The following is a 144,179-nucleotide window of genomic DNA, read 5'->3' as shown; positions in this document are numbered from 1 at the left end:
CTTTGGTTGTAAGTGCTTTGTTTAAGTTAGTTCATATTGTTTTATTAATTGTCAGATCAAAAAAAGCCTTCCAAACAACTAACTGCAATATTTTCCAAGAAAATAATCATCATTCTCACAATAATGCTTGATGATGATAATGCATGCCAAACAATTCAAACATTTTCTACGTTTAACATACCTTGTGTGTATGAGATTGAAAGAACTAAAGGAAACACTTCATAGTACACTAACCTCACCTACTTACACTATAGTTACCCTTTACCAATATTTACTACATGCATTTAGCTCAATATTCTTGTGTTTGTGAGAATGGAACTCCATATATAAACAACAGCTCAAATAAATAGCACGCTGTGTATTTAATGACTGATTGGCTGGAAATAAGGCAATTTCTTTTGGGATCACACATACTACCACAGGTCAATGGTTTACCATTTATACTTCTATCGCTGTAAAGTTCTATCAAGTCTTGATTTCAGCCCACTTTAAAAGTGATTGAAAGAACCAAAGAAATAACCCCATTCTTTTTCACTTCTGTGGTCAATTTATCATGTGTTCTTTTTTTCTTGCAGAAAGTAATGCCAGTTTTGTTTTTCTTTTAAAGAACGTAAAGGCCTTTTTTTTCAGCTCAAGGTTAGTTTGACATTACAGTCACAACAATGGAAGACACAGCAAGCCTCTTTTTGAAAGGTCTCATTGAGACTAGATGATTTTCTCAACTGTTTAACTACTGTATCACCTTCGGTTCTTCAATATTATCAGCGTTGAACAACAGACTTTCTAACTGGATTTTTTTTAATATCTTCCTAATATTTTTTTTCTTTATTCTATAATCCATTTAAAAATGAAGCCTTAATAAAACGCTTGAGGCAGGAGTGAGGTTAGCTGTTCTGATACAGGAGTAAGATCCTGTGGGAAATGAGCCCCCAGAACAGTCAGTGTCATTAGCCTTCAACAGAACAATACCATTGTAGTGGAGCTGGTGGGAAGGCTGGAGGAGGGAGAACCCAACCTTAGGATAATAACTGTAGGGTAGCGATTGTTCAAGATATGAACTATGATCACAAGATATGAAAATCTTTGATTTAAGGCTGTACACGTGTATATCAGCTATAAATATGTTTTACACAATTGCCTTACAGTACGTGTTTTTATGTTCATGTTTAACCAAGTACACAAGGTTTACTGTATTATTTTGTTACAGTGGACCATAGTCTCTTAATATTATTACTCCAGTATCACTTAATAACAAACTGATAAATTAAGGACTTAACAAGAATCAATCAATGAGCTTCTAGGCCTATATGTCCTTATAAAAGTCTACCATGGTCAGTTTGACTTCCTTTTCTGATACTCGTCCTGATATAGTGAGCATAGATACAGTATGGAAGGATTTGTAAGGGTTTATTGTTTGTATTCAGGTTGTTTTTTTTTTGTAACATCAACAATGTATTTTCCTTTCATGAAAAAAGGTGCTAATCTATCAGTGTATAAATATGAGTACATTTAAAAGAATAAAAACATCTAAACCATATTCACCATAATAACGTATCCATCCAATTATCTGTAATCATTCGTCACTGGGTTCGTTTATAGCTGTTTCTATATTAGTTTAGGTAACATTACTATGACAGCACCACACCAGTAAGATTTTGGATGTGGTGCAGTACATTGTTTTTTGTTTTCCTTTTGAAAACTCATTACTAGTCCAAATTAATTGACAGGCATATGGTAGATAAGCACTGTTTAAAATCCCCATGACAGTTACAATTATTGCTGTCTGAACTTTAGGGCTGGGAGTAACATCATTAGCAAATTGCAAACTGCTCTGGTTTGCAAGGCGACGAGGGACAAGGTATGTCACGCTAACACTGTAATTGAACAGGCTTTCAAACTAATCATCTATTAATGCTGGGTTGGTTTAGGCTAGTACCTATTTATTGCAATAAATACCAAGATTGCTGTAAAGACTTCATCGCGTTATTATATAAAAACATATTTATAGTCAGGATAATTATTCTAGAAAAGGTTTAAATGCATAATGTTTCTAACAGTGTTAAAATAATATTGGAAACTATGCCTGAGCTAACAACTCAGGGATTTATTATGTAGAGCGAGATTGAGAGATACTGGACCATTATTGAATAATTTAAAAGTACATCGTTTTTTTAATGTATTCATCATCGACAGCCATGCGTCAACACACATAGGTGAATACAGCACTTACAAAATGTCCTCACCATGCTATTTCAATGCAAACTGTTTTCAGTTTGTAATGTGGCCTTAACACCAGCAAAATAAACACATTGCGTGTGTGCAAAAGCTGAAGGCCACAAAGCTCACCCAGCTCATGCTGAAAGAATGTAAATGAGATGGAATACGTCCGATTGCTTTGCCACCTCGTTGAGAAAATGCTAATCTAATTTAATTAGATGAATAAGTTGGTGTAGTTTTGTTGCATTTCAGTTTTTACTGATTGCAACTCAGCCAGCCATTTATCAGCACTAATGTGTTCATTCGGAATTAGGAACTGGCTTGGTAGCTTCATCACTTTTAATGTGAAATGATTTTGAGATAGGTCCCACAGCTGTTTCTTTTAGATTTAGGGGGAAGAGTTAGAACATTGGTTTTCCAAATCGCTTAACAACTCTTCCGCATGCCAATAAAAGTGATTTAATATATCCCCTTTAGTCACTATATATATATATATATATATATATATATATATATATATATATATATATATATATATATATATATATAATATATATGAAAGCTGTTTTGAGCTTAACAAATGTGGTCATTAAGTTCTATGGGACTACACATTTGAACAGGGTCAAAGATTATGTGCATTATATTCCTTTACTTAGATTCGATTAGGTATGGTATCAAAACCTGGAGTGACAGGTCATCAGTTGTGTATTAGGAATGTACTGTATTAGAACAGCTTAGAAAAACTTAACAATAGTAATGATGAAATCCATGCTCCTGAGCTAGTTGAGGTTAGACAATTTGAAGATTTTTGACAAGCATCAAGGATTATAGCTTTCATTTATAATTGGTATTAAAGCTAGCGAAAGGTAGGAAAAAGGTATTTAAAATTTACAAAACATCTTGGCATGTAATCCATGCACATGGCTCTGTATTTCATATTCATTTTAAGCCTTCATTACTTAGCCAGTTTAGTTTCATTAGAACCTGTCTGCCTAACCTGAGAAGTGATTTGAGGGATTTCCTTTTAAAATGCTCAAGTTCATCAGAATACATTTGAGAAGGTTACAGGCAATAAATCTTTATTGGCCTTTATAGCTGACTTCATTGCATTCACTGGGTAGCTGTGATCAAATTAATTTCCTCTCGGCTTGTCAAAAAACATAGGAATGTAGCTCAACAACAAAATCAACAACAGATTCTAAACAGGTGACATCCAATACCCAATATGGCTTCATAGGCTATTTTTATGGTGTTGCTATACATGGTTTGATTATCAATTAATTTTTTAAAGGCTTTATTTCAGTAGTCTGCCATATTGATTTTGCAATATATTGATGAAAGGCAAATATAAAAGACTAGCCACTATTTTGATGGCAATGCAAAGGTAAGTTTTCTGGAGATGAATAAACCAATTGTAAAAGTAGAAAAAATGCAGAAAACCTGGTAGAAAGGAGTAGGTAAATTATTGTCTGAAATACAGGTTGTTTCTTACATATACACGTACTGTTACTTTTTTTTTTTTATTCCTTTTACAAATGTGCATTTGCCTTTGCACTTGTGTCAAAAAAGACAGTGGGTCTGCAAAGATTCACATTTTTTAGGACACAATTCTAGAGGAACCAGGTTGGATAACAAAATACATTTCCGGAATCATAAGCCTCCTCTAAAGGGTCAGTTTCAAGAAGCAGGGGGACTTTTACAAACTGTAATGGAATCTGAAAGTTGAAACAGGATAAGGATTTCATACGGTGCTCTCTCCTTACTGAATATCAATGATCTCCTTTCAGTTGTCCCTAAACGGTATATATTTTCACAGAGGAAATGTTCATGCTCATTTTAATGATCAATAATGTAAACAAGAGTCCCCAAAAGGCGCACAGTTATAATGTATTCATAATAAGTCTGGCAGGATGAGAAGGCTGGAAAGGTTCCACCAGCCCATCCTCAAGTCCAGCAATGGGCATCCTTGCCTACCTATGCTCTAGTCTATCAAGCTGGCAACTGCCTTGGAAGTGAAGGAGGGTGTATAAACTACTGCAAGCCCACTAATCAGCTTACCTTTAACCCATTTACATTTCATTTCAATAAAACCCTAAACTTTGTCTCTGTGTCACTTTGCATATGTAGTAACAAATATTTACAGAGAACTGCTCCTTCGTATACAGAATCATTTGATTGCTATTTCAGCAACAGCAGTAGAGAAGCAATAAAGCTGTCAAACGTCATGATCGACAACAATAAATAACTCTGTACGTTTACAGGAGTACTTGTAATTGCTAGAGATAGAATATGAAAAAAAGTCATTCATCACAACCTCCGATCCATCTACATGTTTCCTCGCTCTTCACACTAAATTTCTCAATCAACAAGTAATCCATTTTAATCATGCAAAACCGGAGAGCAATACAAAATGTTATACTGCAAAACAGCATGAATTCTGGCCATTGACATCCCTGCATTCTAACACCCCTACCCTTACAGCCATACCCCTGCATAACGCATTAATTCAGGGTTATGATACCCCATTTTAGATTACAGCTCTTTCCCTTAACCTTGTTCCTGTATCATGTAAAGCACCATTCAAAGCTGCCTCTCCTCTGTATGCATTAAGCTCTGATTAAATATCTGTGAGTTTTTCCCCCCACAAAAAACATATTCATATTTACACCAAATTTACAGCAACCTTGTCACAGTCTGCAGCTTATCAAAAATATCTGACTCCTCCCTGTAAGTTAGACTCACTTGTACTTACCACCAGTGTAATTTTTGTTTAAAGAAAGAGACAAAGTTATATTGCACCCTACATTGGCCCTTCATTGAGCTGAGTTAGCAGAACAGTTCCTTTAGGTCTAGCACTTTAATTTATGCACATTGTCTAAAGAAAGCTAATTCAATTAATGTAGGAGGAATTTAAGAATTACCAACATAAGCTTTTTCTCCAATTAGCTCCTTAATAAATGCGTTGCTTTGACAGTAATACTTTCTTTTCAGTCTTCTATCAAAATACAGTTTCCAGACTGATGATAAATATTGCAGTATATTCCAATATTGTCTATAATCTATTGTCTGTAGTTGGATTTTCCTAGAGCATCTCCTTCTTATTATTTTTAGCGGATAATACCAGGATAACCAAGGATAGGTGGTTGATGCAATCCAGGCTGATTCCACAGTGCTGTAAAATGCTTCACCAAAAAACTGTGATTTGGCAAAGTACTAGATACCTCCAAAAGTCCCTTGTATTTATTTTCACTAGATTATTTAGGCCTGGAATATAGGCTCAGATAGAAATTAAATTGAAATTAAATTGAATATATACCAAAGCTACTCTATAGCTAGGATGGCACAGACCCTAGAGAATAAAAACCTTGTGTTTATTACTGCTAGTGGATCTGACAAAATGTGTTTCTTGTGATCTTAGGTACAGAAGGGCCCTCTGTCTTGGAATTGTCCATTTAACCCTAATTTTGCATTTCAACTCAGTCTAGACTCATCCCAATCACATGTTGGAGAGATGACGTTTCAGGCACTTCCACAAAGTTGTGAAGCAGGTAATTATAAAATTCCTGGGCATATTCTGTCATTACGTCATTTAAAAACAACCACCACCATTACAACCTTCTGAAATCATTTATAAACAAAGATTTGGTCCATTTCTCAGAACATTCTCTCCAGTTCCTCAATTTAATAACAAGGTTCAAAGTTATTCATTTGATCTGCAAATAATTGCGAAGCCTTACTTTCATCACAAGGTAGCAGACCATAACCACAAATGGTAAATGTAACTTACACCTCACTGCTAAATTAAACTTATTGTATGCAGTATAGGACTATGTCCAAGGGAGAGATACATGGACCATGAAAGAATCTATTTTAAAATCTATCAGAAAGCAGTGACATTTTCAATGTGCTATTAAAATCTACACAGTTTAATGATATGGATCAGAGTTCTTGTGATGTTTGAAGGTGTATTATTCTACTTCCCTGGAAACAGAGTAAGGTATGTGCTTTAAATTTTTTTTAGAAATGTGCAGAAAGAAGCACATTTTTCTTATACATTTTGTTTCTATTTTACTCAGTTAAATGTGATCTTCCTTTGAAAAATATATATTTTAAATTAATTATACCTGTGAAGCAACTTGGGAATAAATATCTTTTATCTACATTCTGTGAAAATGTGTTCTTAAAAAAAAAAAAAAACATTTTTATGTAGGTACATCTTTATTTTAGGTTCCATTGATACAGCACCAATGTACATATATAGTAACTACAGATATGGCCCAAAGTTTTGCATCACCCTATAGAATTAACTAAGTTTGCTTCATAAAGTTGAATGAAATCTGCTGAATAATTTTTACTTTAACATATTAAATTACATACCATGTTGTAGTTTTCCATAAACTTAACAAAAAACTGACAAATTAAAAATGTGACATTTTTTAAATCTAACATGAAATACTGTGCTACAATTATGGCTTCCAGTAGATATCATTTTGTAGTTTCTTTAATTCCATGCTGTTAAATAAAAGATTATGTTCATATGATTTTTTTTTTAAATTATGTCTCAATCCTAAAATTCCAGGTGATGCTAAACTTTTGGCCATAGCTGTTCTTTAGTTAACAACAAATTCTTCACACAAATTCAAATCAATCAGAATCATCAAGTGGAACATCCATGTAGATTTGGATGAAAGGATCTGTCAAATTAAAGAGCACTTCATTTATTTCCTTTGCAGTCAAATATTCATCAACTCTGTAAAAATGTCAATCTTCCAGGTGCACTAAAGCAAAAAAAAAATGTCAGCCAAGTATCACAGCTATTCAAGGTCCTCTTGTGGAGCAGTTGAACACACCTCAGAAGTCTGAATACCATACAAAAATTATAATTCGACAAATCCACAGACAGTATTGGTTACCAGCCAGGTCAGCAACACTGACATATAATACATATCTCATGTGGTAAAAACAAATTGATACCATAGGTAAATCTGAGCACACGTTTGAAGTCTTAATAGAGTCAGGTCCCTCTTCCAAAGTGCCTCCAGCAAAGCTGCCACGGCAGCGCCAGCACTTCTCAATTGAATTATGCTGTGTGAGCTGCAGCACAAACAACTTCAGCTTAGAATACATTGCTGAGAGCTCGTTTTATTCCCGATACAGCCAGTCACACTTAATTTGACTTTGATCCTTGTTTTTGCAATATAGTCTGTGTTCACCACATTAATTTTCATGTAATCTGTATGAACCGCACTTACTAGTAATGTTATGCTTCATTCTATCAAAGGGAAATGGTCTGCTTATGGACGAATATTAATATATATAACGTATATTATATATATATGTATCTATATCATACTATAGATTCAATCTATATATATATTATATATATATATATATATTACAAAAAGATACTGATATGTGTTATAGGTTCCTTATCATATTCTGACTCTGAAAATCTGAAACTCCAACAATATGCCGTGCAACTAAAATAATTGCAGACAGGGTGGAAACTGTGTGTTTGTTAAGTATGAAAGACTCATGCATATATTATATGCCAATATAAATTTCACAAGAACAAACACACCATCTAGGTTGGTTTAATTCCTGACAATTAACTCAGACTTTGATTGTTAACACAGAGTCTGTTTAAAAGATGCATGCAAATAGATCACAACAGTGCAATTGTTATACATTACAAAAGACTTGCATTGTTTAGGGCTCGATTCTCAAGTACCCAAAACTGTAACACATAACACCGCACCTCCAGAGCGTTTGATTGATTCCTGCCATTGACAAGGCACTAACACAGGAGTGGTATTTTTTTAAATTGAATCTCCCTACAAGTGTATTCCTTCCCCTAGTGAGGCCTGTCTTCAGCCTGTGAACCAAGCACAGCTAATCATTTCACGGACAGGAGAAAATCCCATCAGATCTCTCCTGTTATCACCAGAGGATGCCCTAACAACTCTGCTCAGCCATCCCTTAGAAGGTGCATCTAGAAACATGCGGCACCCTCCATGGTACTTTTTAACATAAATCAATCAGCATCATGGGTTGCCACTGCATAATATACATAGAAAATTGACCCAAAGGATCTAAAATTGCTAGCAATAGTTCTTGCACATTATTCATGAAATTCCCCAAGAAGCACTAGTTGACTAATTGATAATTGGTTTCCTGTGGACCACTGTGAGTAATGTCATCTCAAGAATTCAAGCCATTGTGGAAACAAATGGTGATTCAAGATAATGTGAATCCAATCTAAAGTGTGACCTTTGAAGTCCACAAACTCATCTGTAAAACTTTGGGAAATAGTCCAGAAATGCTATATAAATAGTTTTTAATAAAGAAAAGGTTCTAAATATTTTTTTTTTCTATTTTTTTTACTTCAAAAGATTAAAGCAGTGCTGCTTTTCAGTGACAGGTGAAATAGTTTTTGGCATCCTATATTGTGATGGCAGATTAAATTAGTTATCCATTCAGACGGGCAGTTAAAGCTGAACACAATGTTTCAGTTTTCATGAATCTGAGTCATAAGTTCTTTGGTTATTTGACTCAGGCTGAGTTTCCCAAATAATGTTCTCCTTCTGTAAGGCAAGTACTTTTGGCTGGTATAAACACCTATCTGTAATAAATAGCTATAGAAACAAAAAATCTGGAAAACTCCCAATAGAGATGCAATAGGTTATCTGGCTGTATTTATTTACCTTGAGCACTATGTCCTTTTTGAACTACACTGAATTTGTATATTGTGCATTTCTGTTCTTTGATTTCTTTACACAGTCCTATATCCTTTTTTGTTTATTTATAAAGCATTGAGTGTATTTTTATGAATTCCTTACTGTTATATTATATATTTACTTCTTCACATAATACAAAACCATGCATGCCCTGACATATACAGTCAATAACTCAACCAAAACCTTCAAAGGACTACGCAAAGCTTCTTTTATCATTGAAGCTTTGTCTGAAGACCTTTCATCATAGAAATCTGAAAGAAAGTATTGTCTGAGTTCTTTATTATTCAGGACCATGTTCAGCGTAAATCAATTTGATCAAAATGATTGAAATTGTCATTTTTTCACCTTTACTTCAAGTTTCAAGGAAATGCCAATTAACCTTAATACCTTTCTCATAGACAGTGAGCAAAAACACAATCTTCATTTTTGCTGGTTAAAATATATGCTGTGGCGTGCATGGGGGAAGGCAGCAGCCAGGCTGGTAGGTGACGTGATCACACATGAACACATAAGCCCGATATACACTCCTTGCAAAGAGAGCTGGCTCTTTTGTACAGCGATATCGGTGCTATGCTTTAGAGCGAGAGGACCCGGGTTCGCGCCCGCCCTCTATTTGTGTGTGGATTGCTTCACCCTGTGCGATGCGCTAGCCTGCATTAACCGAGATCGCTACAATACTTTCAGATGTCACTTTTAAACCTATATTTATGTGTCTCATTCACATTTAAAACATACTGTAGCATGCCATCAACACCAATACTAATGGCGAGATGTATTTATTGTTGTGTGACCCTAGTGTAGCAGCTTCCCTCACACCCAGTAAACTATCCCACAGCTTCCGTTTTATGTTTATAGTTTAAACAAGATGCTGCAGCTCAGCCGAGCAGCGCTGTGTAAATATGAAGCAGATGGCATGGTTGGTTGCAAAGCCTCTTTTGGTTTGTAAGGTCAGGATGGGTTTGATCGGCAGCTGGGGCTCCAACTGTCTTTATCAAAGTCTATAATTAGTTCCTGGCTTGCTTGACTGCAGGGTAGGTTAAATCCTACAAAAAAAAAAAAAAAAAAAAACTAATCAAGATACAAATCTATCTAGATACTGCTGAGGAGGAGTGTAGTGCCACCAGAATTAAAAGATCACAGAGTTAAAAACATTCACTATTCTGCTGATTCAATAAGGTATCAATTGATGAAGCACATGTATACCTTACTTATTAACATTTTAGGTAAATGTGTACTGTGCTATAATGAAGCAAAACATATTAAAGATATTAATTAAAATGTCTTGTTTCAAATCATCTTTATTAATAACTGTGAAAGGCCCTTTAAATGACACACGGAGAAAGAGGGGTGCGGAAGGAAACAGGTTTTTATGTCACGAAAGACAACTAAAAGTTCATAAATAAACAAAAACTAAAACAGTGCACTGTGACTTTAAATGCAGTGAACAATTGACAACGTGTAGTTTTGATTCCCAAGGTTTCCAGGGTGGAAGCGCTTCAGATAGCCAGGAGAACAGCAGAGCTGCAGTATAGAGAATCAGACACTGAAGACAGGTGACGCTCTTCAGTGGTCTGGAGTGTGGGTATACTCTTCGGTGGACAGGAATCTGCGTACCTCATCATTATAGACAAGGCACAGTTTTTAAAAGAGTTTAGCATGTTTTCTTTGCGGACACATCATGTACATCTTCCCCTCCACCAGCCTCGTAGCTAGCCGCTCATGCGGAAAATTAACCCTGTAGTTGTCAAAGCCTGCTGGATGGACAGGTTCCTCATGCTCCCTCTGCTGGCGGGAGCTTTTCAGTGGAGGGATTCTATGTACCCTGTCACAATGACCCTGAGATATTTCTGGGAATCCTGAACTACTTGTTGAATTCTCATACATATATTAATTGTTCTTCTACAAGTACAAAGTGTTTTTCTTTAAACAATACATACAAAAAAAAATGAAAACAAAATAGCCAACAAGCTACCCATGCAGATGGATTGTGATTGCCGTGCATGCAGCTCCACAAATCACTGCATCCCTAAATAACAATATTTCTGTAACTATGGTAACAAGTGGTACTGCAGTAAACCAGGTCCTGGCAGCTGTGCTTGGCATGGAGAAAACTGCATTCTAAATGAAAATGTTATGTGCTACTAATTTATAGAGGAATTAAGCATGTTGTAATAGATTGCATCACCAGTGCATTGAGAACTGATTTTAAAGAAGATATTGGCTTCAGACTTTCACTTAACATATATATTCTTTATATTTAGGAGTTCAATACAAGATGGTATCTCTGATACATGTATAACAAAACCATTATGTACACTGAAAGATTAGAGGATTTGGTATTGTATTTATAGTGTTAGTCTTATTGAACCAAAAGCTCTTGACAAGTCTACTTTTCAAGTCAGCAGGGATGTTTTCATACTGAACGCTTATACTTTATGATAATGACTTTGACTCAGAGCAGCTCATTTCAAGATCAAGTTTGTCTATTAAAGAGTCCCCATGAAGGATTTCTTTTCACATTATTGACCTATTTGATTACATGCGGGTCTTACTAATGAAATGAAGAGATTAGGAGATGTATAATGGCTTTAATGTTGTACAGTTTCAGCTCTTACAGGAGTTGATTACCCAGCAAATGTAACTGATGAAGGACGTTTGAAAGAAAAACAGTGTTGTTTCTCTTTCTCACCTGCCAAACTCCAGCTGTGATTTAATGTTTTGTGATATACACAGTTTAAACAAGCAATACATTATGACACAGATTACATTCCTTAAATAATCAAGTTGCCATTGGCCCTTCATAAAATAATAATTTATTAAAAATATAAATATATTATTATTATTATTATTATTATTATTATTATTATTATTATTATTATTATTATTATAATAATAATAATAATAATAATAATAATAATAATTCCAATAACAAATCATTCTGTATAAGGATTATTAATGTATTATATTAAAAAAAAACACAATTAACAGTATTACCAACTTTATTGAATATACTGCGTACAGAATATGATCTGTAAACTACTATAAAACCATTATAAATATTTAAGAGAATACTGTAATTGTGTTTAATATAACACTTCCCTTGTGTGTAGTGTGCCAGACTGGGCAATGTTTGGTTTCATCCCTTGTATTGCATAATGCATACCTCTTGAATATGACCCAAGCAAAAATACCATAGTATGCAGTTTAGAATATTATAACACGGTGTGGAAGGGTGGTGGGTAAGACACTGACACAGAAGACAGACAGATGGATTTGGCAGCACCACACAGGTGCCCAGTTTTATTCTCGGGTGCTATTTTTAAGTTTATCCCGCAGATGGCGCTGTGGGTGCGTGGTCTGATTTACCAACGATGGTAAACAGAACCACGGGCATACCAAGCGATGGTACACAATACCGGCGCTCTTGCAGGTGCTCAAAGAAATAATAATGAAAACAGAAGGCAAAAATAACAAGGGAAAAAAATAACACAATAACAAAACTACAAATAAAAGGTGCTGCACTCTGCAGCAATATCCCGGTCGCCGCTGCCTGTGCGACCCAGATCTCTGTCCTACGCTGCCGGCTACCTAGCCTGCTCTGTTATACTTTTAAGGGGTCTGCCCAAGGGTTCCCCGCCCTCACTGTCTCTCTGTGACACTTTCGTGTCTTTTTCTCTCCCGGCTGGTTCTCAGTCCGCGACCAGCATTTCTGCACTCTCAGCGCGTCTATAAGGGCAGACCTGAGGAAACAGCAGAGTGTTATTTTATAGGACCAACAATCTCCCAAGACTCACCTCTCAGCCATTCAGAGAGGGGGAAAGTCCACACACCCACTTTCCCACCTCCCCGTGTCACTGCCATGACTCACAGGCGATTGTTGGACGACTGCCGCCCTCTTCCTGCAGCCCTGTGAACACGCCAGCAGAGTCAGCACAGATCTCCCCCTGCTACACATGGGTATACCACAAGTATTAATATGCAGAAATGCAAGTTTGGTAAACAGTGTGTGTTATACTGTGAAATATTGGTTTAGTGAAAATAGCCTCAAATATATGAAAGTACTATTTGAGAGAAAACAATGCCATGCATTTAGAGATGAACCACTGACCCATTCCTTTGAAATCTGACAGCCTCTCACTTTGATGCTTTACAGTGTTTTAAAGTGAGTCTAAACAAGCAAAAGAAATAGTCAAATAAATATAAGTGAGATAAACATTTGCCCGAGAGAAAAAAAAAACAAGACAAACACCATAATAAATCCAGTCTGCCTTTGGCACTGGTGCAAATAATAATTTACCCGAGTTTTATTTTGTCAGTTTACTTCATATTATCTGCATGGTCTAGACAAGAAGAGCATTAGAATCATTAAGAATCCACATATGGACACTGTGCAGCGACGTTTTAAAATATTGTCCCTTACAAAGAGTGATGCATCATACATTGTACGTACCTATAGTATTTAAGTTCAGTTTGGCTGCATGCTTTTTTTTCAAGTGGAAAACAAACTTGCCAAGATTCACATGGTAAGCATGACCTCATAGACATTTTACAAACACTGTAATATTTATTTTATTTGCTGTTTGCAAACTATTTGGCAAATCGCCCAATATCACTACTGCATTAGACGGGGAGCATTACAACTGATCTTCAACATTGTAATCTGGTATAATGCAGTATAAACTTGCTGGCTACTGGAAGTGGAAAGCAAATGAAGGCAGAGGTATACTAGCTTCCAATCAGTGAATAGAAAATGTGCCAGCATTGTTTGAGAAAATTACACTGTGATTGGAAGAGCTGCTACTATCTGGAGAGAGTGAACATTACCAATTGCCATTTGTATGGCTTTCTAAATGAACCAAACCACTTCATGTGCTTAGCAAATCACTTGGATAAGAATAAGGCTAATGCATTTCAGATCCATCACCCTCTCCTAACATAGTAAAGCACTCTTCGGTGAAACTATTCTTGTAAGTAATTTAAATTGTTTTCTGAAGGTATCAGTGCATTACTTTGAAACCACTGACTGAACATTTGTAAGATAATGTGAAAAGAATTAGTACTGGTTTCTAAATGTGTGAAATAACAACTCCGAAAACAGAAATACTTCATTGCTGACCTTTTGTCTTTGTTAAGATTAACCAACAACATTTTTTGTACAGAGCATTATGTTATTCCAAGCTTTAGGTTCTATCATGGTTCTCTTGCCAGTTTAGAATAGAGTACTTAATTATTCTCTACTAATATGGGCAACATAATCTTAATTCAAGGGCATTGCCATCTGGTAGATACACACATCAGGAAGGTAAGACAAAACTGTCAAACAGTGCCTTTGTAATTTGAAGCATTTTAAATCGAACAATTTTACAACAGTCTTTAATTTGAAGCATTTTAAATCGAACAATTTTACAACAGTCTTTAGCTGCTTGTGTTTTTTTTTTTTTTAATTTTGAAATACATTTTATGGCCAAACCTTACAGGCCACAAATTTGATTACAAGCAATCAATTACAACAATGTTGTTTAATGGCTTACCGCACTTAGGAGTTTAATTGTATTCTTACTGGCCCTACTGTAGGACTGGCAGTTATTTCTACAATTTGAGTGTAATAAAGATAATCTAATTAAATGAAGATCACAGTTATTATATGCAAGGTCATAATGGACAGGAACACCATGCTGTTAATTCAGAGTTGTGGTATTGTGATTTACATTATTAATAGCCAAAGCGACTGTGCTGTTGAATTACAGAATATACTGATGAGTGCAGAAGAGCAGGAATGAGAATTAGAATGGAAGTTAATGTTCTTTTGTTGTTGATGAGATTCCATTAAAGTAAATCCTCATTACGTCGTTATTGCCTCTTCAACACAACACGAGTGGGGAATGTTTTGTAAAGAAATGGTACCATTGCTGGTAACTCTTTATATTAAGGTGATGCTTATTAATATTGTATAAATATATAATATATATGTAATAACTATGTTATAATGTGTTAATAAGCATTATATATTGTTTATAACCACGGAATAGCCATAGATGGAATTGCAGTTTTATAAAGGGGACGGTTTTTCGCCACATATTCTACTTTGAGATGTTTAACCGTGCGATAACCATAAAGAGAATTATGTTTTTATAAAGGGGACAGTTTTTAGCCACCTATTGTACTTTGGGATGTTTAAACGTAGTTCAGTCTATGGTTATAAACCATATGTAATGCTTATTAACACTCTGCAACATAGTTATTATACATCTATTATGCATTTATCAAACATTAATACGCAGCTCTTAATATAAAGTGATACCCAACTGTTTTCTACAGATTCAATGTTGATGATTCGGTTTTGATATGATTTCTCTCATGAAACACGTACTTTGTCAAGCATGTTTTATGTTTGGATGGATAAACAGTGCCCCTGTGCAGTCAGCAATATAATGTGCTCTGTACACGTCAACAAGATTTAAACAGTTCACTAGCTAGTAGTTTCTGCCCTTTTCACTATTGCAATAAATGTGTTTTGTTTTTTTTGTTTTTTGAAGGAAACAAAACACTAGCCTTTAGCAAATGTATTGAGTTATTGTGGAGTTGATTTGTAGGCTTTGAAAGATTCATATTGTCCACTCTGGACAACAACACAAAGAACTTCTCTGTTTAGTGTTTTAATTGTACCAATCTCTTTTTCCTTTTAATTCGAGACTGGCTGTGCTGTCTGTCGATTGCCTTCAGTTGATTCAGAAATCAATGTTCTTGTGTGCCATTAGAATGTACCAGTGGAAGACAAGTGGATATTATAGCCAGGAGCAATGGCATGCTGTATATATATATATATACACAACTCATCTTCCATTTGTACATTCTACTGGCACATAAGAACACTGATTTCTGAATCAACTGATGCATATGACAGACAGCACACATATAATGAAAAGCAACAATAAAATACTTAAGAAAAAATAAGATTCACATGAATGAAGAACAATTTAGATTATGTTTATTTACAGTGCTACAGGTTTAAAAATATTTTTTAATTACCGGTGGTCAGTTTTCCTAAGTAGGCTGCAGTGCAGAATAAAGCTCAGGTACAGCTTACCTGGCCCTCAGGTAAAAAAAGGTTTGGGAACCCCTGTATTAGGGGAATGCTTTATCTTAAAAACTTGTATGTACTGTATGAAGGGTGTCTAACAGCTGAGGACAAGACGAGGCAATCACATGAATAATAACATTTCACTCTTAAATATTAATCACTACCTACGGCTCCCTTAGACACTGAGTTTGACTATGATATTAGATATTAATTTAATGACCTTGCACAGCAGGGTGCAGCATTTGCATTTAATCTAGTTCAGTTAATTATGGATAAGATCTCATTACAAGACCTTGTGTCCCTTTTCATTATTCCAGGGGCATTTTTTACATTCATTTTTTACATTAACCTTTCCCCAGATTACCTAATTATTATTTTCCCCCCATAATAAGGCTAACGTAAAGGACTGGACGATGATTTTTTTAAAGCTACTCAAACACAATAGAGACATGATGTCAAATAAAATATCTAATTTATGTTGATACAGTTTTTTTTTTTTTTTTAATTATATCTCAATCCTAAAATTGTAGGTGATGTAAAGTGTTTGGCTTTAGCTGTGAACATTATTCTGCTTAAAATACAGTTCAGTTCCTGAGTAATGTCAGCAGCAGAAGAAAAGCATGCTGATAATGGCATGTCTGCAGGGGTAAAGACCAGCTCTGGGACAGTGAGAAACAACAGCAACAAGCAGATCCCAACCCCCTCAGCAGAAGATTGCCATTGTAAATGAACAGCCAAGCGGGATAACAGTACACATTAACAAAATGCAGGGTAACGCTTCAAGTGGCATTAATTGAAACAATTGGCAGTGTAAGTTGAGAAAGTGAAAGATCTTGGAGCTTGGTTTATGAATTCCTATTATTTTTGGTAACACTTTAGTTTAGGGATCCATTATAAGTGGTTATATACACAATAGCAAGAACAAAACAATGGCAAACCCGTATAATTTTATAATATAAAAGCCCCATACAATTGATGAGACAGATAGCCACACATACAGGCATAGAAAAACAAACAGACCTGAAAAGACAGACAGACTCTATCCGTTATAAGCGATTATAAACCATAGCACAAGAAACAATGACAAAAGTGTGTAATAATAGTCTTATTATTTATAGTCATATTCTATAATTGTTAATAGCATCATTAATAACATGTTTACAGATTGTGTATAATCACTTATATTGGATACCTCAACTAAAGTGTCACCCTCTTTTTTTTTTATAAATCTATTTTTGTGCCTGTAGCCAGGATGTTCTTGTCATTGTGATTTGCATATCACCTCACCACTTCAACCCACATACTAACTCAGGAGCACAGAAGATCAATGGTCATCAGATTTCAGATACAGTAGTCTCCAAACAGACAAAGTGAGTCCTCGTGTCTTCTAGTTACCAGTAGTCTTGAAGTCTATGTATCAGGAGAGGTTTGTCTGTTTTCACATACTTGATCATATTATTACACAAACACACAACACCCAGTGTGTTGTGTGTGTGTGTGTGTGTGTGTGTGTGTGTGTGTGTGTGTGTGTATACACACACACACACACACACACACACACACATACACACAGATTTTTTTATGCTGTGTTGAGGACTATAAAACTGATCATTTTTAAATTACTCACTTCAGGAAGTCTGAATATATGCTTAATTATAAAATGATTAGTATGACTTGGGTGAAATGTATATATTCATTTTGGTTTTGCTCAATATATTCAATATCTGGGTAGGATTACCATTTCACTTAAGTATTGACACATTAGCAGAGCAGTGTTCAAGAGTCCAGGGTCTCAGAAGTTCATGCCTTTGCTATTAACTGCATAGACAGCTAGTTCAACATGGTACAGAACACAGGTAATTGCTTAGGACTGCTGCCTCTTGCACATTGTATAATGCTGCTAATTTATTTTAGACATAATTGTTTTGATATTTCTATTTCCATATGCAAGGTTATTAATCAACTGGGCAATCTATTTCACACACCATCTCTGATATCAGGAGTAAAGCAATCAAATCTACAATTCTATTAAAAACTTGAACCCAAATTTGCAGCCAGGCGTACATTAACAAATCCCAATGGATTTTTACAGAACGCAGCTAGCACTCCTTTAAAAAGATTTTGCCTTAAAGGTTCAGCTGTTGACATGCTGTTGAAGCAATGGATTTTTTAGTCAGATAATAAACCCTATTTTTCTTTTAAAGCATGCTCCTTAGATTAAAACCCAGGTGGATTTTTTTTTTAAATGTTCAGAGACACACAATCCCCTTTGGAACTTGACAGGATTCAGCAAGGAGGGCTATTCACAATAAAAGGGATTTCACTCATGTAGTGTCATAAATATGTATGACATAAATAATACAGTAATACAGTTGCTTTGAAAATATATGGTCTCAGGGACACTAGTCTACACAACTTACAGGGGGATTTTTTTGTAAGAAAATAACCAATGCTTGACAGTATTTTTTTCAATATCGTTTGCTTCACTGTTATCAAATGGAAGTGGAATTAAAGGAATAAACCACAAAAATCTGACTGACTTGTTTTGCTAAAGAATACATACAAGTAATTCGCAAAATCATAAATGAAAGCATGGAAATAATAAGCAGCATTCATACCAGCAGCCCTGTGGCCTTTATTGGTATTACACCTGTAGTTTGATGTTTGCTGTCTGTCTATGTAAATCATTGATATCTGCAAGAATTTTTTTCTTCTTTTTCCCTTAAACATTAATGCTGTGCTGTATGTGAACACTTGAACAGCATGACAGTTACTGACTACATCTTAAATGGCATTGCTGTAAATTAGTTGCGTGAAAGGTCTGTTTTAAATTACTAGTCCTTGGACTGACATTCTGCATTGGTTTTACATTTTGATAACGAAAGCTACGTGCTACGGAACCTAGAGCAAGAAAAGGTTTCTCTTTTTTAATATAAAAACAGACTCATGCACTACTGTGAGCCACGTATTAGGACCACATTCAAGGGTACTAGTGTGTATATGTTGTTAGTTTGTAGATCCAGTTGCTTTCTGGTTTTATTTTCCGTTTACAGCTAGCAATGCAAACGTATGCACTGCAAGAAACCAATAGAGCTACGTACTGCAATGTTACCATCATATGGGAATCAGTTTCTTACCTCCATTTCAGAAATGTCTTTTGTAGTTATAAAAAAATATCAAAGTTATATGAACGATATGTTGACTGACGTTTACTGGAAGTGTCTCCACAAGAACCCTACATACTTGTGCACCATAACCCTGTATATTTAGCTCAACTTCTTCAGTTCCTCCCCTCACAAGTAGTAGCATGGTGTATAGAATAGACTTTTGTACCAACATCTAAACAAGATCACAATCCCAGAAAGACTTTTTTTTGTGATTGCACAGCAAAGACATCCCCTGTTGCTGAAGATGGAAGGTAAGCTGATATATCAGGAATCAGAATGCCAAAATAGATTGAAGGATTTGTCATCTGCTATCAAACAAGAAGTCGTCGCATCCCAGCCTGTGAAACCAAGATACAAAATATGTGACTGTGACCCCAAGGAGATGTTAAAAGGCCATTTCAATCTGAAATACTTTATTGCTACTAGTTCTAGCTGTAAATTATTCATTACTAGGAACACAGAAGCAAGCTAGGTCTGACAGTATACAAAGGTTATTGGATTTACAAATCGTCCAGATTGCTCCCTACCACTAGGTCATAGCCTCTGTCTTTCTGCTTTCTCTTCAGCACCTTTACACATGGCCATTTCCTCATCACAATTCACTGACATCAGAACTCCAGCCTAGTTCGGATTGGCCAGCACCGCGACCCGTACCACCAGACATGAAAACAAAGAACATCCCACTAAAAGAGGATAATCCCCCTGGGTAATAAAATGATTTAGCATGTGTTATTGAGAGTATTAGATTTTTGGGATGTAAAGGGGTGTCTGTCTCTTTCTACCTTTGTTCACCTGTGACACTAACGTTTTTGCATACATCTGAAAGCGGTCTCATTAAATTGTGATGATTATTTAGCATGTTATTGTATCAGATGTACTATGATCATTAACAAGAGAACAGGACGAGACATGTTTGATTTTGTGCTAGTTTTTGTTCTAGCTTTGTGAGCAAGTCACTGATGGGGAAGTTATTACGCACACTTCGGAAAGAAAAATATAATCAATATTTTAAAAACCAGGAAAGAGAGTTGTTTATTTCGGTTCAGAAGAAAGCAAGAGCAAACCACTCCAAAACAAGGATAGCAATAATGGACATGGTTTGAAGTGGCAATTGCCTTTCTGAACAATCAGGTTGTGCACTAAGGGAAGCAAGCTCCTAGATACAAAAATAATGTATTGTTTAGCATAGCCACTATTACATTACATCTTTACAGGACTGGCTCTTTTTTCTAACTTGGCTTGTTTTGTATATATCATATCTTTATGAGACCCACCTGTGCATCTGAATCTTCATTTACCAAAGACTGAGGCCATTACAGCTGGATTCTAACTTGGCCCTTTCAGTACATTATATATATATGTAGTTGTGACGGAAAGATGAGTTCTGGTGATGAATCTTCCTCCCGACCTGTGAGGGCGCTAAAGAACGAGAGGAGAAGTATCTGGAAGGGCTGGCCTGACAGTTCGTTTCCGGGTCAGGGAAGTGGGTCAGCCTGGAAAGAAGCGCGACTCTGTTGTAAGACCGTATTGATTTGAAAGGTAAACGAGAGGCAGCTGCAAGTAATAAGGCAGATATCTAGATAACCTAGATATCATGCGGGATTACATATAGGGGCCAGGGTAACGCTGATCTTTTCCTTCGTTTGGGTAAAACCTCAGCAGAGAGAAGGACCAAGAGAGGAGCTCTCGTGTAGAAAGAGAAGAGCGTATTGTGTATTGTGTTTTGGGTTTTGTCTGTTTTGTAATTGTCTGCGTTTTGCACCACCATCAGCACAATCCGGATCACCACTGCACAGAACAGTCACAACATTCCTGTGTCTTCACGCACCCCAAGCACGTCTGCACTCACCCAGGACTGGTGACCGTGCGTTCGTTTTTGTTCGGGACTGTGCCCTGCTTTGTTATCCCCGCGCTTTACACATCGTTGTGTATAGCCGGGGATTTATTATTTGACGGTCACCAGACCTGGATTACAAATAAAAGCACTTTTTTTTCACTGAATCACTCTTGTCTGTTCATCACTCCTGCACCGCATCACCGCGACATCTGTTCCCCTTACCAACCACTTTGCCACAGTAGTACAAACATGCACTGACAAAGGCCAGTGGCTGTAACGTGTCTGCATGAGCATGAATTCTCTTGAATATAGATTTTTCTAAAAAAGATTTCTTAATAATAAAGATACACGCTTGATAGCTGACATTTGGTGAGTGCTTGGCGTTTGATCATTTAATTTTAAATATTTTTTTGAGCTTTTAGCACCCGGTGAATACAGAACATTGCTGCACATGCTTTTTTCAGTGTGCCCCTATTTCTTTGATTAATTCTACTTGTTCACACCCTGCATTACCAATGTAGCTGTTATCCAGTAACTATTATTATCAGTGAGCTGTTGCCAATGACTATACATCAACATTTAACAAACCACACGCAACATAACAGATAATATACACAGAGGCGGGCACTTTGTCACAGCTGTATAAAGAGATCTCCTGTGTCTAACAGGTTTCTTTCATTGGAAGCTTTTCCAGACTCCTGCTGACCTGAGGTCATATTTCTGTGCTAATGAATACATATTGAGACATTAATAGTATTTTAAGAATTTTCCTTGAAATGCATAAATCAAACAACCTGTTGTACTATTCATCATGTGCCCTTGCTACCCCCTGGCTGTGGAAAGACTATGGTTGCAGTGATGGTTATCAGGTGGATGTTATTGGGCAGATAATTTTTCATAATCCCCTGGATAGGTTGTATACTTGTTACACTTGACCCGACACTGTTTCAAGGGTTACTGGTTTTTCAAATGAGCTTTTCGGATTAGACAAAATAATACCCTGCTACAGTGTATACAAGGAAAAAGATCTTCAAATACCTCTTTATAAGGCTTGACATCAATTCAAGGTATTGTCACTTTTTTTCCTCGAGTCTAATTCACACAGAACCTTGTGCCAAGAATATCCAGAATGGACAACATGGACAGTAGAATGGGTCCCAAAGACGGTAGGACGGAAAGAGACTTGCTTGGGTCCCCTTCACAAAGATCCTATACGAGAGATAAAAAAAAGGTAGAATCTTGGGGTTCCCCAAGTTATTTAAGGTTCCTCCTATTGTAATCACCTAGACTATTTTAACGGGTGAGGACTTCATCTCTGTTATATCATATTTAAGACAGAAAACCATAAATAACAGATGTACATAATGAGCAACAATCAAATGCTGAAATAAACAGGCACCCACAACTTCAGTCTTTGTTACTAATGGGCAAAAAAGGAAGCGGACAAATATTTAGGTCAGTGCCACAAGCTGAAACATTGCTTGGGTTTGAGTTTTGCAATAGGGATACTAATACATTTAAGTTGCACTTAAAAACATCCATCTACTATCATTAACCACTTAATCCTTTACAGGGTTGAGGTGAGCTGGAGCCTAACCCAGCAGTCACAGGACTACACCCTGGATGGGACTCCAGTCAATTGCAGGGCACCACACGGAGGCAATTTAGAATAACCAATCAACCCGAACAGCATGTCTTTAGACTGTGGGAAGAAACCAGAGTACCCAGAGAAAACCTACACAAACACAGGGAGAACATGCAAATTCCACACAGACAGATCCCTAGGTCAGAATCAAACCCAGGACTCTGGCACTGTGAGACAGCAGTGCTAAGCACCATGCCACCATGCACATTATGTTACAGAAAGGAAAATTAGGTACAGTACTCAGGGTCACTTGCAAGATCAATGTTTTTCTCAAATTAGCCTGTTGGTGAAGAACCTAGTTAACAATTATTCCCCGAAAAAAATTATGTGGTATTTTGTGACATTAGTAAATTATGTTAAATTTAGAATGTGGATATGGATTTGGGAGGAGGGTGGCTAAACCCTTTATTGGATCAACTTGTAGGTCAAATATATAGCTGTTGCGTACAGAAAAATCAATGGCAGTGTCTTTTTATAGTATTGATAGACGAAGCTAGTGAATGACATGTGCTTCACTCCTTATCCAAGCTGAACTATCAGGAAATAAATACACATCACTTCACAGAGCTGTGCTATTGAGAGGCTGGCATTCTACAACATAAACACATGACCTTCTCAAAATGTCAAATCATCTAATTTTTATTCATATGGGGGAAGACAATTCCACGTTCCTCAATCCTCACAGAATGCAACATCTGGTTTACCTAATTTGAAAAAAATAATGAATCTGTCATTTATCTATGCAACCCTCAGTCTCAGAAACAGCACACCTTCCTTTCAACAAGACTTTGGTTTTTAATTAAAAATAAAACGATTCAATGAAACCAAGTTAATTTGATAAATGGTGTTTTTTACAAATAGTTACTTCTCTGTGCCTTTAAATTATTATACCAAGCATTACCAGTTATTGTTTCATACGGTTGAGTTTCTTCTAATTACTACATTTCCAATCTGTTATATTCATATATAAAATAAATACTTTATACCCAACTTCCCAATGCTCCCTTTTTTAATGGCAGGTCATTAAAGATAGAGAGAGGAAAGGGTTATGTCGGAAACACAAGGTCTTTGCCATTTCACACTGTTATGTCGAGATCACAAGATATCATCAATTTCGTGTTATAATTTTTTCCAAGTACTCAATGAGCCATGGTAATTTGTTAAGCTTGGTAACTTCTCTTCTCTCTAATGATAACCCAACTCTTAAATTAAAAAGCAAGTCAAACATTGAGTATGTATTATCCAAGCCTTTAATGAGCAAAATGCAATTATTTTAAATTTAAATACAAACACCAAGCATGTTATACTTATATTGAAATCAATAAAAGCGAATGCATTTACTCAAACTGCTCAAAAAGTTGTTTTTTTTGTTGTTTTTTTTTTTTTTTAAAGTCAGGCCCCAACTGTTATTTTGGTTGTAATCAAAAGTTTAAAAAACCATATTACTTTATAAATGCCGCTACTCTAAAATTCAATATTAGCCCTCCTGTTGTTTTTCATCTGGGGATTTAATTTGATAGATTTAAAAAAAAATTTAAAAAATTAAAAAAGGACCCTTCTATTCTCAGAGAAAATGTGTTTTGCTCTTCATTTAAATTGAAGCAACCTCATTCTTAGTCTCCATATACTTAATACTTAATGAACAGCTCATGCACCGTGATGAGAGTAAAGCTCACAGATGAGCTCTACCATAAACACATTAGTTATTAATCATGCCAGTCTTCTACTTTAATTTCTCCTGATGTGCTTGGGGAATTCAATGGTTAAAACACAAACCCTTTATCTATTCATGCATTTGTTTAATTATTTATTCAGCAAATTTCACAAAAAAAAAAAACCCAAAACAAAAACAAAAAATAATAAACAATGTTACATTCTATTATAGCCCTGGTTAACTGATAACAAAGTATCTCACATCCTTGGTGCTATTCCCTACATATAAAGGCACATATCTAACTAAAGGAAAAAAGGGTTTTGTGAGCAGTATAGTTGACAGTTAATATTTTATTAAAACAATAACTGCATTTTATTATAACTGTTTTAATCCATTCTCAATATCGCTGTCTGAAAACAATAGCAGGTCCACATGCTACAATAAACTAAAAACTAAATCAAGGTTGCTCCACGAACATATGATTTACCAGGAATCTATTTTAAAACAAAGAAACATGAGAACAGCTTTACTTGCTTTGCAGCATGCAACAGCCAAAGAACACAGCATGATCTACTATGCTTATCACAGCTGTTGGTCTCTATGATTTGGCTGGAATTCCACTCAGCAAGTTTTGGGGGCTGCAATCGGGTGTTGTGAATGTTGCAGGACTTCCTGCGAATTTTATAACATTCTTATAACATGTGGTGCAGAGGGATTTTTATTAAGACAATAAGATGGTTTTGTTTAATACAAATAAATCTAGCAATCTAGAGTCTAGCACGGAACCCAGCATCTTGACATTATCTATTGATTTCACATATCAATCATTCTCAAAACTAAGAACTGAAACAAATAAGACCAGCATTTCAATTCCTTAAGCAATTTGAATAGGTGATGTCATTAAAACTTAAAGTCCAATTAGAATTGTCCAATACAGCTGAAAATCCTATGCATTTAAATACCCCCACTTAATTGAATAAAATGGAATTTTGATTGATAAAATATTAAAATGAAAATCTGCACTGAACTTTAAAATGTTGTTAATAACTTGCATTTGAATAAAATCCCTGATGAATATAATATGAATCCCTTGGAAATTCAAATTAAGCACCACACGTATCGCAATCTTCCACTAATACAATCATTCTGTTTTTATGAATTAGCTGAATTCTATTAACGGTGTGGTACAATGATGGAAAAACTCAGTTAATTCCACAAGGACAATCTGAATGTAAATCAGACAGTGGGAAATGGATGGCACAGTGCATTGGGTCCAAACACACCTGGGAGTCCGGAAAGGCTCACATATTAAAAGCTGGAGTTTAACAGTTTCCCCCCCCCCCAATTTTTTTCCTAGATTTAACATCAAAAAGTTTAGGTTTAGGTTAATACATAAGCGTATAACAAATTCTACATTTAACCCTTCGCATTCCTATGTCGGACCAGGTCCGACATTACAATTTTCCCTGTCCAGTCCGATGTCGGACCCTATCCAACATCATCTAAAAGATGTAAATGAAGCCAAATTTTTTTTTAAAAAAAGGGCGGAACTCACAGCCCCATGCACTACAGGGATAACACGGACATATACAAAGGAGATAGTTGCTTCTGCATAGCTTTGCAGAGCTTTGTGAGATGTTATAGTAATAAAATAATGACTTGGATCGCATTATTGATCAGGAGAGGATTTATCAGTATGCATGACTATGAAGAGGTATGTAAAAAATACATTGAACAAGGGGTGGGGCTCGGCTGGAGATGCAGTGCCTTTTAAAACTGTTGCACGTCTATAAAGAGGTATGTGAAAAATATAGCAAACAAGAATGTATTTGTTAACATTTATGTATTTAGCTAAAACTTTTTTTTTTTATTACATCTAGGAAAAAACAAGTGATATAGATTAAATCTGGGGGAAAAAAAAAACATTAAAACATTAGTGTTTTTTAAAAAAAAAACTTTTACACTTGTTGCCTCATACGTGGAAGCCACCATTTCAGCTCTGTTCACTGCAGTTTCACTGCCACTCTCCACTTCAAACAAAATGTCCCTTAATCATAGTCGCACCCCCCTTACTCATTCCCCCCTCCCCCCCAACACACACACACATAAACACTCTTTGTGTGCTTCTGTACTGTGATGTACATGCAGTTATTTCAGGACGAAAACACTCTTCAGTGATTAATTATGAACTACATTTCTGGACACTTAAGTTAGTGAGTAATTTGATTAAAGGCACTTTTATCCACGCTCCCGTTTCAGCACAGCTAATAATTCCATTGATATTTAAAAAAAAAAAAAATTATTCTGTTCATCCAAATATTGTATTAGCTAATATTCACTGGATGTGTTTTTTTGCAGTGGCTTCTATTGAAATGTATTGTTGTGGTATGAATTTTATAAAGAATATCTTTAAATAAAAAAAAGGGGGTCAGATTAAGTGAGCGTTTTTTTTTCTTTTCTTTTTTTACAGCTTATTGGTTTTATTAATTCTATTACTGTTCTCCTTTTTGTTGTACAGAGAGACTTTTTTGGGGGGGGGGTTGGCAAATATTTCTTAAAATAAAGCTCTACATGTACTGCTGCATCTGGTCTGAACAGAAGAATAAGAGGAATAGTGATAATATTGTCAGCGCTTATAAGCTGTAATAATTTCAAAGTCCAAGTGCTTTGTCAGTTCTGTTTATCCAAGTAAACATTATGAGTACATAAACTTTGTTCCCTTATCCTAAAGATGTAAGGTTACTGCCCTGCGTAGTCTCTTTTAATAAATCTTTTCATGAGGTTAACAGAGAAGGTAACCAGAAGACTGGGATCCCCAGAGTTTTCCTCCTAAGTGATTGATTCAGCACTAATCAAAAAGGTATTCATTTTTGTAATAGTTAATGCTGAATCTTTCCACATCACTGTTACAGTAACAAACTGTTCCAGAACTTACATAATAATTATTTACTTGCATACTGCATCTTCTATAACCTCAGTCCATAAAAGATAGAAGTTACTGTATGACAAACTAAGCCAGGTAGACAAATGTTTTGAATAGAGCTTTAAATGACATTTCATTTGAGTACAAATATCATAAACTAACATAGGCAAGATTTTTCTACAGGAGTAAAGGAACATGCCCATGAGATGCTGTGAACAGGATGGCTTTCAGTGGTGGCGTCAGACCAGAAAAAGTCTCAAAACAAGTGAAGGGCGGGGCAAAACTTAAGCGCAATGGCGCTCAGTGTTTTATTTATTAAATAGTAAAACAAAATAAAGATTTATACAAAACACAAAACAAAAGGGCACAAGGGCCAAACAAACAAACAATCGTGCTGGGTTTTAGCCAACACGTAGAGCAACTGTTTTTACTTTAGTTTTTAATCCTCTTGCACTGACTTACGTCTCTCCTCTGACACTCTCTTCCTGACGCGGACAGCTGCAGCTCTTATACAGGTGACCATCTCCCTATTAGCAACAATTAATCAATTAATTAACTCGGGAGATGGCCACCTTCTGCACAAGGTTTTTATGAATGGGGATTTTATAGAAATCACACTACTATACTAACGTGACCAGAAGTAAGCAATACGAATGGAACATCATCAATTAGGCCAATTCCACCTCACACCACACAATGAATGGTGGCATGCATTAGAGCGCTTTTAAATTGATGAGTGTGCAAAGAGGGTAGAATGAAGGTATTCCATAATCTGATAATAAACAAGAAAAAAAAAGGTTAATTCCCTACTAAGAAGGTTCACTCAAAGGGTGTTTGCCCCAAGAAATCACACCGACGATCTCACAAACAGTTGTGCACATAATAACCAAGTGGGTGGGTGTTTTCCTCCACCAAGCAGCTGGGGCATATGACCTGCAGAATTCCAACACATGAATTACATTGGAATCAAAAGACATCAGCATGTAGACTTATATGTCAGATCAAGTGTTCCAAAGGCAATTTACATTTGAGTTGAATATGTATTACTGGTCACATAACGGACTGTAGCGTGCAGTGTAATATTAATCTCTTACTGTAATTACAACAGCACAAAATGCACACTCAATTAATGATTGATTTGATACATATCAGAGTTAATTAAATGTCTTATTGGTGATAAAACACCTATTACAACTAGATGTAGTGGATATGCAATGAAAGTTAGTTCAAATAAATTAGAAATAGTTTGAAACCCATTGTTTAAAGAACATACAAGACTGCATACATCCTACCATGTGAAGCAGCCAAATCTGAAGGCAAAATCTAATCTCTTCACACAGGTGGGATTTTGGCAGTTGAGAAGCTAATGTACTTTTTTTATCTATCAACTTATTCAAACTAATTAGCACTAATTCAATTCAAATGGGGTTAATTTGAATCTGATATTATTTTCAGAAAAATTTGTCCCGTAGAGGCAAGCTTAAAACGAGTCAACAAGCTGATCCAATATGTGTCAGCTAATTTCAGGATACTGTGCTCATTTTCAAATTAGGTTTTAAAAAGAATGGCATCTCTGCACCACTGAGCCGATTTACATATTTTTAAAGCCGTATTTGTTATTTTATACCGTAGCGCAATTTGAAAGAGCAGCAAATATTATTTTACATGCTGCCTGAAACAATGAGAACATCTTTGCAGCTTGGAACCCAAGCTGATGACATCACAATGACAGCTACAGCACCAGTGTAGCTGAGCATGCAATAAACTGTACTCAGACGAGCATTGACAGCATTCACCGCCACATTAGAAGTGCAATCACTGATGGTTTGACTGATTTCAAATTATGTTAAACCTGATCTTCTGCCAGGACTGGGAAGACGTTTCTTGTAAATCTATATTCTGTAACTGATGGAAATTAAAACAGTACTTAGGTCTTTGATCACATGGTTAATTCAATCTAGCACAGGTTGTTTTCAGATTCTGGATGGCTTTGTAATAAGGTGGTATAGAACTGATCTGAGCAAATTTAATTTAAAGTTAACACCACCTGTTCAGCTGTCATGCTTCATGCAACACAAATTTGGTTTTCTCAAATTTTCACCAAATCTTATTTCAACTTAAATAAATGAATAACTATGGGTGTTGATCATGCTGTTATATTTTATAGTCTTGAGTATCACAGGTAAAAGAAAGGATTAAAATAGAAAAACTGCAAATTAATTCTGAATGGCACAGTAAGAGATCATTGTTTTTAGTCCCTGAATCCGCTAGGCACACTCATTAAAGGCAAGCTATTCTTTAGAGCTGCAGGGTTATTTTGCCCTCTTATGTTCCCATTAAGTATTCTGGTCGACTCCAAAGTCAGTTAACATTATATTTTTGATGCTTAATGGACTGTTTTAATAAGACTCTGCTGTGTTCCACAAGGCTGTCATCTGTTTGGGGTTATTTAGGGTGGCTAAGCATAGCAGATGTTAATAACACCTTGACATTTTACAGTGTAATACTTTTAATAACAGAATGACTCCCTAGATAATGTTCAGCCCCAAAGCCCTAGACTCCAGTGATGAATGAAAAGCCTAAGAATTAAAATCTGGTAAAAAAAAAAAAGAAAAAATGTCAAAACTCTTCATCATTACAACATGACAAATTCAGCAGGGCCTTCTTTCCTAAACATATATACAAATATATGATGTATGAAGTGGTTGCCCCTGGAATCTGCTTTACAGTATTTTCACATACTGAGTTTTTATTAATATTAACAGAGGCAAAATTAAAAAAAAAAAAAATCTTGCCTCACTATTTGTCACATTTCAGACTCTCTTGTCAATGAGTGAGTCCCATGTATTGAATATTTATCATAAACTTTTTTGCCAGTGTTACAAAACTAGTGAAGAATCGAGTCTGAAAATGATCTTAATTGCAATGTTATTATTGTATAAATCACCCTGCAGTTTTAACAAATAGGGTCCACTGACTGCAGTATTATACAGTGTTGTACTGTTAGGTTAGTACCTGACAGATACTGTTGCTGGTGATGACTCTCTGGTGCATTTATTTTACCATGTGCCGACATTCAGCAGGGACTACCAATGCAATGCTGCAGGTTACAGTGCCAATTCTGACTTTCATCCAATTGTTTCAACAGCTACTCCTGCTAAATCTCCAGTGTCAAGTTTTTATCTCCCTTTGAAAATAAGCTCATGTTTTAAAATTGGATGGCAACTCCTGAGTCAATCAACATGTTACTTACTGTTTAAATCAATCAACTGTGTCTCATTTTATTTCCCAGACAGATTTATCTGTTCATTGAGATCACAAAGCCAGTCGTCCGGTTTTACTCTGCCCTCTCCTGTCCGCGATTCTCATTTTAATTCCATTTGACCTTTTTCCCATAAACCATAAAGGTTAACTAGTTATCAATCCTCGGGCCACTGCAGTTATGTCAAACCAAAAGTAGTTCAAATGAGAGACTTGTAGGAAACACTGGAGCCTTAACCCTTAGCTGTCCTATGTCGGACCAGGTCCGACATTACAATTTTCCCGTTCCAGTCCGATGTTGGACCCTGTCCGACATCATCAAAAAGATTTCAAGCACAGGTCTCTAGTCGTTTTTTCTCTGGAAAAAGCTGACAAAAACTTTCAATGGCAAAGTGAGACTGATAGGAGCCGAGAGAAGCCGATGGTTTTCGACTGTTTTTGAATGGCAAGTGTTCACTGATAGGCAGCGGAGAAAAAAAAGGGGCGTATCTGAGCAATACACATAGCCCTTGCACCACAGAGATAACACGGACACAAACAAAGAAGATAGCTGCTTCCGCATCCAGCGCTCATAACAAAGATTTGCAGAGCTTTTTGAGATGTTATCATAATAAATGAATGACTTGGATCACATTATTGAGGAGTCTGGTGATAAAACGAGTGATCAGGAGAGGATTTATCAGTATGCATGACTATGAAGACAAATGTAAAAAATACATTGAACAAGGGATGGGGCTTGGCTGGAGATGCAGTACTGAGTGTTCTTTGCCATACAGTGCCTTTTAACACTGTTTTACTATGAAAAAAATATTTTAAACAGCGCATGTAAAATAAACAGCGCGTGTGAAAATAAGTTGGGCCTGACGCACCTGACAAGTGCTGAATAAATGGACCGCTAAGGATAAAAATACAAGCTACCACTTCAAGTTCTCTTTCAGCTCTCAGTACTACAGTTTTCCTTCAAATTTAAAATTGCCAACAAAAGACCTGACTACCCCTGCAACACGACTGACTGCCTAGAAAAGACGAACAGAAACGTCACTGCCCGAATACACAAGCAGCAACGTGACTGACTGCTGCGAAATGACGAGCCAAAACGTTACTGCCCAATCTTGAATCATCCATGACATACAATCAGCCATTTTCAAAGAAGAGTCATTAGCTTCCGAAGGAATTCAAAGAAGCTTTGACAATTTCAACGTTTCTAAAAACAGGACCAGCTTGGACAGATCGAAAATGCTGATCAGACCACAGTATTTTTTCGACATGCCAAGCAATACCACGGTTCACAAATTAGGAGAAAAACAGGTGTGAGTAATCTCCATGTGTGTATGTTATGTTCTGCACGCCGTTCTGACTGTTGTGTTTGCAATGCAATCAATACTGTTGTGGTTGCTGGGTTACATGCCTGATGTAGTGAAGTGTCGTGTCGTGCTGGCTGTTGCCGGGATGCGTGATGCCGTAAGTGAGTGAGGGGTGTGTGTATGACAGAGATGCCATCTTAAGTCCTAGAGTATACAGTATGTAGTCGAATTTATTTGCACCTCCTGCTGGGCGGATGTATAATTGCATACAGTAGTGTTTAAGTGACACAACATGCCACCAACCCACTAATCAAACCAGATTTTCTGACGACCTCATTCCACTGTGTTTTTATTGTATACTACAGTTTATAGTGATGTTATTAAGTGAGTTAATACATTACCCCCGGAGGACCAGCGGGATTAGTGGAGAGTATTTCTTTAGATGCACCGCTGAAACTGAAATCTTAGTGGCCTGAATTGAAGCGAATACCCACATAAGACAATTATTCCACTTCATTACTTGGCAGAATGAAACACTATGATACGCGGCTCCTTGCTTTTAAAAAGGAAAAATATCAACAGAAAAACAACCATGAGATGCTTCGCAATCAAAATGAAATATACAAGGTGACACCACTCAGAAGTAAACATTTTGTGCATAGTTTAGTTCATATTCTGAGCAGACAAGTACAGAACAATATAAAGAAAATGATTAGTTGTTATCGTCTGCAATAAAAAGGATGGGACTGAACAATAATACAATACTGGTAAGAAATTGAAGTTACTTTCACCTATAGCCATTGAAAAAAAAGTCTTCTTTGGGTGAATAATCTCACTTTTAAACAGATTCTTTCTAAACTTTGAGACAGCCTGTATATATTTATATAATTATGTTGCATTTGTAATAAAAAGTGATACCCCACTGCATCTTAAACGTGAGATAGAAATGAAACCAGAGTTCCCAGATTTATAAAATCCAAAAGTACAGATTCAGCTGGTCCCAATTTGCTTCTCAACATGCTTGTCTTCCTAATTCCACTTCATTTTACTTGCATGGCTGGGCTGGCCTGATTATAATACTCCTGGAGATCATTAGTACTGAAGATCTGACAGCTCGGTTTCAATGAGTCTCAGACAGAGGATGATAACAGTTTGCCAGTATAATTAAAGGTGACTTACTGTTTATCTAAAAAAACATTTCAAAAGTGTCATCTACTGTACAGAATAAGTGGCAGCTGAGAGCCAGAGACCACATGTCAGCCGCCTGATTTATCTTCGCAGTAGTCTTTCAAACGACTTCTTCCGGTGAGGAGAGTATTGAATTATGCATTTGAACTAATCAATAGGTGTTCTATGGTAACAATAATATGAGTCATCAGTTAAAGTGCATCACATGGGTAAGATTCTCAGATTCCAGCATACAGTACCAATGGTGCCACTGCACCAATAAATACTGGCAATCCATTGCACAACCACCTATCATTGTGATTTCTGTGGGCTAAAACACTGCTATTAATTTATATCATATAGTCATAGCTTCCTAGCTTCATCAGCTCTAGAATTAGAACTACTGTAAACTGGGCAGACCTGAAGTAGACAAACCTTTCAGTGTAACCACAATAGTATGTCATTGGTAACTTGTCTGTATAAGGCTTGGTATTTACTTTTGCTCCATTGTAATCCTCATTGACATGTTGCCAAATGAGAAAGGAAAAACTCAGTGATGCTTATTAATGTTTTTTAAAAAGACGGGTCCTAACTGGGTAGGAAGCAATAACAAAGCAATACCAACTGTGCTTTAAATGTTAACTTTAGCATAAAGGTATTACTTTTTCATCTTGCAATGCTTCGAATATAAATATCAAAGAACGCACCAGGTACCACTGTGCCTTTTTGCAAGCTGGTTATTTTGACTTGGGAAGTTTAGCTTGGTAATAGTGTAATTGTTAATCATGAAATTTCTCCCTTTTTTTAAAGGACAAATTTATGACTGTGTTTATGTTTTGAAAAGGCAACTCAACCTTAGACGAATAGCCACACGTATTCTTAAAGCCAACTGCCTTTCAAAAGCTAAAGTATTTTCTAGTAGCATCCATACTACTTCCAAACATCTAAACATTTACTCAGCTGCTCTCCAGTGGTAATGCGTTTAGCAGTGTGACCAGACAGTCTATTGATATTACACATGAGAATCTAAAGAGTCTAAGTCTTGGATGTTGTTGAACCAGTATATAAGTCTTGCTAGACTATATTTACCAGTACCCTAATACTTGAGTCAAGGTTGAGTCAATGTGTCAGAGTACATTTTACACCAATCAACTTGTATCACATTGTAGGGTAATACAACATGTACAGAATTTTGTATAACAAGCATTAATAAAGTGTTATATTTAATAATTTAGTGTGAGCATAAGCAGAACATTATTGAAATTGGACAGAACACATGGTCTTGTCCTGCAATGGGCCATATATGACTCATGAGCTCCACAATATAGTACGTTTAATTTAGATAAATATGTGGTGTCAGAATGCAAAAAACAAATGATGTGGGGTGTGTACAAACATGGAACACATTTAATTAACACAACCTCACTAACAACATGTCTCTTTAAGAACTCTCTGACCAGCATGGGTCTTTAAGTACTCTGATCAGTATAGTTCTTTAACACCTCTCTGATCAGTATGGCTCTTTTGGCCAAAAAACACCTGAACATCTCTGTTCTACAATCAATAGGACTCAGGTTTGGAAGTAATTTACAAGCAAAGATAAAAATGCAGGCTGCAACTACCCATCTGACTTTTCAATAAATGGCTGACTGGATAATATTCTAGGGAAAGATGTGTCACTAGTAATGAAGGAGAAGGGGAAGAGCAATCTAACAAAAGGTAGCTGATAAACAGCCTGAAGGAATATAGACTGAGGTGAGGGGTTTAAAAATGCATTGACAGCTTGCTGGAATTGATAACAAAATAAGGAAACTACAGGGCAAGCTGCCAGAATTCAGTCATGATCTCAACATAAAGTGCAGCAAGAAAAACATAAAAGAAAGTTAAGATACAGTGCCTTGCCACAGGAAGCAACGAGCAGAGTTTTAGAAGGTAAATAATAATAAATAATAATCTTGTATAGAAGGCAAGAGAGATGTAGAAAATAAGAAAGGCATTGTTGCAAAGGAAACAGATTAAAATAGGTCCAAGAATATCCTAAGCTTATTTTAAAATATATACGTGATATTTTGTTTCTGTAACAAACTTTCCTGTATCTCTGCTTCTATTAGACTTCTACAATGGTACAAGTAATTGCAAACTGTGGAATTACTGGAACAGCATGGGATTTGAGGCAATAGAAAGGAAAATGTATTGCCTCAAATTAACTTAATTATCAAAAAGTGTTTCAACCTTGCAGTCACATTCAGGCTTAGCATGTGTTATTTTCTTGTTACAAATAACAGTTTGCGACTGAATGTCAAAATGAATTTTGCTGTTTTTTTTTTATTATTATTATTATTCTTGGGAGTTCTTTGCTTTGTGTTTTGCCTTTTAAAGTTGCACTCCCTGAAACAGTGTGAATAACTGGAGTCTCCCGACAATGAAACAGAGCTAACAGACAGAGATGAAATTTTGATTTTCAAAAACATAAAAATATTTTGAAATTGGACATGCATAAAACCTGGAACTGTTAACAAAAACAACAAGTAAACTAGACTGAATGTAAAATACCTTGCTTACATTGCTGTTAGACAAGTGGAAAAGGTGGTTTTGTTTTGTTTTTTATTGTTTGAATCCCTTATAGACAAGGTAAAGACATAGCAAAATGTAGTTCAGCATAGTGAATGCATGATAAAGTATATAAAGGAAAGGTAAAGCACTGTAAAACCACAGCACACTATGGTAAATGTATAATGTAAGTATAGGGAAACAGCTAAATGACCAATGTACAGTTTTTTTAAGAGCAGCACTGTTATTGAGAGTCACCCCATCATCATTCACAGTTGAAATCAGTAATAACAAACTTGACATTTCTTTCCATTTTATTGAATTAAGAAGACATCATACTTTAGCACTAATACAGAAAGTAATTTAAACATGCATTCTGTTGTGTAGCATTCTGCCTGGACAGCTTTGAGGTTGTAATATTTTGCAATCCCCTATCATACAAACACCCAAGGCACAGCAGGTTGTAATTTCAGCTAAAATATACATCTAAAGGAAACCCCTGATGCAGTGGCCTATATTCGCAAATCACAATGTCGCAACAGATTTTCCATTTCCTTGAAAATTATGTATCATTTTACTCTTACATATGTGTTACTGTTATCTTGGAAACTGTGTTCAAGGCTCTCATCTCAATGTGTGGAAATAAGTTCATGGGCATTTTAGTGTGTCTCAAAAAGCACAAAGCGGTCTTCATCACTACAATCATGTCTTTCAATATTCAAGGTTAACCTCATAATAGAGACAGTGCAGGGTAGGCTGATTCAATCATTAGACAGTGCTCATGACTTAAAAATCTCAGATTCAACCAGAAAACTGCATCATCAAAAGCATTTTGTGAGCTTACAGATTATTTTTATTTTTACAATATATTTTTTTATCATTCAAGAATTACACCTTGCATAGCAGACTGTGTCCTCATAGCGTTAGTTACAATGATTTATACTGTATAAAACATAAATTCACTTACAGTCAGCTAGAATGTATAGCATTTGCAAGCATGTCTGTCACTCGTGGCAATGTACATACAGCTCAAAACAAGTCTGATGAAGATCTGTGGAACAAAATATACAGTAGAAGTAGGTTTTGATTTATAGCACCCTTTGAACTGGATTATACAGTAGACTCTGCTAATACTAACTCTGTCTGGATCAACTTACCATTTTAATATGTGTTTTTCAGCAGGTATATTGTTGATTTTAGATTACATATACATAAAACAAAGACTAGAAAAGGCATTTTAACTATCAGTACAATTCACTAATCTGAACAACGAGTCTGCTGCATATTCAGTAATATTCTATTTTAGGGCTGAGTCGTGCCAAGTACAAATAAAAAATCATAAATAGTAATAATCATAATAATAATTACAATAATTATAAAGATGTCACAGCTGATGGCAAAATGCCCCGGGTACTAATGCTTTGTTATCATACCTTTGTATTGAAATCAAATGTATCTTATATTTATATTTATAGTATTTGTCACTCTTCTCACTGAATATATCACATATTTCATAACACCTATTTAATACTACCAGAAACCCAGATATGAGATTCCCAGCAATGCTCTGAAAATGTTACAGAAACAAGAAGTAAAAGAACAAGTTTAGACCAAACCATATTTCTCATGACATGTAAAAACAAAAGCCCCCTGCAAACTGCTGTTAGGAGTTACAGGGGGTTAATGGACTCTGGTAGTAACAATGGCACAGCAAACATTATAGCTAAACCTTTTTAATATCACTTCAAATAAAGGGAAATTGTGACAATAAGACTGTAACAGGATTTCCCCTGTAACCTTGTAAAATAATGGTTAAAACACAAAGCCCAGTTTGGACTCTGACCCTAATGAGCAGAACACTAACCGCCATGCAATGCAGTTGCATCTTTCAAAAATAATTTCAATTAAATCATTGAAATGCTGAATAATCTTTATACCGCACTTTGACAAAATCGTGTTCTGGGAGCAGTCTCTCGGCTGTGTTATACTGATTTAAGGAAAGATTTCTAGAAAGCAAAGCACAGATACATGCAGACCTTTACTTAGAAATTCGAAGTGGAAAAGCTGCAGCTGTGCGATTAACATGTTACAATAAATACAACTGTTATTAGGACCTTCATTTCTGATGTTTAAACCTTTAAGACCCACGTATTTATTTTTTTTGACTGGCATCGTCCGTTTGGCTTATCTTTCATTTATGAAAGAAAAATGCTTTGCTGAAGGTCAAACGTCTCCCTTAAACCAGAAACTTCTTAATAGCAGCCCGGAGAAAGCAACTCCAAAGGTTTTAGAGGGCAAACTCATCACTGGTCCTGCAAGACAGTTCACATGGTTTCCAGGTGATATGGAAAACTCTTTGAAAATATTTTCCGGTGCATGTATATTATCCTTTTTTTTCCGTGCCATTGAGATGTCGCAGCACAGTGTTACACTGCAGATAAAGCAATGCGATTAGCTGAGTTTGTGCTCTTATCCCATGTGTTAATTTTGGTTGGGCTCCCATCTGGTCTGTTTCCATTCATCTAGCAGGTAAAATAAAATGAAATTAGATTACCAGTAATACACCTTTTCTCACATTCAGAATAAAAACTAAACATTTAAAGCTGTGTGAAGTTTCAGGCAGGAAACTCTAAATACTCCTGCAAATGTGATCACTTGGTTGATGGGAAATTAAAAGAAGCAGACTCTGGACCAGAGAGGTAATTCCCACATTCATATGAACCTTCAGATCAGTGATAGCTTGATATAGTATTCAAGCCATGTACACTTAAATCTATTTTTACCGTCAGTGAAGTAATTTCAGCTAACCTACACCTACAACTTCCACCTCATTTTGAGCCAGGGTCTGTGGCTGTCAACCTGCCTCCACCTGAGAGATCCAACTTTTCCAAGCAGCACCATTTCCCCCAAAAGACAAGGTCAAATGCCAAAACCAAGCTGGTCAAAACAATGTGATATATGCTGGTGCCAACTGATTTTTATTCTCTAATAAAAAAAGGTTGTCCTCACTGAAACCTCACTGCCAGGAATTAGGAAATACATCCCTCGCTCTGCTCTCAGATTGCAATCCTACCTTATATGAAACATCCTAACCTTTTATCCTTCATTTGCCTTGGGTAAGTGGTTGTGACGGATGTCAACATTTATTGTCTCAGCACATTTATTTTTTTCATAATAATAATTAATACTTAATTTATGGATCCAGGATGTTTCTTCTGCAGAAAGTTCGTCCTACTCAATTTCCTTCTGCCAGCTCACACTGTAGCTCCGCAAGACACGGTCGGATGGCTCTTTGCGATTATGCAGCTAGAAGCGGCTGTGATCTTTGGCTGCAGTCTCTCTCTTTGTTGTAGAAGTTTGGAAATATGGAAAAACTCCACCCTTTCATAGCTTGCTTTTCAAACTGCAGATTATTTCTTGAATAATACAAGTAAAAATAAATGTGTTGCATCAGCAGAGTCAGATTTTATTTACTTGCACAGCAGTGCTTTTTACTTGTGATGGGACTGAAATTCTGTTTATCATTCATCTCTAACGCATAAATCAGAGATTTTGCCGCTTCCAGGAAGTAAAAAACTAGTCCGCCTCCCTTGCAAATACCACCCTATACCAGGAGCACTTCAAAATGTATGTTTTTGACAAGCTTATTAACCCTTTGTGGCCCTATGTCCGACCAGGTCTGAGATTAAAATTTTACCTTTCCAGTCCGATATCATCAAAAAGACGTAAAGCACAGGTCTCTAGTCATTTTTTCTCCGGAGAATACCTTTCAATGGCAGAGTGAGACCGATAGGAGCCAAATAAAACTGAAAAAAAGGGCCTATCTCATAGGACATAACAAAGGAGGTAGCTGCTTCTGCATCCAGCACTCAAAAAATATCACAGACAATTGCAGAGCTTTTTGAGATGTTATAGTAATAAAATAATGACAAGGATCACAATATTCAGGAGTTTGGTGATAAAACAAGTGATCAGGAGAGGATTTATCAGTATGCACGTCTATAAAGAGGTATGTGAAAAATACAGCGAACAAGGGGTGGGGCTTGCCATGCAGTGCCTTTTAAATCTGTTTTACTCAGAAAAAAAAAATGTAAACAGTGCGTGTAAAATAAACAGCGCGTGTGAAAATAAATTGGACCTGACATGCCTGACAAGCGCTGAATAAATGGACTGCAAAAGGTTAAGAAACACCCCTTATATTGTAGAAGTCTCTTACTGGTTCTGTCTTCTGCCAACTACAATAGCAATGGTTACAAATCGTTTTAGAGAATGCCTTTCAAAAAACTAAACTCCAATGGCTTTAATAAAATGTATTTCTTTGGAGAGTTTGGCCATCAATCAAAGTGTTGAGAGAAACTGGTTAAATGCATTGTTTTTGTAATATTTAAAGATTTTCAAGGGGGCTTCAATGATGGAATAGGAGTTATTTGTTACCTCCCTTGTGCAAACATGATATGTCATCCTGCTTCACTGAACTTTACTGGTGGCTGTTGAATCATAAAAACAACACCTACGCTGCCTCCCCTGCAGAGTCTGTGCCTCTTACTTTTCTACCAAAGTCAAACCTGTTGTTTTTCAGGATGATTAACCTTAACACCACAATGGAAAAACTGAGAATAATATACAGATTTTCTTCAGCAGAACAGAGGCAGCCTACACTTACGATGTCTGAGTTGAAAGGTTTCACATTGATGTTTCGGATGGAACTGCTGGTCAGAGACCATACCTTTGTTTTATGTTTGAAAGCTGCTCTGACCTTAAAGAACAACGAAGAAAAAGAAACAAACAATGTTAGTAAGTTATTTATTTTATCATGAAAAAATAGAAACCATGACCTATATCTGCTGTAGTGTATGTGCATGTAGATGTAAAACTAAGTGAGTCATGTGTGCATGATTCACCCTGACGGTATATCCCAAGATCCCATGTCAGTAACTTAAGTAAGATATGCATAAAAAGGTAAAGACAGAAAGACAGGCCTTTCCTAAGATACCAGATTCTGATTCACTCAATAACTAGCGCTTTAAACTGTCCCTGCAGAGTGTCTTTACAATTGTATAAGCACATCTCTAGATTATTATTTTTTAAACCTCCTATTGTATTCACTGTCAGTGAGATATCCCACTGACTTTTCTGCATCACAATACAGACAATAGGAAAATCTTTTTAGTTTGTTCAATATATGTATAAGTTTGCCGCATTTCTATGCATACCTTCTTTGTTCTACATGACATGCGTTCATCTAATGGGAATAATACTAATGAAAATTAGCTAATCAAGATCATTGTTTTTCACTTCTTTGATACTGTAAGCATGCTTACTTGTGTCTTTTTTTTTCTTGCAAGAGCATCGTTTGTCCTATTATGCAGAAATAACCAACCGCAACTGAAATTAAAATATATTTGAATTAAAATACATTACCTCTGAGTTGAGGAGGCAGTGGAAGAGAAAAATGAAGAAACCCTTGAAAAACAAACAAAAAATGTTTTTGTTTTTTTTTGTCAGAAAACCAGCATAGATAACAAAGGTACTGGTACTTTTCGGTACTTCTTTCGATAATGGCAGAAATCTTGACTTAAAAATTAACTTAAGAATCTTTACCGATTTGATATAAAAATGCATGTATGGCGCCCGACCACTCCAATTTGGGTGGCAGAGCACCGATGAAGCGATCTCTTTTCCGTAGGGAAATGAAATTAGTCTTTCAATTAAATAGGCACTAGGAACCAGTGTCCGATTCCCTATGTGCCACTTTTGATGGTAAGCTCTGTACCACAGTCTCTGATAAATGGTGTGTATTTTAATTTCGTCCTTGTGATGCAATGAAGAGAACATTAAGAACCAGCCAGCCACTCATGGGATCAAATGTGGTAGTGGTCCAGGCCCAAAAAAATTTTTTCCGAATGTCGTGTAAAATGAAATTGTCCAGAACTGTCGCAACCTGGCGGCACTGATCAGGGAGCAGTATAAGTGCATTATACTGTACAAATAAAATGTGAATTTGTATAATTTGTTTGAGAAAAATCTATATTTAAATTGGCGTTCCGGTACTTTCAGATTTAGGACTAACACCAATTTTATTCCATTACATTTGAATAAAAACAGTATTTAAAGATTTCAAGTTCTGTGAGAATTCAGACCAATTTGAGCGCACTCAAGACGACTCGAGTTGGCTGTCCATGGAAACAAGGTATTATATTAAAGTCTGTTTCAAAGCTATTTTCAAAAAGGCCACTCTAGTGCACTGATAGTGAAAGGATTATTGCCCAGTAATAATGATCCATGTTGTGGTATGGAACAGAAAAGCCAGAGCACTTATTATGTTTAAAAAAAAAAAAAACATATTTCAAAACCCAGTGCACTAGAGCAGCTATTTTGAAGAGCTTTGAAACAGACTTTAAATTTATAAGTGTACAAAAGTTGTCGGGATGTTAACAATGAAAGGAAAAATTACAGGTAAATTATTTAAATAGTTATAGCAACACATGGGAATGTATAATGCTATAGGAACCCTGCGACTTACTCTTCAAATTATGCTTTTGAGGGTCTCCTGAGTGGCGCATCTAGCAAAGGCGCTCCACGTGCAGGATGCACCCTATAGTCTGGAGATCGCAGGATCAAATCCAGGCTATGTCATTACCGACCGTGACTGGGGGTTCCTAGGGGCGGCGCACAATTGGCCGAATGCCGCCTGGGTAAGGAGGGCTTAGGTAGGCAGGGCAATCCATGGTTCACCACGCACCAGCGACCCCTGTGGCTGATAGGACGCGTGTGGGTATGCAGTGGAGCCAATCAGATCTGTCTTGTCCTCCAGCACTATAGGTGGTTTACTGGTGGCTTCGCAGTAGATCCGCAACGCAAAAAATGACGGATTGACAGGAATACAGGAATACGTTTCAGAGGATGCATGATTTAGCCTCCATTTCCCGAGTTGCCGGGGGGTTGCAGCGGTGAACCGGGATAAATAATAATAATTAGGCATTCCAAATTAGGGAGAAAACTGGGGTAAAAAAACATTGGCGACGAATAAATTAAAAAAAAAAAAAAAAAAAAAAAGCTTTTGAAAATGATCAAATCTAATAAACGCAAAAGATCCCTTTATTTGAGAAAACTCTGTGATTTATCTTGCAGCTTGCATACGTTTGCATATTTACTGTTAAAATGTGCCTTTATGACAGCTGATAAATATGGGGTAAAATACTGGATATTCGGTGTTCTGGTAAAATCAGATGGATTGCAGGAATTGTCGTTTATAAGGGGGGTGGTCACAATCATAAACCAACATTTGTTTTTGCGTTACTGCAGTGGCCGTTTTTTTTTTTTTTTTTTTTTGGATGGAAGGTAAAGGAACAAGAAAAGAAAAGCTTAATACTGCAATGATGCTTTTCTGGTCTGGGGGCAGATCGTGGTAATGAGAAAGCCCAAACGAGTTATCTGTCTCATTAATTCAATGCAGTCCCAGAGGACGTAGGCTAGCAATTGTAACATGACCACTCATACATACTGTACAAAGCAAATCCATAACAGCCCTCCATCAAGAAAAAATATTTATATAAATGCTTACCCAACCAGTACCTCTGCAATGCATCATTAAATCTTGAATTAGTCAACTGTATTAGTCTCTCAGACAAATTAGCCTAGGAATTCCATGTACATCAGCAAGGGTGTTTTTTCTTAGCCTGTAATTATTTAATGCAACCTTCAAGAATCACATCCAAAATAAGCAGCATTAGGATGTCAAATGACTTACCTGCAGGGAATTGAATGTGGCAAACATATACTGGAACAGGAGGGAGCGTTCATTGACTGCCAGGACCCCAAATATCCAGGAGATTCCCAAAATGGGCAACAGGACAGCTACTGCTTTGGCGGTCAGTCTGAAAGAGAAATTTAAATCTTTAACGGCACAACACAATCAAGCTTTAGGCTTGAACTGGTCATATTGTTTAGATGTACAATTCATACAGTATGTGTGTTTTGTTTTATATTAACTCTGATGGAAGTTGCCCATTTCGGATACTATCCCGGGGTTTCATATAGAACAGTATATCCATGTACAGTGCTCCCCTCGCTATAAGGCTCTCGGATATAACGCTCCTACAGCATGTCCCACGATACCTTATACTAGTGATTCATTCAATATTTCTACAGTAAATACAGTAACAGTTTTGTTCAACTGTAAACAACTTCTCAGTCTAACTTCTGTTTCCGTCTTTCCATTTTGATACAATATCTGAACTGAAGAAAAGCTGCGCTGGCACTTTGTAACATAGACATCTCATTCAGCATACGTTTTGTAACTAAATAAATATTAGGCCTATTACGTGGTTATCTTTCCTAATGTATTTACTTTTTCGCTGCAAGAGGGGCTGCGGCTTTCTCTGGGAGATGAGACGCTTTAGCTTCGCTTCAGCCCCTCTCCGGCAGCCGAACCTGGGGTGAGCCCATTCCCTCTTCCCCTTTCCCAATCCGGTCTCCTTCTCACACTTGGTTTGCTTGTCTGTCACTTCGAACTGAACTCCCGACCGCCGTTTAACCAGGCTATTTAATGTTTAAAAACTGCTAATTAAAATTATCAATGACTGGGAATGTTACCAGTTTTTTTGTTAAAAACATAGAGTTGATTACATGGTGCTTTATGCATGGTTAATTAATGGAAATTTACATTTTGGCTTCACTATATATGGACTGCAAGCTTTCATCGTTGTTCGTAAAATGCAGGCAAAGGTACAACAGTGGTTTCGTTTTTCTGTTCATAAAGCTTTAATTTCACAAAAAAGTTCATAAAAACATAATAACCTAACCCCCCCCCCCCCCCCCCCCCTCGTTTATAATGCTCTTCGGTTGTAGTGCTTATTTTGTGTGTCACCCAAGACCTGAGTTATAGAGAGGGAGCCCTGTATTTATACAGCTTTGTGTGAGAGGATGTAATGTATAGAGCAAGACCTCCTAGAAATTAATTGAAGTGTTAACTGTATAACCTGCTGTCAGCAATAAAGACAAACAAACTGATATGCTTCAGTGCTCTCCGGTAAGCTCTAAAAACATCTACAGGCACGCGAAACAATTCCTATGAATGTATGAGCCACATCATGGTGAGATATATTTATGCAGGAAACAAAATACTTTTTAAAAGACTAACTGAAGGTATTTCCATTAAAAAAAAAAAAACAAAAACAAACAAACGTATGTACCAGCACAGCCAAGTTAAGTGTAAGTGATAAGCCATGCCTGATAATTAAATTGCTTTCATCCACATCCAGCCAGAGCAACAGGAAAACATATTTTTATGGACAAATGTGTAAAACAGAGCTATTTAGCCGAAGAAAAAAAAACTTCTTTGAAGTTTAGGTTCCTGAAAGATATATAGATTTTTTTGGTTACGCCGTGAACTTAATCTTTTGCGATTGGTATGAAAATACAACCTAACAAACATAACTTTAAATTGGTTCACAGGATCAAGCAACACTTTTTGACAGGAGGGAGTGATCCAGTTCCCAGTAAAGCCCATTCTTTATATCTTTAAAACACCCCATAAGTGGATTGCAGAACACCCACAACACATAGTTTAAATCGTTGTTATTATGAGAGAAACCCAAATGGGAAACATACTGAAATCATACTGTGACTTACAGAGAGTTCAGTAAACTTCAGTAGTTGCTGATGGAAGAAGTGACAATGAAACAGAGATTTTCAAAACAAAAGAAAATGGTGATTAAAATCTTTTTATTTAGGTTGTATTGTATACCTTTGATTCTACATCCAGGTCAGGAAGAAAAACTTTGGGGAAACACCTATATCAGTGATTCTAATGAGCTCATTTGGTCTTTTCCTGCAGAATAAATAAAACTTTGTTCAAAAACAAAAAGGGATCATTTTGATTGAACCTGATTACTCTTGACATCTGAACTTAGAAGTCTGAAGATCAGCTGACACTAAACAGTAACAGCAACAGCATGGAATGGTGGACCTTCTGGGATTTGATTTACTGTTGTCTGGCGTCTCTATTCAAAGGAATACTTTAATCATGAATCTGAATTGGGCCTCAGGACTGCTGATGTTAACTGAAAATTCAGTTAATCCACACACGTCAAGTAGCAAATGTTCTGCAGCCTCTCTGCTCAGCTAACGGTGGGTCACACTCCCGCTGTTATTTTCTGATCTCAGATTTAGTGCTGGCAGTAATTCCAGATGAAATAAGAGTCACTTGTGACAAACATTTGTACTTTAATTAGATGTTCTTACAGAAACAGGCATTAAAGAGCTATTCAGATCATCTCTACTTGTTTGATATGCAGTGTTGTTATGGGCAACCATGTGACAGGGTAGCCGAGTAGTGACGTTTCCAGACCAGAAAGCTGACAAGAGACAGACAGGCAGGTACTATGGATGATAGGCACTCTGGTCTGCTGTTTTTATTGAAACAAAAACTAAAATAAATATTTAGACAAAAACACAAAAAAAAACCCCACTGCTCACAGAGCAAAATAAAAGTTTAAACAAAACAAATAACGAACACATAAAAACAAAACAATACCTAAGTCAGGCTGGGCAACCACCCTCACTGATCCTGTAGGCTACTCTAGTTTTAGTTTTTGATTTTCTCCAGTCTCACTCGTGTACCTCCTCTCAAACAAATACCCCGAACACAGGAACAGACAGGCTTATGTTCACATGACCATCTGCCAATTAACACCCAGTTAATTAATTTGGAGACCTGTTCTGCTCCTGGAGGTGGAGGTGCCGTAAGCAGAGGCAGCTCCTGCTGCTCTGCTCCTGCTGGTGGAGGTGGCGGAGGCGTGTAGTCTCCTGGCGATGGAGGTGGGAGCAGTGTGTAGTCTACCCTTGTTACAGGGGACTGGTGCGGCTCTCCCTCACTGGCAGGGGACTGGTGCGGCTCTCCCTCACTTGCAGGGGTAGGTGATGGAGGCAGAGGCAGCACCTGCTCCTCTCCTCCAGGTGGTGGCGGTGGGGGAAGTGATACCAGCAGGCATCCTTCCTCTGCTGGTGGAGATGAGGTGAGCAGGCATTCTTCCACTGCTGGTGGAAGTGGGAACAGCTCCCTCTCGGGCTTTGGATTCCCGCAGTCCCCCCGTCTGGGCGCTGGACTCTCGTGGTCCCCCCGTCTGGGTGCTGGACTCTCGTGGTTCCCCCGTCTGGGTGCTGGACTTCCGCAGTCCCCCCGTCTGGGCCCTGGCACCCTGCTACCTGGGCTGCTGTTCTTTTTATAGCTGCATCCAGGTAGCAGAGGACCAACTCCACACCTTCCTCCAGGGAGTCTGGGGTGTGTTCCCTCTCATAAGACGGACCCGGGTGGCTACGGGCATGGACTGGGCCTCTAGCCCATCATTGTCCTGGATCCAGTCCCTCAGCCTGATGGCGCCTTCTGCCATTGCCCTTTAATATAGATTTTTCCTCTGCAGTACTTCTCCTGGCCTGAGTTTTGGAGGCGGTGTTCTCCCTGTTCTGACACCACATGTGACAAAGACGGCTGTAGTGAGGATGTCAGACCAGAAGAAACACACAGTACTGCGAGATGAAATTATGAATGGATGAGCTGCTGCGCGGTTTATTATTGTAAAATAAAACAGTTGTACAAAAATCAAGACACGGCATTTGATGCCAAAATAAATAGACAAACAAAATGGACTAACATTTAAACAAACTTTTTCTGTATGTCTTCAATGTCAGTATCTGCCAAGAAATCTCTGTCAGAGTTAGATTTTCTGTGAGCCTCTTTCTTTAAAACTTCAGATAGCAACCCTATAGAAACACATGAATACCTCATTGAAAAAGTCCACTCTTTATTCATCATTTACTCTGATGGAATATGCAGACAGCTAAAAATGCACAATCGTTTATGAAGAGGCAGGAATAATATTGCGCTACATACATTAAAATAATCTTTGATTCCTAGTATTGTTACAGAAATCAACAACAGTCTTTAACTTTTTTGCGAAAGTTCATAAAAACTTAATAACCTGGGAATTAAAGCTTTATGAACAGAAAAACAAAACCACTGTTGTACCTTTGCCTGCATTTTGCGAACAACGATGAAAGCTTGCAGTACCAGATATCATTTTAAAGGATAAGTTCTGTGTTTCACAGCTATAAAGAAATACAAGAACAACCAAACAGGTAGCCCCTACTGAAATATTGCTAACTGAGAAAGACAGCACAGGAAAGAAGACGCATGCTCTGTGTCCCATCATTAAATTGTCTTCACTGCCACCAGTTTCGATAAAAAACTAAATGACTCAATTTTTCTCCATTAGTTTGTCTTTCTTCCCTTGCTTTGTTCAATAAAGCAAGCAGTAATTACAGTAATAATGGCAAATTGCTTAAAATAAATCGAGCATTAAAGGCTCATTTGAATTGGTAAATTTCCTGTGTCAAAACATGTATCATGTACCAATTCTGTGTGGGTTTGTTACTTTCTTTATTTGAGCTCATTCACTGATGGAGAATGTCTCCACTTTCTAAATACATGTTACTTGTTCATTTGGTTTGTGCGATGTATACGCAAAATTAAAGACATTTGGGTTACTGTCCATTACTAATAATCCACTATTGAACAGATAATTTTTCTGTACACTTTTACTATTGAAGACTTGCTGAGGGTTGGTTATTTTTGTTTGTATTTCAAAGATCCTCTCTGCACTTACAATGGAAAACTGCCCACTTGTATACACCTCTACTGGGGCTGGTGTATAACATCATAATACAGTTTGTGATTTGAAGACCAGTACCAGAGCAGCACCTCCACTGATAAAAAATAACAGACAGTCAAGTTGTTTGTTGTAGCCCAACAGACAGGAAACGTGCCTCTGATCCCATTTTTTTAAATATGCACCTTAAATCAAAAGGGTTACTTGTAATATGAAGTACATAGGGCCTTTCTTTACTAATTGCATAGATTTTTTTTTTTTTTTGATTTTTTTATAGCTTAGTTTTCTGCCAGCCTAAATTTTTAATTGGGATTCAGATGTGGTGAAAGCATGTATATTGTATACCTGCTACGATGATTATAGAGTTTGATATTGATAGTTTATTATTACTGAATAATTATCGCTGAAATCTTGTTTTGAAATGTTGTGTAAGGAAACAGCTTGACAGTCAACAACAAAGCCTTTTAGAACAGGATACCTCAAGGACATGAAACATGAATTCTACAAATTTCCTTGCAATATGAATTTTCTGTCTCCATGACAACACCTACACTCAATAGAAAACAGTTGGAAATATCTAGAAAGCAATTTCACACTGCCCTTTTTAAAAAGAGCACTAACATAACCTGGAGAAAAAGGGAACGGGATCCCTGAAATGCTCCGTAATTAAAGTAGAGTACAATTGCACATCGAGCATGACAGAGTCGAATAATTAAAAAACAAACAAACAAACAAGTATCTTTACTCCGTTAAAAAAGTTATCATTTTCTGTTTCTGCTGAATGGGTGCTGAACTCAGAAAGTATTTGCAGCTGGTAATAGATTTTCCATGCTTGATATTTTACTATTGAAGAATGAGCACTCAATTGTAGGGTGTCGTCAGGTCAAAAAAAAAACAAAAGCCCTACCACAACCTCGTTATTCTTTTAATTGCTCTACTGCACATTTTCCCCAGGGTGAGTCTCACTGTAGACACCATAGCACCTGGCTTCTATACAAGCACAAGATAACAGTCTAGCACATGTATTTTTCACAGCGCTCTTCAAAAGACACGATTTGAAGGCAGTGCTGTCATTCGGAACAGTTGGAAAATTCAGAAGCCCAAACGTTTTTTAAGATGTTATGGAAACAGTAATAAAAACAAAAATGAGCAGTGGTCTATCTTTTTTTTGTTTGCTTGTTTGTAATTTACTAATAGAGCTTCAGAAGCAAAGAAGATGTTTGCTGATAAAAGTGAAAAAGTTAAGCAGTTTCACCACTGGTAACAGTACCTTTTCAGCTATTAAACTAGTCTTCCAAATCACACTGTATCAAATGTATTTTTTAAATCAGTACTGGAAGACAAATACATCAAAATATTTACAGGAGATATGTATGTGCCAAAAAGCAGCGATCGCCCAATCAGTCTATTTCCTGAATGACAAAGCGGCTGTCATACAAATGAGCCCGCCTCTTCTATCCTTTTGACACCTCATAGCAATAGGGAGCCCATTTGACTGAATAAAGGAATGTAAAAATTGGCAAGAGAAAAACAAAATAGGATCTGCATGACTGGTAAGTTCTGAATAAAAAAAAAAAAAAAGCTTTCAATGAATATCATAATAAATACTCAAAGTTGGTCATGAACATTGCAACTCTTTCTTGAAATCAACTTTACACAACCACAAGTAATAGCTAAAATATAAATTATAAATTATAAACATACCAACAGAAATAAAACCGTAACATATTGGCAATCAAATCATTGTAGAAACAAAAAGTAACTTTTCATTGTATTATCAATAATACACATTTTATTGTTCTGGGAATCTTTTAGTTCTTGATTTGTTTCCATAGTTGGTTGGTAACTGTGGTGTATGATCTGATTGTAGCTGGACTAATGGAATTAACAATTAGATACCAGGAAGCAACAGTAACTTTTCACCTGCCTATTGAAAATGGAAGCACAAGAAAAAATACAATAGATCTTAAACACAAGAAAAGAGACCAGTGATAATATTGATAATTCTAATTAGAGATAAGAAAGTAGATTCTAAATACTTGATTCCTTTGAATGTGTGTCAGAGAGGAAATTAACACCTGCTGCTATCGCCAAACGTTTAGCATCTCCCTATAGAATAAATACATTATGCTTCATAAAGTCAAATGAAACCTGCTGAATAATGTTACGTTAACATATTGAATTACATACCGCTTTGTAGTTTTCCATATACTTAACGAAAAAGTGACAAACATTGAAAAACATGAAATACTATACTACTATTATGGCTTCCGGTGGACTTTTGCGATATAATTTTGTAGGTTCTTTGATTACTTGATGTTAAATAAAAGATCTAAATTATGTTCAGATTTTTTTTTTCTCAGCCCTAAAATTCTAAGCGATGCAAAACTTGTGGCCATAGCTGTACAGCAAGTTTCTTTAAAAAGAAACCAAAAAAAAAAAAACATACAGAGCCATTTTTGTCCCATGTTCTTACCTTGTTCTGTGTTCAAATATTCCAAAGTGTAGATGAGCAAGTGTACATCAGCACTGAAATAAGGATTTTGTGAATGCTAACACAGGGTATTATTTATTACTGCTCATGTAGGGGTATGCTGGGGGCATGTCTACATATACCTGGAAGTGTGGTTGAATGGTAAAGCAGATCCCAAACCCCCGCATGTGAGAAACAGTACAGTGAAACAGTCAATAGATAATGTCTGGACTTGCTGTTCTAGCTCTGTGCTGTTTTATGTGTGCCTGCAAGGCTACAGCATTCCTACATCAGCAAGATGAAGTAAAAGGGCTTACTTGACTGCACTGGAGACTCCGTGCACCTTGTAATTATCTGCACTGATTCTGGAGATGATTCTCGTCACAGCGATCAGGATACCAATATTCACCTGAGTCAAAAACAAGACACGATTTTAACCCTGCAGTATGCTGTGCTGCATCCCCAACCGTGAGCATTTAAAGTGCACATGATAGAAACAGAATATAAATCAACTCTTGCGAATATGAACCACTTCAGACCTGTTTAGATTATCCACTTGTCGGAGTTACTGATCACCATATGTATCACACTAAAAATGCTTAGTTTATTCTCTGTTTTTGAAACTATCCCTTGGATTACATTTTAAATGTTGTGTTGTTTTCCTTAAGGCATCAAATAACAAGGCAAAGGGGTATTTTATGCATTGTAAGTATTGCATGTTTTGGTACTTTTTGAAAGGCTTCTACAGGACAGTGGTGCCAAAAATAATATCCTAGGGCATGACAGATTTCAGGACTAAGAGTTACGTGTTTAGGTCATTTGTAATGCAGTTTAGATTTGAAGACTTATTCTTTCATTTTCAGCATCCCCGATTAATACATTCTTATTTCTGTTCGACCTACAAGGCACTCCAGCACAGTATTGTACTCAGTACTTGTAAACGACCTTCACAAGATTTAGCTGTTTTTTTTATTTGAAAATTCTGATTTAGATTTCGACTGAACATAAGAATAGCAGTATCTATTCTTTACAAAGTCATTATTCCTTCTGCACAGTACAATGCATGATCAAATGCGACATTTAAATGAAGAGCCATATATTCATGTAAAAAAATGCATCTGGAAAACCCTGAAAACTGCATTACATTTAGGTTATATTTAGAAGCAATAATCCCTGCACGACTAGCCCATCTATGTAGTGTTCTACACCTTGAGAAAATGTAGACACTTCTGTTTAAAAACAACAACAGTTCAGCCATCAATGCACAGGGGAATATATCAGGAACCGGAGATATTACACAGACAATGAATGCAAACACATAAATCTACAACAGCATTTTAACACAAAAAAATGATTGAACCGTAATGCTGGCTCTTTTCACAAAACTCATTACTAATATGGAAATCAGGGCAACAGAGCATTCACTCAAGTGAATGAAACATTATTCATGTTCCATGCCAGTTTGGCTATCTGCTTATTACAAGAACAGATCAAAGTGATTTATTTATTTATTTATTTTTTATGCTGAGGTACTTTTTATGGTAATGAAATGAAACCAGCCTCCTTATCCAATAGCCATTTTCATACTTCATATATTTTTGTTGACACGCTTTTCGCCCCCAGTAAGAAATCGTTTTTCGGGCAACCTGGAGGGTTTTATTTTATTTTGCATTTGCTAATGGCGCCGACGTCCCCATCTGCACCTGTGTCTCTCTACACACAGCGCTACAACGCAGGGAGGAGCTGCTAATCTAATCAAGGTGCACAATCTCTCCTAGCCTTCAGATTTACTTTATGAAATGGACTGTACCAAACCCCCCATTAGATTTATGTTTCAATCTGCTTTTGCGCTCTTTTGCGTTGTTCTCTAGGCATACATTTCATTTAAAACTTGTTTTTCTATGCATGCTTCAAATGTAAGTTATGAAATATTCCCCAAATGTGTATATAGCATTTATTATAGAAATTGTAGATCTATGACATCTATCATCCCCCCCCCCCCACCCCCTAACACCCCCCAACGAGAAAATTCTTTAAGAAGTATAAATAGTATTATCACAATGTTCAATCAATGGCAATTCACTTTTAAAAGCAGATTGGGATTTTAAAAGTTTAGGATACGCCAGTACCAAGTCAGCGCCCAAGATAAAAGGAAAACATTCTTCTAATCGGATTTCAAAACACTCACTGCGGAAGTGAATTGTCACTGATAGCTACTCAATTGTAAAGGTGAGGGAGGACTGCTTTTCTGGTTTTGAAACAAACAGGTTAATAAATGGATTTATTGCCAATAAATACTTCTTAAAGACAATTCTGAGTACGAGTAACACGTTTTTGAACACCCGTAGCAGATAGATAGATAGATAGATAGATAGATAGATAGATAGATAGATAGATGAGTTGTCAACGTTCTATGACAGAATTGGGTCTTCTGTAGTTTGTTGATTAATGTAAGGAGAGACAACTGTTACCCACCGACAGCAAAAAACTCTTGAGAGCATCCCTGGGATTCGCATTATCAGCCGTTGGGAAGCACTGTCCCATGGCTGCTGTTTCTTTTTCATACAATCTGTGGAAACCACTGCCAATTGTAACTGGTGAGAGCAAGTGGCAGGATTCCACTGGGTAACAATTTAGACTTGAATGCTTGACAGGACATCTCATTTACTGTAAGATTAGATTAAAAAACCTTTTGAAATATTGTATTTTTTTCAGACTTGCCAAGTTTTAATATCAAAGTTCGGGTTTGGAAAGATGACAGTAAGCTTGTGGAGCAGTACACACTTTCCCAAGCTTTTTTCTTTGGTTCTCAAACACCCCACTCCCGGAGAAAGACTTGCTAAGTATTTCAGTGCACTGTACTTACCAGGATTACAAACAAGGCAGGTGCCACGAAGGCCCAAATTGCTCCATTCTCCAGGGAAAGCCAGCAGCTGTAGAGAGAACGAGAGGCATAACAATGAGTAAAAGTGAGTAGATCGCAGCAATTCATTTTGGAAGCGTACTTATTAAAGTGAGTCTATTTCAGACAAAACCAACAGTTTATGCTGCCTGCTTAAGGTACTTAATCCAAATAAAATCATTTAGAAATAGTGAACTGCAACTAGCATATAATCTTATGTTTCAACACACAATTCTGTATTTAAATAAAAATAAAAATGTACCCTCATTTTATCCCCAATGTGAGCTGGACTACACAGAAAACATTATGACAGCCCACGTTGACCTCATTTCTCTGTTATATACTTGTTGTTTTCTTTTTCACTATCCCCCGGGAGCCCATTTTTGCCACCAAGAAAAATAAATAAATAAATACATTTTAAATTTCCGTTATATGGTTGACATACTATCTTGTTATTTTGACTTAGTATCTCGTTATTTCGACTTATTATAGTAAGTCACAATAATGAGATAGTATGTCGAAATAATGAGATAGTATGTCAACCTTATAATGGAAATTTAAAATGTATTTCTTTTTTTTTATTATTTTGGTGGGGGAAATGAGCTTCCATACTCGAGAGTTGGGTTTCAATGTTATAAAACAATAAATTTTTTGAGGCGTTGGTATCACAGACATACATTTTTTTATTTACAGAAACTTTTACTTGAAGAAGACAATTTCAACATAAAACATGATTCATGACTCTTTTTTTCTTACTAAAAATGTCATTCCCTAAATGCACACAATGCATCAATCCTGGGGAGTGTTTAAATGGGGCACTGGCTGGGGAGTCTAGGAGAATCCTTGTCAGAATGTATCTGTGAGCCAAAGCTACAGATACAGCATGTAGAACTTACTTCTCAAAGGACTCCTAACAGCAAACCAAAGTGCTTTGAGGAGCTCTCCAGACAACTGCTCAAGAAAGAAAACGCTTTCTAATGCAAGCAGCTAAACACAAGCATATGACGTGTGCATTCAGGTATACCTCACTTCTGCTCTATAGAATAGCACATGAGTACATTCAGTACAGTGTCACCCTGGTCCCATTTAACAGATCTTATTAGGTGGATATGTTTTCAGATAGCCATGTAGACAATTCTCGGAATCACAACCTCTGAAACAAAAAAAACTCCATTGGGTAGCACTTCACATTACATGGCATGACTAGCCATATGTGTAATTACATTGTAATAACTAGGTAGTTGCAAACTGATCCTACTCTGCCTCAATCCCATGGAAATGGCCTTGGCAACACCATGCAATTATACACTTGCCAGTAGTTACTACAAAACAGCAGAAAACATTGGTAATTACACAGTTATTACCATGTCATTACATTGTATTTTTTATGTATGCCCCTCAAAGTGCTGCCCAGGAATGTTATATTGATTTTTTTTTTAAGTGGAGCATTTAAGGATTATGAGGTTGTTACAAGCCTTAACTATAACGTGAGTCCCTGCTCCTGCTTTTTTATGTATGCCCCTCAAAGTGCTGCCCAGGAATGTTATATTGTTTTTTTTTTTAAGTGGAGCATTTAAGGATTATGAGGTTGTTACAAGCCTTAACTATAACGTGAGTCCCTGCTCAGGGCTCAAAAGAGGAAAATAGTGGGTCAATATCTTTACAAAAATCCAACACCTGAACAACCTGAGCATTAACTGCAGCTTTAAAGAGGTATGTACAATGTGGGAGCTGGTGATTCGAGTCCATTCGAGTCAGTCTTGAAAAGTGTAATACTGCCTTCACTGTCTTCCCAGATAGCTATCTGGGAAAAGCAAGCTAGGGTGAGGCTGTAGCTCAGGCTACAATTGAATAAGCCTAGACACAAAGCTACCAGGGCCTGACTTTAATACCTGCAGGTTTAAAAAGAAATAACTATCTAAGCACCTGACTTAACTATCCAATCTCATATATCCAACTAAAGAAAAGCCTAGTTCTGCCAGCCTTACTAAATAAGCTGCTTAAAACCGATTGAGAAAATACATGTTTTAATTAGAGCCTTAGATAGATTCACAGAGGAGTTAAGCCCACATAACCAGGGCTGTTTACTTACTTGCCCACTTCTCCATAGCTGTTAAGTGCTGATGTTACAGACACCACGCAGATCACCAAGGGAGACCCTGAGAAGAGATCAGACACAATCAATTAGAACTAAAGCCTTTATTCTGGAACTGAATCACAGACCTGGTTTCAGACAGTGCTGGAGTAGCAATTGCCTTCAACTGATAATGAAAAACAGAAAAGGCAATTCTGCTTTCCATTAAAAAAGCAGAATGTGTTCTTACCTGCACTCATTATGGCTATTTGCATGCTGTGATTGCTGTGCTGCATGCATCCAGCTGCAGTGCTCTAATCTCACATGCGTTGGCGGAAAGGATGATAGTTGTGCCAATGGTCGCTCCCGGTTTTACAATTACAACTAAAATACGAATAAGACTGCTTACAAGCTACTAAGTGAAATATCTGAGCTGTTTGCTTTCAGTTTGCCAACTTCATTGTGTGAAAAGGTCCTTTCTGAAAATAAAAACACGCCAATGACGATTTGGTGGAAGGAATTCAGCCCAGTCTTTCACACTAACTTTAGTCGGCAAGAAAACAATATTTGCCTCGTGAATATGTCTGATGAGTCTGCTGAAAAGAAAAATGACCTTCGGGCACAATTTCAAGTGCCAACTTGGTTTATATTAAATAACATTAAATCGGTTATAAAATTATATATATATGTGTGTGTGTGTGTGTGTGTGTAATATATATATATATATATACACACACACACACACTTGAGCTACAGCCTCACAATGCATAATGAGCCTCCATGTGGGGATATTAAGCGTTTTTTTTTCTGATATGCTTTAATGATATTAAGGATGGAAATGTCGTTCTGAAGAACATTATTTGTCAGGAAAGTTGAAACGGCCAGCTTGCCCTTGAAGACAAATGAAGCAAGCCACACAACCCTTCTGCGAACTTCTACATGATTTATTATTTTATTTACAGTGGAATCATTACTACATATTGTCTCACCAACATTAAGGCATCTGTTAGATTTCCCCATGGCTATACATTTATAAAGAAAAATAGAGTCCTGCCACAGCTGAACAATGAAGCTAATCCACATTTAAAGGACTCAGAGCATACTACTATTCCTCCATGCGTTATTAATCTCATTTTAAAAGGCTATTAATTGGACGTGCTTATACAAAGAGTAAGGAGGAGCATTCATCTCCTTACTGTCAGAGACGCAGATCAATCCGTAGGATGTTTGCTCAGCATTCCTTGGTCAGGAAGAGAAAGGGCACACACTTATGACAGTGACTTAGTGAAAGGCCTGTGTACTGTAAAGGATAGTAGATGTACGATTTAGTGTCAATGTGGCCTAACAGCGAATTAACCAACTTCACAAACTGTTGAATCGCGAAAATAAAGAACGCGCACAAGACAGCAATTAAAAAAAAAAATACAAAATTAGACATTAATTTAGATTAGAAGTCCTTTTCAATTTCTGCTGTGTAATAAAATGTGAATTTCAAAGATTCCTAAATACTTCCTTTTAATTATTTGCATCCAAAGATATGTAATTAAGTTTTCAGAATGAAGTCTAGTGTTTGGTTTTCTGTCTCAGCAATTTGTCAGTCCCAGACTGTTGTGAAAAATTATATATTAAATAAACAAGGGAAAAATAAATGTGTTAACCAGATTATTCTGCCTTTTATTGCAACTGTGGTACCATTCAGCAAGGGGAAATTGTCAAGGGTACTTTAAGTGAAACCTCCTGACAGAAGGGGTACAGTTTAAAAAAAAAAGGTTGAAAACCCCTGCCATACACTCTTTGACTTTCATAATATTTAAAGTTCTTACTGTTCCTGCTTTCTGTAGATCTCAAATTGTAGATTGTTTTTCCCAGCATGGGATTATTGTACAAATGACTTGAAACCATTATAGTTGCCCTTGACTGACCATTGTCTTTGTGATCATTTGATAAGGGAAACAACCATGGTAACAAAATTAATCAAAATTAACCACGACTCAACTTAACTCTCACGCTATTATACAACGCAACGTTGATGATGGGGAGTAAGTGAGAATCTAGCACTGAATGTATTATACAATAGCTACTCCATCTCTGCAGATATATTCCCAGTCGTTTAACCCTGCTATCTACTTCTTTATCTCATTAAAATATCTGGCTTCCAGTCCAGTGTTCACTAGAGGTGTGATCCATTATACAACCCATCTCATCATGCTTTATTAGTACATCATTGAGAAAGGGAATGCCTTTCTTTTTTGTACTGCAAATATTCCATGCAACACCAAAGCAGCATTGAGCTTTCATATTTCTCTTAATCTCTGCACAGCATTTCGAAATGGGTTATGTCACATTAGGTAAAATGCATTCTATAGTATAGCAGTTGTTTTTTGCAAAGCCTGTTTTAGTAAAATAAATTATGTCCAGGTGTTTAAAATCAGATTTCTCGCTGACCCCCTTATTGTGTGCTGAAGATCACGTCTATTGTTTTTCATTTTGCTTTAGTTGTGGCCATGCAGATTTTCAAGCACCTTCTCCCTGGTCACTTCATGTGGTAAAGATCAATTAACATGGTCTGGCCTAAGGGCCACATCTGACACAGGAACTCAAAATGAGTACTGTACTAAAAACAGCAGCACAAGCTTAACAAGGCTATCGAATGGTTCTTGAAATAAATCTGCACATCCCCAGAAAAAATAACAAGAGAAGAACAAAAATACATTTGTCACAAAGATCAAGAGGGTGATAATGCACCCAATGCTAATGAGAGGTAAGAACATTGCTTTCAAACCCTTTAAGTACTTACAGGATCATTCAATCTAAATAGACAAAAGATGTATTATATACAGGGCTTCTGTTTCTTTTGCAATTTCATTTACTCTTTCAGTGCTATATTTCCATGCACTTAAAGATTCATGTGAGAGCCTTCAAAGTGGTACTGAGCTGTGCAAAGCTACATTAATCCAGTCACTTTCAACCTACAATACCTTCAGTTATTCATAATGGCCCGTGTGCATGTTGCTATTAACGGAATTTCCCTTGCATAAAAAGGATCGATACGAATACATATTTATATGTAGATTCAGGAAAAAAGGGATATTGACCTGGAAGGTCATTACGTAGCTTTGTAATATTTTTGTTTTGTTTAATGTCATGGTAAGCTCTGTTCTTGGTGCTGTGCTATGGTTAGCAATATATGTACTGTTAACATTTAAGTGAACGCAAGTTTTATTATAAGTGCTACATAATGTTAATTTACAAGAATATTTAGCAATAAACAGCCCTCGAACGTGCCTTCAGATTACTGACAATAGTGTTAAAATGCACCAGATTTATTATTGAAGTAACAGCTAATTTTACAGTATACTAGGTATCCGGTTCACGTTTGGAAGTTCACTACAGGTCATATAGATACCCAGGATGGAAACGGCTGCATTTCTCCTTTAATCCACAAGAGGGCACTACTGAAACATTCCCAAATGTCTTTATAAGCCAGTTCCACTCGACTTACCCCAGCCTATCCCGTAGTAGTAGATGTGTTTGCTTTCCTCAGACCCAAACACTTTGATCACCATGCTGTACAGATGAAGACCTTCCACCAGCATCCACGCAAAGGCACTCAAGAAGAAAAAGTGAAGGAGGATGGCCATGATTTTGCAGGGAAGCTGCAATAAACAAACAGAACCATGCAGAAAGAGTCAACGACTGCATCACTGACTGGTTCCAACATATAACACATAAAATTAAAATTTTCGCTGGTCATCACTTGGTGTTTTTGTACATTTAACCTTATAATATGTTTAGCGTTCCCCATGTTATTGACATTCTTAAGTTTTCATTGCAGAGATGGGAAAAACAGAATTGAAAAGATGTTGCATGTTATAGCCAAAACACTTTCATCTCCCCGACATGTTTTGACAATCCTGTCTTTCTTTAATAGCTCTCATTATTTCATCAGATCCTTGCTTACCTGCTGTATTTATAAATGCTTCCTGCTTTCTTACCTATTTCAATTTTAATCAGCATTTTAATCTGTTGTTCAAATTTTCATTACTGATGCAGCACAGAACCTTATAAATAAGTATTTGTTTCAAATTTACAAACATAAGAGATAGGTTTGGAGAACATACATTGATACAATGACATAAAAGTTTCATCTTTCTCAGTGTCTTCAATGGTAAAATTAGTTTTTGTGGATACTTTTCATTCATTTTTTAAAATGTACTTAACCCACTGCCTGTTTGCAGGAGAGTCATTTCTAAATTTAGGAGTACATTTAAAGTTGCTAATGTATTTTAAACATGCTGAGGCCAACCTTCACATAACTTTAGAACATCAAATGTACTGATGTAAACTTGAATTCTCTTTATAAATTTTTTTTTAAAAAAATTTGAATTTTCGGTGGGGTCTAAATTTGTATTAGAAGAGGAAAGAACAAAGTTTAGCTGAAGTTAAGGTGCTGTTTTACTGTCCCAAATCAATAACCCTATTGATATGGGACAACTTCCTTCAGGAGCAATTGATTCTCAACGGACAACATCTTGCTCCAGTAGCGCCAGACCCGTTCTTTTTTTTTTTTTTTAAATAAAATTTGTCAGTATTGAGGTAAAAGCTGTTAACCTGTTGACTACCGGGTCGTCAGTATGCAGTGAAACAAAGAAAACGATACATCTGTCCAACAGGAATCTGGAACGGCCCTCGTGAGTCAGCAGTGAAAAAACAAGGAGCTTTGCTTCTTACCGTTCCTGAGTCAAATCTAAAGCTGATCAGCAGCAGGATCTGAGCCACTAAGATGGCGAAAGACAGGTTGGCGTGAATGTGGTAGCGCTGGTTACGAATTGTACTCACAGACCTGCAAATATACGCCAACAGCAAAACAAGATCAACATAAACCCCAGCTCTTGAAAGCAAAATAACTTCTTGCAGCAAACAGAGGAACCCCCTAGAAATATAGGGAAGGCTTCATGGTTATTGTGAACTAGATTTGTATACACTCTAGTGCTAAAGAATGTGCAGACCAAGTTTCACCACATGAGCTTCTGGTGCACTTCCTTCTTTACCTATAATTTTAATTGGTTACACTCTACATGGTGAACATAACAACGAATCTTGATGTTACACCTTTGCAGCTTCACAGAGCTTTAATCATACACCCCTAGCCTTCTATAGATGTTTCGGATTGCATCAGGCAATCATTTAATAAGCTCATGATTTTATATAAATACTTTTAACCTGTCATGTACTTTGGGATTATTATGTGACTATGAGGACCCTCTGTATGTTTTTTTTTTTTTTTAATTCATTTATCTTTGCCTGTGTTTTTCCTCTTTAACAGCGGAAACCCATTATAATATTCCCATTGCACAGATTGCATTACACCTATTTATTTATTGTAAAACAAAATGAATGATCACACATGCAGTACGACACAGCTGCAAAATGCACCAGCAGAGAGCCAACAGGAGGATTTGAAAATTCAATTAACTTCTATAATGAAACCTATTAATCTTACTTTTAGCGCTTTAAATGGAAATTGTCAAGGCCTCAAATGTTAGGAGCTAAATCCCTTTGCAGAAATAGGCTGCTATATTATTACAATAAGCTACAGTATTCTGTAAAAATAATAATTAAAACGTACATATTGGTCCAATAAAAGGCCATATATTCTTTCGTGGCACATTCTTTCACTAAACTTTTGTAAAGTTTTTTTAACGGTGGAGATGCATACCAGCTGAGTAAGCAAGCAGACAGACAGATACTCACGAGAGAATGGCAAAGGTGACAATGGTGATGGCCAGGCAGAAGATGGAGATGGAGCAGCCGATGTAGGTGATTGTAGACAGCGCCACCTGGTTTGCAGGGCTGAGCTGTTCGAGAAGATCAGACATTAGACATTAGCCAAAATGTTGGTCTACTAGACTTTCTTACTGTTTTTGGTAATTAACTTTGACTATAATGTAATAAAAACTTCTGTTGTGACATAATGGTTAGAGTCAATGCTTTTTTTTCTCCTTGCATCCTGCCCTTGGAAGATTTCCAGATGACCCTTGACTAATGGTTTTTACCAACATTATGGTCACTGCTTCTGTCTGAAAACCCTTATTGGCAATATGGCCAAGACAAAGCGTGAAGCCCCATGATACTGACTGAAAACCACAAAATACCAGGTTCCATTCCAACAGCACTTTCTGTAGGGACTAATTGAGTACTGGACCTCTCTTAAAAATCTGGGCTACCATTAGGAAAACAATTACCAATTTATTGAGGTTAGCAGTCTTAAACACTGTCAGGCAGATTTACAAAGTGGAAAAATAACTTGTAAAAAGAACACAGAGAAGTAGATATAAGCTTAATCAATTACTGTTCTGTGTTATGTGTCTGTAGTTTTGAAACACTATCAATGTCCTTGTTCTTTATAGAATGTCATTTGGAAAAGATACCATTCTTCCATGCATTCTTCACAAATCCAAGCCTTGAATGAGACAGTTCACCTCTAAATCAACAGAGCCATATTGCAGGGCGCAGTTAGCCTTGTGTTTTATCTGTTAACAGGCAGCCCTGATTATATGTTGTTTGGAAATGATGTAAGAATCATTATAAAAACGATACAGGGCGTGTAACTCACTGCCTGCATAACTTAATTTCAGCGAGTTTAAATCTGTGTTTGAGTGCTTATTCCAATACAACACCTTAGCAATACTGCAAAGAAGTTGAAGACTGAAGTGAAACAATCTGGGAAGAATTGCACTTAAGCATTACTGTTCAGACAATTGCATGCTTGGTGTTTGATCAAGCCTCAGGGCATCAGCTATATTGTATTCTCTCCTGCTTTAAAGTGAAGAGCCTTCAAATTATGTCAAAACCCTGTCAAAATAAGTCAAGCTAACCAATCATGCAAATGAACAACCCTTCTGCAAGTGAACAATTCACCAGGATATTTTCATTAAAACCACATATCTGCTCTTTGGTAAACCAAACATCTATAAATCTGCTGAACTGACTGGTATGGGGATCAGAGAGAAATGCAGTAAATAAGAACAAGCCAGGAGCTACACATGGAGACACACTGCCCCCTTGTGAGCAATTTAAAAAAAAGGTGTAAATTAATTTTAAAAACAAAACAAAACAAAAAAAATGGTTCCCTTTCTTTATCATGCTGGCCCTGTACACCCTTAGATGTAAACTGGGAGGCTTCTTGTCACACTGATGAGTTACTGTAAGAGGCTGGGTCTTTAGCTGTTGAACCTGGAATGGTATTCCCTTCATTTGAAATCTAACAGTAAAACATACTTGTTTACTTTGGGTTATAATATGCAACTTGTCTCTCCAGCTTGAACAAGCCACTTTCTTTTTTTTTTTCTAAAGCATTTCGAGATGCTTTTGCATAAGGCACTATGTGAGATCAATATGAGTTAATGTTGACGCTAAAAGCACAGCCGAATCATACCAAAACATGCTCAAAGCACGTGAAAGTGTATTTTTTGATCACATGCAAATCAAATTTAAAGGAAGATAACATCTGTGTGCTGTTGCACTACCAAGGCTGTTATCGCTAAACATTTCCTGCTTGTTCACTCTCATTGCACACATTCGTTGAACCCTGAGCTGAAGAAAGTGACCCCCAAAGCCCTCATATGTCTTATCTGAGCATCTGAGTCTGGGATTCAGCTCTGAAAGCCAAGAATGGGATTTCAAACTGAACCTCCTGATGGAGGAGGTCAGCATAATACAGCTCCTGGCAGAGCTCCTTAGAGCCCAGTGATTGATTTAGAGAGCCAACTCTAGTTTTAAGTTACATGTGTGTTTCTGTTTCTAAAATATCCCGGATAACTTTTTGCTACAGTTTTCTGGTCAATCCAAAGAAAAGGGAGTGTAATCAATGTTTTATTTTTTTTTTAACATGTAGACAGTGCTGTGGATCTACAAACAACATTTACCAAATTAAAAATGGAGTGATGATGTACTGTACTTACACAGAATTGTATTACTATACAAACATTTTTGTGTTATAAATTATAAATTAAATGCACTTTTTAGCGATCAAAATTGTATAAAAACACCAAAACACAAAACAGATCAAGTGAAAATGAAATGAACACAGTAGTTATTACTTTCCGCTCTGTCTACTTTTCATTGATATATGTGCTTTAAAATATGCATCAAAATGTATACACTGCATGTATGTGTAATACGAGCAGAGGATTAGTAATAACACAAGCACAAATTCGTAGGTCATTATAGTTCAATGTAATATTTTTCAATTACACACTGTATTTCTTTTTTTAAAGAGCCCACTTGCTTGAATAAACACAGCTGTTTTTAAATATACAGTGCTTTTAAAATGTTCCTACAGTTATGATCAGTCGCCTCCTAACTTGACGACCCCTTTTTTTTCTTCTTTTTTTTTTTGCATTTCAGACAATATTTTTGTTTTTGTTTTATTTAACATTGATATATTGTTAGTTTTATTGAACATTGTTATAATATAATGCTACACAACAACATATAGTATATGTTTTCGTTCAAAGAGTCAACTTCCAACGTTTTGGTATGTTTAACATACCTTTGTCAAGGGAAAGTGTGCTTGAAAACAAACATTGGAGGTATTTATAGGCTTTTGATGACATAGTAACCACACATTTATTTCTCTTTGAATTGAATGTCTTTGATGCCATTCACTAGATATCTAATGATGTAACAATCTACTGTTCCTTTCTATTTAAACCTTCAGGCATCGTGGTACCTACATTCAGCAGTCTTAAATTTACGAGTCTGAGTTTTGTGCACTTTTTGAGACAGAAGGAGATGCAGCTGCTTTGGTTTAGATGTTAAAAAAACGATGAGCTTGACAAGCATAAATATCACTTTGTCAACTTCTAGTCTTAGCATTCCTTTCGCCTGTACTGGTGTGCTTACAAATACATGAATTAGTATTTCCACTTGATCTGTATCACCACAATGCCACGCTTGACAACATGCTTAAATCCATGCATGTAATTGAAGTCAGTCTAAATTTAAAGAGAGAAGAAAATAAAAGCTCTCAACCTCAGCAGGATTGGATGCCAACCAAAACTATATAATAGAAACCATTCTACACAAACACACACCTAACCCATTTCACCTTCGTAAGTGCAGTGTGATTTTTATTAGGGTAAGAAAGAGTAATCAGATTTGGCAATCTGGAAAAAAAAAAAAAAACTTTTTAAAAAGTTTGACATCGGGACTCTGCCGGAACGATAGGGTAAGCAGTTTTAAATTGCCTCTAGAGAGACTCATTAAAATAAAACTGCATCCACATAGACGTGGCAAAAAACTACCAGGATACCTAAGGAAAGGAGTGAGGTTAACACAGAGAGAGGTACGTCAGAAATGCTTGCTGTTGGCTTCATTTCAAGGTGTCAGAAAAACATTTAAACATTTAGACCTGACCCGACATTTGGACCCTACTATTTCTAAATTTGAACTCTTGTGCTGTATGTGCACAGAGTGCTTTTTTATGCAATACTCGTATCAAGAAAGTATTTAGTCGTGGGAAGAAGTAGCAATGTAGGAAGAAATGTCCACATCATTACTTTAAAATAGCAATTACATTTCCTCTTGCTATCACCTGCACAATATCTCCTACATGACAGCAAAGTAAGGATTTCCTCCTGAGAAGCAGATTTGTTTACTGACAAACCTGCACTCAAAATGGCAATTATTGCGTGACAGAATATCACTGAAGCAACACGCTTGTTGATAATGGCTTCCAGAATAGGATAGTGGAAATGCAGCTTTACTGAATTGAGGTTTGATCCTGGCTCTCAGTTGCAAAACTACCATCATAAATATCACAGAAATACAAACTGGCACTAAAGATCAAGGCTGTATCATGTACAGCTATTTTGTAACTTATTTTAGGTTGCATCAGTGCTTGAAAGGCATTTTCGGATATACTTCTAACCATACAATTAAAACAATTAAACTTAAAATTCCCAAAATACATTTCAATTCCATTTTTTTTTCTACAATTGCTTACTAACTTGTAATTAAAACTGACTTTATATAATAGCTTTCCAGAAACTGCAAATCAGCAGTGTACATAAACTTCTGCAAGTGTGGGAGTTAGCTTCTAATTAGCTTCCTTACAAGACTCAGGCAAAGTATAGTTTCTCAGCTCAGGGCAGTGATTACATTACTGTACATAACAAGGGAGCGTTTTCTTTGAGAGAAGGATGAGTAAACCAGCCCACTCATATTAATGCAGTACTTCCTTTTTTTAATTTGATTGCCCAATTATTTTACACTCAATATTCTCCCCAAATTAAATTATTCTGTTTCCCATCACTGCAGCAATTCCCCACACTAGATGTCATTAGTCATACTCACACATAGTCAGAGATGGAAACTATAGGTAACCATGGGCTACAAGCAGTGAATTGATCCTGGACTCCATAAGCAGAACATGATGTGTACTGTACAGGGGCATTCTGCATTAAACATGTCAGTGAGGGTAGTTAAACTGTACAAAAAACAGATGGTGGCAAGCATATCCATCTAAATAGACCAGGTTTTCCTTATCTGTGTAGACCCCTGTAAAATGTGAAGAATCACCTGGAAATTTAAATTTAAAAGACTCATGCATTGAACTGCACTCAAGGAGTAACACAGAAGTTTAGCTCCCTATCCAGTTCTCATCTACTTTATTACCATGCAAAACTTTGAAGGTTTTTGCAGTTGAGTCATGCTCAAACTTCCTTGGATGGATCTATGAATGAATGGTTAAATAAATAAACAAACCGGGTTTTTCTTTGAATAACTCAAATTAATTTAGCTTGGAATGATTCCCCAGGTGTCGTAGAAAGACAAACAACCCGTTTTGTAGTTTTTCATGACTCACTGAACCAAAGGATGTGCACCAGCCCTGTCTAGGTTTTTTCAGTCATGCACGAGAAAGATTAAGGAAATTGAATCGTACTCTTATTAACAAGCACCGATCCAAACAAACTGAACAGTGCACTGAGCTTTAGAGTGTGGTATTTGGAAAATGGTGTGCTGCATTCAGTAATTTGTTGCTAAATATTCTGCAACCTTTATTCTGTCTGTCTATTGCTTCATATTTGTCTCCTGACAAGTTGTTTTGATGGTACAATTTCAGGATTTGATATAAGTTGGGGTTGTATGCAAAGAAGCCAAACCCTGTGATGTGTAACATCATTTATTATGCAATATACAAGACCTAGAGCAGTTGTAAAATAGGAAGATGCAAAGATTGAATTAAGTTTAAACAGTTTTAACAGGTCTGGAGGTTTTAATTGTTTCCCTTTACTTGTTTGATTTGAGTGGCCAGCTTAAAATGTTTTGATAACAAAGTTAATTTATTTTTAGCATAGGGTATAATTAAGAGTTACATGATCAAAAAACACGGTTTTAATTTACTAAACACAGAATCAGCTTGTATAAAGTTTCTTTCCCAGAGACAGTGAATATCCAACTTTCTTTAATTAAAACTTGAAATAACTTTAAATAATTATTTGAATATGGACCTATGTCAGATATATAGAGAATAATGAATAAGGAAGTGCGTGATATGAGAATTTAATGCCCTTCCGAGGGTGAACCCGAAGGGGTTATAATCTGTTTTCTGACAGATAAAGCCGTATTGCTTGTTGGGGGGGGGGGGGGGGGGGGGTTCAGTGAGCTATTAGCTCACCCCTGGGTCATGCTCTGTTGCTGGTGTTAATGAGTGACTGTGTTCAGCAAAAACTAGAGGAGCCCATTGAAAACAATTGTTCACCATGCCATTTTAACATTTGAGTACCATATGTCACAGAATTTCAACCATTGGAATAACTTTCTGCAAGTAACACCAGTCTGTATAATAAGATCGGGCTCATTGCTTAGAATGCTAAATATACCAGTTGGTTCTGGTCAGCTGTCATATGTTTTTTATATGTTTTTTGGAACACAGAGATATGTAGCAGACTATATATAACCTTTTTTTTAATGTAATCCATTACTGAACACACTACAACACCATATGTGAATTTACAAGCCTGGAATAGTAAGTTTCTGGTTGAAAGAGCATAAACACTATTGCCACAAAACAGGCCACCATTGGAGCCTAATTTTGTAATCTTAAAGTCAATACCTTGATGTTATGGCATTCCCTTGCAGCACAATTGTTGTGTAACACAAAATAAATGTAAGGCCTTAAAAAACAGTGTTTAAAAAAATGATTACAAGAACTAAAGCACAGTCCCATAACATAAATTACACACATAATCTATATTTTTTTCATTTCCATTTTTCTATAATAATGCAGTAAAGTCAATTCAACAATGTGCACGACTTCTGCAAGCCTGTGAAATGCAACTTTTTCTGTCAATTAGTCATTTAAGTGGGTCTATTTTAATTAACTGTGATCCAAGAACCTCAATGAGGTCTTGCTTGTTTTTTTGAGTGACTTGTTCAAAAAAATGCAACTAGTTGCTTTAGCAGTTGATAGAAAAGGGTGTTTCATGAGCTTTAATCAACATATATATGTATTCAAAAGTTGTTAGTTTTACTAGCCAAGGGTGGACATGTGAGTTTTAGGCATTTCCTTCAGATGTTTAAATTGGATGAATTGTATATCAGAGTATATCAGAGGTGATACATGACACTGTACAACGTTGCAGCAAGAGTGTAACTGTTTAATTCGAGTGGCAGGTAAAACCCATTCTCTTCAGTTAAACCACCTTGGGGAAAGAAATGGCTGCCTTCTGAGCGGACACAGCTGTTCCATACACCTAGCAGGAGATCTAGCCTGACTCACCTCGAGGGGCACCACCTGCATGAGAATGGCGAAGTTGGTGAGATGGTTACAGAGGCACGTGGAGAAGTTGAGGTTCCCTTCAGCTCTGACACAGCCTTCATTGGACCAGACTCCAAATCCAGAGCTGCAAAAAATACAGGACAGGTGAGAAGTAAACATACAGTTACACAAAATAAAACTCTTTTCATTGTACTTTTTTTATTTTTATTGCTGGCAACAGAATACCTTTTTATTGCGTTGGCAACTCTTTTAACATTTGACATCGATGTCTGTTCAGGAATAAGTTATAAATGTTAAAGTTAAATGAATACGTAAGAAAATACTCAGAAACAGATCACAAACCTGTAATCCAGAAAAGAGCAGTAAAGAAACACAGCGTTGCTGCTGTTTGATGCCAGGCTATACTGCTCAAGACTCTGCAAAGATATAATGAAGCAATCTTGTTAAAGTTTCACAGGTCACTTTAGCAGCTGCTTGTTTATGACAAGCCCACAATTTTCTCAACCTTTAAGGGTCTATTGGTTTTTACTAATTCATTGTCTCCTTCTACAGCTCCTGCATGATTCTCAAGACGCTTTAGAAACTCAGCTTAAAAACTCATATTAAAGTGATAATCTTCCAACGTGTATGCAGGTGGAGGAGACTATAGCTGATCTATTGAGGCAGCAATCAAACTTCATAAGACAGCAAGGCATGAAAGCGGTTGTCAAATCTCAGGGTAATCGATATACAGTCAGTGACCAGTAAAATATTAAAACAGATTGTTTTTCTTTTCCAGGTGTGACAGAGACAGACCTTTAACTTCTATTATTTAGAAGGTCTCAGCTAAAATAATACAAAAACAACTCTAGCTTGGGTTGTTGTAATGGGAATGGCCAACTTAAAACAATGATTTCCCTTAAAATCACTCTACTTAGATTTCAATTCTCAGTTGAGCTGAAAGGCATCTGGAAGAAATGCAGATCATTTATCATCTGCACAAAAAAAAACAAAAAAAACAGCTCAAGTGGTTCTCATTTAAAAAAAAAAAGTTTATGGCTATATGTGCTTGACGTTGTTCTTTCATGTTTAAGAGGCATTGTTGTTGTTGGAGCTGAACACTTTTGTCAGCAATTTAATGATCACAAACTGGCTCCAGAGGGCTTGGAAACCAAGTTCCACTCTACTGGATGAAGTGCACAGTCTTTTCCTCCTTAGTTTTTAAACACACCTTAAATCCACATTTCCATCTGCACCATGTGATGAGTCTGTAAAACTCAATCTCATCTAGTTCCTCTTGCATCCTTCGCAATTGGACGCTCTTAGGTAACTTACACTATCAGCAAGGGTTGGAGACAGCAAGTTCTGCCAGCTGGTAATCCTAACTCGGGCTGACAGTCCCAATTTAAATCGATTTGCTCTAGATCTGCTGCTGACGGAAATGAAAGTCTGCTTTCGATACAAATTCATCAAAATAATAAATAAAAATAATCGCAATGGTAGATAGAAACATAGGTTGGCTCAAGGTGTCTCTGTAACTATCTCACCAAATGGGATTCAAATGAAAATAATAATTAAAAAAAAAACATTTTTAGATGAATTCAGTAACAACCAGCAAGACATATAAATACGCCCCCCCCCCAAAAAAAAAAGAACCCTATTGATCAACCCACCAGTGCAAGAACACATTTGAGAGCTAGAACAACCATAAAAAGAAGCACATCATTCATTTTCCAAAGGTGAATATTACATTGTATGCATTTGTACTACGACTCCCTACCATCCTAAAGCGCTTTATATGACTACAACTCACATTTTCCGTGTAATTCCTTAAATCTGATTTGGACTCCCAGGGGAAAGTGAGCTAATGGTTTTAGGAATGAGTGTGGTAATTAGGGCTTGGCTCGGCTCACAGATGAAATCTCTAGACTCCTCGGTCCAGTTTCTCACATAAAAAGAATCTCAACGTCTGCCAAAAGCTGGGGTCCAGTTTAGAACTCGGTTCTTAATTGGAAAATTGAATTACCTCTTTGTGAGATTATTTTCATTACCTTCTTCTGCAACAAAAAGGACACACATCTATCAAACTCAGAATCTCCACACAGACTGAATGAGTTCACTTATTCTCTTTAACAACTCCACCCTTTGGAATAAAAAAGAAGAAAAAGAACAGCTTATCTCGCGTCTATCAAGTTACACTCACTGTTATTACTGTGAATGTATAAAATGTGTTTTACATAATGTTTTAATTTGAGGCGGGTATGGATTGATTCAAGGTGTCTGCATACACATGGAATTCATCCGAAATTTAGAGAATAGTTTTTTTTTTTGTTTTTTGTTTTTTTAAAGAGGTGTTACATACTTTTAAAGACAGGGGGTTTATAAATATATTATTTATAGGTTAACAGATTGAAACAATCAGTGTGGCAAAAGCAGTGTAACAATTGCCATGCAACTTCTCAAACACAAAAGGAATTGTATAACACACATTGAAATAGGATACAGTGGAAATACTTTTATACAAGCTGTCTTTGGAGACATATAAAAGGCTTCTATAAATGGTAATTTGAGTACAGTTTATACCCATCAGAGTTGATACTGGTGAACAATGTTTGGGGCCACAGATAACCTGGTTTTACTGTAGTACATCAACTGAGCTGCAACATTACACTACTACAGAGGGAGTAACAACCAAAAACTTAGCCAAGCCAAAATCTGACCCCCTTTATTTTCTTCCAAATAGTGCCATTTGTTCTTTATTGTACACAAAGGGCAACTGACTCAACCCCCAACACTGCTCCATACAGGACACTACAGTGCAATCACTTTCCTGATTCTGAGCAGGTCCACCTCTTGGAACACATGTTGGTATGGCTGCAGTTCAGAAGTAGTTTGGATTCAGCAGCTGCACACTGTAGTAACAGTGCTGTTAATGTAAAGTCTAGCTGCGCTTTGCAGACACTTAGCCCTCTTTGATTGCATTCATTTTCCTTCTGGGGTTCCCTCTTACCTATTCTACTGCCAAGGTCTACGAATGATCACATCAATTCAGCTGAGCTTATTATTAAAACCAGCATGCTTTAAAAATAACTTCAAACGTCAATTACTCACAAAAGTTGGTGCTGGACCATTGCTTAAAGGCATTTTTGCTCAATTAAGGGGTCTCAGACAAAACACATATACAACTTTCTACAACAGTGGTGCTCTGTCCTCCCAATGACTTTTGATCCCTATATAAATGCATGGAGAGTGTGCTTGGCAATAGCGGAGCAATTCAGTTTATTTTACTATATTGCATTTAAACATGTTTAACCATCCATTTGCTTTGGATCCAGCATATGAACTTAACAATTTGTTTGAACTGAATTCTGCAAAACAGTTGGCTTGCTCTCATGTCAGGCATAGTCTGTCCACATTATCATGGATCAACTTAGTCCTATCAGTGCTTCAAATTTCCTGGGTGTTAATTATACCGCAGTCTAAAGTGTAAAACAGCAGATATGTTCAAATTAAATACAGTGTAAAGAAGTATAAAAACATGCTACCCAGCTGGACATTGCAGCAATTGCTGGTTTTCTAGTGAGCAGCAATACTGGATAACTGGAGCACACATTTACTGGTTATCCACATGGGTTACAGAAACCCAGCACAAAGTTTACAGCAACAAGATTCGACTAAAACTGAGAATTTAACAGCAGATACCAGCCAACCGAGTGCAGAATTTTATAGTGAAAGAATAGGATGGTAAATGCGTTGTTTTTGTTCCTGAACCAGTTTTAAAGTCTTAGGATTGCACATCCAGCTGAAAACCTGCAAACAACAAGCATTGTTCCAACTAATTCTGATCTTCAAGTCCAAAGTACTGCTTTCTGGAACCCCAATGTATGCTGATGCCAGCATTTGGTTGCTAAAGTTCCCAGTGGAAAAAAGTATTCCAAGGTTAATACTGTACATCACTACTGCTAGTGAGTAAACCTGCAGACGTTCTTTAAATGTCATAATATGGTTGCAAGTGGACATTTACAAAGGGTATAGGCTTATTTACACAGTCGTTATATGTGTATTTACAATGTAACAATGCTCCACAAATTCAACCAAAGAGGGATGTTTTATAGATTGGACTTTAACCTTGAGAACGCCTTAGGGTGCCTATCTTGGTTTTCCACAAATGCAATGTTGACCCTTTAATATTCCTGGAAAACTCGGTTGTATTTCTGGAAGAAAAATCCACCCACTAATCAACACATCATATCCAAGCGCCATAAAAACTCAATTCATGTCGCTTCTTTTTTGTTTGGCCTCTCAGTCATACGCGGCGAGGCCAAACAGGGAGACGGACGTCTTTAGAGCCTGGAGAAATGGCTACCCTCAGCCATGTATTCCCTAAGGTTTCCTCCTAACAGCGAGTTTTCCTTACTTGAGTGCTGAGCGGTTCGTATTTAGTTTCTGCAGGGTGTGTGGCAGACCGGGTTCTCCCATGTTTCAGCTGCTTACTTTTCATTCATCCTTTTCCTATTTTTTGGGGTAGGTGGCATTGCACCACTGCAGTTGTTGCATTAACCATTCATCATTTTAATTTTTTCTATTCATGGTTTGGCGGCTTTGTCATTTCGGGGGAGGTGGCCCAACGAGCCACTTCCTATCGGCGGCACTAAACTACATGATGTCATCGTGTTTTCGAAGTCGCCAACATTGCGGATAGCTGTCAGCATCAACGGACAAAGTCTCCGGCCAAATTCATTATCACCATTAATTCATCCATTCAATTGCAATTTAAATCATCCACATTGCAGTTTCTCCATACTGAACTACAAGGCATAGATAATTAAATAGGGGTTCTGGAAGAACTGTTGGCGATTAACACATATGTGTTCTAGGCAAAAAAATCCCAGTCTTTGTTCTCCCTGGCTCAATGCACTGTGCAGCTGCAACTTAACAGCCTCTCTCTGTTCCACTTCCTTGACCCAGAGAGGATAATGGATCAGAGGCTGTGAAGAGCGTAAACTACCCACTACAGTGGAAGTAGCATGTTACTGAATCAAAGATTGTGGAAAGAGTTGAGCTCAGCACAATAAACTGAGAGCATGAAACAGCCACAAGGCTCAGTTGTATAATGACACTTATATAAGCGTCCCTCCCCAACATATCAAAAACATTCATTACAAGCAGAAAATGTCAAGACAGTGGGGCAAGTAATGTGCATTGTCCATCAAACATGTGGACTCTGTGAGTTATATTTCCTTGTATTCACTTTGTCTTGAAAACGCTCAGTGGACATTTTACAAACTGCAACCACTGGTTCACAGACCCCCATAAAAATCAGATTATTTAAATCGAGATATCATTTTTTCTTTAAATTGTCTAAAACATTCTTTCACAGCACATTTAATAAACACTTTTTCAGAGAGTTTATAAAAGCTATGTATAAACCACACATATTCCAGCATTCATTCATAAAAATGTAATGTCCATACATGTCAACTGTCATTACCGTTTATTCAAAATCATTAAAATGTTCTAGTTTTTGCCAAAACACAATCAGTTTGTAAGACTACAATTGTAATAAAGCTAAAAGCTGTTTATTTTTTTGTTTTTTAACATCTACTAACTCACGTCCTAACTTTTGGCCAACAAATCTAAATTCTCAATCAAAGGATTTCCAGAAAGAAGAAAGTCGACTTGATATGCGGTTCTAAGATAATTTGAGTTTGGAAAAACAGAAGACTATTTTCTGTGACATCCATAGGTGAGCAGATGGAATTCATTAATTTCTTGCTTAATTTTTCAGTTTATTACTTGTTCTGCATTGTCTTATAGATATATGATTTTGTTGATTTTTTTTTTTAAAACCCCATTTGTGGCTCCAGAGGACAAAAAATATTTATACATTATGCCTTGTAGGACCCATTTATGAACATCTTAATCTTAAGTGCAATTCCATTTAACACAATTAATTAACACTACATTCAAAGTACTTTCAATTTTCAATACCCAGTACTCTTAGGTTTTACACAATTGTACCTTATTCCACACAAAATTGGTAATTTAATCTAAGCAGAAATGATATAAACTATGCAATGTGGCTATATAGTAGTCAGTAAAATACATACATAAATATGGTACAGTGCTACACATGCTAATCTTGGTTGTCTCAGATAACATTATTACTACTGACTGTGCCAAAAGTTAATGTGTATCATCTGACTGAAAACCCTACATGTGGTTTGGTGGTACGTGAATAGTCACTGCACTGTGGTCATGCATATTTTAAGAGGGCCAAGAACTATATAAAGTCTTCTGATGTTCTATATTTATAAGTTGCTTGGCCCCCCCTGTATTTTGAACTGTTTTCCAAAAAGACAACTTTTCAGGTTTTTGAAATCTCATACTGAGTGCAATAATTAAAGAGAAAAGCAGTACTGGCTATAATTGTATCTTTTGTTTTATTTTATAGCAAAAAAATACATTCCCTAAATCTTTCCCTCCCTCAGTTTTCAATAGACTGTCAGCGGCATTAAACGCATGCCATCTTGAGCATTCAGGAGACCTGGCGAGATGAGACAGGGAGGGTAAGTCAAAGGGTTAGAAAAACATGCCCGTGAGCCATTGTACCATCTAGACAGGATAATACAGTATGACATTATTTGGGAAAGGATAGGGAATCATAACAGAAACTGTACGTAAAACACAGGTACAAAAACTTGAATGAATATATCAAAAAACAAATAGGGCACAACTTCAATTTACTTTTTAGCCAAATCAACCCATGCAATTAACATCCCATGTAGCTGAAATATACAGAATAAGTTTAAGGGCCAGATTTAACAAGTTCTTTACTCCAAAGTGCAATTTGTATCAAGGAAATTGTTAATGTTCTTGGGTTTTAATAACACAAGTCTTATTTTCGTTTGTTTCAAAAACACAGAAGTGTGTCGTAACTCTACGCGGCACAAAGGCACCAACAAAAGTACTGCTGTGAAGAAAGGTTATCGCTTTTAAAAACATTAACACACATTCGCCAAAAAGAGACCTGTTTAAAGGAGCTCAAGTTACAAATCACGGGTCCCTGAACCAAATCAAAACCGACAGTTTTAAAACATGACATGAGATAATATTGTATTAGCGAGATTTACATAAAGCCATTGAAGCTGAAAGAACCCCACCAGGGGCCTATTTGGCAGGAATGTGCCTGTTGAGATGAAGTCATGTTATCGAGGGGAAAGTATAACCAGTGCAGCTGTGTGGTGAGAGCCGGTACAAACAAACCAGGGATGAACACACATAGAAGAGGCTGGCAATGCAGCATCTCTACTGGTCAGCTAACCCAGAAATGGCTCTATGGACCACAATCAAAAGAAGCCTAACCAAAATGCTGCCATATTCTAATTCAATTCAGTAAAGAAGAATATCTTGATAGAAAGCCTGTAAGTGGCAACCCTGAACTGTTTAACAGTGGAGTGGGGTTTAGTGTAGCTTCTAAGGGAGATTGCTGAATTGCTACCAACTGGACAGGCTACCATCTTCAGTTTCAGAATTTCTGTATAAAGTTCCAGGCAGTGTGAGACATTCATCTGAAATTGATCATTTCGCTACCCAAAGTGAGAGCGCATGTCTCCCCACAGGATTTGGGTGGGTTCTGAGAGTTATAAAAAGTTTCTGGCAGTCAAGACTAGTTATTATTGTGGTATAAATTACTGATACTAACTGTGGCTCATGTGTTAACATGAAAGGAATTTCTAAAAAAAAATTAAAAAAAACAAAAAAAAAAACACATAAATTAATACAAGCACTGATCAAAGAGATCTTGTTTGAGGCACAAGTATTGCATCGTTGCAGGGGGTCCATATTGTGTAATGTGTAGAAATCAATATAACTGATCATAATAGCTAGCAACCAAGATATATGCATGTGTTTTTATTGCATTTCCCCCCACACATTTTATAGTTTTATAATGCTATTAGTTAACATGACCGCAGTTGTCAAGCTGATAATGGTTTCATAGCGTCTCCTAATTTTAGGTGCACAGATATTCAGTTCCTCACTGGTTTAAGTGCCCATTTCCCCACTTCTCTCCTCTATTTAAGGCACGTTGGTCTTTATTAATGTTTACCACAACCCTACTGCTAGAAGCATAACAAATCACCCCTGTGGCCAAAATGAACAAGTCAAGATAAGATTGGCATGGGAAACTCCAGGGCTACCCAACCACAGGGGACCAGTGTTACTCAATGCAGCATTGTTTATTTATCGATACATTTTCTGCACTCTTTTGTTTTCTTCACAGTAATAACAGACGTGTGGTTCCTTCAAACATATATTTTTGATGGTATTTAGTGAGGATATATGCAAGTGTGGGTACTATGACACTACTGCTCCTAACTATAACTGTATCTTCTATCTGATTTTGCTCTTATAGGTAATCGTACTCACGTTTTTTGTATTGGGAAATCATTCACATCTATTTATCACACTTACTATAGGTTCTTACTGGACTTTACACATATAAGCAAATATTTACTATAACTGCTTTGAGTCAAACTCGCTCTTACTTATACCTTACTGTATTCTTTATTTTGCTCTTATTTAAATTTGATCGTATTGTACTTTCATAATTGCTCTGTATTATGATATTCTGTGATGTGATGTTTTATAATGCGATACTTTGAACTGTGATATTTTGTGACAATTGTAAGTCGCCCTGGATAAGGGCGTCTGCTAAGAAATAAATAATAATAATCATTAAAAAGGCACCAATATATTCTTAAGCTCCCTTCCTGTCTCTTCTCTAAGCTCTCTCTCTCTCTCTCTCTCTCTCTCTCTCTCTCTCTCTCTCTCTCTCGCAATACAGAATGTACCTTTTAGAGTCGGGTAACACTTGCTGACCATATCCTGTGGGGCTTCAGTATGTAGTCAATTTCACACTTCTTTGGCCTTCTTTCCATGTGCTGGTTGAACCACTAACCTAGCTTAACGTTAACTGTGATGCCGTTGGTGTTGTAGTCTCCCGTAACATTTTACAGTGGTATTCCATGACAAATCCCCATGAAACCACAGTTAACATGGCAAAGCACAGCCAAGAATGGTTAATGTCTGGTTAAAGCCTGGTTAAAGCCTGGTTAAGAGGTAACCAAGCACACAAAAAGCATGGTAACTGTAGCACTACACAAGAGGAAAAATTCTTTATACATAATCAAGGTTGTTTCTGATTACGAAGCCCATTGCCTGGAGTTGGTCATTCTCTGTGTTATTAATGGGTGAGGTCTGAGTAAGGTAACCATGGTGGGGGAAAGCAGTCTGAAAAATATGGCAGTAACAGATAACTGCACTCCCAATACAATAGGCTTTCTCTGTGTTATAGCTTCGCTTTAATTAACTGAATGTGGTCACTGAACATTTTCTTTGTTCAGCTGAGATTAGAGTCTCTTAAACGGGGATGCTAACACTGTATGGGTCCAGTACCTTACTTACAGTATATCACCACAGAATGTCAGGCACTGCTGGGTGCTGCTGGGAAATTGAATAAGGCAGGCCATTTAAAAAAAATGGAAAAGGCCAACAACCTTTGCTTAGTTTAGCTTGAGGTTTTGGTCCACAGAGGAACCAGAGAATAAGTGCTGCAATAACTCTTTGGGAAAACCAAATGGATTTTTAATCCATTTATATTGGGAGTTGTAAATGTACCTGCACTGTGACAACTCTCAATCCTTTCTTTCTAGTGATGGACACTAGTGCATTGACTTCCCAACATATTTACTGTTGCAAGCAGTTCATAAAAAAAAGAGTTATAGTAAAATTTGAGGCCTTTTCAGGCTGATGACATGTTCTTGCTGCTGGTGTGCTCTGGGCAGGCAACCGTGCCAAAAATGGATGGTAGTGATGAAAGCCATTGAAAAACAAAACTTTCTCAAAAGAAAAATATGTATAATGCATCATGTTCTATTCAAGCAGTAGGTACAGTAATATATATATATATATATATATATATATATATATATATATATATATATATATATATATATATATATATACACTGAACAAAAATATAAACGCAACATGCAACAATTTCAAATATTTTACTGAGTTACAGTTCATATAAGGAAATCAGTCAATTGAAATAAATTCATTAGGCCCTAATCGATGGATTTCACATGACTGGGAATACAGATATGCATCTGTTGGTCACCAATACCTTAAAAAAAATGGTAGGGGCGTAGATCAGAAAACCAGTCAGCATCTGGTGTGACCACCATTTGCCTCATGCAGCGCAACACATCTTCTTCGCATAGAGTTGATCAGGCTGTTGACTGTGGCCTGTGGAATGTTGTCCCACTCCTCTTCAATAGCTGTGCGAAGTTGCTGGATATTGGCAGGAAATGGAACACGCTGTCGTACACGTTGATCCAGAGCATCCCAAACATGCTCAATGGGTGACATGTCTGGTGAGTATGCAGGCCATGGAAGAACTGGGACATTTTCAGCTTCCAGGAATTGTGTACAGATCCTTGCGACATGGGGCCGTGCATTATCCTGCTGAAACATGAGGTGATGGCGGTGAATGAATGACACGACAATGGGCCTCAGGATCTCGTCACGGTATCTCTGTGCATTCAAATTGCCATCGATAAAATGCAATTGTGTTCGTTGTTCGTAGCTTATGTCTGCCCATACCATAACCCCACCGCCACCATGGGGCACTCTGTTCACAACATTGACATCAGCAAACCGCTCGCCCACACGACACCATACACGCTGTCTGCCATCTGCCCGGTACAGTTGAAACCGGGATTCATCCGTGAAGAGCACACTTCTCCAGCGTGCCAGTGGCCATCGAAGTTGAGCATTTGTCCACTGAAGTCGGTTACGACGCCAAACTGCAGTCAGGTCAAGACCCTGGTGAGGATGACGAGCACGCAGATGAGTTTCCTTGAGACCGTTTCTGTCAGTTTGTGCAGAAATTCTTCGGTTGTGCAAACCCACAGTTTCATCAGCTGTCTGAGTGGCTGGTTTCAGACGAACCCGCAGGTGAAGAAGCCGGATGTGGAGGTCCTTGGCTGGCGTGGGTACACGTGGTCTGTGGTTGTGAGGCTGGTTGGACGTACTGCCAAATTCTCTAAAACGACGTTGGAGGCGGCTTATGGTAGAGAAATGAACATTCAATTCTCTGGCAACAGCTCTGATGGACATTCCTGCAGTTAGCATGCCAATTACACGCTACCTCATCTGTGGCATTGAGTTGTGTGACAAAACTGCACATTTTAGAGTGGCCTTTTATTGTCCCCAGCACAAGGTGCACCTGTGTAATGATCATGCTGTTTAATCAGCTTGTTGATATGCCACACCTGTCAGGTGGATGGATTATCTTGGCAAAGGAGAAATGCTCACTAACAGGGATGTAAACAAATTTGTGCACAAAATTTAAGAGAAATAAGCTTTTTGGGTGTATGGAAAATTTCTGGGATCTTTTATTTCAGCTCTTCAAAAACATGGGACCAACACTTTACATGTTGCATTTATATTTTTGTTCAGTGTATATATATATATATATATATATATATATATATATATATATATATATATATATATATATATATATATATATGCAAGTGTTACTATAGGTTTAATACAAGCCAATTCCTTTGCAGTTAATGCAAGTGGTAGTGGTAGTGGTATCACTCCGCAGCAGTGCTGAAAAGGAAGCCCCTAACTCCCATACTCATGTTAATAAAGGGAACGAGAGTCTGTCTGAATAAACACATGTATAATTTGACACAGATAATGTTGAGTAATAACTAAGTCATTATTTCCCTTCACAGAACCTGCAACAAAAACAGATATTTTGTTTTTTTTTATAGTATGTGGAGCTGTTGATGACAATGATAACGTAGAAAAAAGGATATAGTCAAGTTTGCTAGTAAATTGTTTCTTTTTGGTTTTATAGCATTACCTCTGTCATGGATATAGCGGACAGTCCACGAACCAGGATGAGGCCGAATAATTGAGTGAAATAACCACAGGTCTCCATGAGCACTCATTCTGTTTATATAACAAATACAATTTACGTAAAGGAAAGTACTGTATATTTTAGTCTGTGTTGAATGCTGTACATAGTGTTGCATCCTGGCACCTTTGCTGTAGGTCACATGGTCTAAATTCAGGCCATTATAGCAAGTCTGAACTGCAACACATGAAGTGGATTGGTACCAGGAAGAAGCAGCAACATTTGATATTTCAGGAATTAAGTGTTAAGTAGAGTTCACTGACCACTTGGGTTAACCACCACTATACATATGTTATAGTTCTCTCGCATCACTGCTTTCATTTAGGGTTCTGAGTTCCTTTCTCATGGAAAATTGGCAACCTAATATATTCTTTGCTAAATCCCAGCAAAAAAGACTATCAAAGCAAAAACTAAGCTATCCACGGAGTGAAATAATGTTCTCCGTTCAAAACATTTAAACCGCAAGGTTCAGATTTCAAGAGCAACGTTTCTTTATGTACGGTGGTGTCGGCTTTAGATATTGAACATACAGAGGGGAGACCGCTTCTCAAGCTGCTGCACTTAAATGAAAATTATTATTTGATGCTGTTCTATAATTTTCAGATTCTACACTGATGTCTTAAGTCTGATATACACAAGGAGACACGTTTGTCTTCTTGCATCTTGCATGACTCTTTGAGACTATGCAAGATGTCATGGTAGCATGTGCCTTCCTCAAGACCCCCCTGTTCAGACTGCACATGCAGATCTCTTGATCTACCCCTCCTACTATGCACTGGACTTCCCTGATCTACACTCCACGTTACTGGATCCTGAGCTAATGCACTATCCTTGTAATGCACTACTGTTATGTCATTGAAGCTGACGTGCTGCATCCAGTTCATATTGTATTTTAGTGGTATTGTTTGCACTTAACGTAAACTATACTGTATTATATATTAAGCTTGCACCGTAAGCTTATATTGACCTGTAACACCTGAAAATCGCTTTGGATAAAGGCACCTGCCTAATAAATAAATAAATAAATAAATAATGTAAGCAGGGGAGGATACTGTATGTACATTACTGGAATGACTTTTACTAGTTTCATCCACTGTATACAACATACATATCCCACCTTCAGAGACTTCCACATCTGAGAAAATGGAAACATTATATGCTTTTACAGTACTTTTGACAGCAATCATACAGAAAATGGTTGTATTATTTTTTTTTTTTTTGTCTATGAATTATTCCAAAGCTAATTCAACCATTGATTTGAATGCTTAGATCCCATTTGGTGCTGGTGCTACAGATTCCCCCAGTACACACAGAACTCATTGCCACTGAATTTGACACAACGTTTCACTTCTTACCAGCACATGCGTGAGGACGATGGTGATGAGAGGGGTGCCTGACAGATTGACACAGAGTGCAGGGGGCGGCTCAACCTTTAGGGAAATGATGTAACTCGCGGCTGAGATCTTGTGTTCTTTATAATTTGCAGCTTCTTTGATCCTTCGAAGAAAAGAGGATTAGGAATTTAACATGGATTTTGCACTTTGAGTTCATTGCGTTCGTTGTTTCTGATTGGTTTCAAAGCATCATCAGTTTTGTTGTAGGGGGGGCTACTTGTGTATAAATGGACAGTGTAGCTAGTGCTACCCTAAACCAGCTTTCACAATGTATACACACAGGCAGTGAAATACCATGAGACAACCAGAACATTTACAAGGACGAATATCTTCTACCTAATCTTAAGTAAAGGTGTCCAACTGATATACAGCAGTAATTGACTGTTATCAGTAGTGAGTCATATGGCTGGATTTTAGTTATCATGCAGTAAATGAACACCCTCTCATCCATTTAAGAGATATTTAGGTGAATTACAGTGTTGCATTTGTCTCTAATAATGCTTCAAAGTGGACAGCCATGACCTTAACAATATATATTGATAACCTGTGTAACTCAGATCTACAGACATGTCAAATACAGGCTGCTAATTTCTCACAGATCAGAACTGACCAGAATGTCACAAAACTAGGTGCAATAAAAAATAAATAAATGTATACCACAAAATTAAAATAATATTTTTTGGAGCATGTGCATGTAGTTCAATACGAATTAATAAAGATATCTGTACATGTCAATTTATAATGCCCAATACTGTGTGTACAGCCTACTTCATTACAAAATTGAAACCAAAATCAAGGGTTAATTATAAGTTGCATTTAGTTACAAAAATGTTGACTATAACAGAGGCCTATAAACATTGATGATTGTAGTGTATGTAGTCTGCAGTAATAAATTTACAATGTGGCATATCCTTTTCTGTTGTGGTGTGAGTTTACAACTAAATGCAGCCTTTTTTAATAGCCTTTATAAGGCCTTTAAAGGCACAACTGTGCAAAAAATGCCTGCCAGCTGAACAGAATATTCAGCTGTGCAGAAGAAATTACTTTATATTGAATATAATTTGAATTGGTGCTCAAGAAAATTATAAAGGTAAACAGATTATTCCGCTATGCCACTCGCATGAGTGGAGTGTACTGCAAGATGTATAAAATTTTGATTACAAAAATGCGTAAAGGTATAATTTTTGCATCTTGGAAGTGTTTTAGGTGTCAGACGGAGAAAATATAAATCTAAAGCAATCTGAAGTAGATAATAGGGCTTGGCTGTGTGTTGAAAGGGAGGTTTATGTAAACACAATAAAGTTACAACTATATTATTAAAACAGGCATAGCTGGATTTCCAAAGCAATACAAATTATATTGGATCTGATTAGCTGGTTGAAGTTGGTTGAGCTGTATAAAACCTCAACACTAACACTGAACAGAATCAGAATCTCCATGGAACCTTTCAAATGGAATTAAACTGTATTTGTAATACTAATGGTACAAACAGCATATAAAGACCATACATAATTTAAAATACTGCAATGTTTTTTTTTTTTTCATTCTTGTCTGCCAGTATATTTAAAGATGACTTACTTTGTTTTGAGAGGGTCGATTTTCTTGTAGTAGTTATGCATGGTGTGGTAGAACAGTCCCACAATGGTGGTCCGTGCTAAAAGGAGAACAAAAGTACAAATACTAAAAAGCGAATTTCAAAATCAGAGACCTGTAGCTTACATTTCGAGAGTGTCTGTGAAAATACGCGCTATCTGTAAAAATTAATTAACGCTCACTTATTGCTCAGCTCACACTCTGCCACTAATGTGACTCTTGTATGCCCACACATGGGTGCCAGGATGCAACTGCATGTCATGTGCCTGACTTGTCAAGTTGAAGCTCTTCAGAACTGTAATGCTATCTAAACTAGCAGCTAGCACATCATGTTTGGTTTGTCTATCTGTGCCATTTTAATTATGTATTTCCAAAAGAATATTATCAAAATTGAACAAATCCTAGCTGATGGCTTTTGAGGTATGGCCCCTTCGGAAATACAAGTACCTTGTGATACAGCACCAAGACTCGACCAGGTCAGACCTTACTTATCTTCTGAGAACTACCATAACTGGATCAAAAATCCAAACTGGTGTGTACAGTCATGTTGATGTTTTGTGAATTGCACGCTTAAATATAGGTTCTACATTACAGCCTTTGCAATACACATTTACAAAAGCAGGCCTTTTTTTTCTTTTTGTGCAACTGCTATAGAAGCAGCTTAACCAAGTTAAAGAATCTTCAACAGCTTTTGTTAACTGGAAACTGCAGCTGATATTTTGAGATACCAGCCTTCTTAAATATGTTAAAAACAAGTTTTAAAGACCACCTATAACGCTCCACCTTTGAAAGTGTTAAACAAAAGACATCTAAAAATGTGCACCTGACTGTATTAAAGCTATATGTTTGAAATCTCAGCACAATGTTCACAAGTCCCTGGAATTCTCTGGTTTGGTGATGATTACTCATTGTGTTAACACAGCATGAACCTGACAAATGAATCACTTGCCTGTGAAAACCCTGATAAAAACGTGTAATACAAAGCTGCTTAATTGTGCAGGGCATGTGATTATTACTGAAACCTTTGATTCAACTACCTTTCTTTAGCGAGCCTGTCTATGAGACAGTATCTTCCATCTCTGAATATCCTGTCTAAAGGAGTGAGTCAGGGTCCATTCACAAGACCCAGGTGCATGGTTTGCAGTACAGAGTAATGGGTGAGATATTTCAAAGCCTGTAATGGTCATCACTGTAAACAAGTTGCTGCAATGTCAATGGGTTTTTCCAGGTTAAAAATATTTTAGATAAATAAATACTGTAAATAAAAACAGCTGACACAGGCAAATAAGGTAAAAACAGCAACAGTCTAAAAGCCAACATTTTACCAGTCTTCGACTAACCAACAAGCATGTTTAAATTAAATCTCCATTCCATTGCCTAATTAGTGTTAGATTCGACTCCACTTTTACAAAGTCTTGCTGCTTTACAGGCAGTTAAATGTATTATAAAACCTGTATGGGGCATCCCCCCCAGCAAAGCATACCTTGAGCCTGTGTGCTTACATTATAGTTAACTGGATTTCGTGTAGCCTAGTGGTTGGAACAGAGGACTGGGAGCCAAGAAGTTCTAGTATTTCTTAGGAAATCCTGTGTGTCCGAGTCAATTACATATTGGCAGCCTAATGTAAAGCTTGCATGTGTGGTATGAAATAAAAAAAATAATAATATTGAGTAAAATAATTTGTCTAATATTTGAATATTTTAAATTGTTATTTCGGAATTTATTAAAGAATGTTGTCTTCTATTTAAGTTAACTCATCTCTCTCTCTCTCTCTCTCTCTCTCTCTCTCTCTCTCTCTCTCTCTCTCTCTCTCTCTCTCTCTCTCTCGTTGAACTAGCGTATGATTTGTTTGCGACCTGTGCCAAGGGACATCTTTTCAAATCATTGCAGTTATCACAGAAACAATTTCAGAAATGCTATAAATTCCCTAATGGAGCACTTTTACATTAGGCAACCAGCTGTAGAGAAATATGTTGAATTTACAATGTGCTGTTGCTGATACTACCTAGCTTACTAATGAGCAGGAGTTGTGTTACTGTGAGTGGAATGTGTGCCAAATAAAAAAAATTAATAAAGTAAGTTCACATTGTGGTCCTGGCTGCCAGTGTTCCATCTACTCCAGTAGTTCAGAGCAAAACCACACCAACTTTGAGAGGATTAGGATTCCACCTACTGAACTGATCCGTAACACTAAATCACTACAGGGAGATTTGCTGGTACTGTAGTTAGTCCATGAGTATGACATCAAGGAATTAATAAACGCTCACAGTTGTTGAAAGCTTTGCCAGGGATTGAGATGTAGCTCCTTCCTTGCGAAGGGAAGCGGTAGTGATGCAGGTTCATACTATGCGGTAATTTCACAAGAGAATAATCTGTCACAGAGAAAAACAAAGCAAATACCCTTTAATAATAGAAATGACAAAACAGGTGAATTATAAGAGTTTGGATATACAACAAGGTAATGTGCAGCACTAAATCAATTTTTTGTATTCAACACTGCAGTGAATTTTTTTTTTTTTTTGTGATTTTTTTTTAAATTTATTTTGGAATATATTTTAAATTAACTGAAACCCAGATCAATGAGCTGCACTGTTCAAATTACACTGCGTTGCTAAGCAGATGCAGACGCAGAGCTTAACCTAAAGAAAGTAATTCTCCAGTGTCATCTGTTTGGATAAGCCACAGCTGGATTTTGTTTAAAGCATTTCACAGCACTGTAGAATCCCCCTAGATTGCATTAAGCAATCCAGTCACCTCAAAAAAGTGGTTGATTGCCTGCTGCTTTAAAATGCTCAGCTAACGCCTCGTATGAAAGTAAGATATCAGTGTACCTGCTACTGTTGAGGACCCATCAATTGAGATGGGACTGGTTTCCAGATTGTACAATATGTGCACCATCACTTTATCCACTGTTTCGATCAGACCGCTGACAATAGGGCCAGACTGAAACGAAAACAAGGACGTTAACAAAGCAAGGGAATGCAAATTAGTGGTGCAAATTATCAAAGCAATTACAGAAAACAGTGGGCCTAAATCTATTACCCACATGCTTCTGACCGCTAGAAACACTATTAGGAGACAATCAGATCTTTAGCGTCGTCTCTGAGATTGAAAAATACCCAGAGAGATTCTTCAAACCCACTCTGGAACTGTTTGTTATTTTAATGGAATATGTTCAAGTACTCTACAGAAACATCTGGTTCAGAATTTTCTCCTGTAGCAACAACCAAACTTGTCCTCCTTGTCAATCATGTTTAAACTGCAAACTCATCTAGATGCAGTTTACATTATAGTTTACATCCATCTTTAGTCCTATCAGATGGGGGCTTTTTTATTATTATTCAGTATTAGTGGCTGCTGTGTGTAAACCAATTTAACCCTTTCAGTTATCTCAGCACCATAACATATGCCATCAGAAATCACGCTGAAACCTCGCCAGATACCTAGGTCCCAGTCTGAGTTACTGAATAAAAATGGTACTGTTCTCATGTATACTCAATAAAGGAGTTTATCCTTTGGCTTGACAACAAGAATGCAGGACTGAACAGGTTAATACAACATTGTATCTATTAGTCTTACCTCTGCAAGATCAGACCAACTTGGTAATAATAGAACTTCTTCAACGCTTTTCAAGAAGGTCTGAAAAACAAGTTTTAGGGAAATCTAATAGCATGTTAACTGCCTGGTTAATACAATGTGTGGCATATTATTATCAGTAGCTGTACCAGTTGTATGAGAAATATATGTCACTAGGGTGCTATACCTCAGTCAGGTTGGAGGCAGTTTCCTTGGGGATGGTTTTGTTGGGCAGACTGATTGACACCGATTCCAAGTATCCCAGCATAGATACAGGGTACTGGAAGTGCTGTATTTCCACTGTCAGGTTTGTAATAATGGGATGGTATGCATCTGTGGATAACTAGAATACACCAAGAGGCAAAAAAAAAAAAAAAAAAAAAAAAACAGAAAATGAAAAAATGCTTTCTAGTTTTGAAACACAATCACTTCTTCCATTTGGAAGAAGAAAAAAGCAAATCAGTTTTATGAAAAACACATACAGTAGCTGCCTGCAGAAAAATAGCTATCATTTTGATTCCAGTGAATCCTGTTTTGCAGGAATATGCCAATTTTGAGTGCAGAATTATTTTACATCCGTTTTCAATTTAAAATGTTCTAATATGTTCCCTCACAAAGGTCAATAGGTGTCCCACCGCCAAGCGACATGCCTCTTTACACCCAAGAGCATGACAACATCAGTCAGGGAGCTACTAGCCCCTGGAGAACAAAGGCCAGCCCTGGGAGTGTGTCTTTGAGTCACTTCTGCACAGGAGCGCCAATGCAACACCCCTGTGGAATCCCAAGCAAAGATCACCAGCTTGGTACCGCCAGGATGATACTGCATATTTTTAAAAATGAGCAATTCATTAAGCATCAGATCATCACATTTCCAAAAACACATCTTTGAGAGTTGTTTTTAGTATTAGAGTGCTTCAAGAACATGCCAAAAAAGTTACATTAGGGCATTTAACCACAATGCACACAGAGAGCCAACGATTTAAGAAACTGACACAAATAAATTACGCTTTTAGTGCAGAGGACAAGTAATGACAGCTTTTGAGTATTCAACCATAAGGACCGGAATGTTATTCATAGAAATAAAACTTCAACACACGCCTAGCCACACGTAACCAGGCCTTCAGGGATAAAATCCTATGTGTTATCTTTGAAACATACCATTAAATCCACTGGAGAATAAGTAGAGTTTTGGACAACTGCTGTTGTAGGAATAATTACAGGCTCTCCTGAAAGAAAAACAAAAACACAATTAGTCCTGTTATTAAAACACTACATTAACAGAAGATTCATATTAGGCCAACCAGAACCATTATATTAGGATCAATTCCTGGTACACCATGTAAATATTTCAGAAGTTTCACATCGACTCCAGTTCAATTTACTTTTTTTCTGTAGCGGCTCAGTTACAAAAAAAAATGATAATTAGATGGTACAAAAATAACAAGGCAGAACAAATGTAACAGCCTGTTATAGTTTAAACTGTTCTGTAAGGATATATTATTTTCCAGGGAGTTCCAGTTTAGCTTTTCAATCTTAAAATTACAGTACATCAAAGAAAAAAATCACTCCATCAAAGAAAAAATTATGTTATTATAAAATTAATAATTTTTTTGTGCCTGTAGGGATTGTTGTAATGAACTGATTATGCATGCTGAAGCAATCACTATGATATGAGATCTAAATTCAGAATGTGTACAAAAAAGTAAGAGTGTATTGAATTACTGGTAAATATTATGATCTCCATCTAACAAGTCCAAAACAAATAAGTGTAACTGTGCAACTATAAAATGTTATAGAAGTAAACAAGATATTTCCTATATGATGCAATGTAGCTTTTTAAAGAAAACCATGGCAATGATATACAGAGAAGTAAAAGGGATAGGTATTTTTGAATGGTCTGTGTCACTCATAGGTTCTGTCAAACAAAGTATCGTTCCTTTTACAGCCGTTGACGTGCATTTTTCCCCAAAGGGATTTAAAGACTTTTAAAGATAAAGTAAAATAATATCTCTGATGCTGTCCAGATGTGCTTTGATGAAATGGGCAACAGATACCTCAATTTACCAGCCTCACAGGCAGGAGAAACTGTCTAAGCTTGATGCAATGAAGTTCGGTATGTGTCTTTCACCTATTATTGGGAGAGTTTTTTTTCCTGTGGTTGTGCAACAGCAGTGTCAGCAAACAGGCCTCATTTGTCCTAGCTTAGTGCTGTTGCCATCTTCTGACTTTTTAAAATTGCAATGGAATACTACTAGGGGAACCAATATTTACAAAATGTATTTTGGATGTGTATAACAACAGTGCATTTTAAAGAACCAGAAATTTGCTAACAGCAGTGAAAGCACTCCACTCTCCGTAATTGCTTAGAAATGTAATGCAATGTGGCACAGATTTATATTCCTTAATTACTAATTTGTCTATTTTAATTTAAGAGTGCATCTGGTTTAATATAAAATGTAGAAAGTGTGTTTAGTTTAGCCAGTATCACACTTACCCTTATTCTGCTGATTGAGTTCTACATTGACTTTGGATTCAATGCTACACGATGAGCAAGTGCTTTGTGTACTGTTTTGTTGGTATTGAGGAAGGAAGCTACTTTGAGTCTGCATGCTGTGCACTCTAATGTATGGAATAAAACACTGCCCTTTCATTTCAAAGTTTTCATTCTTTTCAAAAGAACTCACGCAGGATAAGCTTGATCCAAAACTTACACTGATATAAAGTCGTGAATGGACAGTACAGACCACAGCAAAGTCCACTTCCTCACATTCCCTCACCAGTATACTTCCAAGAAGCTTAGCAGGAAGTTGCTTGACCATAAATCAACTTCCAATTTATGGAATTCATTATGACAACCAGGGTCGGGGGTCAATTCCATTTCCAATTCTTTTTTAAAATCAATTCCCAATTCCAATTCCCCTTCCAGGTCCTTCAAAGGAATTTGAATTTGAATTGATTGTTTAGAGACATAAGTGCTGTGATTGTTCAACTGTTTTCGCTTGAAGCCAATTTCACTGACTAACACTGACTTCAATTAGAGTGTTTTGCTGACACTGTGAGACGCTCATTTTAACAGAATGCTGCTAATTGCAGTTTTGATCAATGATGTGTCGGAGTTGATTAAAAGGGAATGGAAATTAGAACTGGAATTGGTAATTGTTTTTTTTTTTGTTTGTTTTTTTTAAAGATTTGGAAATGGAATTGCAATTGAAAAAAAGGAATTGACCCCAACCCTGATGACAACTCCAGTTGTTCCCAATATACAACATCCTTAGAATGAACGAATACAGTTCACTTCCTGTCACCTGACACAGTGACATGGCTTTTCCTGTCACATGTAGTATTACCCATTCACTTCACCCGTTTCATGGTTATGCTGGGTAAAGAAGTATGTGCCGGAGAGCAAAAAAACAACAGATTATCATGAAGTGGATAATGTGGCTGACACCTGGCATTACAGGGGTGCCAGGTTTTAGTCACGTTCTGTAGATATTTCCATACAGCTATTATCTGTTCTGCTTAATACTTCAGAACCTCCATGTCCAAATACCCACAAAACTAGTTTTTTCAAACTATTATTTTAAGACACTCTTTCACCAATGGGCCCTATTTACAAAGCTTTATTTAAAGATCTGCTTAAAGGAATCCCATCAAGTTTGATATTGATAAAACGTTCATCCATACCTTCAAAACCACTCAATCATAGATTCTATGGTAAAAATATTAGTTCTTATAAAGTCATGCAAACAATTGCTTCCCCAAGTGCTTTCGTCTGTATATTCCTAACACTGTCCATTGCTGCTGTTAAAGAAGCCAATATCAGACTAAGTTTCACGAATATCAAACAATGACCTAAGTAAGAAATGTGTGCCTCTTTAGGGCTGCATTAAGGCTAGCCAAACCATACAATATAGTGCGATTAATAACTATTAATGTTGATTACATTTGAGTATGTTTGGAATGTGTAACACATGCATGGTTATTTAATGCAAGTTACAAATTTCAACGAGGAAACCATGTCATTCATACGTCATGACACTCAAATTACCTTTCCGCTAAGCATCTTGCAGTCAGCACCAAATATACATACATTATTATGACAGAACCTGGGCTATTAAGCACAAAAAAACCCTGCATACTTCATATGATACGTTTAACAGACCCTAGCATATGCTAGCCTGTTATGTTGTGGAGTGTTTATTCCCCCAGTGTCAGGATACGATTACTATTAGTCATAATTCAGAGGCTGATTTTAAAGACATTAGTGTCTGGGGCTGCTTAAAATGTCATAAAACAGAAATATAATCTCATTTTATTGTGTTCTAAGTGAGGTAATCTTTCTGTTTACTATCATAAAGAATAAAAGAACCAAAAAACGCCAATAGTATATGGCACAACTATATTATATAATTGACATTTTTTTGTGAAGTCATAGTCAATGAATGTTACTTATGCCAAGCATATATATATATATATATATATATATATAAATCAGCATGCTGCACCTGTTTATACATTTTATTGTAAATGTTGCTACTCTGATTCCACTGGAAAATTAGCTCAGACAGATGCAGCCGAAGATAAAATGAAAGCAGCAAGTCCGGAAAGCTGGTAAATTCCAGTTACCTAAAACAACCTGTGTTTTCAACTGAATCCTAATAATACTGTTGAATAGACGATAGTCATTGGAAGAAAGCACATATTGACACCAACATAACTTAACTGTGTACTGCACAAAGCTGTACTGCTGTTTAGCATCACTGTGCTTTTTATATATTGACTAGATGGACATAGGAAGTGTCTGAATATGTTTGATGCATGAAGTAAATAGCACTTTCATTTTATTCTCTTGTGATCAACTGTTTTTATTTCTTGCTCTTGAAGTCAAATTATTTTCTCTATAAACCTTATCAAATACAGAACCAGTTTATCCCCAGGGCAAAAATATAACCAAAAACCCAGATTCATTTTTACATTTCTTTTAACATTACAGTAAAGTACTTCACATTAGGGACGGCACATTCCCAACTAAAAACTTTGAGGGTGCTAATGACAAAAAAAATATTATCTGTATTGAGTTTGGGGGTTGAATCCAATGGAGAATAAATGTGGTGTTAGATTAGTCATTGTATTTTGTATCTTGCTCTTAATTGTACTGTAATTCTTGATATGTATTTTTTGTAAACAACTGTAAGTCGCCCCGGTTAAAGGCATCTGCTAAAAAATAAATAATAATAATAGTCCGTAGTTTACATAATCCCTAAAACATCACCTATTCAGAATTTTGAAAGGCTTCAGGCTTGACAATTTGGAAAATGGCTCTCTTGCATATGTAAATAGAAAACTTCACCCACCAAAAATGTGGTTATAAAAACACTGTGCCCAATACGGGTTTAAAAATAGATTGCACATGCTTATAAAGTTACCGTGCATTAGTTCTATGTTGCTGAAACAAATCTGAAAATCCACACCATGGAATGGTATTTTACTGCAAAATGAAACTTGATTGCAGGGCACAATCATAAGCATGTAATGCAACTTTTTGTGTTGACCATTCCCTTGAAGTACTAAGTATTCTTACCTATGGCTGCTTTGTAATACAATTCTATTTCTTCAGGGGTCAGAGCTCTTTCCCATATGACAAACTCATCAAAGGCTCCTGTCACATAGTGACCATAGGACTGGTCGTTGTCCACCCCGATGATGAGGTTGTGATAAGGATCTCCATAATTCGTGGACTTCCTCCCTTGGGTGTCGTTGGTGCTGAAGGTCCCATTAACATAGACTTTCAGGCCATTGGTCACAGTCCAGGTGAACAAAATATGAGTCCAGTGAGGACCTATGATGAGAGAGAAGGAAATGGATAGGAATCAGTATTCTCACAACCAACCCTCATTGTACATGGGCTCTGTCCAGTTAATAGCTTGTATTTAGGGTCAGAAAAAAAAGTCTTCTGATGTCCAGGTTCCATCTGAATAACCACATTATTCTAGACGATTCTGTTTCCCCTCTTACAGAAGTTTATTTGGGGCAAAGGGGCACTACAGTATGCCTTCTGTGCCAGTCTTTATTATACAGAGGTATAGTACTACAGAATTAGTGGAAGTATTCTTTCTAAAATCAGAATGCATCGTTAAAAAGACCTGTGCTGTAATCAAAATGGGACTGTAAGACTAAACAAAGGACTGCAACTATTTCCAAATGATTTTATTATAAATTGACACAATTTCTTTTATAAGAAAAGACAAGGACACTATTCAGATGGAACCTGGAGACTGTTATACCATACAGGAGAGAACTACAGTTTAGCAGCTTTCCTGAGCTCTCAAAACAGAATAAAGAATAAATGCAGGACTGCCTGGTTGGAGTAAGCTGAATGGAGCTGGCATGAAAAAGGAAATGTGCAATAACAGTGACGTTTCCTGGTTTAACCTCAAATGATATATTTAATTTGATTCCACCCTATTGCAAATAAAAAAAGTTTATGCTATGGTTACCGACTGTATGATTCTTCTAACAACAGAGAGGACACAGTGGTGTGTGTTTCCAGCAATTCGTTGTGGCTACAGTCAGGGTGTTGCACTAAGGGCAAAGGTTGTCAAGGTATTTATTATGACACAGAGTCATCCCTGAGGACCAACAATCTCAAAACACGATTCCAATAGCTTCCCAAGGTCACATCTGTCTTTGGTAAACAATCATTTTAGTTCAAAGCAGCAGATAGCTGGAACGCCCTAAATAAAAGAAAAGGATTCAATTTCCCTCCCTAGTCTCTGCCTATGCATTCAATTATAAGTTGGACCTGCTTATGGATGATATTTTTTATAATTTTCTACAGTATAATACAGCTTCAGTCTTTTTTTGTTATTCTATCAACAAAAGATCAAAGAACGTGCTCAACTCCAGAGAACACTTGGAATCTCAGTTCACAACATTCATTCTGAGTGCTTTGGTCAAAGAGAAATATTGCATGTTACAAAAAGAAGACTAGCACTCACACCTTTTAAAACATTCATTTCCTTATTTTTAAAAGGCAGACACGCAAGCAGAGGCATCTGTTTTTTAAAAGATGTAGAGTGAGTGCTGGTCTTGTAACACGTGATACTCTATCAACAGACATTTTATGCTTGCTATAATTATTTAATATTTATTTGGTTTACAGATTGTATGTTGTACAGTTGTGTTGATTAAGTTGCAAAATCTTCTTGGCCAGGTCCACACAAAAATGAGAACTGGGTTCTCATCTGGTTAGGTCAACTTAATGGTTGAGATTCCTGTTTCTGCTTAATTTGGACTCATTCTGTAACTTGGCCCCTGGAAGAACTCTTCTTCTGTTTGTTCAGTGCTTTACAGTAGCATCGAAGAGACTGAATGCAATCTCAACATCTGGGTCGATCAACAAGCTCCCAATGGTGAATTAAATTACAGTTTGAAAGCACTGTTCAACCCAGGAAAAGCAGCTCTTCAAATTACTCCACAAAGATGGAACTGGCTACCAAAGATTTTACCAGGAGTAAAGTAGCAGCCTTAACTAGGAAAGGCCTGCTTTTTCCTCTGTTTTCTACTTAACCATGCTACTGAACCCGTTAGTTGTGGTTAGAAGTGGTACCTGGCGGGGTGATTTTAGCTCTCCATGTTCGGGAGTCCCCTCGAGTGTAAAACTCAACGTAGTCCGCAAACCCATTGGAGTAAATTGAGAACCCATTGGAAATCACTTTCCCTCCAGAGGCCATGGCAAACCGGGTCTGGCTTTCCTGGTTCTTCCAAAAAAAAGAGAATGTTACGCCTAAAGAGGATGAGAGAAGATTCCAGTCAAGATATAGCATCGAAATATAATTACAAGTCATGGATAAGGGTGGATCACGAGGAAACAAAATAAAAGAAATAAGGATCCAGACATAACAATATTATATTCATTTGTTTCCTGTACTATTAAGATACAATAAAAAAGAAGTCTCCAAAGTAAATCTAGTATTAAAATATTTTATAGTGCAAACATTGCACTGAAGGAAAAAATTAAGTCAATCTGGCCAACAGTAAAAAAACATTTAAGGTAGAATATCTTATTTTTGCCTTACCTCTAATGAGATTTTTGGGACTATTACTGTTCATTTTATGGATGAAAATGAAAACCTTAAAGACCTAGAACAGAGGCATGCCTAACCTTGAGGTCCACAGAGTGCTGGATCACTAATACAACTGTTTTCATAGCTCCCAAAATGTAAAAATGTGGTTCCCTCATCTCCATTGAGATAAATCCCTCTGTTAACCATTCCTTCTACAAGGTCTACAGGAGGAAAACAGGAAAGAGATATTATTGTTTCTGTTCTGGAAATAAAATTCACTCCTAATCTTTCTGGGCCTACAGAACAGAAAAACAGAATTCTGCCTTAGGATACTGTACCAAAACTTTAAGCAATACGCAGTTTTTAACCAGATTTAGAGTTTGAAAATGTTAATGTGTGGTGGAGCTTTTTATCAGTTGACACCATATATACTGGTATAGTAATTACATTTAAGTAATTAACCACTAAAATCCCATTTAATTACTACAGTAATTCATCATTTTGGTTTATTTTTCAACCCTACGGTTAATGTACAAGTGTACTGCTTTTAAACATCATACAGTATTACATGAATGTGTCTTGATTATTACCAGATAGCATGCTGCAGATGATTACTTAAATGTAATATTCTTTCAATATTCAGATTAAGAATGCAAATTCAGAAAAAGGGTTGGAATTGGGATCTGAAATCTCAACTGAATACTTGGATACCCTCAACCAGAGGTGGCACTGCATTGCTAATACTGCTTCCAAAACACTACAAATCTGCTCTATTGAAGAAAATCCAGAATCGTTTTATGGTATGTCAATGATGTTGTGGGGGGGAAAAAACTGCCAGATATAAAGGGTGTTAAAGGGTGGTGGTATTAAAATACGAATGCCTAAACATCTTTCCCTGCATAATCTGTTCTGCTGTTTATTACCCTGTGTAATCCCTGCTGACTTCAATGTATCTTCCCTATCAAACAAAGACAGAAACCACTGAATCCTCACCTACGGTTGCAGTAAGGTTAGTGTAGGCAGAGTCATTGGTATATACAGAGGTAGGGTTATGGGAAAGAAGCACAGTATGGTTGTGGATTCTGAGAGCTGGGTGGAAGAAAAACAAGGAAAAGCATGAATTACAATACAACACATGATGGGTGCACACATAGTGAAAATAATGATAAAAACACACACACAAGAGAACATGTAGACAGGTAATACAGAGAGTGTACAACAGAGAGACACAATATGGGCAGGATAGTCACTGTATACAGTGCTCAGGCTAAGTGTAATGGAAGCAGTTAAGGAACAAATTAATGCAATTATTAGTTTTCTTCTTTTAATTTGTATTTACATAACAGTGGAAGTCACTGACTTATAGAGAGCACTGTCCACTCCACACATATTGGGTATTAAAACAGTCACTGAAACAATGTTAATACTAATACTGTTACTACTACAATACTAATAATAATAATAATAATAATAATAATAATAATAATAATAATAATAATAATAATAATTCCTTCACATCTGTCTGCCCAGCTTTGCTCAAAATAAATTGCGTGCCATAATGATTCCGTTTTTCTATTTTTTGGCACGTGCACGTCGTACATTTACTTTAAGTAATCCCCAAAGACATTTCCCTCAATAAAATGGAGCTTTCAAAGTTTTCTTTCTGGTATGCATCTGTTAGCTAGATATTGTTTCCCTTTGTCTCATAGCGATTATTTGCCGAAAAAAAAAACGCTCTTCCAGTTTCAAATAAATTCCTAATCTCTGTCTACTGTATAAAGTGAGCATATCCACACACATAAACAAGCACAAACCATTACCAGCAATAACTTTTAATGGGATTTGTGGTTTTTGAGGCTGAAGAAATCAACAAGTAGACTTTTACAAAATGCAATGGGTGTTTGGATGGTGAATACCGAATTTAAGATGAACTCCCTTTAACTGACTTACTTTCAAATAAAAGTAAATTGCTTTTTTAGCCATCTACGCATTTCACAAGAAAGAAGAAAAAAACGTTTCTCCTGGCCCACACCACACTATATTCCCAAACCATCCTTACTCAATGTAGGCCTATAGAATTCACGGTCTGCGAACATTTTGTTGTTTGCTTACCTGCATTTCAACAAAAGCTAAGAAAAGCACAATGGATTCGAACAGGAATGCAATTTATTTATATGCAAATAAGCTTATTTTAAGGGCGTTCATCTATAAATCTAGTTCTGCATTTAAGCTTAAGCACTAAATAAATATGTACGATATGTTGATCGTACTTTTTAAAGAAATGAAACAAGCAATTATATGGGACAGTAGTTTAATGAAGACCACACACAGATTCTGCGAGATTCTGGAGCTGTTGTAAGCCATCTTGTGTCACTGCCACATACTTATACTGGTTCCATTAACATAACCTGTTCGGTTTCCAACTTCATCCCAAAGTCCGTGAATCCCATCCACCGCATCCAAGGGCCAATAGTGGGAGGCCGTGGCTAAAACATAGAAACCTGGAGCAATAGATGGATGAACACAGACACATAGTTTTCTCTATACTGTAACAGCATTCATTGTCTCCTTACAAAGATTGTTTATTGACATGCATAATCTCAGCGTGGTTTTGAGACACTGACAGATAATTTTATTTTTTTATTTTTATTTATTTATTTATTTATTTATTATTTATTTTTTGCGCAATTGCAAAATGTGCTGCTCATTATTTGGAAGAACAAACTGCTCCTGTCCAAAATTAACAATGGAAATTAATAATAATAATAATAATAATAATAATAATAATAATAATAATAATAATAAATAATAATAATAAACTGTAGTACAATACAAAACACGGAACATTTTTAGAAAATAAAAAGCAATATGAAAACAGGAAACACAAAAATATATTGTAAAAAAATAAGAAGTAACATTTTTTTTATTGAGTTTTCTTCTGTGTTCTTTACTAGTGTATTTGTGAGTGTTACAGCGCGTGCCTGTGGTTTACGTTTTGCAAGTATATTTTAGGAAATCCAGGTTCGTATATGTGTGGGCATTAAACGGTCCCTGCAAAGCCGATTTGAAAAAGAGCGCCCTTATCAAATTAAATTATTTTAAACTACCGTATTACGAGGAAGGACCTACAACTCAACAAGTTACATTTATGAATTCACTTTTTGTGCTTCTAGCATTATGACATGACCTCCACGTGTCTCAGTTCATGGAAATTTACATATCGACAGGCTAGGCGCATAACATCTTGATTTCATAATTCATGAAGTTATTATGTCCCAATGCACACTAGGCTATAGTCAAGACCATGAGCATGTGGCCTCCCTTATAAACAAACAAACAAACAAACAAACAAATAAATAAATAAATAAATAAATAAATAAAGCCGTTGCCAAGGTATATAATCGTTGTTATTACTAGAAGTTTGGTGTAATTATAGCAGGATGAATAACCCATGCAAACGCATTCATGTACCCGTATTTTATATTAAATTGTTATGTAGCGTCATAGTAAATATCAAAAGCCACAGATATCTAATACTGCAACAAAATACTATTCTCTGTCAGGTGCTATAAGTCCCCATACATCGGGAAACGACATAAAAATATTTACCTGGATGGTCAGATGGTGGTGTGTATTGAACAGAAACCTACATATAAAAATACAGATATATTTATACAACGGTATTCATCAAAGCAAAACCAAACTTGTATACAGCTTTTTAAAAGTGAAGTTATATTACCTGTAAGTGTAAAACGATTAGAGCCAGAAAGGTGGTAAATGAGAAAAGAAGGCACCGTTTTTCCATAGCGTGTCTCTAGGTGTTTTTGTTTCCTTTTTTTTCTTAATGTTGTTTAGTTTACACGCTAGAACCCCTTTCTACAACAATTCCGAAGTGGGTGCACATTTTCCCTCAGATTTATGCAAGTTAACAATTTCACAAGTATCAAACTTTTCTTGCTGTCTCTCTGTCTCTCTCTCTAATGATAAACGTATATCGAGTCCCAGCTATTAAAGCTGTGATACTTGCACGCGTTTATTTATGTTATTTTGGCAATACAGACCAGATCTGAATCAGCATTTACAAAACGTAATAACAGATAAAACAATTATAATCTTCAAATCTTGTTCTGTTCTCGACTTTCTGTCCTTTCCAATTTTGTAATCCACCCGATCACAGCACGGGTGCTGTATCCATTTTTTATTTGGCAGTTCAGAATAAAAATCTGCCTTGGGTTATATTCGCTTAGTTCTCTCGGCACAGCTCTCTTCAGTTGGAGATTACTTGCAAGAATTCAGCGGTCTGGCTGCGACTCTAGTCCCACCACAGATCACGTTGGGTGGGGAAATTGAAATTGTGATGTCATTGTTGAAGCGGAATTTGATCGTCTACTACAACACACACTACAATGTAAAATACTGTACAGCCAATTGCCCTGGGTCTGAACTCAAAGAAATATTACGTAGTAATAAATATAGATATAAATGTTATACATGGGTGTGTCCAAAAATAAATAAATAAGGAACAAGGTTTATAATTTAGATTTTCAAGCCTTGTCACCAGTTCAAAACCAATTGCTTTCTTCTTTTCACTTGAAGATCTCAGTCCGTCAATTTTCATTCCTTCAAGATTCAAACATATATAGTGTAGTTTTTTTGGAGTGTGATTCCTGTAATCATCGTACCAGAAAAATAAACAATACAGGTGTATGTAACGATATGCATGAAATGTACGACTAGCCAAACCAAAATACTACACAAATTTGTACAGAGCACAGCAAGCAAAGTGAGCTTTCAATTGTATCTCAGTTTTAATTGCACAGTAAATGCTTGTGACCTGGCATGGTTTTGTGTGTTGCGTTGCTTTTCTCATTAACAGAGAGAAGCGGGTGGCTTTCATTAGGTCAACACCAAAACTGGATTCTAACTCGAGCCTGTGAGGAGAGCACAGCTACCCCGCCCCCTCTTCACCGCAGAATTCACGCTGTCATCACACTATCAATGGGAACTCCCAAGTCTGCACATCAATACCTACAGAAAGACCGCAATTTGTCTACTATACTACAAAAACAATAAATGTGTTAAGGTCTGGTTTTACATTGCCATGTAAAACTTCACCAGGAAATTATTTCCGTCTCTGTGTTTATAACTTAAACCATATTTATCTTTTTTGTTTTTGTTTTTCTGTTCGTTGTATTTCCAATTATCCTGGCCATGCGAACCTAATATCTTTAATTGGCAGCACGTTAAGGAAAAACACCCCCCTGAAAAATGAAAGCAAAATATTGTGTCCACACCGTCTCCAAGACTACAGTGCAGTTCAGTAATTGCTGCTTTTTGTTTGTCATTAAACTGAACTACTCCCATATATGCAAAGCGTCAGCTGGGTTTAGCCAAACAAAAATCACAAAGCAACATTAATTTATAAGGTCAAATTTAATGGGAATTATTTTTTAGGACAAAATTGTCATCCCAACAATAAACTAAATGGAATTAGGCACGTTTGTGGCGCCGTCTTCTGGACGAAAACGTTGCAAATGTAGCGATTTGTAAAAAGCATAGTTGAAAATTGCATTACAAAAATGTTGATAGGAGAAATGTTGGCCGTATCAGAGGAAAGCGTGCGATTAATTATTGTGGAGTAAATCTAATAAAATTCATTCCTGCTCCTTCTCTTTGTCTATTATTATGATGGGATTGTGTGTGTGCGCCAGCTGGTATCAGAATCTGACTGTTTACAAATTATGCTTAAGCATTGAAACATTACCTTTGTTGCACATGAAAACAATTTACAAAAATATAATCAGAATGCACAGGAGTTGTTTTTACTTTCATTTACATTGGATTAAGAATAATCCAGGTTAAATGTTTTGTTTGTGCAGATACACGATTGTTGACTAATGACTATTAACACATAGGCTGGCTCCCCCTTTGAATGTGGTTTCAAATCCATATCAACATAGATAAAAAAAAAAAAAAAAAAAAAATACCTCAACCGGCAAAACTAAGTATTAAGTGCAAACTGGGGACTGTTTCACTAAAATTGTATGATCGGATTTGTTGCACTCTCTAGTGGAGAACAATGAAAATACAAGCTAAATTCGCCACAACAATGTTCCATAACTGGGTTGATTTGTAAAATTTTCTCGTGACGATTCACACGACTCCATAAGTAAAATCATGTTATATTTTAGTAATGAATCAAAATGTGGTTGATTTTTTATTTTTTTTTAATGAACAATTGATAGTTGGTGAGAAATAGGGCAAATAAGGATCAGACATGCAACTACATCGGGATTAATAATCAGATTTTACTGATATGCACTTCCATTTAGATCAACTCCAGCTATGTATTCCATATACTGCATTTACACAAGACACTCAATGCCTAAACAATTTAGACTACATGCAAATGTGCTTGAGTTTTGCCGCACCAGCTATTTAAATAACACCATTTACACTGGAGCAGTGTGTTTATTTATGGAAAATGTAAAGCAGTAAATAATTTCTAACCTCTTTAAAAAGGGATAGATTTTGTGTACACACACACTGACCTTCCAGATTGTTTTCCAGCTAAAGTTAAGCCTTTTACAATTTCTATTCCCAGTTATGGAATAAGACTGACCAAGTGTACAGACTTGTAGCTAATTATTTCTGGAGAAGTAATACTAGTATGCCAATAACATCAGACTTGAAGGTCTGCAGATTTTGATATTTTAGGCCATTGAAAAAGACATTTTGTATGAAGGACAGATTTTCCCCCCAATCATTGGTTAAGACCATACTGAACAGACAAAGACCCAATACTTACAAATTAATACATTTTTCATGTTTAATCTCATTAGGGTATGAGTTGTTTACATGACACCTTAAATCAAAAATGCCATTTAAATAGCATGTTCAATTTAACATGATATACTGACAAACATACCAAGTAGTTGTGCTAGAACAGCTACCCATCGCTGTTTAAGTTATTAATTTACTGCTTACCAACTTTAATGCAAGGTACCGTTTACTTTAGTACAGACCACTCAAAACAAGTTGACATACTGACAAAGCTGTCCAAGCAGAATACGTGACCATTTGAAGAACTTGGTCATCAGGCTAGTCTCCTTGTCAGCAAACTATGAAAAAATGTTTCCATTTGAAATCTGTTTTACTACTAACATTTGCTCCCGACTTACATGCACCAAAAAATCCAGAATCAATAGCTTTCAAAACTGAAATACAACTTTATTATGTTAAACAAAAAATGGGGAGAATGTAACAAACAAGTGTCACCAATGTGTATTTACTACAGGCTTAAGTTAAATTTAAACCGAGAAGGAAAACTAACAGGATAGTTGCAGTCCAATAAGCCAAGTATTACGCAGGTCCAAAGTAGTTGGATTGTTTTAAACTGCCACACGTTCACTCTGAAATCCACTCTTCAGCCTCTCCGGGGGTGGGGGGGGGGGGGGGGGGTTTAAAGCACATACATAAATGTTTTGTTGACATAGTGGCACACACACTGCACCACCAAGATTTTCAGACAGCTGCCTATAAAACTAGACTGCTGGTGCCAGGCTCCACCCACTCACAGATCATCCTCATCATCGGGCAGGGCAGTAGACTGAGCAACCTGGGGAGAAAACAGGAGTTAGTATTCTCCCCCTCAAGGAACAAGAAAATAAAAAAAAAGGATACATTGTGACCAATACCATCCAGCTGGACACTCAGCATTAACTATTGGTAGTCCTAGTATTACCCATCAAAATGCAGACATTGAGTCAGAACCTCTTCAAAGTACATCTCTAAAAAGGGTAGCTTCTTAATTCAGCCAAGAGACACCTGGTTGAGAGTAAAATCCACTTTCTAGTGTCAGCTTTGAATTTGAAGTGGCATACCTGTAAATCTTGCTCGTACTGTGCTGCCAATGCTGGGTCCATAACAACCTCTGGTGGTGCCAATGCAGGCATAGCCACAAACTCCAGGTTAGGGTCTCCAATCAACTTTCTAGCAAGCCAAAGGAAGGGCTTTTCAAAGTTGTAGTTACTTTTGGCAGAAATGTCATAATACTGCAAGGAAGGGAGCAAGTTGTTTCATGAATTTAAGTTTTCAGATTTACCAATTTATACAAGATAAAACACTAGAAGCTGTTATTATTTAAATGCAGGGGGTTGGTCTGATAATCAAAATAGTCAAAAAACTATTTAAAACAGCAGAATACCTTCCTTAGTTATAAAGTGAACATATGCATGCTAAATTCTGTATCAAGATGGACTGCTCAATTAGTTACAAGCCAAAGAACATTCCAGGTTTTCAAAGTTGTCTACAACCCTTAGACGTACACTACACTGTTTATGAAGCATTTTCCTTGCATTTCTACATAAGTTAATCATTTGAATACATGCACTTCTGCTCTGATTGGACAGCCACCACAGATCAGAGGGTGCTGTAGCCTTGAAGTTTTTGCCATTATCCACTTAATATGTGAACTGCATGAAGAACAGATACTTTATGAAGCAGCCTGTGCAGTTCACTAGAACATCTACATACCTGGAGGTTCTTCTTTCTATGGAAGACAATGGACTTCGCCTTCACCTTCCTGTCTTTGATGTCGACTTTGTTGCCACACAACACAATAGGGATATTCTCACAGACTCGTACCAAATCTCTGTGCCAGTTGGGAACATTTTTATATGTTACCCTTGATGTTACATCAAACATGATAATGGCACACTGAGCTATAAAAGAACATAAGGCACAAGTTAAACTCAAAGAAAGATCTCCACTTAATCCATAAGGCTAGCCTTTGATAAAGGCTTCTGCTAAGAACTAATATTAATTCCAAACTTACCTTGAATATAATAGCCATCTCGAAGGCCACCAAATTTCTCTTGACCAGCTGTGTCCCACACATTGAATTTAATGGGGCCTCTGTTTGTATGAAACACAAGCGGGTGAACCTCAACTCCCAAGGTAGCTGGAAAGATGACAAATTAAAATATACGTTTTAAATAGTACAGGGTGTCAAGTTAGAACAAAACCTCCCCCCACAGTTCAAAGTAAATCAATCAGACAACTGGGTAAAAGTACCAGCCTTTTACTCTTTCCATTGACTGAAGTAAAATTAATGAAGGAACTTTTCCTGAAATTTGTATTAAATCAACCCTGGTTTAAAATATAATTAAGGATTACTTATAAAATGATTAATTCTACAGTACTAAGCAGTGTACACTAAAGTTTTGCATTTCCATCTGAGTAATCACACCAATAGTGCCAGTCAGCTTGGTGTAAACAGCTTTCTGTAACAATAGCACAGAATCTGTCTAATTTGTTGTGACTGGTGGACTACAGCTCAGACGTAACCATGGAAAAAGCCACTCCATTAAGATCAGCTTTTTTTAATCTCCATTACAAGCAGCTACACATTTTGGTACACCAAAATATACATCTCATTGCAGGTGCAATGGATTGAGGTCATTTAATGGTTAGTGATACCAGATATTTACTTACCTACGTATTTCTTCTCAAACTCTCCAGTCAAGTGACGTTTTACAAAAGTAGTTTTGCCAGTCCCGCCATCTCCAACTAGAACAAGCTGTGGAACAAGATGTTAAATCCATTATTACAAAAGGTGGTATGCTTCTTCCATATTAAAACAAGTGTTTAGAATAGGCATCAAACCTGCCCTAAACAAACAATAAGTATAGCAGGCTTTTACATTAACAAAGGATATCTATGCAACCTGTCATCTCTTCATAGATTCTGTTTGGTACTTAATGCAAGGAGGCAACATCTGTCTTAATCTATTCTACTCTACAAAAGAGATGTAGACGTTTTCTTAAACAAAAATAGATCACCTTAAATTGAACTTGGGGTTCTCCACCTTGTGCAGCCATTTTAAGGTTTTACCTGTTAAAATGAAGTGTAATAATTAGATGCAGTGGAAATAGTCCCATAATCTATACATCTACTACACAAGACACCAACATAACCGTGTATAATTAATACATTATATTATAAATGGGTTATGCTAATAGACCCTACTAGCCCCATATTAATACATGCATTTCCTGTCGCGGATGGTCAAGTTACATATCAGATTTAACAACGCCCATAACAAAGTTGAGTCGAGCATAATTCTCAGACTGGACCGATTAAGTTATTGTACTTTAGTCAATTCAATTGTCTGTGCGGCAGACTCCATTCAAAGAGCAACATGAGGACGAGGCAAAAAAAAAAAAGGCCCCAGACGATGATACTAGTTGAATGAAAGAGAAAAACCCGACTTTCTGCGTCACACTTAACACTCGGTTTAGTGATGGAAGAGGTAGAATATAAAATTAGCTCCTCCGTTTAAACTTAAACCGCCAAAAAACACAATAGATGACCCCCTTATTTGATTCACAAAACGAACTTATATAAGCGATTTCCATTACGAACATTACATTAGTACGAACAAACTAATCAAGGTGCATCAGACATGGAGAAGGCTTTACCTTGCGAGCGCTGTCATTCGCATCACATAGCTTATAACCCGACATCAGAAGTTTTTCCATCGAAATTAGTAACCTGGTCTACCACGTATTGTAAATGTTGAAATCACATTAACAATCGGAGCGTTTGTAAGACAACCAAATCAGCCGGTGTATTCCTATCTAATACCGAATTACCACACAAGGCCCACTTTCCGCATTTCTGATCCACAAAGCTCTGCCTGTTTCAATAAGGATTTACCAAGCAGGCCCAACTTCTACGGCATAATTTGGAAAAACAGATCAGACACGTTATAACAACCACCCATATCAAATTAAACGCAATCTTCAACGCATCCCAGCATTAAAAGAAATGCTTGTTGTTTTGAACATTGCTGACATTTAATTGTTATGCAATTTCACCGTCTCATAAGCGCCGGAACTGCGCTAATAAAACAGCTTACGAGACAGTATATCACAGCCTACAACCGAGAAGCATCTAACATAATACTTAAGAATTGTAACATAGCTCTGATTACATATGTTAATATTAAACACTGCAATCTCATTGTCATATGAAAAGCCCGCCAACTTGCCCCCCCCCCGTTTCCTTCAGAGATACCCCTTATTATAAAATATAAAAAAACATACTTAGAGTAGAAGTTTTTCACAAAAACCCACACCAATGCGATTTAAAAGAGCTCTTTTTAATTCAGCAAACGCTACTTCTGTAATATCTGTGGAGATGCCTGCGATACTGCTTTGATTGTCATACGACTTCTCCTTACCGTTTCCAGACTTATCCGAGTCTCTTCAATATCCTGAATAAAATGGCTGAACCACGATTCAAATACCCAGATTAGCCACCTCGGTCACATGACTCGCGTTCTCCATAGCAACTGGCGGTAAGGTGGCGGGTTTGAAAACCTTCCCACATTTAAAAGGGTGGTTCTCATTTCTACACTGCGTTTACCAGATCACATGGCTTTACCCTGGCCCCACAAGGAAACAGTGCTCCTGTGATCGCCATGTCGGCTCCAATTGCTGTATAATTTAGTACATGACTGTAACTCTCTACGAGTCATAATGGGTGTAATTTCCATGTGTCTTTCACGGTCTAAACGTGACACTGAACTTTCTGGCAATTCAACATTTCCTGGTGCAGAATTAACTTACGACACATTGGTTACTATTTCATCGAATGGTAAATTACAGTACAATTGTGTCGTGAAACAATTTATATTGTTATTTTTTAACTTGAATATATCAAATATTCATAAATACAGAACATGTGAAAAGGATAGATGACTAGCTGATACTTAATTAGACAACTGGTCTATATAACCAGAAATACATAACCTCAACATACAAATAAAAATCACAAAAACAGACATGAAATCGTTAAAGCGCATAATTCATTCAACACTTTCCATGAAGCTGAGTGTTAAATAATAATAATAATAATAATAATAATAATAATAATAATAATAATAATAATAATAATAATAATAATAATAATGTTAGCTTTACTTCTGTACACAATAACAGCCAGTTTAACAACCAGTAATTACTATAATTACAGTTGTCAGTTACTACATTTTTCCAGCAACACAGAGCTTGTCTCAAAAAAGCAGTTTAAGCTTCCTTAAAATCTGTTTGCCATTCAATCTGTGGTCCAAACATACATGTTATTGCTACTGCATAAAGCGCTGGGGATATCATATATGTCACGTTGCATTTAAATTAACATGTTCAAAATGACAGGTAGAAGATCCATTAAAATACATAAATAAATAAATAAATAAAACAAGTTTGCAAAATGTTTTATGAGCACAAAAATACCAGTGTTGAGTCTGGCAAATCTTTTGATTTTCAGTTGCTTTGCTACTATTTTGTCAGCTGTTTAGTTTTAGTAAACAAATGTTTTAAATTCAGTAGTTTTCTCTCTCTTTAAAAGTCAGTTGGGAATGAAAACCAGCAGACACAGGGGGTCCCCAGGACCGGGGTTGGGCGCCACTGACTAAAACGATTACACCAGTCTTGGTATAGTCAGTGTATCAGATCATTGTGCTCAGCAGATGGCAGCCTTGAGCACAGAAACAGTACTGTAAATCCTAAATGATGACACTTTACCCATTAATTTCTGCACCTTATCTAATGTGTATTCTTACTTACAAATCCACCTACCTGTGAAAGAGATTAAATGTGTGGTTTCAGACAGTGCCAGGTTTACTATATTTCGCTTTTGCTACAGTTTTAATTTCCAATAGAAGAAATTGTGGTCGATAATCTGTTGTCTTATAAAGTCTATCACTGCTTTGTGCTCATACAAGGTGCAATGCGTAGGTATCTCAGCCCATTGAATTAAATGGAAAGGCAAGGACTGGAAACAAACTGTAAACCCATATGGTTCAAAGACTTACCATTCGACTAAAGTGCCAGCTCTGTCGTCGAGAGGTCAGTATGAGTCTTAAGCTGATGTCAGTATTTTACAGCATGCTAGAAATCTCCATGTAAATGTGATCTGTGGTGAAAATACTGCCAGCAGCTTTCTAATACCAAGTTTCTGTGGCAGATTCTAGTGTCCTTGGAATGTGGGTCATACAGTGTTTTTATATCTGGAGCCCAGCAAAACCTGATATGGAAATTAATTTCATGGTCCTCAAAGGCTTTGAATATCCCTTGGAGCACAGTCAAGATGATAATTAAGAAGTGGAAGGTGTATGGCACCACCAAGACCCTGCCTAGATCAGGCTGTCACTCCACACTAGATGACTGAGCAAGGAGACTGATCAGAGTGGCTACCAAGAGGTCAATGGCAACTTTGCAAGAGTTACAGGCTTTTATGGCCAACACTGGTGAAAGTGTACATGTGACAGCAATATCCCATGTACTCCACAAATCTGGCCTGTATGGTAGGGTGGCAGGAAGGAAGCCATTACTCAAGAAAGCCCACCTTGAATCCCATTTGAAATATGAAAAAAAACACTCAGGAGATTCTGTAGCCATGTGGCAAAAAGTTTTGTGGTCTGACGAAACTAAAATTGAACTTTTTTTTACCTAAATGCAAAGCGTTATGTTTGGTGCAAACCCAACACCCCAAAAAACACCATCCCTACTGTGAAGCATGGTGGTGGCAGCATCATGTTATGGGGATATTTCTCATCAGCAGGGACTGGGGCACTTGTCAGGATAGAAGGGAAAATGAATGGAGCAAAGTACAGAGAAGTCCTTGACGAAAACCTGCTTCCCTCTGTAAGAAAGCTGAAACTGGTGCAGAAGACTCAAAGCACACAGCCAAAGCTACACTGGAGTGGCTAAGGAACAACAAGGTAAATGTCCTTGAGTGGCCTAGTCAGAGCCCCGACCTAAATCCAAACAAAAATTTGTGGCATGACTTGAAGATTGCTGTCCATCAACGCTCCCCAAGGAACTTGACAGAGCTTGAACAGTTTTGTAAAGAAGAATGGTCAAATATTGTCAAATCTAGGTGTGCAAAGTTGGTAGAGACCTATCCCAACAGACTCACAGCTGTAATTGCTGCCAAAGGTGCTTCCACCAAGTATTAACTCAGGGGGTGGAGACCAATTATGATCTTTCAGTTTTGTATTTTTAACATATCATTTTTTCTCTCAATAAAAACTTTTTTCCCCCTTAACAGTGTGGAGTATGGTGTGTAGATAAGTGGGAAAAAATCCTCATTTAAATGCATGAAACTCTGAGGCACTGACACAACAAAATGTGAAAAAAGTTCAAGGGGGTGTGGACTTTCTATAGGCAATGTAGGTCATAATGTGTACTTAAAATCTGTGAAGTATACACAGATGGCTGTGGCAGGATGATTTATGGAATTTTTTGTTTACGTGGCAAATATACACTGGTAACACACAGCAGAATTCATATTATTATTATTATTATTATTATTATTATTATTATTATTATTATTATTATTATTGCTAATTTGAAAATAGCTGCAACCACTTGTTGTGGTTCTGTACAGTGTAATTAGATATGTGAGAATATGTTTTTATTAATTTGTGCCATGATTATTAAATAGTATAGATTTATGGTATTTTAAATGTGTAGTGTCCTATCCAATTTTAAGAAGTGTGTGCATACGGAGCTAAAATTAAATTAGGAAATATAAACAAACAGGTTAGAAAACACAGCCCGGTTTCTGATCAAGCAGAGTGAACTTAGCCATGGAAAAAAAAAAAAAGTAAACATTCTTTCACAATGGAAGATATTTTTAGCAATTGTAAAATACACAGGTTGTCTTTTCCTCCGTATTGTCTCAGTGGCAGTTTTTGGGAGGATCATGTGTCTGTGCCGCGTGCACGTGCTCGGTGGCGAGCGCGCACAGAGGCGTTCCCGAGTTTACCTTGGTTGCTGTAGTTTCTGAGAATGAAGGAAGACGACGCTTGGTGAACCAGGAGAGAGCTGTTTGTTTGAAGTTTATTTTCAGCATTAAAGGATCTATTACGTCTGATACCGACAATTTAACTTTGGGATATTACAACCTCCGTTTTGTTGTTGCGATTGTTGGCTCCCGAGTCGGCGTTGTGTTATAAAAAGAAGATTACATGTTTTATGTTATTTGATCGAGTTTGCTCAGTGCGGGGTAATGAGGGACCGCTTGGCGGATCTGACAGGCGTAAGTAACTTTTATAACAACATAGCGGAATCTGACGAGTTGGTCTCATTGATTACATGCGCAACAAGATGCGGACTTTTTCTAAGCCTACTATTTACTGTAACTCTCCTCATCGAATATAACACAACAGCAGGTTCAGAGAGTATAATTCGATTTTTAAATGTATAAAGAACGCATACAGAAGGTAAAATTGTCAGAGTGAATACGTTATATAGGTTTGGAAAATCGATTGCATACCGTACTATATGGCATATATAAAACACATATATATATATATATATGTGTGTGTGTGTGTGTGTGTGTGTGTGTATATATATATATATATATATATATATATATATATATATATATATATATATATATATATATATATATGTGTGTGTGTGTGTGTGTGTGTGTGTGTGTGTGTGTATATATATATATATATATATATATATATATATATATATATATATATATATTATATATATATATATATGTGTGTGTGTGTGTATTATGTATACAGGTGTTATACAATGTAATATCTGTTTTTATTTATATCTATTTTATTTAGTTGGTGTGACTAAGTATATGATGCTAGAAAGTAAAAATAAGTAAATAAATAAATAAATGGTATGTTAGTTGTTGAGAAAATGCACAGCCTCCACAATAAGCCACTCTAAGTCAGTTAAGCAATGCTGGACAAAGAATATACTGTCCTAGTTCAAACAATCCTGATCCTATATGTGGAGTTTCGAGATATCTCATAGTCCCTTTATTGTTCACCCCCAGGGATTCTAGAGCCCCATTCACACTGGCACTCCTACCCGGGTCACAATCCTGCATAGTGTGAAAACACCTGCCTGGGTCGACATGCATTGACCCGGGTTGAGCAAGACAAAATGCATAACAGCGAACAAAATAACAAACAGCCACGCCAGCGTGACAGTTTCACTTCCTCAAGGAATGTTTTTGTTTACTCAGTTTAGCCATGTTTATGTTGCTTGAGATTCACCGTGAGCCAGATTTCAGCAGGGATGAAGAGATTCCGGGGCATTGATACACGCATTGTTTACTAATACTGCTTTATCAAAAGCAGTGTGAAATCGCTTAGACCGGGTAGCTTCCAACCCAGGTAGAGCATGCCAGTGTGAAAGGGGGCTTAAATCCAAATAACATCTGGTCTGCATTGACTTATTTAAGAACAGGTTTCTGTATTAAAATTTAGGCCAGGCAGTATACAGTCATTTTGCAAGTAAAAAAATGAAACACTTGTGTGGAATCATTCATGTCATTATTAAAATGTGCCATCTGGTGCTTTGGTATGAATGATTCCCTATATATGAGTAAGCAGATATTTAAAGGCCTGTCAGTGCTTTCTGTAGCATGCATTTGCTATTTACTAATATCTGAAATAGGACATTATAACTAATGCACACTTTATCAACTGACCTCTTCATATTTGACAGTTACTTATTCATATTTTAAAATGTACAACCATTTACAGTAAGAGGGAAGTATGGTTGTACAGAGTAACCACTGGATTATTTTTTTTTAATAATTTCACTGCAGTTTTAGAAATGGCCTAATTTAAAAAAAATAAAAATAAAAAAAAAAATAATGAAGATTTTGGTCATGAAAGAATTTGTTATAAAAAAAAGATTTATAGTAAAAGGCAAATTGTCTTTATACTGTAGAACAGGAGTGGGGAAAACAAGGATGCTTATTTTATAATAAAGATAATACATTAAAAGATTTTCTTTCGGTTTAAAATATGAAAGTACAAGTTACTATGATTTAAAAGCTTTTCTGTAACCTACCCACATCTACAAAGTGCATTCTAATAAAGTGGTCAATAGTGTGCCAAAGAAAATTTCAATCATATAAAAGACTACAGTGACTGCTTTCTCCCTGAACTTACTGTAGCATTTACCACCCCCACAAGTTTTTTTGATGATAAAATCCTTCAGGTCTGTAAGCCAGGCCTGCTCTTTTGGTCAGCTGTTCACAGTGTTAATATTGACAAAAACAGAGTAAACCGTGTCGGACTGTATGAAAGCCCATGTCAATAGCGTGCAGTTAAGGATTCACAATCAGAATTTATATTATAAACTCATCACAGAATGACATGCTTGGTACCGACAAGGACAGTCAGACCAGTCTCAGTTAATAAATAAGCAAAGAGAACAGGTTAACATAATTAAAACTCTTCTGTCTAGAAAAAAAAGATGATTAAGGTTTAATTTTAAATCTATGTTTAAAGTTTATAAAATCCGAAGTGTTATAAAGTTAAATGAAATCATGGTTAACCCTGGTGCCGCCCAGGTGAAGTACAGTAGGGACATGTACACCAATGAACATGTACTGTACTTTTTTTATTGAGGGTGAAACAAATTACACTACTAATACTGTAACAAAAAGGGTGACAATGAACTATTGTTTCTGTCACTTACTACATGAATAAATAATCAACTGTGTATATATTTTTTTCTTTTAGTGTAGCAAGAGTGAAGATGAAGAAGCCACTGTCACTATTGAGAAAGACCAGTCCCTGGATGGATTCTTTCAAAATGTATGTTGCTTCCATATCAGGCTTTGAAAATGTTGGCAATATATATTGGCAATATCTTCTGCCAATAAATCTTTCATTTTTATTTAAGGTTGAAGAAGTTCGAGGCCTTATTGATAAAATTGCAACTCATGTAGAGGAAGTAAAAAAGAAACACAGTATCATCCTGTCTGCCCCGAATCCTGAGGAAAGTGAGTAATAACTGTACAGTACTTTATTCAGAAAGGTATGGACAGAATGTAAGGCAGCGCTTGAAATTATAACCACATGGCAATCACGTAAAGCAAAACAGCATGTAGCCTTTTTCAGATCTATTCATTAGTACAGGCAGAAGGCAGAGTGAAAAATACACAGTGAGCTTCATTAGAATAACATGGGTGACCTCAGCCCTTTTTTTTATGTACAAGCAAGAAATAAGAAAAGACTCTCAAAAATACCAATAGCAACAAAGTGTTATGTTGTTGAAATTAAACAAGGTAAATTACATTCCAAAAAGTATTATAAATGATCTCAGGCAATAACTGGTCGGCTAAGCGGTTATTATTAATGTTTAATTGCCTGCACTTTGCTATTTCATGAGGATGTTCTGTATAATACCCCTATAATGGGTTTATTCATTATCTAATTGTGCTGGATCAAGATGATACCAGATTTGCAACACAGCCTTGGCAAGAAGTATACTGTATACTTTATTCTCAAGTGGTGTGTGGTAGTGGATGGTGGGTTCAGATAATGCCCAGTGTGTTTTTATGTGTGGGATGGAGTTTATAGTCAATAGGATTGACAGAGCCATTATATTTTATTCAGGTTTTTTAAGGTTATACAATTGTAATGCTAGAGGTGTCTTTGATCTCAAACTGCAAAATCCTACTTGAAAATTAACTTGTCAAATAAATAACTCAGTTTGGGTCTCCCATTTGTTAGTACAGTGATACAGTTAAACAAAATATTCTGACATTTAAGCCTGCTGCTTCAAAGATGACCTTCTGTTGGAGCAACCTAATTTTCATTTCCTTTACGTCACTTGCATTGTTATTGGCTAGGAAACCTCATATCTGTCATTTAATACAAATAAAGGGGGAAGTAAGGAAGTGTGGTAAGGAAACTGGGCATTCAGTAGAATCCTACCAGGAACTGATAACCCAGAGTCACTGAGTGTTACCCCTTTAAATAGATTTGTGCAGGGAGTTTTCACTGTTACAACTGTGTACAACATTACACATAATACAGTTTAGTTGTTGGACAAGTAGGCTCAGTACTTTTCATTTAGAAGGCTGTTGAATAAAAGAGGTTTATAATGTCTCTTCTGATTACGCTCATTAGAATGGCCTTCAGTGAGCAAGATAAAAAGACAAATGTGAAATTAAAAGACTCATCACAAGCATATAACATTCTTTATGAATGATTATTTAAATGCTATAATGTAGTGGAAAGTTTGACAGTGTTAGAACTGTTTCTATGCATGTTACTGTGTGTTGTGGTTTGATACATGTGTATTTGATCTAAGACAGAAGAGTTGTTTAAAAGATAAGAGAGTTGGGTGGAGACCTTGCAGTAAGCAAGGAGCCGCCTTGTAATGACTGTTTCGAAATTAGCAGATTACCTCCATATTATTTGAAGAGATGAGCCAAGCATTTAGGGGAATTTCATTTTTTTCTTATTTTCTTTTTCTTCTTTTAACATATCAAGCATTGGCTAATCCCACTGAGTAACTGTATATGAACTGTGTATCTATATTAATACCAGTTCTAACATTCCTACAGACAGATGCAGGCACCTGTTTATATCCATAGTCTGATACTCTCAATAACTTGTGCTAAAGACAGACACACTTTCATCACAATTAGATTCTCTAGAAGTTATATGCAACAAAGTGTGACACGAACAGACATATGTCTGAGCACCACTATATCCCTGGGGGGAGGAGGGTTAATGTATGGGTCTTTTTTTTGACATGAAGCTATTACTGTATATTTATTGGGGTGGACAAACCCAGTGTTCCAGCTCATCCCATGGAATTGAGATGTGGAGACGATTGAATTGTGTTCATTGAACCAGACTGGAACAATAGCATCTCTGTGGATGGTTGCATTATCTTGGAAGAACCCGTCACCACCAGGATAAAAATGATGGGCAGGACCTGCTAAGCCTACTAAGTGTTTAACTACTGTAATAAATTGACACACTCTATACTGGCCCATTACCCTCATGGCTAATGGTAATGCATATTGTGACAGTCCACAGTAAAGATGTGGTTGTTATTTATACTTGATTATTGAATAAATAGGGATAATCTTACAATTTTTACCTCTATTTTCTCACAGTTGTTTTATGCCTCAAAAAAACTAAGGAATAATTAATAATGCATTGCATTCTTACTGATTGAAGTACAATCTGTTGTCTATTATTTGCACTGTCATTGCTGGGAATGACAAATGTACATTTTTTCAAAGAAAGGGTACAATAAATGACGTGGCATACTACGTCAGACCTTCAATTTGGCATGCTTTAGTGCTGTACTGTGTGATAAGAAGAGCCTGCTAAACTACTGTAGCTCTTAGTAATCAGGCATAGCCAAGGCTGTTGTTGGACTATATGAAAAGGAGTTCTGTTATTTTTGTAATGTCCAGGAAAAGATCTAGTTTGAGGTTCACTGATCTTAGAGGGGAGTCTTTTATTGATGTCAGAAAAAATTACATTTTTCATTTGCTATTTCGATAATTTTCTAAGATAGAACAGTAATATATATATATATATATATATATATATATATATATATATATATATATATATATATATATATATATATATATATATATATATATATATATATATATATATATATATATATATATATATTGTAATATATATATATTTCTGCACGTTTACAGACATGACAATTTACATATATTAATAGGGGTTTATCTAAATTCTAAAAGGAATAATTTTCCTTATAGAAACACAGGAAGAACTTGAGCAGCTTAATAATGAAATCAAGAAAAAAGCCAACAAAATTCAGGCAAAGTTAAAGTGTGAGTTACATTTACATTTTTTCAAATTTCCACAGTGAGTATTTTTACAGGAAATGTCTTAAATTGCAATTTTGTTCGAAATCTTGAGCCTGCATGGTTTTATAACCAGCATGTCCTTAATCCCGTAGTGATCATCTTTTACAGAGTTAGCTTTTTGATATCTGATTTTGTTATCTTTTCTTATTGTGTAATCACCCCAGAAAAATAAGTTTTAAATAAAATTAATTTTTAAAAAACTTGCTGCATTCATAAATCCACTCAATCTTTAAAATCTTATAAAAACTAAAGAATATGTATGTTTTGTCTTTTTCATTGTTTTTTTCATTCTTTTATTGAATTTTCTTCCTAAGAAATGATTTCATCTGTTTATTATTATTATTATTTTTTTTGATATTTAGCAATGGAACAAAACTTTTCCCAGGAACAAAACCTACATTCAGTGCGCCACCGTATGCAGGACACGCAGGTGTGAGATACTTCCTTTTCAAGTGTTAACAGAAATATTCATGCAATTTTTTTTGTGTTTTGTAATTATTAAATACACAGTTACAAAGTAAATGCCACAACAGTATAATGTTAAGCTAAATTTAACACTAAGCTCTACCACTAAATAAAATGCGTCTATTTCTGTCCTTTTCTTAAACTGCAGCACTCGGTGCTATCTCTGAAGTTTGGGGAAGTCATGACGAAATACAATGAAACTCAAATATCATTTCGGGAAAAAAGTAAAGGAAGAATACAAAGGCAGCTGGAGATAAGTAAGTGCATTAATAACAAAGCCACATACTTGATTCATTGTAATGTGTTACCTGCAGTTTATTGAGGCATTGCTTTATGTTCTTTTTTATTATATAGACCAGCACAGGCTGAGATAAATTTGCTACAGGAGACACCTGTGTGTATGTTGCTATGGTTACTGTGGTGGAAACAGCTGGGGTTGTTGTGGCAGTGTAGCCAGAGAACAGCTTATCACATGAAGGAGTGCCCAGATGTTGTTGGTGTTGCTCAAATTGCCGAAGCACTTGTTACCTCAGACTACAGATTAATTTTTTAATAACACCTTAACATTTATTTTTGAATGTGTCTAGAGTATTTACAAGCACAAAGATATGTCCTGTTTTTAATTTCAGACATTTGTTTTGGTCATTTTTAAAATGGTCTTTAGGTCAGTCTGTACTAAGGGAGAAATTTTGAAGCATTTGTCACTTACAGTCACAAATAATTATTAATTCTTTATCTTGGTGAAGTTAGGCAACCAATACATATTGTTCCATTGCTTTGTCATACATGGTCTGATGTAACTGATGAAAACTGAAAGTAGTTTACCTATTTAAATCACCTACTGGAAATTCTACAGGTTGCATTAGGCTCATGTGTTACAGAGTAACCAGTATACTCTGGGACTGAATAATACCAGATGTTAGGAAAGACTTCTGTTTTTATATTCCAATAAATCCCCCACCTGAAATTCCTTCAGTTAAACAGCTTGGTTTACAAAGTTCATGTTGACAGCAGTGGGAGTTAGGGCCCTGTGTGTCTCCTATTATCTCCTTGACATTATTTCAATATACAATTTCCACCCTGTGCATCTCAACAATATGTAAAGAAGCCGCATGATTTAAATTAAGACACATTTCATTTGTCAGTGTATTATAATTATATTGTGGTTTTGATCTTTTCTTCTTACCATGTAGTCTCACTTAATAGTAATGAGGTTTTTATTCCTTTAGCTTTAGTCTTTGGTAGGATGCCTTCCAGTAATCCCAGCCTTCTCTGGTAGAAGATGGACTAAAGAGTTACTCTTCTTTAAAAAAACTATTTGCACTATATTTAATGTACTGTAGTAGTATGTATGATAATTTATAACTAGCCATTATGTTAGCAGTTTCTCTTGTGATAACTTTGTCGTGCTCTCCATTTAACTTTAAACTGCATGTATTGGCTGCTAAGTAGCAAGCTTTGTTTGCAATCTGTCGCCAGGGCTTTTTTTTTTTTTTTTTTTTTCATTGTATTGTTTATATAGTTTGAAATCGCCTGAGGCAAACTTTGCTGTGTGGAGAGAATTCCCAAATTTCCTGTGAAACACATATTCCCTTAACACTGAGGCTCAGTGCTGCACCCTTTGTAGAAGGATGAAATTTCAGATCTCTGTTTGGCAGCAGCGTCATTTTCCTTGATAATCAAGCAAGGTGTTTCCTCCCATGATAAAGAGAGAGATAGTCGATTCACGTGACATGCTGCTAGTAGGTCATCTGTTCCCTGTGGCATTGCATGCACTAACCAAGGGGGCGCTGGTTACGGTTTCACAGGAGATGTTGTAGGCAATTGAGAGCTTGCAGTACAGCATACGATTTATTTCCATGGTCAGAATCTTCTTGTGGGTATTGGTGCAGGTTGCCCTCGAAAGACATAGGACAGGTGTGTTTACAATCAGAGAGCAGCTTGTCTGATTGTAAGCACACCGGTCCTATAGCTCAACCTGAACAGACTGGGAGGGAGTTAGAGTACTTTGACACGTATTTGTTACTGAAGACAAAATCTGGAATGCATTACTTAGCAGTAATTGATTCAGTGAAATTGTAAAGCAATTGGCAGACAGCATTGGCTACCTCCAGGAAACACTTAGGCAGCGGGTATTTTTTAGGGAGGGAACGCATTTAATGGAGATTCATGGTTTGTGAGGTTTCACAGTGTCAAGCACTCCCCCTCACTACCCCACTGGTTTTGTTGCTTGCCCTCAGGACTTTATTTGGAAAGTTTTATATGTTGCAGACGGTTATTCATGCCGGCATACAAAAGGAAAACCAATAACCCACAAGTTTTACTCTGCCTGTCATTTGGACTAGCATTCAAGTACGTTAGTACTGCAAAATTTGAAATTCCTACCCTAGTAGAGACTAGCATTTTAAGAGTGACCAAAACAAAAACCTCTAATTAAAAATAAAACATAACTTTTGGTGAAAATGTGTTCAATGATATCTTGACCTTATCATGCCTGTTACGTAAGCTTTTGTTGCTTATCTTGAAATAAACGGCATTCAGGCTAATGTATATCTTAATGTGAGTTTATTGTTTAGCTGGTAAAGTGACCACAGATGATGAACTGGAAGACATGCTAGAAAGTGGCAACCCTTCAATTTTTACTTCTGATGTAAGTGTTCAAAACACATAGTTTGTCTTTTTCTGTAATATATTTGAAATATGTACAGTTATCTATTATGTAACCATGACCCTTTATTTTATTTCAAATTTTTCTTGGAATTTAGTGTATAGCATATAATTTTGAATAATACACTTGATCAAGGAGTTTGTTAAAACCTCACAAAAGAGAAAGAAAACAGTACGTATGCACACCTTTACATTGTCACAATACTCTGATCAGATTTTCCATTTTATTTCATTTTAAACTACTTTGCATACATTCAAAGAGCCTTGTTTGAGATCGAGACCACATAGGAAACTTCCTTCCTTTTACATCACCAGAATAGTGCAAAGTGCCTTTGCTATTTTTTGTTTTTTTCATGTTGCGTGTCACTATGGGTACCACAAGAATAGGATAACTGTTTTGAAAACTGATTGTTATTCAAATTTATGTAATAATTCCCATGCAAAAACGAAACAAAAGATTCATGGAAATTTGATTAACACACACACACACACACACACACACACACACACACACACACCAGTATTTTGATATATCCCAACACTATACATTTGTCTTGATTACCAGTTTGCTAATTATTGACCGCATTTGTCATATCCTGCAGATCATTTCAGATTCCCAAATCACTCGGCAGGCATTGAATGAGATTGAATCCCGACACAAAGACATCATCAAACTGGAATCGAGCATTAAGGAGCTGCATGAGATGTTTGTGGACATGGCCATGCTCGTGGAATCTCAGGTACTGGGTTAAGAATAATGAAGGACAGAAAGTTCATTGTAATAAAGGCAGTGTAATAACTGTCCATTTAACTTCCATTCTACAAAAAAAAAACTGTTTAGCTTTAAAAACTAAAAACTAAACACATATATATATATATATATATATATATATATATATATATATATATATATATATATATATATATATATATATATATATATATATATATATATATATATATATATATATATAAATAACTAAAGAGTTGAGATGCATTATTATTATTATTATTATTTTTTTACAAATTAATCATGCATTAAAAGTGCATTCTAGGCAGAGAGAGAAATGCATGCTGCTATTTAGGGAAGTGCTGATTTGAGCGTGCTTGGTTTCCCCGGATGTGTTAAGACACTGGTTTTAAGCTTGTATAAAAAGGGGTTAAAGTTGTGTAAAAAATCATAATTGTCTTGTTTTGCACAAGGATTGCTGATAGTGTGCTACATATTTGGAACTGGAATGTTGATCTAAATGGATGGACAGACGTGTCTGCAAAGTTACTTGTGTGCGTTGTAACCGGAGCTGTGGTGGAGTCCAGCGTGGGACATTTATCCTGACCAACATAATAAACTGTTGATTTAGTTATATACCTCGGAGTGTTTTTTGTTTCCTTGTTTGTGCATTGCAAATAATTTTGCTGTTTAGGGACTACACCAGAGTGGTTTAACAGTACGCGTAACTGTGCTGCTGTGTAAGTTACTTTTGTTAAAAATATACGCAGATTAATCTATCAATTTAATCAACTAATGCCCATAAATTAACCAATCTAAATTTGTATTTGCATGACAGCCCTAATATATATATAATATATATATATATATATATATATATATATATATATATATATATATATATATATATATATATATAATAATAGTGAATTACTGTAAGTTGATACCACGTTGCAAATAAAATTCTGCTTTGATCAGTCACTTGACTTTTTAACTGTGTCCTTCTCTGAGGAATATACAGTATGATGGTTGTATGCTCTGTTTCTTTTTGATTCTGACTTTGCTTTAATTCCTGCTGCTGGGTATCTCTAGTGCCAGATCCACAGGTAATCTAATTCTTATCACTCAGTTATCTCTGTGGACATACCTGGTCTTCAGTGCTGCACAAATACACTGTTGTTAAGCACCGTCAGGTCTAGAAGCCCATTGTCATGGTATTTAAGGGGGAAACAAAACACTGTTTGTTTCATTTGTATATAAACCTTTTGGCATTTTAAGAAAATTATACACCACCTCCGTTTTTTTTTTAAATACTACGAACCAAAACACCAACAAAAAGTTATCATTTTTACGTAAGTAGTGAAATCAACACAAAGATCCCCTTAAATTACCAGCTTGTATACCAATTGTTGTGAATCTTATGTTTTATTTTGAATAATTCCCCTATCTCTCTCCATTGTTTCAACTGACCCACTTTCACTCCATGGTGTGTTTACCTGGTTGCAAGGCAACCAAATTGGCTTGCATCATCTGTTTTATTTTGCCAGCAATGTTTGTGTTATGAAGCCTTCCTTATGCTCCAGAGTGGTTTATTATGAGTCACAAAGACTAGGCATTGGCTGATGGAAAAATAATGAATGAGCAAGTTGAAATATTAAATATCAGAGTCATCTCATATATTTGACTTGTTTAGGTTCACTTTTTGTATTTGTTCTATGTGGTACTTCTTACATCTCCTTGTGACAGAGTACTGCAGGCACGTTCATGGTTCTCTCTCATTCAGTTCTGTTGAGGTATTATACATGTTTCAGTGTGTTTTAAAAAGTCACCAGGATGACAGAAAGAGAAAATGAAGTACAAAGTGAATCTCAACAAAAGGAATGCATTAGTTAAGACTAATATTGCAAAACCTGTCCCATTTTTATCATTTAACTTTACCACTGTTTTCTTGTTGAGTATAAGAAATAATGCTAAAGTATGTGGACTAGCCATCCTATTGGGATTTTACAACAGTAATAAACTGCATGTGTTAGAAATATATTTCCCATTTAAAACCCTACCTTTCACCAGTAAAAATCAATATGCATATTTTTTTTTTCTAAGGGGGAAACGATAAATAACATAGAGAAACACGTGACAAATGCAGCTGACTATGTAGGACATGCCAAAGAAGAAACAAAGAAAGCCTTGAAATACCAGAGTAAAGCCAGAAGGGTAAGGATATTGTCACCTCTTTGGTATTATTAACAGTTGTTATGTAGCATACAGTGTAGGATTATAATTTAAGGCAAACAGTTTCAGTGTTTAGTGAAGTTTTGGAAAGCATTTGGTTTTAAATATAACACAATGCTTATATATTATTAACCCTTCTTACTACTACCTTGTGTTTGTGATGCATTCACTTTAAGTTCAGTATCCAAATACAAACATAACCAGTTTCCTAAAACTAAATGGGCTAGATTCTCAAACGTCATTGTTATTTTCCTTTCTGACAAAAATTTACCCTCACAATGACTTGGAGTAAATAGGTTTGAGGATATAGCCCTGTCTACCTTAATAAAAGGATTCATGCTGTCAAGATACATTTGATCTTGTGCTGTATATTATTGGTTAGTAATAAGTCTAACTTGCAATGCAATATTCCATAACCAGTCCCTTTGCTTTTCATTTTTGCCAGAATAACAATACTATAGTTTGCAATGGAATGTTCCCTAACCATTTTGCTAATCTTTTTGCCAGAAAAGTTTTATAATTGCCATAGTCGTGGTGATTCTTCTTGGCGTAATTGCACTAATCATTGGTCTCTCAGTGGGAATTAAGTAGTTCCTCTCGCCTGCTGCACAAGGTAAATGTCATAACAAAACTGCTGCTTCAGCTGAACTTGTTGTTTTTTCATCTATATTTACTTGAATTATAATTTAAATTCTTATATTATTTTTATACATAAAACATTAACATACAGATCTAATGTCCTTTATGTTTTTTGTAATGAATATTATTTTAAACAGGCTGTCATGTTTTTTGTCATCTTTCCATTTTACTGTTAGCGGCCTTAATTATAATAATTTGAATGTGACATAGTTGTTATAGCGTATGAATTGTGTTCATACCTTTTTACAACTTTATTCCTACAACATCACATAGAATATGTACTATAGGCAAGTCAGCAAGCACACATCTAGAGATAAACTACTAAATTCATATGCATTAGATAGTTAACTTATTTCTTTGTTTTTTTCAGAAAATGTTTCTGCTGTCTATTTGTGTGGTTGTTAGTCTCATCATTTTGGCTATTATCATCGCGGTGTCTCTGTCATAGTACCTGTCTACTGCAGACACAAGAGTCTGCACCATCTCAAACTGGAGGAGGACAACTGAGCACCTCTGAACATTTCAAAGATTTCTAAATAACACTAATTCTAATCTATGGTGGGGAAATGAGCTTTCAGACAGTTTTAATCAAGACATGGTTTATAAGATGCACATTCTTTTCTGTTACACAGTTACAAGTTTCAATGCCATTTGGACTTGTGTCCACATTTAGTAATCTAGCCCATGTTCTGAGATGCAGCACAACTGTTTATCTCCACCACAGATATTTATTGCTTGCACTCCGCAAACATAAGGTTTGGGAAAAGAATAGTATTTGCTGTTTGTTTTTGTACTATTCATGTAAACTCTTCACTTCAAAATGTAAGTGTTAAGTAAATGTACAACCTTTATTTCTGTTTGTAAATTAGACCCTAAGTTAGCAGCTTGGGTAGTGATCATCAGATATTACAGAACGGGACTGAGAAATGTGTGGGTTTGAAAGGATAGCAACTATACTATTAAGGTAGTCCAAGATTAGTGCTAATTGGCACCTGTGAAACAGTTGTAAGAGTCTTAACAAATGCACTTTCCAGTGTTAGAATTGGCAGGGAAGGTGTGTGTTGACAGACCTCTAATGGACCAGGTCAAGTGTATATCTTTTTTAATGAAGATATGTATCTAAAGAAGAGACCAAATACTTCCCAAGACCTCATTATTTTCAGTAGCATTACATTTGTGCTGCTCTGTGTATTTGATTGTATGATAGTTTCACTGTAGTCAGATATTCTTTTTTGTTTGTTTTATTCAAAATATACTGGATTTGTGTTCCTGCCAAGTGCTTTACATGAAAGAAAGCTGTCAGAAAGCAAACCCACACATGCCTTCATGTTTTATATAAAGGTTAAGTGTGTCATAAAAGTTGAACAGCTTCACTTTCTATTTGAATGGAATTTGATACAGATATCAAATACGTTTGTTATGATAGTATATAAATAAACCTGAACTTTTGTAATGGTTTTTACAATTATTTATAAGTATGCTATTCAAACAATTTAGAATGTAACTAGTATGTGCTTTGCAGTCACCACAAAAGCAGCAAGCTGGAGACTGTCTTGTGTGCAGTCTTAAAGTTCATTCTACACCTGAAACTTTATATAGTTGGTTATTTGACCCTACATTAGATGAAGTTACCGTTCTGTACATGTCTTGGTGAATCTGGCTGCTCTGACAATTCTATCGTGATACATACTGTACATACACCAGGTGTTGGGGCAGCATGCTGGTTGGAGAGTACTGTAGTGTACTGCATGCACTGTTGAATTGCCACAACAGCACAAATATAGACATGCTTCAGTCTTCGTACATGCAACTTGGGAGGTATGATGAGATGATAAGGTACAATTACAATGTATTTTTGATACCAGAAATACAACAAGAACAGTACCACACATATTCTGAATATGATATTGGTGTAGCTAGCTTTTGTCTTCATTTTATGTTTTTTTTTTCTTTTTGATTTTACAGTTTTCCATAGATTTCTATTTATATTGGAAAGTTAGGTGTCCGTTTCAAGTAACCCATTCAACTTAAAACATGCGTTTATTAAATTGAATGCCATTATTTCTTAAATTATCATGTCCATTTTTTAAGCTATAAAGTTTTTTTTTTTTTCTATAATAACTTGGGAGGCATGATCATATATACCAGATTGACACTGTATTGAAACCTTGTTTATTTCTTGAAAGAAGTACAATAATGTACAGTCATGAGAGAACTGGAGTGCTGTATATACTGGTTTTGAATGTTAAAAAACAGAAAATGTATATACCAGTTTTCCAATGGTCACAAAAGGTTATAAACCAGTCGGTTTTCCAATATGGTTTCCAAGAAATATATATATATATATATATATATATATATATATATATATATATATATATATATATATATATATTTCTTAAAGAAAAAGGTTTTTTCGAAAATTAAAACAATAAAGCTTTTTATTTGTTACTAGCGCAGTACCACATCTTAGTAATGTTTGTGGTTTGTATGGATATTTTACAGTATATCTTAACACTGTAACAGCTTCATTAATTCTTGACAATAGATAAACAAAAAATAATAATAAACGATGTTACCCAAACCAAATATGAATTGTGTTTTTGTTTTAATGTTGCATTTACTGTATGTGGTGTTGATGAGTTTTGAATTAAGAATGAAGTGAAATTAAATTTGTTGTGGATGCAATTATTTAAATTCTATTAAGATATGATTTGGTAATTGATTACTGGAGATCCAAATTAATATTTCTCCAATTTTGTTGAAAAAATTGGATAATCAACATAGTTTTCTTAAAGATTCCCCTCCAGCTAGTAAGTTTCATAAATGTGAATAATCATAATTAAGGGTGTATTCTTTTTTCACGGTTATCATGGATTTACGTGAAATCTACCCATTGCTGCGTAATTTGTTGTTCCCGGTGAAAATTCCCATTTCTGAAAGAATAGTGTAAATGCATATTTTTTATCACTTAAAAATAAATACAGCAAACTTTTCCACCACCTGTTACACTGTATTTAAGAACCTGTCGTCCAGTTTGCTTCCGTTAAATGACTGAACATGCTCCATAGAGCTGCACAATTTCTTAAATGTCTTCAACGAAAAAGACACCAGCTGTATCAAAGATCGGAAATATTTCTGCTAAAGATCGCTCTGTCCAGCACAAGAAAGGGACATTCCACACGTCTGTTGTTATTTTTACATCAATTTGTGTTTATTTTATTTGATAATTCACTGATTTAGTAAGTATTATGTTTAATCTTGAAATATCTTGAAATACCTATTTTCAGACCGTGAAATGCTGTGAAATAAGCCATTTTTTTTTTTTTTACCATGAAGAAATCATAATACATAATCTGCATAATATTTATTTGGCACGAAGTATTATTTAATGCTTCCCAGCTCAATATGTTTTGTCATATGCTGATTATGTACAACTTAGAGTAAAAGAGCTGAACTGTTTGACTAGGTGTGGATTAAATCAACATAGTGGGTGAAATGTATTAGCAACTTACTGTTAGCTAACAGTACTGCTGAGGGCATGCTACTTTAGTATCATTATAGCTTAGCTTTATCTATTACAGTGAGTACAATTCATGTATTTATTGTTAATTAAAGCCGTAATTAGCAATATGCCATTTGTCTTAGCAATACCTCCAATATAATCTAAATATAGTAATAAAAATAAATAAATAAAATACATCAATAAAATGTTCCATCTGTGCAGTTTCAAAACAAGTTTCAAAACAAATGTCACACTGTCCTGGAATTCCATTCTTTAATGATTAATTATATCCACAGAAATGCAATTATTCTGCAATTATATATAACCTGTTAAAAAGCAATTTATGTAGACAGATATAAATATATTAAATTGTAAACTATAAAAAGGAGACAAATTATTTCTCTAAGAAATCTTGCTTTCAAACCATATATCACAGACCCTTAACATACAGTAAGTATACACAAAACACATTTTTTAAAACAAAACTGAAAACACAGACAACGCAAACACAAAAACAGGACATTGTCTATATATTTTTAAAAAATGTACAGTAATACCAACAACTTTTGCCTCATTGGCACTGATTGAATTTGTGTTACAATGATGTCAAATCAAATACTGGATGAATTGCATGCGCACAGACCTAAGTGATGCATCATAGGTCACATTGTCAAGCACCCACAGCAACAGAAGTATTGTAGGCTTTGAGCAGTAACACAGTTTGAGCAGAAACGAACAGCAACCTGAGGCACAGGCCAGTATGGTTTTGCTAACCATTTTCATTTATGTTTTCAATAGATACTATGCTGGAAGTATAACCCAGCAAACACATAATCTCTTAAATTAGTTTCCTTTCCAGATTTTAAACACAGAATCATCCTTGTGCATAATGATCCTTTACATCATACAGTATTAGATTACATATTTTTATTATGTACATCAATACCACTTGATTGAAAAGAATAGTGTCCCATACAAGATATTAATAACCTCCTAAAGCAGCAAGAAGTAGACAGATTCAAACAGATACACATTTTGGACAATATTACCCCCCCCCCCCCCCCCTTTTTTTTGATGGTCTATGGAAGAGTGCAGTAAACAGACACCAAGGAGTTCTTGTTTTGCATTGAAGCTGGTCTCAATTAACAGTGGCTTGCAGGCAAACAACCATGAGAAAGCAAGTCATTTTGTTATTATCAGCAGGTATTGAAGAAGGTATATCATTAGCCTCATGCCTCTAATTGAAACACAAGGCGGTTCTATCACATGCAGTACACTGAGTGATTAATGTTGCCTAGACTGGACTCATTATTTTAATCATTAGACCACACTGTCTGCATGTCACACAGCAATAATCAGTATTAACCTCAATACAGCTACAGATGGCCTAATGATACAATGAGTAAAGGCATGTTTGCAACACCCACATAGGTGCAATGTTGGCTATGGCACATCTCACACTCACCCCCCCTCCCTAAGAGATCATAACTGCCTGTCTTACAGTATTCATCTTTCCTTCTCACTCTCATATAGTCAGAGTGCAAACTGCATTGGAGCTGTGTGTGTGTGTGTGTGTGTGTGAGTAACAGGAGGGCTACTCCAATGAGTGCTCACCAACTGGATTAAAAGCACAGACGCTGCCTTGCCTACCTCTAGACTTCAGCAGAAATAAATGGAACTCAAGTGTTTCATCGGAGCAAACTGCACTGACTGCATGTGGGATACCTCCACAACTCTTTATTTTTGGAGTTAGAAAAAAAACATACAGCAAGTACTGCTCAAAGAATAGAATTAAGTATCGTCTGTGCACTGTATTTGGCAGCCAAACGGAGAGGTGCAGGATTTCAACATGTTTGTTTATCCCACAGTTAAATATATACAGTAGGTTAAAAAGGGAACAATGCACAAGATAGACTGCTGTAGAACTGCTGTAGATCGGAAAAGACTGGGATTCTGAAGAGGAGCACACGCCACGGGATCTTTGCAGTTCTGCGGAACTATGGATAAGTGACAGCCCCTGGTGTTTGATGCATATGTGCAACATTACCTTGAGCCTGCTTTGTAACATCCTGTCTGTAGATGGGACAGTGTGCATGCAGCTCAGAGCACAAGAAAAAGGTAAGGACTTAAAACAAATGTAACTTATTAAAATGCTGTTCAGGGAAAATGTAATTATAGTTCTGTTGCAAAATACCCTTTATAATGGGGATTGCTGTATATCTATCAATCTATCTATCTGTGTATATATATATTGGATGTTCAAAGTCATTTCATTATTCGATTCACATCTCTTGATAACTACAGTGTGTCCCTATGACAAAGATTCTCCTTATAGGTACTGTAGGATTTTCAATGCCAGAGTGTATTTTTTTAAGTATGTAAAAAACAAAAAGCAGCTACAGACCAGGGGATTTAATACGTATTTGTTCTTATAGAAGGTCATGTTTTCAATACATCAATGAGATTTCGGCTACCTAAACACCCACTTAGAACTGGAGTCAATGTCAGTTCTGTGTTTCTATTGAAATGTTCACAAAATGTTGATTCGAAATGGAACAGTCAGAGCATTGACTGATTGTTAAAGTTGCAATACAGTGGTGTAATCATGTCTTACACAGCACAAGCTGGCATACGCTGGTTATTGCTCTTACTAGCTTGTTCTATTAAGCAATAGGTTCAGACTTGTAGTAGGTTGTTTGTGGAGTGGTACAGCCCACATGACAAATAGTTTACTATAGTGGTAAATATAGATGAATTGAGTAATATACGAACGTTACTGCTTTTATCAGATGCTCTTTAATCTGCAAGACCTTGTATAAATAGATGTCTAATAACTAATGACAAGCCTCTGAAGCAGCATCGTGATTATTTGGTTGATAAGATTTTTGAGGCAAGCTGCATCATTGCTCACAGCTTGTGGAGCTGGAGTTTTACAGAGAACTCAATTGAATCTGAATCTCTTTTCTCCTCCCGGAAGGGTAGCAGGTTTATATCTGATCTTTGAAAGTATGGTAGGATGATCTCTGAAATGCCTCCAAATCAAATAAACTGCTAGCTGCATAGGTTAGTGCATAACAATGCATTATATAAAACAACAAGTTAAATCGCACAGCCAGGCAATGGGAAGGAAATCCCAGAATGAAACAAAATAAGGAAGACTTTTCAAATGCACTTCTGAAGCATCTTTATTTATTTAACTATTTCAAAAAAGACGCCAGTTTGTTCTGTATAAGTGATTAATGTTTTAAACGTCAAATTTGCTTAAAAAAAGACATGGATCAATGAGAAAGTATGAGCTACAGGCTACAGTTTCACACTGAAGTGTTTTTTTGTTTCTTCAGCTATCTTTTAATACACAGTACACTGTCTAGTTTTATGTCGGAATACATAAGAACATAAGAACATAAGAAAGTTTACAAACGAGAGGAGGCCATTCGGCCCATCTTGCTCGTTTGGTTGTTAGTAGCTTATTGATCTCAAAATCTCATCAAGCAGCTTCTTGAAGGATCCCAGGGTGTCAGCTTCAACAACATTACTGGGGAGTTGATTCCAGACCCTCACAATTCTCTGTGTAAAAAAGTGTCTCCTATTTTCTGTTCTGAATGCCCCTTTTTCTAAACTCCATTTGTGACCCCTGGTCCTTGTTTCTTTTTTCAGGCTGAAAAAGTCCCTTGGGTCGACACTGTCAATACCTTTTAGAATTTTGAATTCTAAAAGGTACGTGGTAGCTACCTGTTCCCTTGTAAGGAATATGGAGTTTATTTAAGAAACTACACCCACACACTGAAAGCTTCCATTACTAAACCAGCCCCTGATTCCAGTTGGCTTGGCAACAGGCAAGAATTGACCTTGTTGAAGCCAAACCAGAAGCAGTTTCAGCTTGAGTGGTCTTAAGAATTAGACTATCGCTCTTGAGTGAAAACTACTGGGACTGTTTTAAGACATTGTAAATCACTTACACAATCATTTGGTCTTCTTTAAATAAATTCAAATGTACCCTGCAAGGTGTACCGACACATTTTGGACGGTAGGGAGGCCTTCTTCTTAACTTCACACTGCCAGTTTTGTTAGTATATCCATGACTTCTAAAACTCCATCTTAAGATTTACAGTAGTACTAAAACAAAAACGTTTGACACAGAAATACATTGATAAGGACTTTCAATCAACATGTTTGCTACAGTATTGCCTGTTCTTATTAGCACAATTGTTAATTTAAGTGATATGTATTTGCCAAATGTACAGGCAATCATTATATATACATGAACATATAACATATAATATTAACAAACACATTTAAAACGGTGTATGGATGGTGCAGCGACTGTTTTACATGGTAAATTAAAATCGTTAAAAGGAGGATCGGAAACCACGAAATAGATGTTTTATTTAGAAAGACGATATAAATATATATTCTGTGTGATTTTCATTAGGGGAAAAATAAGAAGTTGATTGCAAAATAAAAACTGATCGCTTACTAATTGCTGGTTTTTTGTTTTTGTTTTTGTTTGTTTTTTAAAGCAGAAACTATAATATTCCATTGTACTCACTGCACTCTGAAGCCATCTAGTGGCTACAGTGAGAAAAAAGAAGAAGAAGAAAAAACTACTGAAATTGTTGTCAGCTTGTTGTTTTACATCGTGGTTATTTACAGCGGAAGACCTAAGAAAAGCAATGGTCATGCAGAATTCAGACAGAGTGGGTGATTCTTATCTCTATTTGCCTGGTTATAAACAGCACGGTTGTGTGTGACGCTTCTGATTATTCCCCTGTCAGTCGCATAAACAAGGTTGTAAAAACATTGAGTGTTCTTACATTGCCGACAGTGTCAGATTTATTTAAATTTATGTTCAGCGCAAAGTTTGCAGTACACATGTAATCGGCATGTTATCTAAAATGGATGTCTCTTAGGCTGAAATCATTTTTACAGACCCAAAGAAAGCATTATTCACGCAACCACAAAACTCCTATTTGTCATGTAACTTTCTAGGGCTGTCAAACATGAAACGCATCAGCTTGTCTATTTTTATTCTCTAATTGAACCTCATCACCTTATCGGCATGATTGCAATACTATTTATAGAACCATCCAATTATAATACCTTTGCAGTTATCAGTAGGTTAGACTGCAATAGCAGTATCTTAATTGCATTTCTAAATGGCTGCAATTTAAAGGTTGTTTTTTTCAGTATTATAATAGGGTGTGTTGTTATGGCAACTAAATAACACTATGTAACGCAATTTTTGTTCCTGGGTAATGTTATTTCCTATTGCTTATGCCTCAAAAGTATAGAAAATGGCTATTATTCCCCACAAACTTTGCTTTTGTGACCAGGACAGTGATATTTCAAAATATCACTATTTAGAATGGGAAAATGGGCAAATGTGTGTCTTTTCGTTCACATAAAGTCAGAAAAAAACAACATATGAATCCAAAGTAACATGTATTTATACTAAAGTAATACAAAAATGACTACAAAAGATTTAGAAGGGAGTACCCAGGAACAAAAAAAAAGAAAAAAAAAAAAAAAAAAATTGTTACACGGTGTAATCCTCAGAGCGCCTGGACTCGTGGTTGCATTGCGGAAAAACAATGGACAAAAGTTTTGCATCACCTTGCATTTTAGGGTTGAAACATAATTTTAAAAAATAAACAATATGAACATAATTTAGTTATTTTAATCAAAGAAACTACAAAATAGTATGCCGGATAACATAATAGTAACTACAGTATTTCATGTTAGATTTTGAAAATTCACATTTTTTTTTTTTTTTTTTATTTTTTTTTTTTTGTCAGGTTTTTGTTAAGTATATAGAAAACTGCAAAGCGTTGCGTAATGCAATGTGTTAACCTATCATTATTCAACAGGTTTCATTCGACTTTATCAAGCAAAATGAGGTAATTATGTTGTAAACATTGTACAGGACCGTGGTTAAAGGTTTATTTGTTTTGTTTTTTGTACTTAAATAGATAAACAGGTGTTGATGCTGGCTTTGTTTTATTTACCCGTTTAATAAAATAGCAACCGAATGCATGGCTTTCATCACGTACAAGGGTTACAATTCTGTTCAATGGCTTTCAGCACCCCGAATATAAAAACTGTATCAGCGCCACTCAGTACATTTGGGAGGATGCAGTAAATGATGGAAACATTTTTTTTGTGAGCATCGTACACAAAGCTTAGTAAAAACATAGTGAAAAAAAGCAGAGAAAATGCATACTATTAGCAAATGCTCCACCCCCCAAAAATAAATAAATAAATAAATAGACACTGAAAGGCTAATGGGTCTTCATTGAATTTGTCCGCTTGCACATCACTAACAAAAATAAATGTTACTATACCAGTCAATCACATGGAATATGGTCATTGTTATTGTATAGTCAAGAAAACAACCCCATTACAATAGGCCTGGACAGCAATGGGTTTAAGACAAGAATCACAGTTCCTGTGGGGAAAACCAAATCAAGCCTATTGAAATGTCTGAATGTTTCTTATAACACAGCTGTTTTTCTACCCATGCAATCTAAATGCTGCCCTCCAGGGATTTCAATGTTTTGTGGAAGTCCAGCTGTGCCCCCCCTGTTTCAGAATGAAGTGTCCTGTGCTAACCTGCCTCCCTGGGTTGTGCTGCTCTGTTGCAGGACAAGTTTGGAGGCCATGGCTGTGTTTTCAGTGACGACTCCATCCTGCTGCAGGCCATCCAGAGACTGGAGCAGACCTGGACCAAACTGCAGGAGGACAAGGAAAGACAAGTAAGGAGCTGCTTTTCAAAACAAACCAAACAATGACCAGGATGGTTTAACACACTTAACAGGGTTACACTTCACCCCAAAGGGCAGATTTTTAAAGTGTAAAGGTATACAGCAAACAAACACTCTGAGGTGGGATGTGGTGAAGTTATGGTTCTGATAGCTGACTTTTAGTTTCATAGAATGATTCTATATCTCTCTGAAAATTAGCCCCTGCCTTTATATCTCCAGGAATAAAGACTGTTGAAGCATGCTGATGAAGAATTATATATATATATATATGCAATCTAATATTTAGATATTGATTTCCTTCATTGAGCAGAGCGCTTTACTCCAATTCTGTATCGATTTGGATTAAGATTAAAACAGCTGTTAGCAATGGCTGTTTAACCTTTGCAATTGGAGCTGGGAGGCAGTCTGTTAACGATAATGGATCAAGCGGTTCACAAGACCTTTTTCTAAAGGCATTATCATCAAGTAATGGACCTGGAGTCGGCTATGTGATCAAAGTAGTTCACAAAATGACAACCATTTTCATTTCCAGTCCTTCTTAGTAAAGAAAATTGCTGATATTATGACTGATATATATTTCTTTTTTTTTTTTATGTGACTCACGGTGCCATCAGCTATTCAAAGTTATAACTGTGATAAGGTTCTTATTTTATATGTATATATATATATATATATATATATATATATATATATATATATATATATATATATATATATGAAGGAGAAGAGGCGGCTGAGCAAGTCATGGCTTATCCCTATCTGCTGCCATTTCACCTGGTAACAAACTCATATATGGACATTATTCACTGTATAAAAAGTTTCATGAATATTGAAAAGTTATCCATAACTATAAAAACAATAGCGCTAAATACAGAAATACTAAAAGAAACATTTTGGCAAGAGGTCTTTTTCAACATGGAAGCCTTATCATTGAGTGTATTAAGTTTCTTTCATTATTCCTGGATATCAAAGTTAATTAAATTAATCAAAACAGACTTTAAAAGAATCAAAACTTTAAGTTTTGTTTTTAATCTGGCCCTTGGATCAGCATAGCCCTAAATGTTCTGCCACAGATGTTTCTTAGAATCAGCTAACACTGATGCAATGCAGCCCTGGGGTCAAACCATTTGATGCATGAGAACCAGTTCCATGAAGAATTTATGTATTTTTTGCTTGATAATTGTTAAATTATGAAATGAAACTGAAAGTCAAGGTAAACAGCAGTAACCATGCATAAAATTATGCTATTGCGGGCAATTTACTGTACATTCAGCAGCAAAAAGAATACCTCTTTGACCCTAGGACTCAAGTTCCACAAGTAAAACCCTTATGGTCTTTGCCATCATGCTAGAGAATGATTGCAAATCGTGGATGCAATATTGTAATATTGTCATGACCTTTTTTTTCTTGTTGAAAAACGCTGCTGGCTGTTTTTTTGCTTTTGGATACCGCTCCCTGTCATTTTTGCAATGTTTTAATTTCCAGCGTTGAAACAAAAGCACTGTCTGGAAACAAAACATCTGGGCTGCAACAACTGGAGGCAGATGTGATCAAAAGTGGAAAAGGCCTGTGCCATGCAAGCAGAAAAGTGAGGGACACACACACACACACACACACCCACACACACACACACAGATACACACAAAATCATTATGAATGTGAATATTATGAAAACGAACTTATCTACAGCTGGCAGTGTCGCACTTGACAGTTTCCTTTTGATTTAAACATGAAGAAATCCATGATTTTGATGCAGCTTGAGGAAAAGGGCTTGTCAGTAACTCTAGTCAGTTGGAGAACTAAATAGCAGACCATTAGGAAAATGGACTTACTATTAAGCCAAAAGGGTGAAGTATGAACTAGAAAATCTGTTCAAATCATGGAACAGTTTCTGAAAAAGACTGTGGGTCTCACCTTAATATTTCAATTCCCACAGCAAGGAGGAAATCTTGCAATTGGCTTATAGTTTTGTATGTTTTGTTTTTTTTCTGTTAGACACAGGGTCATAGAAACTAACACTATTAAGTGCTGTGTTGCTTTAGTGTTATTTTACTGTCTGTAATGCAAATATATCTAGACTAGAGCTTAACTGAATGTTCAAAAGCAAGAACATAGTTACATCTATAAATTAAATGCATAAGCGTGTTCATGATAAATTACTGTTGATTGTGTGGAATTATCATTGTATTTGTGTTACTGCTTTGATAACAGGTCTTTATAACTGTAAATAAGTAGGTTTGATTTACAGCCCGTAACTGAAGCTGAAATCTTTACATTTTGTATCTCTGTATCTGTCTGTTTTTGCTATTATTAAATAAATACAATATTTAGTGACTTTAATTGTTTTTGGTGTAATACTTTAGCATTTGGCAGGAACATCTCTGCATAGACGCTCATATTAATACAGTAACAACTAGTTGCAGATATAGTCCCACGCATGGGTTGTGCAATTCTGTATATGCATTGGGAAGTCTAAAGCTTTAAAGAGTCCAGTCTGAAAACCGTAATAACAAATTGACAGGGTTTTATCAAATGCTTCCGGAATTCAGAATAAAACCCTGATTGATTATTAATGAGTCATTTAGCAAACACTTTTTATCCAAAGCGACTTACAGAGACTGGAGGGTGAGCTATGCATGTTTTCTGTGACAGCAGCTGGATAGCTGTAACAGTAGAACGACCTCATTGGGTCAGAACATCACGTTCTTTGTTGCTAACAGGTTTTATGAATGTTGTTGAAAATAATATTAAAACAAACAAACAAAAAAAAACAGAATGCAAAAATTCTTGAGAGATCAATAAAAAAAATCTAAGATAATATGTTCTATATTTTTCATTATAGCACAAAGCAAACAACAAGGAATCAGCTGCGAGCATAAAACACTTGAGCCACGATCATGAGAAGCCAAGTGACCTGTTGCCTGACAACCAGAACAATGTAACATTGCCATCTGACACATCAACAATGACTAAGGGGTGTGTTTTGGATTCCACAAACATTATTACATTTTTGTGTTCTGCTCAAATCTTTGCCTAAACCCAATCACCCCAAAAACCAATAGGATTCTAGGGCAGCAAACCTTCAACCCTCATGCATCACATCCACCCGATCGTCAGCTAATCATCACATCAAATTTGAGTTTATGGAGAACAGCATTATTGACATCAATATTGGATTTCTATAGTGCGCTGTTTTTATTTCTGATTCAGAACCTGATGACCATGCATTATATAGGTCATGTGAATATATTAATTCACCTTCTACTGTATGTGCATGTAAATTGGTGATCATTAAATAACTGGTGAGCTAAGATGTAACCATGGAAACTCATCGACAGTAATTAGCTATTGAAAGTACGTTTGTGAAGTGTTTATTTCATTTATGTGTAGCATATTAGGTCTAATGTCACTCCCACACAATACATTGTAATTATATAACAGGTTAAATCACTTAATGATTTGAATAAATAATCCTATTTTTATTTGTTTTCCCCCAATTTGGAATGTCCAATTATTTATTTTTCTCCTCACTGCAGTGAGTCCCCACACAGGCGTTCTGTGGGCGTGTGAGTGTCCTCCGATCTCACAAGCCTAAAGCCAGAATTGGTTTAAGACTGAGCAATCCAGAGCAGAGGTGGGTGGACGGATCATGGAGAGACCAGCCCTGCCTCCTATCCACTCTGAATGTGCTCAGTGTCTGGCCAGTAGAGTTTGCTGTTGCGCGATGAGGAGAAGCAATCCCTGCCAGTTTCCCATCCCCCTCCCCAGGATCGTCAAAGCTGGCAGGGAAAAATGTAACGCCCTCTTGGGGTCCCCAGCAAAGTTCAGCCTCTTTGCACAGCCCGGATGTGAACTGGCGCTGTCCAAGCCGTGTGACTCGTCTTGAGCTCCCAGCGGCAAGCGCTTTAACTGGATGAGCCACTCTGGGACCCCCACAATTGGGCATATACTGGGCCAGGCTTGCATGGGGGTCCACTTGCACAGACTCATTAATATAATAAAATTATTAGTATTCAAAATAAGATGTAAATAAATGATTCAGATCAGATATATGGGTAGAGCTGCAGTACAAACAAGAATATTTCTAGTGCAACCTGTGGCCATGATTGTGGGACGTCCTGTAACAGGACCAATAAACACTTCATGAACAGAGCTCTAATGCCCCTCCTAAGATTTTGAGATGTATGATCACAAGCTTTCATAAAAACAAATCCCTGGACAATCTTCACTTCCGATAAGTATTTACATAGCAAGGTAAGGTCGGGGCTAAATGAGAAATAGTTTTGCAGTAGAATGTGTCTGGAATTAATAATTGTTTGAATGACAGGTAAACTCTAATTAAATCCCCTTGTGAAATATAGGCAGGAAAAGGCTTATTCTCCAGATGATCCAAGCAGATACACTGACAGCTGTAAAGTGATTCATTTTTGCAGTATGATGAGTCTTGCCTTAGGCATCCAGGCATGCATAAATATCCATCTAGTTATCTTCTTTTGGAGAAGCACTCCAGTGAGTTTATTTAAAATATATTTAATCTGTAAAACCCCAATTGATATGTAACATCTCCTTTAATCGCCTTTATACTGGTGGCTTGTCTAGACTCTGGAAACATTAAGAGAGCAGGAAGATTTAAAAAATCTTTATATCATACTGTTGTTATGAATTTTTGCCATTGTTAGGTCCAAAGTGTTACTAGTCATAGTGTTTGCATTTTGTCAGATTTTTCATTGGACATTGTAATTTTATTTCATCTGTGGACAGTATGCATCGGAAATGATTATAGTATCATACTTCCTATGGATGTAAAATCCAGGAAACATCGTGCTAATCTATAAAATGGCCATAAGGGGGCAGTAATGCACACATGTAGGGGAAAAAAAGCCGAAAACATTTGAAACACTTATAAAGACCATGAGGGATTTTTGCTGACTAAACTTTCCATAAATCTGCATTTTAACGAACACAGTCTAAACTACCAATATAGTGTACAAGAACGGACACGACAGGCACCTGGACAGCGAGAAAAGCAGAGCAACTGTCAATTACGTTGCAGGTGTGCGTGCTCGTAATTCCAACAGCAAGTCAACTAGTAGCAAGCAAGCAAGCAGTACGCGTCGGCGTTAGGCTAAGCAAAGCAAATTAACTAATGTCTGTTTTTTTTTACAATAAATACAAGTGCTGTGATTGTAATAATAATAATAATGACGTTGGACACTGTAGGCTAGCTAGTTCCTTTTGGTACATTTATTGAAATTGTGTGTTTTCAGTGTTCGCACCAAATGTGCGGGTATGGATTCGAGTTACCCTGCATTTCAACGTGTGTGTATTCTCACGCTGTGCGAATTTGTTAACATTCTTCATAATAGATGGAAGTGTGCAGTTGTTCTGCATTCACTGAACTCAGATAAAAGAATTTGAATATTTGAGAAAATAATTTTCTATTCTAGTGAGTTTCAGTGGAAAGTTATTTGCATGTTTACAGTTTTCCATGGAGTAGAGGACCGCCTTAGAAAACCATTGGAACATGCTTTCTGTTCCTTCTGTTTTTGGACTGCATTTGTGTGCATCCTTCGTTAAAACAAACTTTAATCTGCATGCAAAACTGAAGGTAAAAATGCAAAATATATTAAAGATTTGTATGCGTGTGTTTGAAAGTGCAGCTTGTGCAATGACACAAGTAAAACAGACTCGAGTTTTGTTAGACTGCAGTTCCAGTTTTCATATTTAGGGCATGTGTAACTGCACTTAGCCCCGTACTGCAGTTCAGCAGCGGGTTTGCATATACCTGTAATTGTGGGGTTGGGAAGGTAGGTTACTGACACCCTTTCAATGCGAGTGTGTGATCACATTTTGAAAATGCAGATGCATTGTTGTACTGTGTGTTCATTATAATTTTTTTTACAGAATGATAGTGTAAAATGTACTGGAAGCATCTCCGTTCCGAGACAGAGGTTTGTGGCAGTAAACGGGGTCCCGCCGCAGATGCTCCCTGTAAATAGAGACTGCAATGGTGCTGAAGGACCTGGGTATTAAAGCGCTGGAGGAGGAGTGTCAGGAGCTGAAGTCTCGGCTGGGAGCAATCAAGGTACCACGTGCTGTGCTGATGATTTCATAATAGGTTTTCAGAAGCGGCTAAATCAAAATCAGTGTCTGATTTGTACATTGCTGCTTTCACAGACCCAGATTAGCGCTATATCTTGGACTACCCAGTGTTAATTTAGGTAAAACAGTCAAATACTTATAGTGCTAATCGGGGGTCTGTAAAAACAGCTGAGTCCCCCCTGTATTAAAAAAAAAAAAAAAAAAAAAAAACACAGGGTGTTCAAATCTAATATCTAAAATCTGAAACGTTTGCATATATTGTGAAATAAAGTAAAATAATAAATACAAATTTAAAAGTTGCTCAGTACAATAAATGGTGCATCAGTAAAAATGTTAATAAAGCTTTAAAAAAAAATACATTATAAATACATGCATAGTAAATAATCAGCAAAGAGTAGAAAAGGATGGAGAACACACTTAATAACATATTACAGGTAATAACTTACATGTCATATAGGTCCCTTTAAACCTGTTCTGTGGTTTGGTGGCACAGAAGCTTAAAGGATCTATAGGAGACAAGGCATTTAAGAAAAACTTGTTATGCTATGAGAGCCTTTTTATTGTTATTTATTGATGGCTTAATTGTTATATTGGGTTATTCCCACTTTAAACCCAGCAACACTCTTTGTGATCTTACTGCTGTAGATGAAGCATTGGGTTTAAACCAGTCTGCAAGATTACATCACATATAATCCATAGGTTGATGTAATCTTACCACACACAATCTGACACTGTATAAGAGACTGCCTCAAAACAACTGCATGTAGAATGGAGCAACTGCACACGTTCCACAAGGGAATGATTCCATAAAAAGAATCATGGTAAACTTGCACCAGCGTGCTAAAAGTATAAAAGGCAGAAGGATTAAGAAAGGATTTAGCAGGCATGGAAGCAAATGCAATACGTATTATGTTAGGTTAATTGTTGAGGTTAAAAAAATCAATTTCGCAAAATCTGGTTGAAAATAATGGAATTTTTCCTGTAGCCCCATAGCTCCTCCTGGTGACTGGATATTGTACTGAGTTTCCTCTAGCAACTAAATCACTGTTTTTCATTCAGAAAATGTGGCCTCTCTCCTGGTAACAAGAAATCATACTTTATCTGCAGTTCTAGTACCTCCAGCATATAGCGTTAAGCTATCATTTCTGTCCCCACTGAATCTGAAACTCAAGAGTTTTTACAGTTCCAAGGGAGACACAAATTCAGCTTTTTGTGGTTTTTTAAAAAAAATTGATAAACTAGAAACGGCACACAACTAGGAGATTAAACAGGGAAGGAATAAAGATATGTTCCCTCTTTTGGTTGCAGGAGGGGATAGGGGGTCAGCGGTCGAGTGACGTGGAGAAGCTTCTCAGACAGTCACAGAAGGAACTCCTGTGGCTTCAGAGGCAGCTTTCGTTCATCTCAGAGAGGAGTTCGCTGTACATGTTCTTTCAGGACAAAGTAAGTGTCAAGCACTTCCTGTATCGTGCACAGTGGACTGCTGGGTCATGGATGAGTCAAAGGGGCCTATTTTAATGATTTAAGTAGTGGAAGATCTTAATGCTGCTGTACTAAAATCTATAAACATGTGCCAGTAAGTCAGCCTGGGGGATAACAGAAGCAATATTAATATAAAGGACCTAAACTTGATTTAGACCCTGTTTAGATAATTGAAATAGGCCCAGAAGTGCTTGCAGGAAGGCTGGAAGATTAAGTCGGTTGCAGGAACATTTTATTGCTGTTTGCAGATCTAAAGGTAGTCTAAAAATCAAAAACTTTTGGTCTCATCCTTTTAACTATTAATAATTAATCTTTTAAAACTTAAAATGTGCACTATTTTGAGCCCCCCCCCCCTCCTTTAAAATATCTATAGGGAATGCTTTTTTTACCTTGTGTTAGTTATTTCTTGAGCTGAGAAGTTTCAATAAAACACCTTAAAACAGCAGTCATGATGATGTCAGTATCAGAACAGATATGCTTGCAGTTGGACAGAGGTGATGCCTTAGGAACATGGTTGTTTTTGAAATTTAGTCAAGGAGAGAAGGCCGCATGCCGACATAAGCTTTAAAAGCTGCATGAAAAAGCCCCTCCGCAGATCCTGTTTCACAGCACCAATTGAGAGTGTCACTCACATGCCCCCGAGGGAGAAGAACAAGCAGCTTGCATTTTCATGAGGTCCAGAGACAGGCTTAGTGAAATCCAAGGTGACAAGTGAAGGTGAAGCTCCCAGTGAGGTCGACAGGGTTGAAGTAAACGCGAAAAATTCAGAAACAAATAAGGAAAGTCTGCGTATTGATACAGGATTTTTTTTCATTTACAGTGGATCACCAAATATTAATCAGTTAAGTCTATCAGGGTATACAGTATTTTGCACATATTAAATATTCTAGCACAGCCAAAGGTAAAGTTGCTCTATTACAAAATTTTACAAAAAGTATACCAGAATGCAATGGAAAACTAAACACAAGGAGGTTGTTGAAGTTTTGTTTAAAATAATAAAACAATAACCACGAATCTATAGAACAGCCTTGTTATTGCCCACTTACTTGAGTAGCCAGCTTTGTCATTCTGAATTTAGAGAAAATGGACTTTTCATTGCACAGAAGATCAATAACTCAAGACCTTTCCAAGTTTCCAAAATTGGTACAGTATGTACAGACTTGGCTCCTTTGGGAAGAACCTTTCTTTTTCTTGTAGACATTATCCTTTGAAGTCAGATAGAGAGCTTTCTCAGGCAAGTGAACATCAAACAGTTTTCTCTCCCTCCAAGCAGATTGCGGACTTACTTTATCCTTGGGGTGCAGTGCTAAAGACTGTCCTGGAAATAATAAAACATCCTTTGAAATCACTTCAGCAGAAAGATAATTCTTAAGTTGGTAAGAAATATAAAATACACTAATTTCCTTAAACCTTTATAAATTCCAATGTAATAACTTGATAGTCTTGCAAAACTAGTTAGGGGGTTACAATTCAAGCCAACACCTTGTTAACCCCGTAGGTACACCAGGAATTAAAATAAATAAATTAAATCAGAAACCATTAAACCCATAGGTGTTTTGCATGTACATATGTGCACATATATATATTTCATACATGTATATATGGCAAAATGTGTGCTTTTCTTTTGTATATATGAACATGAATGCATGTATCAAGCACCAATCAGACCACTGTTCTGTTTTGACAATAAAATGTTAAACAACGGTGTCTTAAAACCAAGTAGTCTGCATTTGTTATGCCACAAATGGGAGAATGAACTGCTTTAAATTAGGATTGGAGAAGTATGATGTCCCGAGGAGCAGAAATCACTGCTATAAGTGCTTCTCCAGTTGCTAGGCAGCTGTTGAAATACTGACTTGAGCTTCAGCTAGTTCTTTTTTTTTTTTTTTTTACCACGTACACAGATAGTCTTCTTCCCTTTGTAAAAACCCTGGCACAGTCCTAATAATGCCTTTTAATACCCTTCTGCACTTGATTTCCCAATCTCTGATTGGACAGAGACAAGGGATATTACATCCAGCATTTGTATACCCAGTTGGTCTGTCCTGCATTACAGACAGAGAGGGTCGACCTGCTTTGCTTGGGATGGTCTGGGGGTGGGGTGGGGGGTGGTGTTCGGGGGGGGGGGGGGGGGGGTCGGGGGGGAAGAACAAACTGCACAGAAACTACTAGTGTCAGTTGAAAAGAGAAAGAAAAAGGAGTGAGACACAGCAAGAGAGAGGAAGGGAGCCAAACACCCCCCCCCCCCCCCCCCCCCCCAAAACAAAAACCTTGTTTAACCTTGTCAGTTTTGATCACAGCTTCTCTTCAGCTGGGCTTTGTAGATGGGGAGACGACAGGGAGGCAACAGAGATAATATTTGAAAGAAGAGAATACTGACTAACGGGGAGACCATCTTTGAATGTACTGCTTGTGTGTGTGTGTGCGCGCACTGCTGCACTTCTTCTTGGCTCCACCACTGTGCAATTTAAAGGATCCTCTTTCTCTGTCTCCACTGCCCGGCTTGGCAGCTTGCTGCTAACTAGAACCATTTTGTGCCCCGGCACGGACACACACAGCAAATGCATCCGCTGTCATTGCCTGCCTCTTCTGCCAGCTTGTAATATGACACAGTAGGATACAGCTGTCTCTCCACTGGCCATCCTTGGAACAGAGGGAAACTGCTTCTGAGGTACAGTCACCCTCCTTCTACTTTTATTAGCATTCTCTGCAGATGCGCCGTCTCTATGAAACAGGGCAATTATATATGCTGTTGTTCTTTTAATTGCTCTTTTTATCTGTATCAGAAATAAAGATGACTGTTCCTGACTCTGCACTATACCATACTGCAAGGATATATATATATAATATCCCCCCTGTTTCAAGAAAATAGAATCTGTATTGTTTTTGCTTGACCACCCTCATTGTAAACACTACCCTGTGGTTGGAGAGAATGTATTGTATTATTCATGCGTTCAGTGTTGAGGTTTTAATCTTGTAAAATGCATGTGGAATGTCACTGTGTCCTCTTGCTCTAGACAGTACCCAGAAGCTAAGCTACTAGAATGTATGTATTCTTAACGCCACCTAAAGTGGCAGAACCATTTTGTTCTGTAAATAACATATAAAACCGATTTTTCTCCATATGTTTACGACTCTTTAGCGCTATGCTTTGTATAAGATTTGTGCTTTTATGGATTGAACTGTTAGCAGTAATCTTTGGCATGACAGAAGGCAGCCCCCCCCCCCCCCCCCCCCCCCAAAAAAAAAAAGTGTTTTATATGCTTAGAAGCAACATCAAACCATGTAGGGTTTTTGTGCCTGGCGACTTTCATGCATGGGCATTCGTAAATGCTAGCAAGCAGTGTGTAAACTACCAGTACACTAGAAATGTAAATAGCAGTTACCTATTTAAAAATAAAACAGATAAAATAATATTGTACATTAACTGATAACCAGGCCTGTGTATGGTGGGATTAATTGTGAAAAAGCTGGAGGAATTCCAAAAAATCATCATGCACAATCAGTTTTGTTTATGGCATCCTTAAAAAAAAAAAAAAAAAACTTGATGCCGTGCAGTCCAATATGCACAGTGTAGGTTTATGCTAAAGCAAATGGGACACTGCATATTTGAAAAGGATACCAAAATCAGTAAAATGATGTGCACTGTGCAGTGATTAAAATGAAGCACACAAGCCAGGACTGTATAATTCAAGAGAGCATTTGATTATTAATCTATAATTCAAATACTGCATAGTTGGTTTGATAACAGTTTCTTGTGGCAAATGAAAATCTTTGATTGTGTGTGTTAATTTAAAAAAAAAATCATTGTTGTGA

General features: G+C 36.5%; 3 protein-coding genes across 5 annotated transcripts; 1 reads left to right on the top strand and 2 right to left on the bottom strand.

Moving 5' to 3' along the window:
- Positions 1–35,920: 35,920 nt before the first annotated feature.
- LOC121296880 (adhesion G-protein coupled receptor D1-like) lies at positions 35,921–99,321 on the bottom strand. The gene is made up of 25 exons (XM_041222771.1): positions 98,793–99,321; positions 98,663–98,699; positions 97,462–97,554; positions 95,152–95,274; positions 94,597–94,773; positions 92,569–92,826; positions 88,146–88,213; positions 87,175–87,330; positions 86,991–87,050; positions 86,243–86,354; positions 85,679–85,783; positions 83,397–83,472; positions 81,780–81,921; positions 68,790–68,863; positions 68,448–68,571; positions 61,415–61,518; positions 60,392–60,503; positions 59,163–59,316; positions 55,679–55,745; positions 53,551–53,617; positions 51,002–51,093; positions 43,294–43,420; positions 40,965–41,006; positions 40,207–40,299; positions 35,921–38,065 (listed from the first exon to the last, which is right to left on the bottom strand). The coding sequence occupies exons 1-25, from the start codon at positions 98,856–98,858 to the stop codon at positions 37,970–37,972; spliced, it is 2,625 nt and encodes an 874-aa protein (XP_041078705.1). The 5' UTR covers positions 98,859–99,321; the 3' UTR covers positions 35,921–37,969.
- A 2,941-nt stretch (positions 99,322–102,262) lies between these two features.
- Positions 102,263–106,356, bottom strand: LOC121297402 (GTP-binding nuclear protein Ran). The gene is made up of 7 exons (XM_041223719.1): positions 106,299–106,356; positions 104,896–104,947; positions 104,549–104,633; positions 103,890–104,015; positions 103,589–103,776; positions 102,937–103,107; positions 102,263–102,671 (listed from the first exon to the last, which is right to left on the bottom strand). The coding sequence occupies exons 2-7, from the start codon at positions 104,932–104,934 to the stop codon at positions 102,627–102,629; spliced, it is 654 nt and encodes a 217-aa protein (XP_041079653.1). The 5' UTR covers positions 104,935–104,947; positions 106,299–106,356; the 3' UTR covers positions 102,263–102,626.
- Positions 106,357–109,893: 3,537 nt separating this feature from the next.
- On the top strand, positions 109,894–124,767 carry stx2b (syntaxin 2b). Of its 3 annotated transcripts, XM_041223503.1 has the most exons (11): positions 109,894–110,164; positions 112,641–112,715; positions 112,804–112,903; positions 115,670–115,744; positions 116,143–116,210; positions 116,394–116,502; positions 118,822–118,895; positions 119,515–119,652; positions 121,746–121,856; positions 122,382–122,487; positions 122,884–122,969. In XM_041223503.1, exons 1-10 carry the CDS (start codon positions 110,135–110,137, stop codon positions 122,463–122,465), a joined length of 864 nt encoding a protein of 287 aa, XP_041079437.1. In that variant the 5' UTR covers positions 109,894–110,134; the 3' UTR covers positions 122,466–122,487; positions 122,884–122,969. The 3 variants fall into 3 exon arrangements, with proteins under 3 accessions (XP_041079437.1, XP_041079438.1, XP_041079439.1); XM_041223504.1 differs by lacking the exon at positions 122,382–122,487 and having other exon boundaries at positions 122,884–124,767; XM_041223505.1 differs by lacking the exons at positions 121,746–121,856; positions 122,382–122,487; positions 122,884–122,969 and adding an exon at positions 120,116–120,478.
- The last annotated feature ends 19,412 nt before the right edge of the window (positions 124,768–144,179 follow it).

The sequence above is a fragment of the Polyodon spathula genome, chromosome 22 (genome assembly GCF_017654505.1).
Source record: "Polyodon spathula isolate WHYD16114869_AA chromosome 22, ASM1765450v1, whole genome shotgun sequence".
NCBI lineage: Eukaryota > Metazoa > Chordata > Actinopteri > Acipenseriformes > Polyodontidae > Polyodon > Polyodon spathula.
This window is presented reverse-complemented; position numbering and strand designations above follow the sequence as displayed.

What these genes read in the sequence shown, in the direction of transcription:
- LOC121296880 (XM_041222771.1), bottom strand. Translation starts at nt 98,858, where the DNA reads ATGGAAAAACGGTGCCTTCTTTTCTCATTTACCACCTTTCTGGCTCTA. An exon ending in TTAGATTTGACTCAGGAACG is followed by an intron (nt 59,317 to 60,391) that starts GTAAGAAGCAAA and finishes TGTTTATTGCAG; the next exon opens with CTTCCCTGCAAAATCATGGC. An exon ending in GGAGTCTCCAGTGCAGTCAA is followed by an intron (nt 43,421 to 51,001) that starts GTAAGCCCTTTT and finishes TTTCTCTTTCAG; the next exon opens with ACTGACCGCCAAAGCAGTAG.
- LOC121297402 (XM_041223719.1), bottom strand. Translation starts at nt 104,934, where the DNA reads ATGGCTGCACAAGGTGGAGAACCCCAAGTTCAATTTAAG. An exon ending in GTTTGAGAAGAAATACGTAG is followed by an intron (nt 104,016 to 104,548) that starts GTAAGTAAATAT and finishes TCATCTTTCCAG; the next exon opens with CTACCTTGGGAGTTGAGGTT. An exon ending in AGTACGAGCAAGATTTACAG is followed by an intron (nt 102,672 to 102,936) that starts GTATGCCACTTC and finishes TTTTCTCCCCAG; the next exon opens with GTTGCTCAGTCTACTGCCCT.
- stx2b (XM_041223503.1), top strand. Translation starts at nt 110,135, where the DNA reads ATGAGGGACCGCTTGGCGGATCTGACAGGC. An exon ending in ACAAAGGCAGCTGGAGATAA is followed by an intron (nt 116,503 to 118,821) that starts GTAAGTGCATTA and finishes TTTATTGTTTAG; the next exon opens with CTGGTAAAGTGACCACAGAT. An exon ending in CCATGCTCGTGGAATCTCAG is followed by an intron (nt 119,653 to 121,745) that starts GTACTGGGTTAA and finishes TTTTTTTCTAAG; the next exon opens with GGGGAAACGATAAATAACAT.